The following is a 141893-nucleotide window of genomic DNA, read 5'->3' as shown; positions in this document are numbered from 1 at the left end:
TGTGTATTTCAAAAGTTTCCGTTGAAATAACAGATGCTGCTGATGAAATTGGGAATAGTAACTTCATTTGTGGCTGGCTCGGTTGCTTATTAGAAGTGAGAAGATCCCAGGAGGAAATCTGGTATAGTAGAAGTAGGCTCAGGAAAGGATATGACATAAATAATATGACAGCTTCATCTTTGTGATCTTTAAACCATAAACACTGGCTAGTTGCAGGCGTGATTATCTATATATATTTAGTTATATTTTGTGTGCATCCTGTGTTTGCCAAGTGATATTATTCAATAACTGATATTTTAAGTTTTTTTAGCCCCTAGAGTTACTTATTACAGAAATTCTAAGGTTTTTTTTGTTTGTTTGGTTTTTTTTGTGTGGGGGGGGTTTTTTCCCCATATTTTTATTAAGGTATTATATGTGTACATATCCTACCATTGCCCACCTCCTCCCCACCCCACTCGCATACATGCCCTCACCCCCCAGAGTTTTGCGTCCATTGATTATGCTTATATGCATGCACACAGTCTTTCGGTTGATCTATCTCCCCCACCTCTCCCTAACCTTCCCGCTGTAATTTAACATTCTGTTTGATGCTTTACTGCCTCTGTATCTATCTTTTTGTTCAACAGTTTATAATTTTCTTTATTATCCATAAATGAGTGAGATCATGTGGTATTTTTCTTTCATTGACTGGCTTATTTCACTTAGCAAAATGTTCTCCATTTCCATCCAGGTTGCTACAAATGGTAAGAATTCCTTCTTTTTTATGGCAGCATAGATGTACCATTGTGTAGATGTACCATAGTTTTCTGATCCAGTCATCTGCTGACAGGCATCTAGGCAGTTTCCAAATCTTGGCTATTGTAAATTGTGCTACTATGAGCATAGGGATGCATATATCCTTTCTTATTGGTGTATAGAAAGGCCATATAGTATTTCTTGGCGTTAATTTTGTATCCTGCTACATTGCCGAATTTATTTATTAAATCTATTAGTTTTTGATGGAGTCTTTTGAATTTTTTATGTACAATATCATGTCATCTGCAAATAAGGACAGTTTTACTTCTTCTTTTCCAATTTGGATGCCTTTTATTTCTTCTTCTTATCTAATTGCAATGGCTAGTTCTTCCAGTACTATGTCAAACAGGAATGGTGAGAGTGGGCATCCCTGACTTTAAATTATCTAATTGGCTATGTACCCAAGTTTAAAACAGTGTTTATTCACACAGGTATACATATGAATGTTTCCCTTTTTTATTTTTTATTTTTCTAATGTAATTTGAACTATGCAAGATATGCTCATAACTGGATAGATATACAAAACAGATGGGTCTCAGTCCATAGAGATGTAATATAGGAAAATAAAATATTTATTAATATATTTCTTTATACATGGTTTAGAAATTTTTGCTATTCTGAGTCATACAAAATAACCTGCTTTTGGAATATGAGTGAGGTAGAAAATACTTCTACCAGAGAGAATTTTTTTTTAGGTTATTTAAGTAATTCATTCACTACACATCAGTACCTATGATAGCAAGTAATTGTGCTTTGGTGTTTGTTTGGAAGATACAACAATAGAAATGACATGGTTAAAGTCCAGGAAGTTATAGAGGTAAGAGTGATCATCTCTGCTTTTGAAGGGTTATCAGGGAAGACTTCAGAGGAGGAGATGACACATGATTAGGTACTTGGAAGACCCAACCCCATGTGGTTGAAAGTAGATTTGTGTTCCAGAGAATATATGCATAGACAGAGTTGTAGAGAACAGCAATACATGTTGGGGGGGGGGGGGGGGGGGGAAATATCCAAAAAAACAGCTGTTATAAATATAAACAGAGATTTGAAGGAAAAGATAAATAAGGAGAAATTTGAAGATATAAAAAAAGAAGTAAATGGAACTTCTAGAACTGAAATATATTATTTGAGATAAAAAATTTACTACTGGATGGGCTTAAGTACAAATCAGAGGAATAAAAGGAAGTATAAGAGTTTATTATGGACAATTTTATGCCAATAATTTTGACAATTTAGAAGTAATAGACAAATTCTTTGAAAGTCACTAATCATCAAAACTGGCCAAAGAAGAAATAGAAAATATAAATAGCTCCATATTTACTAAAGAAATAGAATTTCTACTTTAAATCCTTTCTACAAGTAAAATTCCTGATCCACAAACAAGAAAAACCCTAATTCAAATGACTTTTCTGATAAGTTCCATCAGATACATAAGGAAGAAATCACCAGTCCTACACAAACTCTTTCCAGCACTTTCTAGTTCTTATGAGGCCAGTTTTACCCCAGTACCAAAACTGGACAGAGACAATATTAGAAGCAATATCCATCATGAACTCAGATGTAAAAATTGTTAATAAAATACTAAAATTGAATTCTACAACCTATATATATAAAATGCTAATATGCTAAATGACCCCTCTAGAGTTCAACTGGGAGACCAGGAGTTTGATCGCTCTCTGTGATGTGCGCTGACCACCAGAGGGCAGCTCGGAATGAAGGGAGGCCCAGGTCAGCAGCTGGCAGTTAGGGAAGGGAGGCCCCGGCCAGCAGCTGGAAGGCCCTAATCACCATCCAGGCCTAGGGACTCTACCCGTGCCTGAATTTTGTCCACTGGGCCTCTAGTATATTATAAAGAATAGTACATCGTAATCAAATGTGTTAATCCTAGAATACAACTATAAACCTACTTTTGCTCCACCCTGTATGTGGTCCTCGAAGCAGCAAAATAATCTATGACAGAAAGCAAATCAGTGGTTGCCTAGGGTGAAGGATTGACTGCAAATATGCACCTGGCATTTTTGGATTATGGAAAACCATGGGTAGGAGGAAGAGTTGATTTATATGTTCCTGATTATGTTCTTGTTTATTTTCCACGAAGAAGTCTGATTTAATCTCCAATTGAAACCTGTTTTGTGCACTTGTCGATAGATTTTCCAAAGTTAGTATATATTGTAGCTTGTTGAAGAGAAGTCAGTACATACCCCAGAACATTGATGAATTCTTAGTCGAGTGGATCTTCCTCTCTAAAACCTTCCCTTTTTTCACTATTCCCTGTTGTGTGTAAATTTATTGTGGATAGAGGGTGGCAACAGTTTCTATTTTGCATTTCACTGGTTTTTGAATTTCATTTTTTAAGGACAATATGAAGGCAGTTTTTATAATTAAAGTGAGTTTAAGCGGTCATTTTGAATTTTAATGATGAAGGACATTGAGTTACAAAAGGCAGCTTTGAAAGCTACAGCAAAGCTTGCTCCTTAGATGAATCCTTTGAGTGAAAGAATAATAGCCTGGACGGTGATGATGAAGAAATGGGAACTGCTGCTATTTAATGTATTCTCCACTCTCAATATATGGATGCAGCCTCCAAATTTTACAAAGGAAATAATCATCAGCACAGCATCTCTGCTCTCCTATGGATTGATCTTTTTTGTAAAGCAGCCTCTTGGGTTTTCTCAGTAAAAGTATTTTATTTTAAAATATATATCTCTAAATACTTACTCCTGGTAGGCCTGAGAAAATGTAGATTACTTCATGTCTCTTCAAAACTCCTTTCAGAGAAAAGAGTCAAGCTCAATTTGTGTTTTTGAGATAGAGAAGAAGAGTATATAGGAGGAAAGAGGAAATCTCAACTTTGCTTTAGGGGAGAAAAAAGTCTTTCAGTCCTTTGTTGACTCCTCAGCTTCTGCATTAGTCATATGTCCCTTCCTCCTGGGCATAGGTGGGCCAAAGGAATAACAGCCAGGTGCTGTTTTGTAAAGGAGCAGTGCAAAGAGAAGAAAATAGCAGATAAAGAAAAATGTAGGGCTCCCCAGCCCCAGTCCCACCCTTGCGTTTTTTGTTTTATTTTTAGATCAACCAATGGTTTCAGGATATTTGGCCTCCTCTTGCTTTTTACTTTACCATTTTTTATGCTAGTAGTTAAGAAAAGAAAAAGAAAAAGAAAAAAAAAACAGTACTGAATTCTTAGCCCTATTCATGAGATAGTGTTCAAAATCCAAATTTTTTAAATGTTAAAATGAAAGTCAACTACAATAGGTAGCTAATAGACACAGTGAATACTGATTTTGGAATGAAAAAATTCCCTGTAACTACTTGGACCCAAAAGGTAGGGGGAAAGGGAAAGGCTGTGAGTTAACTGACAATGAAGAGCTTAATAGAAAAAACAAAATGTGGGAGCACTCAGTAATGAGTAACTCACTGAATAGGCTAAGGTCAAGGTTGTATACCTGCTTAACAAAGGGGAGGATTGAGGGCTTCAGAAGATAGGTTTTACCCTGGCCAGTGTGGCTCAGTTGGTTGGACCACCTCCCGTGCTCCAAAGGGTTGCTGGTTGGATTCCCCACTAGGAGGCATGCAGGAGTGGCTGATGGATGTTCTGTTTTCTCTTGGATGCTTCTGTTTCTCCCTTTTCCTTCCTCTTCCTCTAAAAATCAATTTAAATGTTTTTTTAGCCAGGACCGGTTTGGCTCAATGGATAGAGCGTCAGCTTGGGGACTGAAAAGTCCCAGGTTTGATTCCGGTCAGGGGCATGTACCTTGGTTGTGGGCATATCCCCAGTAGGAGGTGTGCAAGAGGCAGCTGATCGGTGACTCTCTCTTGTCGATGTTTCTGGCTCTCTATCTCTCTCCTTTCCTCTCTGTACAAAATCAATAAAATATATTTTAAATGTTTTTTTAAATCAATAAAGAATATATAAACAGAATATGGGAAGTTTGATGATGCTTGTTTATACAGGTTTTTTTTGGAATATCCCAGTTCCCCAAGGTCAGTGACTTCCCTGACTGGACACCTGCAATGGTGGTGGGGGGGTCGAAGTTCAGGTAAAAATATCTTCCTGCTTTTGTTTTAGGTTTTTGGTCCCTTCACTGATCTGTAATAATAAAAGGGTAATATGCTAATTAGACCGGGCTGCTGGAGAGAAGCCAGCCCGGTCCCTGGTGTCTGTGGGTGGCCCAGGGGAAGCCAGCCTGGTCCTGGGTGCTGGCGGGAAGCCAGTGCCTGCAGCTGGGGAAAGAGAGGTCTACTCTTACACAAATTTTCATGCATTGGGCCTCTAGTTTTCTTATATTTATAGTTTCATAGTTTTCAAAGCATTTTCTTTTTTTCTTTTTTTATATATATTTTATTGATTTTGTACAGAGAGGAAGGGAGAGAGATAGAGTTAGAAACATCTATGAGAAAGAGTCATCGACCAGCTGCCTCTTGCACACCTCCTACTGGGGATGTGCCCACAACCAAGGTACATGCCCTTGACCGGAATCAAACCCGGGACCCTTCAGTCTCCAAGCCGACGCTCTATCCATTAAGCCAAACTGGTTTCGGCTTCAAAGCATTTTCACATATCTCATAGAGTTCTGTTTTTGGGTAGACAGGGCAAATACTATTATCCCCATTTTATGGGTACGAAAACTGAGGTTACGAGAAGTTAAGTATTATTTTATTCAGAGCCACACAAGTAATAATGATCCAAGGTACAAGGTTAAGGTATTCAGGTCTCTCACTATACCTTTGAAGTTCAATTTCAGTTCTAAAAAATATTTATTGTCAATCTATAAGTGCTTTTAAAGATGTCAGAGATTAAGTAACATTTTATTTATTTCATAGGAGAAGATGGTGTAAACTGGTTCATCAGTGACAAAGATGTTGAGGTAAAATCAAATTGTTTTTGATGTTATGAATGATAGATTAATAGTTTTTTGATTCCTAATTTTCTTTCAGTTCATTATGATAACTTAATAAATCTTTTAAAAATAGCAACAACCTGAGTATCTTGTAAGAAAAAGTTTGATTTCAGTTTATGGGTAATTGAATTTTGGGAGGCGTGGTTAAGCCTTGATTTTTGTCAGTCACTTAATTACTGTAATGAGTTCCCATTCCTTTCTGTTTCTTCTCTGTGGTGGTTAGTCCCTCTCACCTCAGATTGCCTGGTACCATTGAAAATCAACACCGGAAATAACTGCTTCTTCAGTGTAAGGAAATGGTTAGGCTATATTTAGGATGTGGCAGGTGTTTATTAGCCTTAATTGTGGCAAATGGCTAGAAAAGGATAATTTTGCAAGTTGGTAAAAGAGAAGTTTTAAGAGATAATTAGGTTATGACATCTTGGAGTCTAACTTGGCCAATTCAGCAAAATACCAAGTAAAAGATTAAAGTTTTTTTCAAAGATGGAATTCTACCAAATAAGATAAAAGCATGGTTGGCATTTACATATTCCTCTCTAGATATCCACATGATGTGCTTTGCTAATATTTTCTTAAAGATACTAGCTTTTGGCTAGAATATGGGACAGCTAGCTAGCATTGGGTCATTGTAGGTAGAATAGATTTTCTAAAGGACTCTGGTGGGAGGGAGTTAATATTCTCTCTTAGAAATTATAATTCCATTTATAGGCAGTAACCCTAGGCTATTCATTAGAAGGAATGTATTCATTAGCTATATAGTTTTATAACTTTATAAGAAAGAAATTCATTTTAAAAAAAGCACCATTCCCTAACTAAAAACTTAAGCAAGCTTCACATTCAGAAAAATGTGACATATATTCAGATATAGAAGTCAGCAATACCTTTGACTCTGAATGTCACCAGCTTGTCTGATGCACACCAGTGCCCTGGATAGGCCTGAACTGTAAGCAGAGAAAGATACAGAAGAAATGGAACCATTTGGAGAATGTAAAAGAATGGAGGGAAGGGGCAGGCAAAAAAGTAGAGTTGTCTTTGTAGCATACCTTTTAGGTTTTTCTAACTCCTTTTAAGAGTACAGTGTTCCATGTTGCTGGGTTCTAGATTGAACTGACTGACCTATTAACTCTCTTGAACAGTATGAAATAATGTTTTTTAATTCTTTATTTCCCCCCTCCCCTTAGGCCCAGATATGTAATAATAGATCATCTGGAAGATGGACCCACCGGTATTATACAGCAAACAAAAACGTCACCTGTAGAAATTGTGACAAATGTGGCCATTTGTCAAAAAATTGCCCCTTTCCACAAGTATGTAAAATATGTAATGTTTCTTTCTACCTTATTAAAATCAAAATCTTAGGATTGAAACCCTATAACCTTACAATTCAAATCTTGGGTAATATATGTGTTAGATTTCTTGTTAATGTTTAATGCAGGCAATAGCCTAGAGTAGTAGTAGGAAAAGAATAATAAATTTGGTCAGAAACATCTGGACTCCATTTCAGCTTCCCATCAATAGTTGGACAACTTTAGGCAAATTCTTTCATTCTCTGCGCCTGTTTTCTTATCTGTAAAACAAGAAGCTTGAATCAGATGATTCCTGAGACCCTTTTCACTTCTAAACCTTCTACTTTCTGAGACAGCTATTTCATCATGAGAGAATTTTCCTTGTTAGAAGATCATAATTTTAGGTATTGATAGGTGTTTACTGATGTAAATTATATTAAACAGATACATCAACCTTTGGAAAAACACAGAATTAAAGATCTTAGATGTTCTATTACCTACCCCCTCTTCCAAATGATTGTCACATTTCTGAGACAGCTCTCATGCTTCTCCTTTGTCTTTGATTCTCTAGGCAGAGCCCCCTCTTCCTGTTCCCCCGAGGACTTAGGTTCCAGGTCCTCATCTTCCTACTTTTCCTCTCAGACACATTCTACTTTGCCAATGTTCCTACAAGACAAGGCATAATAAACAGATGCCACCTGATAGTACATGCAGATTAATATGCCTTTTTGGCAACCAGAGGATACAGATAGCTTGTGTTAAAGTTCTGAATTCAGACATTTTGTTTTACTTTATAATTAGGCTCCAGATTTGATCATTAGAAATTACTTTTTTGGCCAAAACCGGTTTGGCTCAGTGGATAGAGCGTCGGCCTGCAGACTGAAAGGTCCCAGGTTCGATTCCGGTCAAGGGCATGTACATTGGTTGCGGGCACATCCCCAGTGGGGGGCGTGCAAGAGGCAGCTGATCGATGATTCTCTCTCATAGATGTTTCTAACTCTCTATTCCTTTCTCTTCCTCTCTGTAAAAACTCAATAAAATATATATATATTTTTTTAAAGAAGTTACTTTTTTGGAATTATACAGAACAAGAAAAATTAATCTGCTGTTTAAGACTGAGTATTTTACTAAAGACATTTTCTGTTTATCTGCCACCTAGAAACTCCGTGCCTGCTGCCTCTGCTCCGAGAGAGGACACCTCCAGTATGCCTGCCCAGCCCGCTTTTGCTTCGACTGTGCTTTGCCTATGTCTTCTACTCACAGATGTCATGGAAGACCTTCCTGGAAAAAACGATGTGACCGATGTGATATGCTAGGCCACTATGCTGATGTAAGTATCCTGCTTATAACTAATTTGTCAGGCTTTGGGGACAGTGCCATTTTGTGGCTCTCTGTCAGCCTACCTAAAAGAATGTAAGAATGTTTGCTCTGAACTGTATATAATGATAGTCACGGCCCTTTGGCCTCTAGTCATGTAAAGCAGTGCTCCAATGTATCAGGATAAGGATGCTACGGAATGGTTCATCGGAAGGCAGAATCTACAAATATTGTAAAACCTCGCTAGCCCCTTTTGCTTAATGTGCTTGCTAAATAAAACTTGAAATTAAAGAGGTATATAATGAATAATATGTCAAATTTATGTACCTAGTCATAGTTAGGTGGATGAAAATATATACACACTTAGCAGTTGTGTACAGAGGTCCATATGAAATCTGGTTTGATGATGCTTATTGATGGTTCTAGCTGGTAGAATAGACTTATGCAAGAAGGACAAGCCACTAGTACTTTAAATCTGCTTGTTTAGTTTGTTTTCTTCCTTCCTCCTTCCCTCACTCCCTCCCTCCCTCCTTTTCTTCCTTCCATCTATATATATATATATGTATACATATATATATAAACATCAATGATGAGAGAGAACCATTGATCGGCTGCTTCCTGCACTGGGAATTGAGCCCACAACCTGGGCATGTGCCCTGAATAGGAATCAAACCATGACCTCCTGGTTCATAGGTCAAGGCTCAACCACTGAGCCAGGCCAGCGGTGCTTAAAGTGTCTTTGTATACAAAGAAAAATAGGATTGCTGTCCTTCACAGTGACTTACAACTTGGTTGTTTGTTTGTTTTTCCACTTTGGAAAATTTGTGAATGCTCACAAAGATCTACCTTTCTACTGGCTAGCTTTTATTCCATTGTATGGATGTACTAATTGACTCAGCCAATTAATACATTTAGATTAATATTATTACCCATTAAAATATAATATTATTACTCTGCAATAAACATCTTTGCTATATGCATCCATGTAAGAGTATTTTGGTAAGTCACATTCTAAATTCAATTGTGTAATTAAAGGATGCATACATTTAAATCTGGATCAGTATTGTCAAATTGCTCTTCTAAAAGATTGTACCAATATATCCACCTGCCAGCAGTGTTTAAGAGTGCTCTCAATACTAACTATAATAGACCTTTAAAAATTGTGCCAAATCAGCACTGGTGGGGTGGCTCAGTGAGTTGGAGCATTGTCCAATACACCAAAAGGTTGCAGGTTCATTTTCTGGTCAAGGCACATACCTAGGTTTACCTAGGTTTTGAGTTCGATTCCCAGTCAGGATGCATATGAAAGGCAACCTATCAATGTTTCTCTCTCCCCCCTAAAATAAATAAAATATATCGTCAGGTAAGGATTTTTTTCTTCTTCTTAATTATGCCAAATCAGACAAGGAGAAAATGTGGTATTGTTTTTAATTTGTGTTTCTTAGGCTACTAGTGATGTTGAATATGATTCTCAAGACTAGAGACTATCCTATATAATAAAAGCCTAATATGCAAATCGACCAAACAGGGGAACGACCAGTGGAATGACCGGTGAAACGACCGGTCACTATGATGCACACTGTGACTACCAGGGACAGAAGCTCAATGCAGGAGCTGCCCCCAGCCCGCAGGCCCCAGGCCCCCAGTGGGGGCCCCCGGATCGCCCCACCAGTTGCCCCACAGATTGGCCCTGATCGCCATCCAGACCTCTAATATAGAAAATAAAGATAGAAGTTGTCATTTCATTTCAAAGTAGTTTAAACTTTTTTTCCAATATTTACTAAGTTAGTAAATCCTAAGTTGTTGTTTTATACTATTGTTCTCTGCAATCAGATGCCAAATATAATTTTCTTAGCAAAATTCTCCTATTCGGCAGGTATGTTTAATAGCATTTTTTATTTTTTTTTTACTCTTCCAAAGAGTTCTTACAGATACAGTTTTATTTGCCTGTTTTAACGGAATGAGCTCTGATATTATCATAAGCATTTTTTTTATTAAGTATTTTAGTACAGACCAGTTAAGAATGATTTGTATAATCAGCTGTGAATTAAATCTATAGCCCATTCTGCTTAACGTCTTAATTTTGGCCTCTAATGTATGTTAAACTCTTTATCTAAAATGGCCTGGAGGATTAATAACCCCAGAGAATATAAGTTTTTACGATAGTGTTAGGCTGTGGCCGACTTGAGAGATGGCTGCATCCTTTCCCCTAAGTTTCCTAAGACCAACTGTCATGTTTTTTTTGGTAATTATATGCTGAAGGTTCTGGACCTAATTGATCTTTTCCCAGTATGCTCAACTGATATAGCATTCCCTTGTGGCCAATTCAAACCTGGATCCCACTGCTCCTTCTGAAGAAGTTTAGAGTCTTTCCACTGTCCTGGAAGCTGTTCATGAAGATTTACTTAGAAGCAGAGTTATTCTGGACCCAGGTTCTTAGGACTATTTAGCCAGGCCCATCCATGCTTTAAATTCTTGAAACACCTGGCATTCCACAGAAAATATTCTCCTGCAACCCTCTCAAATGCTTCCTGCTCATTCTTTCTTGACTCACATTCCTCTAATTGGCTGCCTCTACTCTTCTCTCAGAGAGAGAGAGAGAGAGAGAGAGAGAAACATCAGTGATGAGAAAGAATCATTGATCAACTGTCTCCTGCACGCCCCCCCTGGGGATTGAGCCGACAACCTGGGCATGTGCCCTTGACCAAAATTGAACCCAGAACCTTTCAGTTCTCAGGCTGATGCTCTGTCCACTGAGCCAAGCCAGCTATGGCATCACTCGAGATAGCTTTGATTTATTTAAGGTTCATACCATCTGAGGATACTGTCCTCCACCCTTTGTCATTTTTCATCTTCCCTCCTTCTGGATTTTCTGCTAATTCACAAAGGATTTCTGAAGCCCTGGGTAACTATAGATGCCCTAACCTCCTATAAATTAAGGAGATCAAGAAACTTTCATTTTTACTGTATATATCCTTGTAGCCACACCTCAGACCTCTCTGCAATACCAGAGTACCAGTTACATGTGCATAGAGAATTTATAATGAAAACTGACGAGTTACATTCATGTTCTTGCTGTAATGAAGAATATGAATTTCTGGCCCACTGGTGTAGGTCAGTGGTTGAATGTAGACCTATGAACCAAGAAGTCACAGTTCGATTCCCAGTCATGGAAATTGCCCAGGTTGTGGGCTCGATCCCCATTAAGAGGCTTGCAGGAGGCAACTGTTCAATGATTCTCTCTCATCATTGATGTTTCTCTCTCTTTCCCTCTCCTTTCCTTTCAGTGAAATCAATAATAATATATATTTTTTTAAATAGAAATGATTATTGAGTATGAAGAAGTTATTAGTCCATTAAATGAGAAATGCATAAATTACATTATAGCACATGAAGTATAATCCTATTTTATATAAATACAAGTATTTATATATGTATATAGATTTGCATAGAAAAAAGTTAGGAATGATGTATTCCAAAATATTTACTGTAGTTATGGTCTATTATAAGAAAGAAAGAGGAAAGGCAAGGAAGGAAGCTGGGGTTGTTATTGTTTAAACATTGTGGAAAAAGAAAGTAAATTTGAGTGTGGAATACTTTTATTTTTTATCAGTGATCAAGATATTTTAGGGTTTTTTTAATTCCAAAATTGAACTAGAAAATATGAGATCATACCCATTTTTTAACAACTAAAAACATTACTGAGTAGACCTTACTTGAATAAGAAAATAGATATATTGCATATAGTGGATGCTCAGTGATGTTTCTGAAATTGTTTTATATGCAAAGAAAGTGGCCACAGCAGCTATATCATAACAAAATCTTTATTTTTATTTGTTCTTTTGGGGGGGAGGGGTCTCACTTCTTATCAATAGCTCACTTAAACTGTGAGGTTTTTTTGCTTTCTCAAGTTTGGCTACATCCAAGAGTTGACCATTGCCAAATAGATTTCACCTATTTCAGCTACTTTGTTGAATTTCCCCATGATCATTTTTTGCGTGTATATATAGAGTGACAAATTGACATCATCACAGCAACAATATATACAACTAAGTGCTTGCTATGTGTCAGATGTCATTCTAAGACTTCATACTTACCAACTCTTTACCTGTCGCAACAGCCCTTTTAAAGGTACTGCTGTCCCCACTTATCAGTGAAGAATAGGCATAGAGATGCATGACTTGCCCAAGATAATAAAGAGCAGAGCCAGGAATTTGAATTCAACCATTTTGACTCTAGAATTACCGATTTCACCCGCTACATTATCCTGCTTCATTTACTGGCCTTCATATTGTTTTACTTTATAATACCTTTAACAACTAGCAGGTATACTATACAAGCATTAGCAACTATTTATAAAATTAATTTATGTTAGTAGTCTAGAATTACAAGTAAGATGTCCAGAATTAAAATAAAAAAAGATGTTTAGAATCACAATCAAGATGTCTCCAAAAATATTTGTGATTCTCCAGTGTGAAAAAAAAAATGTTTTAATGAAAATACGATTGCTTAAGATAACCCAGTATAATGTGTATAATCTGTTTTATTTTTGGGTTGATTCTTTTGATATAATTTTCTATAAAATATGAACCATTATGTTTTCAAATAAAATGGAAATGTAACCTACTACTGACAAACTTTATGCCCTCATAACTGCAATTAAGTTAGGAGGAGAATATCAAAGAGAAATATCTTTAAGCAAAAAATTAGGCTTGTCAGTTTCCCTGATTACAGAGGATTAAGAGTAGAGGGATTGATTAAGATTTGACCTTGGATGGAAAGATGATTTTATGAAGTCTGATTCATTTTGGAGGCAGCTTAGCGATAGAGACCAATGCATGGCTTTCCATACTGATTGGTGAGGGGAAAAATTAGGTGGATTCTGTACACACTGCCACATATATCTGTTGTATATTTATGATTCCTCTTACCATGAATGACACATTTTTATCTAATATAAATATAACAAGCACTATTAAAATAGTAATCTATCTTGAATTTTAATTCCTATGATTGACTGAAGGCTAATGCTCACATCTTTAAAATCTTCATGATATGATAAATTTTATTTCACATATATTCAATGTACATGTATCATAGCCTGTGTAAATATTTTATGTCTCTGAGGAATAGTGTATATACACAATGACTGCCAAGATAACTGGGCAATCGGATGACTTGAAAACTGTAATCTATAAAGAGCCTGCTGACGAGACTCCAGAATAGGGCATTCTTTTTAACGAAGGCACCTCACATTACATTAACGGACATATGGGAAAGTTAGGGTGGTTGAGTTCAGAAGCTGGGATGCTTTTCTTCCCATATCTTTTCATTTGACAAATTTTAAACTAAATTATCCTCTCTATTCTTTTATTTATGTTATTCACCATCCATGAATATTGCTTGTTTTATTAAATCTTTTGTTTTGCTGCAGTGACTTGAGGGGGCCAGCTCCTAACAGCAGAGGCTTTGACAAAGCACCAGAGGATTCCGTTAAAAAGTTGTGTTTCGTAATTGTAGTTGTCGTGTCAGCGCCTAACTGACTGGGAGCTGAAGGATTTTGTGAGATGAGTAGCTGTGCCAGCAGGGACCCGAGTCTCCTGGGCTGGCCGCGCTCTCATTAAGATTTGCCGCTAGCAGTGGCGGTGTTCAGCATGTATGTGACGTGCATTCTGTTATTGTATGCTTGGCTTGTCAGCCTGCAGCTTTCTGACACTCACTTATGTCACTCTTTATTCAGAGAGGAAGAAGCTTTTGATAATTTGACAAGACAAGCTCTTAAACGATCTAGGTCATGGCCTTCACTGTCTGTGATTGTGAACATATTTCCTGAAAGCCCTGTCACTCATCACAGCTACATTTTCTCCCGGGGAGCCACCGGCCTGTCCTGGTCTCCTGTCAGCTCATGCATTTTGGTTATTCATATACCAAATACAGTACCGGGGTGGTTTTTTTTTGTGGGTTTTTTTTTTTTTTTTTTCCTTCCCTTTTGCAAATGCTAGCATGTTAGTAAGGCTAATCCTTTCTCCTGTGCTGTGTTCCCAGCAGGGCTGCGTTCAAGGGCTCTCTCTAGTACAAGGCAGACAACTGGCCAAGGGGAGCTGCGGAGGAGGAAAGGCCGCTTAGTGCTGTTTTTGTGTTTGCTCATTGTTGTGGAAATATGAGAACTGGTGGCAAGGGCCTTGTCTATTGAGAACTTGAGTCTTGGTCTGCTGTCAGGGGCTGTTTAAGATTGAGTGTTTTATTTTCTTTGATGTTCACATTTGAGAATAGGGAAGTGGGAATTAAATAACAGATGCACTAAGCCGTTGTTCTGGTAAAACAATAATTAGCACCTGATACAATTCAATGTGGGTGAAAATGCACAATATAAACTCTCAATTCATCTGGTGCGGCAAACTGTGTTGATTCGTCGTTGAATTTTATGAATAATAACACTCGGTTATTCATGTATGCTTTATTATACAAAATACAATAGAGGGGGAAACTAGTTGGGCAAAAGTTAGCAAACAATGTAGCACATTGCTAAAACAGATGTACAAGCACTCTGTGTGTGTTTCTGTGGTGAGCCTCAGAAGGCCCTTTGGGTTGACATCCATCTAAGTGCCAGTAAGGTGAGATCACCAGGACAACCAGTAAATACAATTGTATTTTAAGAGTTTGTTGCATTTTCATCTTAGATGTGTTCTACAGCAGACTAGTCATTCATTTTAAACTTTTTAAATTAATTTTTTTTAAGTTCCAGTTGTAATAGTAATCCTCTTGCTGTAGAAGTTACTTCGGCTAAATTTTCCATGCAGGAAAATTTCTACACATACATATACATACACACATACGGATACTATGGCATTCTATTTGAATATATATGTGTGTGTGTGTGTCTGTATACATGTGTATATATGTGTGTGCATGCACAATGACTACAGAATGGTAAAAAGAAGTAGAAACCACAAGCAAAAAGATTAACATTTAAAAAATTAATTACTGATACAGTTATATGTCATATATTTAGAAATAAAGATGTATATTTTATATTGGCACCTATTTTGAAGTGAAAATATTCTACTTCTTTTTAACCTTACATAAAAGTATGTTATATAGAAAATAGTAAAATGAAACATGCATGGGAATGCTGAGTAAAAGTACTTCTGAGTTGGTCAAGGAAGATTTTTTAAAATTGCAATACTGTTGCCTAAGAAGAGAAAAGAAGTATCATGTCTCTCACTACTAATTTTTTATATTATCCATCATCTTCATGTACTGAGCAATCAGATGATTGTTCAAAAACCAAGTAATTCTTTCTTTTATTACTAAATTGCTACAACACAAGAAAAGGTCACATGGTAGAGTGGCACACTGCCAGTGTATGACAACTCAGTGATTGCGATTTTTCAACCGTATTATTCTGAGGATACTGTGGTAATCAAGAACTACCCATAACTAATGTATAAATAACTGCTTGCTTATCTCTACAGTAATCCAACTCAAATTATATATATATACCCAGCAAAAGCTTGTGATAGAAAGCAGAAAATGAATATTTAAAGAAATATTTTACATTAGATTTTTGTGTGTAAATAAGTTAATAAAAATAGTTATATATAACAATATGTATATATTCTTAAGAACTTTTGTAAACTATAGGTTTGAGGCTGTTATTTACTGCCTAACATGATCTTTGCCTTCTGAAGCTGCTTTCTACTTTTTAAAACTAGTTTTCTTTTTGATCAGTGTGGTTCACCCACAAATTTCTGTGTCTAAAGTGAAATTTTTTAGTCAGACATTTTAGTTTGCATGAATTGCATTTAAATTGGAAATCTGACCACAGATAATTTTCCATACATTTCTGGAGAAAATTACATAGGAAAGTTAAGCTTAAAAAGCATAATGGATAAAATATTCAGCATAGCTGGAACATATCTACTCTTTTTTTTTGTCCAATCATTTAAGATGATATAATCAGAGATTTTGCCATTAAAGGTTATTTTCTGAATTCTTATCATACCTACAATATTTTTAAATGATATGAATCCTCTTTGTTAGTTTTATCACTACCCTATAAAATAAATGAGACAAGAAGGACTATAATCAGATAAAGAATTGTTTCAAAGGGTATGTCAAAAATTATAAAGATTTAAATCATTCTAATTTTAGGCATGCGTATGTATATGTACATACACATTTTTAACAAAAGCTATAAGTTCACATTTACTTTAAGAATTGCCATTTACTTAGTTAGTGGTTTAATTTGCTAAAACCATTGCTATAATATAGTTATTTAAAAAACACTTTCTATCATCAACAGTTCTTTTTCTGAGATGGTAAACTCATCAATTCTTCATAAAAACTTGGCTTAGGAAGAGTGTCTCTCCTTATCAGAGTCATAATTCAGGTATAAGGAAAGAAGATTTATATATGTATCCATAAGAAAACATCTCCTAATTTTTTGTTGTTGCTGCTGTTTTTTATTTGTTTTGTTTTGTTATTACCTATTCTGGTTTCAGAAAATCCATCTTTTATAAATTTATTGAAGTTTTTTGGTTTTTTTAAATTACATCTCTATAAATGTAAAGATGGAGAAGACTCAACTTTTAAGGGAAAAGACATAGACTTTAATTCTTGAGATTTTGTTTGGCTTTGTTTTAATTCTCTTTTTACTCTATTTCATTGAGGAGTGAAAGTTAGAACGTGATTAGGCAAAAGATGGCAGCAGACATCAGAAATACCTTATGTAACCACAGTGAAGTCTTAAAGGCAGTTGCTATTGAATTGTTTTCTATCATACTACCAAGGTTCAAAATGTTCTTTAAAAAGGTGTACTTGGTGGGTCTCATTGATTTTAACCACTGCTGTTCATTTATCAGTTTAACCGAGTAATGGCTCTTAATCACATCTTAGTGCCCGGAACTTCTAACCCGAAAAGAAAAAAAGAGAGAGAAAACTTTGTTACTGGCTTTCTGACAATGGCAGGGAGTGTGTTAAACCAGTGTAAAATTCAATTAAACTGTCTAGCCAGGTTTTTGAAGCTGAAATGCAGACCCTTTCTGTTAAGCTTCTTATTTTCCTGTGACCGACACCGGTGGATGCTGGGTTATGCCAAAACCAACAGGCTGTAAAGTACCTTGTTTCATGCTCCCAACTGATCAATATTTTTATTTTCCAGGCTTGCCCAGAAATCTGGAGGCAGTATCACCTAACGGTGAGTAGAAACACCTTTTTTATTTTCCCCAAGACCTAGCCTATTTACCCTTCTCTGAACTGCTGACCATAAAATATAGACAAGCATCTTCTGCTGGAAGATAATAAACATCTGAAGAGTTTTTGCACTGAGAGAGCAATAATATAGTACTTTTTCTCTTCTCCCCTGCCCACTACTCTATCCTTTATCTTCCTGTTCTTAAAAGATTTTTGTGTTTTATTGCTCACATTGTTTAATGATTACATCATGGTATCTCAGTCTTCCTGGGTTAAATTCAAATTAAAGAGGGAAAAGTATATGCTAGGAACCATAAAAAAAAAAATAGTAATCCAGTGTCTAATATATTGTATCATCTACAGTCCACAAGCATACAGTCCACAGTATCTTCCATTATCAATTTTCTGGCTTTACTGAAATATTTACATATATTTTTAATAAAGCTAGACAAAGCTTAGTGTATCTTTCATATAGAACAATTCAACTGTCATATGCTTAAGCCCCTCTTGACTTATTCAACATGTATAAATATCTGCTAATACTATTTGTTATTCAGTTCTTTGCTTTCCTTTTTATTGTGATTTTAGGCTAACTAGAAGCAGAAAACATTGTTATGGAATCAATTTACTAATGCTCAATATTATGAAGTCAGTTCATTTCTAATAACCAGCTTAAATAATTCTGAGAATTTACCCAAACCCTGGTAGTCATTTCTTTTAATGTATTAAGTATGTTGTGCTGAGCAAGAGACAATAATAAAAATTACTTTTAATTTTAAAGCTATGCAATGTAATTAAAAGCTATTTTCTTAAAGATTAACATATTTAAAAGTTTTCTCTATGGAAGACAGGTAGTAAAAATAGAAAAGGCAAAGTTTTTACAAAACATGTCTTTTTACTGCTTTTTTATTTTCTTTATGAAATAAAAGGTAAACCAATAAGCAGACTTACACTACCAATATGTCTTACCACAGGCCCAAGAAGCAAGGAATAATATCGGTAGTTTGTTCCTACATTCTGTTATCAGTTTACTTAAAGATTCTTAGTAGAAAGCTGTACTCACTCAGCTATCCCTCAATCCCAAATTGTGTTTTCTTAAAGTCTTCACTATAAAACTAAAATATATATATATACACACACACACACATACCCATATATGTACATATATATTTTTATAGATGTAACTTATAGGTACATTATATCTATGCTTATGTATCATTTTTATCTTAACATACTATGATGAAATCCTTATTATAGTCTAAACTTGATTGGAATTCAACCATATTATACTTTCAAGATCACAGTCACTCTTTGTATAGCAGTTTTATCAGTATTTTAATTAAGTAATAGTCTAATGGATTTGATATTGCATTTCTTTTCCCTTTTCCCCTAACTTAGAGAATTCCAATCTTGAAAACTTGAAGTGATGATAGTACTATTTTAAAGTCACTCTTTTCATTATTTGCATCTATATTCTTATATAACTCTCATAGAAGATTAGAAATTGGTGTTTAGTATAACAAATATTTGAATATTTGTTTAATATTGTAGCTTTTAAAAAACAAATTATAAAAAGAATAATTAGGAAAAAATAGTTAAACAAAATGAATTATCTTGGAGAGAATAACATTATATTCTATCTGTGGGTATAACAAAATCATTTTGAAAAGTCTATCTCAACCTAAAATATTGATTAATTTTCAAAATAATATTGGAGCAACTATCCCAATTCATAATTATCAAATCTAAAGTAAAATTAGTAATAGTTTACTATGCAAGTATAAATGCAGAATTTGTATGTTCAGAAATATGTATACATATATATCCATCTAAAATAAAATAGTTAAATAATTATGTATATAGGCAATATCCAAATGTGTACAATTAGGCAATATTTAATCTTGAGTAAAAGCAGAATGCATGGTGAGTTTAGTCATCTTCAGTTCTTTACTAGGCGATGGACTGCCATCTATTGACTCATAGTAGCCCTCACACTCGAATGTGGCATCAATCAGAGCAGTGACCACATAATGAAACCTACCCTGTTTCCCCGAAAATAAGACAGTGTCTTATATTAATTTTTTTCTCCCAAAGTTGCACTAGATCTTATTTTCAGGGGATGTTTTATCTTTCCATGTGCTAGGTCTTATTTTTGGAGGATGTCTTATTTTCGAGGAAACATGGTAGGTTAGAACTACAGACTTCTTAAAACTCTGGAAATTTCTACACTTAATCATTGGTTAATTTCTTTTTCTAACCAAAGTATACATTTCTCACCCAAATGAACTGTGCTTTTTGGGGGAGAGAAGTTAATTAGTATATTCAGTTTAGAAATGTTTATTTGCATTTGAGGTCTTTTTAGTTGCTTTTATCTGCCTTCTAATCAGGAAGACTATAAGGACATTTACACCTAAAGTTTAGCAAGTACAACTTAAGATCTAACCAAGAATCACTTTCCTTAAAAGTGTTTTTTGAGCCCAGTCAGTGTTGCTCAGTGGTTAGCAAAGACGACGACCGGACCAGGAGTCACAGCACATGCCAGGGCTGCGGGCTCGATCCCCAGTGCGGGGCGTGCAGGAGGCAGCCAATCACTGATTCTCTCCCATCATTGATGTTTCTCCCTCTCTCTCCCTTTCCCTTCCTCTCTGAAATCAATTAAAAAAAATACTTTTAAAAAAGGAAAATATACATATATTTTAAAGCTTAATAATAGAGTATTATTTTTCAAACACTTAAAAAGGTGGTGAAGTTGATTGGTATAAGTAGGCTTGTGAAATTTCTTTGAACACAAAAGGAAACATGTTCACTGCTCAGTAATTTCATGAGAGATCAAACAAAGCATCCTTAACAACTTGTATGTGAATAGAGTAGCTTTTTAACCCAACTTGACTAGACTTCACTAGATTAATAAAAACTAAGACCATCATTCTAAAGGGCACATGCTAATAAAACTCTAAAACACTGCCTAAACATCTATTATATGTTTTAATAGCTACAAAATTGCCATATAATTTAAGGACTTTTAGATTATCACTTGGGAGACCTGCATGGGAAAAAGAAAAATATGATTTTTATTTCCCAAATAGTTTACATATTTACCTCCTTCAGAGTGTTTAGAAAGGTTTTTAAATCTTCAATCATATAGCACTGTTCTTGTATTTTAATTTGTTATATTTTCAAATTTTGGTAATGCCTGACTTTGAATATTCTTTTTTATTTTTTATTCTAAATAAAATCTCCACCACCACCACCACCACCACCCCCCTTTAACTATTGTATTTAAGAAGGGAAGTCCCTTTCCCAACCCCCTGTCATTTCTAGGCTCATTTATATAATATTAAAAATGCTAGGCCAAAATGGCCACCAACAGAGTTTTACAACCAACAGAATCTTTAACTAATAAAGGCTATAATTTGACATGCCTTAGACATTTTTCATCTTGATTTTAATCTACTTTAAAAAGTAGCTAGGAGTTTGCTACTTTGGGGGCGAATGTATTAAGAACCAAAAAGGACAATACACCTTTTATGTTTAATTTTGCCCTTGGATTTCTTTGTGTGCATTGTTAAAATGTGTTACAACTAAAAGTTTAAGCAGAAGGGAAGAATTACATTTTAAATGACTCTTTCTATATAACATTTAAATGCCTAGAATTCACACTTCAAAAAGTAAAGTACTTGCTGTTAGAGACATGGGGAGTACCTTCCTTTCAGCCTGGAAGAGGCCTGTGATCAGAGGTTACTGGCAGTTAATAGTAGTCTTACTGAGCTAGCTGAATGCCAGAGTGTATCTTATGGATCAAAATTTAAAATATCACTTGGTTTTGCCACTCAAGTCTTTCTCTCCTACCCTGGAAATATCAGTTTAGACGTGTTTTCTGGGTTCTCACAGTATGGAAATGAGATTTTTACTCTGAATGAGAATGTAACTCTCTAAAGCATCCTATGCCATACCACCCAGTAGGTAACCCTAAATATCAACAGATTTAAATTTAACTTGAGAAACATGTTGTATGGTCCAAAAGAAAGGAATGAACAAGTGGAATTTGATGGTGAGGCTATAGCCACAAAAGTCTTTTTTCTGAAATTATTGTGATGTAAGATAGAGTGGGTAACAATATTCTAGTTGCCTAATACTAAAATGGAGTTTTTTTTAAATAAGTTAAAATATGAAGTAAAGCATTTCAAGAAGTCTCCCTCAAGCCAGAATATTTTCTTTTCATGAAAAAAGGAAAATGGGCTCTTAATTGGAAAGATGTTGGGAATTCTAAATCTCTCTCTGAGAGCTCCTTGGCTACGTAACAGAACTGCAAAGCCCAAGGATCTCATCTACATGGGAGATACCAAGTGATAGGTCACGTGTGTGTGTGTGTGTGTGTGTGTGTGTGTGTGTGTGTGTGTGTGTTTAAGAATATAGAACTGGTTACATATTGTATTTTAAAATGTTAAGTAACTCCAAAATAGAACGAGAAGTAGGCCTCACTCTATTTTGGAATTATTTAAATCAACTTTTTCTTTGTACTATTTTTTTGAGGTCCAGTATACAGATTATCCTAAAGTAACACTTATAAATTTATTTATTTTGATAGTTCACTTTGCCAACTTCCTCAAAATGTAGGAGTACTTTTTTTAAAAAATTGTAGTTTTTTCTTCCATATCTGACATCACTATTTCAATGTTTTGACTGTTTTAAGTGTTGCTATTGAGATATTACATCTCTGTCACATTTTCAGAGATTTCGTTTTCATTCAAAATACCCTTAGTATTAAAACATTGCTGAGGTGAATGTAATTGTGCTCTGATGTTTTAGAAGGCACATGACTATTTTGTTGTACCTCAGGGCCATCTTTCCATTGTAGTACTACAAAATAAATCAGACTGCTTTATATTTAAAGTTACTTGGTATCTGAATAAAAAGAATTTTCTGAGTAAGCACCAATAAATTATTTTCTAATATTCCATCTGTGATAACCGAGATAGAAAATACATTTGGACGGTGACTAAAATTTTTAAAGATTTTTCAAGTGGAAATTTTCTGTGAATACTTTAATATTTATTTACATGTTCTTAAAGAATTTAGGGTGAACATTGTGCTGGTAATTTTTTTTACTTCAATCTTACCATGTTTTGAATTTAGTATAAAAGATAATTATTACATTTATAGAGGAGGTCAACTGATTTTTTTAAATTTCTATTTCGACTGGCATGTTAGACCACATCTTGCCAGAACTTATCATTCAAAGCAATTGGAAAATGCAATTTCAAAGCAAATGAAACCTGGAATTATCAATCTCAATAAATGAGATTCATTTAAAAATAAATACAATTTGCCAAATCATAAAAAAAGCAATTTTCTAAAGCTTCTATAAAAGGAAGAGGAAGAAAGTGAGTGTTGTGAATTATAAATGCATGTTATTTTTTCTCTCACAGTGTTTCCTCAGACATTTAAACAGTTCGTATACAAACTTATTTTTGAATGGAAGTACAATAAAAATTATATAGATTTAGATATAATTTCTATTTTTAGAGAAAACCTCCATATTTTCTTTTCAAACAGATTAAGGTGTCATCCCCTTAGAGAAATTCCCAACTTAATTGATTTTCAATATTTTAATGAAATTAATTTGCTTTAAATGGGAAATCAGTATGACATATTCTGAGCAGGGTTTTTATTTTTTCCTTTATTTTTTGAAAAGTATGCAACATACACAATTTAGAAAACAGTCATTATAAATATTTGGCCTGGCAGCAGCTACCTTTTTGCCACCTTCTAAATATCTTTATTATTCTTATCACCCATTGTCCTGATTTCTGTTCATTTTTTCGGTAGTACATGTTGCTCAATAATAAACTAATTGAATCTGAGACTGTACTATAAACAGTAACTTCTTTTCTTCATTTGACCAAAAAAAGTCCCTGTGCTTTTTCATCTGCCTCAAAGGCTGGAGACAAAGATGATTCCATTTAAGACAACATATTTTACTGTATCAGCTTCAAGTTTTACTTCTGTTTTAAAAATTTAAAGAAATACTTCTTGTGGTCTTCATTTTCTTACCTGTTAACAAATGGCCCTAATGGTGATAAAAAGATGGAAAGTTACATTTGGACTCTTCACTATCCTTTTCTCTGTTCCTCAGTACTTTATAATTATAGTTAGTCATTATAGGGGCAATTTCTTCTTGATACGTAAATTTTGTGGTAATTAAATTCCATTTCTAAGTATTTGTAATTTCAGTATACATAACTTTTAAAAATATTTTCTTCTTTAAAAAAAAGCATTAGTCATATGATCCCAAAGGAAACTACTTTTTTTTTTTTTACTCACAAGTCTACACTTTGAAAAAGCTATCCTATTATGACAAAATGAATATAAACAAGTAGTCTGAGAATTTTCAGAATTCATGCAGTTTAACACTGCTCAATATCTGACAGTATAACAAATTGCAGTTTAAAAATCTAGAATGTGGCCTATTCTTTGTCATGTTAACTACACATAACAAGCATAGAAGTATTAAGTAGAATAATTTCAGTGTATTTGAGTGATTATTTTTCATATGTATTTTGAACAGTTGGTTCATGCCATTCCTTAAATAAATATATTCCAGGTAGTTGAGCTTGTCATAAACTTTTCTGGACATTTCAATGGAAGTAGAGAAAGTATACTGGACCATTGACATGTGTATTAATATGTTCCTTTTACTAGTCATTACATGTGAGTGATGTGGTAGATTACAGTGATTCCTAATAGATTTTGGAATCATTTAGAGATTGACAGTCATGATCACCCATAACCTTTAAGGGTTTTGGTTAATTATTTGAAGAATCTACAGGAAAAGATTCCTAAAAGACCCCATGGACTTGTTGATATGAACACTCTCTAAACTAGTGTTATATTTCCTGTTGTGGTATAAACTTCAGTGGTAAACTTAAGTTGAATTAAGTTTATGGTTTTAAAACCTAAATCTTTTAAATGATCAAGTTAATGAATTGTGCATAAAATCCACCAGATTTTCTACCTGAAATTCATTTGATCCCCATGTACCAGAAAGTCATAAGAATTATGTTTTGAGGTATGTATGCTTGTGTTTTCTTCCAACTATTTTGAGTTCAGTAATGGTCCTCCAAGACCCATAATTCTTTTTTTCAGTTATATCAAAAGTATTATATGGAGAAAAATGGTCCATGTTTAGAGAACATTTTACTGGGGGGGAAATTAAATGTTTAGGATTAAAATAGTTTTCATCTAAATAGGTATAACAATATACTGATAAGTCATCTTTTTAAAAAAATATATTTTATTGATTTTTTACAAAGAAGAAGGGAGAGGTATAGAGAGCTAGAAACATCGATGAGAGAGAAACATCCACCAGCTGCCTCCTCCACAACTTCCGCTGGGGATGTGCCCGCAGCCAAGGTACATGCCCCTGACCGGAATTGAACTTCTGGGACCTTTCGGTCCACAGGCCGACGCTCTATCCAGGCGTCCTCAAACTTTTTAAAGTGGAGGCCAGATCACGGTCCCTCAGAGAGCTGGAGGGCCGGACTAATTCCTACTGTATCACCTCGGCTGCGCTCACTGCCCAAAAAACCTGGCGGGCCGGATCAGACTCCTCTGCGGGCCGCGTGTGGCCCGCGGGCCGTAGTTTGAAGATGCCTGCCAGTGAGCAAAGCCTGATAGGTCATCTTAAAAACATGAATGATCAGAAATGAGCTTTGTAAAAAGAATTCACATGTGATAATCAATCTGACACAATGGATAATAAAGCTATCCAATTCTTTTCTTTTCTTTTTTTCAAAAATCATGTAGAACTGAATATATTAAATAGATTATAAGGTCATCTTTATAATTTTGTAATATATCCATATCTATAAATAGCCATTTTATATTTTTCCTTTAATATATTTGTAGATTACCCCACATGCCTTTTTAGTTAGAGGAACTAAGTTTTGGATCTTTCCTTAAGTTTGTTCTTAGAAAAACATTCCATAAAATGAAGCTTGAGGGGCATATTTAGTTCTGAGGAAATTATTAGGGAATTTCCTTTTTTATCATAATATGGGGAAAAGAATACCACCTTTGGAGTCAATCAGTTCAAATTATGGGTCTTTCATTTACTAGCTAGGTGCAAACCTAGTTAAAATATTTATCCTCTAAATTCTCAGTTTCTTCATCTGAAAAATGGGGACAGTGCCTTTTAGAGTGATTGTAGGAATGCAGTGAGATGATAGACGTAAAGTACTTAGCAAAGCCTGTGTTCAACACCATGTCAGCTCCAGTGCTGCAAACGCGTGGACTCCTCACTCCTGGAGAGATGGCCTCGGGACTTATAGCCCAAACTCGGATTATTGTAATGTCTTTGCCTAAAATGAGATTCATAATGATCTCTTTATTCTACCTCCTAAAAGAGTTTCCTTCTTATAGTTATTGAAATTAATGCCGGGACCGGTTTTGCTCAGTGGATAGAGCATCGGCTTGGGGACTGAAAGGTCCCGGGTTCGATTCCGGTCAAGGGCATGTACCTTGGTTGCGGGCGCATCCCCAGTAGGGGGTGTGCAAGAGGCAGCTGATCGATGATTCTCTCTCATCGATGTTTCTAACTCTCTATCCCTCTCTCTTCCTCTCTGTGAAAAATCAATAAAATATATATTTTTAAAAAAAAAATACTCACAATCATTGTCTTTTTGTTAACAAAATTATTTGCCTCAGTTTTTATTTTCTTATTATTTATACTTTTCTTCTGGTCTAGAAATGTAGATGGGTAACTTTTAACTAAACGTAGCAAGCAAATTATTTTCTTACTTTGATTTGCTTAAAAAATCATATAGACATTTATGAGTAGATCACAAAAAATCTTTAGGCTAACTTCCTTTCCTAATGAAAATGTCTGTATGAAATGTATACCATATAAAGATACGACCATATCAGTTTGAAAAAAAAAAATATTAAGTGAATAAATATATAATTCTTAAATGGTGATGTCAGTGTCAGCTGAATATAGCTTTCATATGCTAAATTACGTAAATCTTTGCTTCCTTTATAAATAATGAGAATAATATGAAATTAAATAATTCTCATACACAAAAACCAATTATAATACTTTCTGCTAGGGGTACAGGTTTTGTTGATGAGATAAGGAATGAAACATATAACATATCAGTTTTTTGCACTTTTGGTAAAACTGCTTCATGCCTTCACATGACTGATGCCAGAAACCAGCCTGATTTCACAGCAGAATGTTGAGGTGTAAGCTTGGTCAGTTGTTTTGCAGAAAAAAGACAACACAAAACTGAGCACTGTCTCGGTGCATGGGATCTGTATTCTTTCAAAGAGCATTCCTGTTTTTTATGTTCTTTATTTTAAGGCAAGCAGGAGCTAAGGTGGAGCATATTGTTAAAGCAAGGAATCGTCACTTCCCTCTTTTAAACGGGGCCTTACAGCTGTAGCATTCCCTGCCTTTGTGATGATGGTTAAGAGTATTTTTCAGTAGAATAAGCAGGGCTGGGTGTGGGGAGGGGCAGTTCTATGTGTTCTAAGTCATGTGGAGTCATAGTAAAAATGAAAATCTTGGGGTTTATTTGGATCCCCTGTGTATTAGATAATAAATATAATAAAGCTATGGCTTTATTATTCCACAATTTTTTCAATGGTGATTTACGTACAATTGTACTATAGTGATATCTATACAGATGCAGATTTGAGTGTGTTAAAGACTTACTATGGTTGGAAGATGTATATTAATGTGGATTCTATGTTTTATAGTCCACCCCAGTAAACGGTCAGATAAAATATCCCTGCAGTCACACATGTATGTGTTCTTTCCTGTCCCTTCCCCCCACATCCTGTCTCATGCCCCCCTCATCCCTCCACCCTGCATCCAAGCTTGTGGTCCTTTTCCATCCATGTCCTAAAAGGTTCTTTGTAAACCAGGCCATTTGTCCATCATTGTTTGGGGTCCAAACAGCGGTAAGATACCCTGTCACCGATCCTGCGTACTATGAATGGCAGCTCCTCTCCGGACAATTGGCGGAGGGGCCGGGAAATATTCCTGAGAGGATTATTTAACCTTTCAATTTAGAGGGCACAAAGCCTGGCTGATTAATGAACTTTCTGATGGGCGCCGATAAGCGGATCTATTTCTTTATTTCCCCTAAAAGTGATTCCTTCTCCTGTCCATATTACTATAATCTTAAACATAAAATGTGGCAAATAGATTAAAAACAGCACTAAAGAGTTTATCTGACTGGCAAACTGAAGGAGCTAAATTAAAATTGGTAATGACAGCAGTGGCTCAGCCTCCTATATGGTTTTTAAATGCACTGTGTATTTTGAAGAGACTTATTCTCCAGCATGCCTGGTAATGACTGCTTTTGGTGCACAGTCTGGGGCTGGCTTCTGTTATCCCTACCCCGCCCCCCCCAAAAAATGAGTTGTGTTATCTGGATGGCTGCAGACACATACGCATCCCCCTTTCTCACTGCATGGGCAGACAAGGTCGATAGCATTACAAGGTATTTGTGGCAGTGCTTGTTTCAGTTTTCAGAGCTGCCAGTTTCCAGGCGGATTTGAATTACAAAAGAAGAAGCTGGCATGAAAATTGAAAGGTTTTATCGGCTGGTCTGAAGCCTCATAGCACATTGCTTATTTATGCAGTCCATTTGCACCAGGAAATATAAAAAGGAAATACATTTTTAAAATAAGGCCATAAAGACCCAGATATGTTTAAGATGGCAAATAAAATATAGATACCTATAATATCTTTCCAGGAAACGATTTTCACTTAATGTTGCACATTACTTCAGAAGAGCATTTATGTTGCTGTCATAAATTTGTGCGTTTGTGTCACTATGTAGGTAGTCTCTGGGGATTAAGAAGGAAGCCTTTGCTAACTTACTTTAAAATTAAAATAGACAGAGGGATAGCTCTGCAGGTTGAGAGCTACATTGGAAATATTTAAATAGGGTGGTGAATTAAACTTAAACTAATATTTTTGCATTCTATGTAAAATTAGCTATGGCCCAGTGAATAAATGCCACTACCTTTGGAGAAAATTGGGGTGCTTCTTAAGCCATGAAGATAGAACATTCAGGGAGTGAATTACCGGGATTCTTACTGTCTTGCATATGTTCATTGTTCTCTGCTTGCTGAGGTTCTCTTTTGTTGTTGTTGTGTGAGTGTTGTTGTTTTTTTGTGGGGGAAGGATCTCGTTCACAAAAAGAGAAGTCATAAATTAAGTTTAATAACTTCTTTTTATAAAACTTGTGTTTCATTTATCTTAGTCTCCAAATATATTATCTCTTAGATGCTGCCTAATGCTTAATGTTGTCAATATATCATCTTTTCACTATTAGGAGTTATACCAACAGTTTACCTCTATTCATACTACTTTAATGTAGTTTTAATACAAAAGATACACTCATGCAGTCCTTTACACTCTTGGTTACCTAAAGTGAAGATATATAAGTATTCAGACACACAGTACTGCAAGGCCTTGAATAATTAATAGCCTGACCACTAGTTATTTGCAAACCTTCAACCCATTGGTTTGTAAAACTATGAGTATCAGAAGAGGGGTAGAGCGGAAGTTACGTGCATATAGGAAGTACCAAATCAGTAAACCAACACTTTATTCTGCTGCAATTCAAATGAACACTGTTTTAGAATCCATTTTCCAATAAAGCAAATTACTCTCAGCGAAACCATGAGAGATGCAATTTTTTACAATTTTCATTTTCACCAGAGTCTGGTACCTTTCTCGTGTTTTTATGACCTGGACTAATTACTTCATGTAGTGTGTTTTTTTTAACAGAGAAAATATCAAAAGCATACACGTCTACAGCATGCTAATGATGTGCTGTACATTTTTTTCATGAATTTTCATAAGGATTTTTCTACGTAGCATGTGTGGCTTAATGATGTAATCACCCGATAGACTAGAAAATGCTCCAAAGGAGACGTTCCGGTCTGTTGTGTACATAATACATGTTTCAGAAATCTGCCTAATTAAGGAATTACCCGATGGATTGGTAGTCTGTTAGATACATGTCATCGTTTTTCGTTTAACACAAAAAATAGAGGTATATTATTATATATGGTGTTTTTAATGGCATTTTAAGATATAGGGAAAATTAGAAATGTTATACAATTGAATTTGTTTTTCACTGAGGAAAAATTTTAAAATTCACAAAGGATGCCTTATTTTAAAGTAATTTCAAAGCATTTCACTTTGAGAATATTTCTTCCCATGTTCCTCCAAAGGGAAGTAATAGTGTGAATATTTGCCAGAACACTGTGCAAATGGATAGCTTTGACCAAGATCATGGTTGGAATAAGACCTGATCACATCTCCAGGTGTGAGGAGCACCTGCCCCCAGAAAAATACTGAGAAGGGAGCCAGGGCATCATTTATCTTTAGTTACATGGGATCATTTTTGCCTTCTCACAGCCTCAGATTTGGTTCACTTCACTGCAAAACGGCCCAACTTTTAAATTTCTTTTTTGATTCCTTTAGGCCCCAGGTGTGATTTTTCTTGACTGTGTACCAGTTTCATTTCTGTTGGCATTTATATCGTAATTACTACCAAAGCAAAGGGAAGGCACCCATCCTTCTTGCCCTGCCTATTATTCTTCATGACACTAAATAAAATACTTAGACAATCAAATATGATGTCTAGAGCAGGCACAGAAAATGATATGTTTAAACAGGGGGGGAAGTATATTTTTAATTCAACTTTTGTTCTGCTTAAATGTCAGCTCCATACCATTAGGTCCCTTTTTCAATTAATGGGCTTGGACTATGATGGCAAGTTTTTTATTTGGGATAACATTTTCTTGAGAAATTCTATTTGATTACTTGGCTAGATTTGTTTTTTGTTTTGTTTTTTGTATGGATATTGAGATGCTTGTGCTGTTAGCTTATTGGAAAAATTTGAAAGATAAGGTTCTCAAGAATGAAAAGCATATGGATTTAAGAGGTGTGAGTACACGTGCAGAAAGGCTGGAGCTGAGCTCAGTGCTTTACTCCATGTTACATTCCGTTGTGAATACATTCACATCAAGTGCTTCATAGAATTGCCTTTTAATATATGTTCATATAACACATTGGATTAATAAATGAAAACATATAGTCTAGTCATTAAGCATATGTATGATTATAAAAATAAGTGCATTTTGTGGTCACAAGAGTAGAAAATTCCCTTTAATTAGTGAAATTGATTGCATATCCTGTATAGTAATTGCATATCCTTCAACAAGATGCAAGTCCTCATTGGATCAAAGTCAGTTTAGATAAGGGCAGCTCAAGGTCACAGAGGGAGATGCCCAGCAGGTTCATTTGCATAAAAAATTACTGTTAGAAATAGGACACTGAGGTAGCTCTGGCGTTTTTTGATCTCTTGGCCTTTGTCATGGAGATTCCTAGTAGTGAAGGGAGTAAGGCTAGTGTCCCAGATAATGATTAACTGTTTTAATGGCATTCATTCATTCATTCCGCACTAACTACTCATGCAGAAAAAAGGGTTATGTAAAATGACATTAGAAGAAAATCATTTGTAATCGTTGCATCGGGCCGCACTTTGAGGAGACATTAGAAGTAAATCCGTGGTGTGGTAGGCTTATGCTTTATCTTCTGATATTTACTGAGTTTACTGGTGCATGAAAAGCTTTCAGCAAGAATAGCAGATGGGATGGACCTTTCATAGGTAATGCTATCTCCCAGGTTATTACTTCTATATATTGATAGTAAAGTAATCTCTAAGATATCACCCTACAAATATAGATTATTTAAATGTCTGTAACCAAAAAAGAAAAAAAAAGCTTTCATAAATAGTTCAATTTGGTATCCATTAGGTCAAAGTCTTAAGGTAAATTTTTTTAACTTAAAAAAAGTTCTAGCCCAGTTTGCTCAATGGTTGTAGCATCAGCCCATGGACTGACAAGGGCATGTAACTCATTTGCAGGCTCAATCCCCGGCCCCAGCTGGGACCTGTGCAGGAGGCCACTAATCGATGTGTCTCTCTCACATTGATGTTTCTCTCTCTGTGCCTCTCCCCCTCCCTTCCACTCTCTCAAAATCCGTGGAAAAAATATCCCTCGGGTGAAGGTTAACAAACAAATAAAAAAGTTCTAAAAAATTACATTTGTTCCCTTCATTTAACTTTTTGTCCACAGTGCAAACATGTATGACAGAACTCTGAACTTAAAGCTAATAAGTTGACACATTCTGCTTTAAATTGGACCTTTACTGTTAATTAAAAATAAAGACATGCTCCAAGGCAGAAGTATTGAGTCACAGATTTGTATTTCTAACACTTTAAATAGCTGTAAGATTTTTGTTAGATCATAGTATAAAAACTTGTCCCCTGGAAATCATTTTTGAGTTTTCAGTACTGTATTCTAATACAGAAATGTTCTCTAATTAGGTAAGATCTAGGCTGATTTCATTCCTATTAAGTCCTAGTACATGATAGTTTATTAAAATGAGAGTATGTAGATAGCGTTTGTCATGTCATTTACTAATTAATTATTGTGAAACAGTTTAGAATTTCATAGCACAATATAAATACAGTTGCTATTTTTATTAGTAATAATGGAAGTTTTTAACTAGTGACATTATTCAGATGAATGAACACCCAAATGTTTGCACTTCATCCCCGGGCATAAATGAACAGTAGGTTAAATTTGAGGCTTTTTGAATGAGATTACTTTCAAAATAAAATAAGTGTCGACATGAAACATGCTTTCAAAATCTTGATTAAAAAGGATCTCTTGTCGAAGCCGGTTTGGCTCAGTGGTAGAGCGTCGGTCTGCGGACTGAAGGGTCCCAGGTTCGATTCCGGTCAAGGGCATGTACCTTGGTTGTGGGCACATCCCCAGTAGAGGGTGTGCAAGAGGCAGCTGGTCGATGTTTCTCTCTCATCGACGTTTCTGGCTCTCTATCTCTCTCCCTTTCTCTCTGTTAAAAATCAATAAAATATATTTAAAAAAAAAAAAAAAGGATCTCTTTAACCCTAGTAATTGTAAAACTGAATTCCTATTCTCTGTATCAGTAACTCCTTCCCGATTCTGCCAGAGTATGTACACTCTCAGTGTGAAGTAGAGGAGACCCTTGGAAAGTTGTGTTAATTTATTCAGGCATTTTAATATATAAAAGCATAATCTTACAGGTTGTCTTTAGTGACTAAAATGTATTGGATGCTCACTATGGGTCATGTACTTTACGTATGCATTATCGCATTCACTTACTTATATTTACTGTTCTGCTGGTGTGGCTCAGTGGTTGAGCATCCACCCATTAACCAGGGGGTCATAGTTCGATTCCTAGTCAGGGCACGTGGCTTGATCCCCAGTTGCGGGCATGCAGGAGGCAGCTGATCTCTCTCCCTCTCCCTTCCTCTCTCTGAAATCAATAAAAACATTTTTTAAAAAATATTTACTGAACTATTATATGCCTGGCCCAGTTCCAGGATCTGGGATACATCAGTGAACTAAATAGAGACAAATCCCTGTGAGTTGGGGTATGACCAAACAAGCAAGTTAAATATATAGTATATCAGATGCGATAAGTGCCATGAAGTATAAGGAAAAAACTCAGTGAAGCAGGATAGAATGCTCCAGTTGGAGATAGCTGGCTATTTTAAATAGGGTGATCAGGAAGGCCTTACAGAGATGACAGTTGAGCCAAGAGATGAAGGAGTTCCCCTGTTTATCTGGGGGAAGAGTGATATAGGCAGATGGGACAGCATTTGGGCTACTTACATTTTCCCCAGGCTTAGGCAATAAAGTAAAGTCAGAGGAATTTTGGAGTCTTTATTATCTACTTATTCACCAGCTACTTATTGTGCACTTATTATGTTCTAGGTCTTTGATCTTTCTTCTACATCTAACCTCCTCTTGCTTATGGTCACCCTCCTTATAGCTACAAGCCAAAATAGTTTTTCCAAAATGCGCTTCTAACTACTCTGCTCCTACACTTAAATCCTTACACTTAACGCTAGATAAAGCCCAAACTCCTTAACATGACTTATAAGCTCTCCATTTTTTTGCCATGCTTTCTCCAGCCTCATTTTTCTTATACCTGGTCATGTAACTTTTTGTTGTTAATCCTCACCAGAGGGTATTTTTTTCCATTGATTTTTAGAGAGAGTTGAGGGACGGAAGGAGAGAGAAAAAGACAGAGGGAGAGAAATATTTATGTGAAAGAGCCATATCAATTGGTTGCTTCCCACATGTACCCTGACCAGGGCTGGAGATGAAACCTGCAACTCCAGTGCTCTAACCACTGAGCACACCCGGCCAGGACCTAGTCACGCATCTTATACTTTGCTGGCAGGTATGCTCTTTCTTAGTTCCACGCCATCGTTCATATTGTTACCTCTACCAAGGATTATCCACTTTACTTACACCTAATTCTTTAAGAGTAAATTTAAAATTTGTATTTCCAGGAACACTTACCTTAACTGCCTCACCCCATCCAATGGTGGGTCTGTCTTGCCACTCCATTAATACCTGTACATGCTTCTATCACTGTTTACATCATCCTGTCATTATCTATTTATATGCCTGTCATGTTCTACTAGCCTATTATTCTTTTCTATCTGGGATACCTAATACCTAACAGTGTTGGGTATAATGCCGAATGGAATGAGGTGTAAGGAAGGAGAGGAAAGTACACACTGATGTTAAGAATAAAGAATTGAGCCCTGATCCGTTTGGCTCAGTGGATAGAGCTTTGGCCTGAGGACTGAAAGGTCCCGGGTTTGATTCCGGTCAGGGGCATGTATCTTGGTTGCAGGCACATCCCCAGTAGGGAGTGTGCAGGAGGCAGCTCATCGATGTTTTTCTTTCATCTATGTTTCTGGCTCTCTATCCCTCTCTTCCTCTCTATAAAGAATCAATAAAATATATATTTTTAAAAAGAATAAAAGAATTGTTATCATATTATACACTTTACTATACAGAGTCATCTGAAGGTGGGGTCTCTACAGTGACTTCCAGAAGACAATATTTCTAAGGACACTCTTACCTAAAAAGAGCTTTTTTTTTTTTTTAGAAAGAATGAGATTTTAATTTTCTTCTAAAATTTAATAAAACCTTACGATATTCATGTTGCAGACTAAACCTGGACCACCCAAAAAGCCGAAGACTCCTTCTGGACAATCAGCCTTAATGTATTGCTACAACTGTGGTCAAGAAGGCCATTATGGACATGTAAGTCTGAGTGGCATTTGGGCATAAAGCATTCTGTTGTTAGGAAGTGATTGGTGAAAGATGAGCTTAAAAATAATGTAATTCTGAACACTTACTTTTTTAGAAAGTAACATTCTAAAGTGAGATTTAATATAGTTTCAACTAATTTACTTCTCTCATCCCTACCAATTATGTTCCTAAATGTATGTATGTACCAGCTTGATCAGATGCTTAGAATTACAATACAAATCAAGTATATGATGCCAAAATTATAATAAATTAGCTAAACTCTATATGGATAGTTCACACATTTTCTTCCTAAGAGGTATTCTAATTTTTTTTCAATACCTAGCTAAGAAGGATTGAACTCGCATAAATAGGTACGATCGCAAAAGACTGAAGAAATGGGAACATTCCAAAAGGAAACCTCTTTCAAAGAAAAGAAAGATATTTGGTTTCAGGCGTGCTGAATGGGTATATGTCACCGGTCATAATTTAAAAAAAAAAAAAAAAGTCTACTACATAGGTGTATTCAGGCCAAAGATATGAATTTGGAAACTAACAGGCAAGGGAAGGTCAGAGTCATGAGAATAGGGAGCTGTCCTGGGTAATGAATGACAGGAGTGAACTTTACTTGAGGGGGGGGTTGAAGAGATGAGATGGTGCCTTTGGGGTGTTTCAAAATCATCTAAGAGCATTTCAAACTGGACACAGACCACCACCACCCTGCTCCCCACCGTAAGAATCAACTGTTCCCCCAGTGAGTATTGTGTTAAAATAAGTTTACAAACCACTTGTGTGGTAGAAAAAGAGCTAAGTTACACCCATATCTAGGATGTAAATGTGAAGGGGAAAGCACTTGATGGAAGGCTGCTGAAGAGGCAAAGAAACAAAGGTCTAATACAACATAAGGCCAAATAAAGTAAACCCTCTAACAGGTATGAGGCAGTGCAGTAGAGACCTCTTCTCTTTCCCCCACCCCCTTCAGCCATTGCTGTCAATTCAGACTGGGGGAGTGGGGTGGCAGGAAAGAATGAAAAGAGATAAGGGTTCCATAGGTAAAGAAGTGAGAGAAGAAAACTCAAGTCTGAAAAAAATACTTGATTGGATGTCAGGCTGGCTCATCCTCCCAGTGTCCAGCAAGACCACAGCCTGCAGCCAAGAATGAGTATCAGTGATGTGGGACTCATCTCCAATCAGTCATCCATAATCTTGCAAAAAAGGTTGTTTGAACAATATGCCCTTGTGACATCCTAATTTCAAATATAATTTGCAGGAATGTAAAGAAAGGCGAATGTTCAACCACACCTTTCCAACATCTCCATTCATCTACTACTATGATGACAAATATGAAATTCGGGAGCGAGAATACAGAATAAAACGAAAAGTAAAAGGTATGTTATTAGACTTCTTGCTAGATCAACTTTGCAGTAGTTCCCAAATTTCTTTTTTCGTACTGTTTTTACCTGCATTGGGGGTCATTGGTTAACACAGAAAAAGTTTTTAATTACCATGGAAACTGGAACTTTCTTGATCTCCAAAAATCAAGTACCCACTTCAAAAATCCCATGTTGTGCCCTGGCCCATGTGGCACAGTTGGTTGGAAGGTCATGGGCTCAGTCCCCAGTTAGGGCACATACCCAGGGTGCAGTTCCATCCCCAGTTGGGGTGCATAACCAAGGGATGTTTCTCACATTGATGTTTTTCTCTCTCTCTTTCTGTCCCCATCCCTTCCGCTCTAAAATATTTTTTTTAATCCTATGTTGTAATCTATTCCCAATAAACATTTTTCTAACATAAGATAATTTTAGAAAATGTCCAGAAAGTACTTCTATCCATATATGTATGCAGAGTTTTAAAGGCTCCTTTGAGATTTTTCTGCTTAGTGATTTGTTCCCCCTTTGTATAGCTCTAGTCTTTTTCGTAGAAAGACAGACATCCCTGCTGGGTGAATTCCCGGAGCTTCCCCAAAGATGTCATTTCCCATCGGCCATGGGCTGAGCTCCAGGTCCAGGGCCAGCCTATGTGGCTTCTTTGTTTTCTGTTGCTATAACATAAGGTTCTTTCTCACCAAATTATCTTATGTTGCCTGTTTTCTCTACCTCTGTTCTCTCTTGCAATATACTTCACGGTGATTTACCAGTTATTTTTCTTGCTTTGGGAACAAGTAATTCTTTGTTTTTCAAGTTGACCTATACATTGTTGATTTTTTGGGGGTCTTTTTTGTTACTCTTTTCCAGATTCTTTTTAAAAACACTAAAAAGCTCTAACTGGTTTGGCTCAGTGGATAGACCATTGGCCTGCGGACTGAAAGGTCCCAGGTTCGATTCTGATCAAGGGCATGTACCTTGGTTACAGGCACATCTGCCATATAGTTCTTAGGAGATGTGCAGGGGGCAGCTGATTGATGTGTCTCTCTCATTGATGTTTCTAACTCTCTATTCCTCTCCCTTCCTGTCTGTAAAAAATCAATAAAATATATATTTTTAAAAAGTTAAAAAGAAATGCACCAAAATGTCATCTCTGGATTAAAGGACTATGAGTGCTTCTGATTTATTTTCTTTATACTTTTCTTTAGTTCCCAAGTTTTCTGTAATGAGTGTTTATAAATTTTATAATCAGAGAAAAATGATTTGGTTTCCTTTTTAACTGGTTATATTGACAGCTCTGCAGCACAGATTCACTTTGAAGCTTGCTGTGATTCATTGGAATTTTCATTTTATGCCAAAATCTATAAATCTATTACTTATTTTTTTCTCTATATCCCAAAATTCATTTTTTATCCCCTAAATATATTACTGTATTTCATTTGGAGGTGAGGCACTTCTTTAGTCTGAAGATTCTGTTGACATGTTAATTTTCATTCCTCACTGTAACCCCACCTCCCACCCACCCTGTCAGAATCACTGTATCAGATACTTGTAGTGAGAGCCACGTCCTATCAAAACAACATCATATCTGCACTAAGAACTCGAAGACACGTGTGTGCACAACTACACACTCAGTCTCCAAGCCAGCGATCTCTGCTCTGGAGGAATTGTCTGTCCTCTTTGGCATCCACCTCTAAGGACTGTGGCCAGACTTCATCTTCAGAGTGTAATTGAAATATCATGAGTCTGTCGATAAGACTGTTATGCATCTTGCTTAACCTTATTATCAAGGGCTGTTCCTTGAATTGGTCAGACATGTCTTTTCTTCACGAAGCTAGGATGAGGGCTGTTCTCGCTTGCCCTCATCTGCACTGTTTAACCGAGTTAGATTGTGTTGAACAGAATGAATATCATTGGACTTCTGGATGTTCTTCACTGTTAGCAATCAGAAATGTATAACTACAGCCATATAGTTCTTAATGAGTGACTTTTACTTTAGTAAGGGCCCTGTAGAATGCCCTCTCATTAGTGCATTTAAATGTCTGGTTTCCCTCTCTGCTAAGTTATTTACAGACTTAGGAAAGCTCTGCATGGACTGTCTTGCTGTGGAATATGCAAAAATACTTTTGTATTTTCCAGAACTCCAGAAAAATGGGGATTTCCCAAAGCAGTTCAAGAGGCCGCATATGAAAGCAGCAAATCAGAGGTCCCACCATGACATGAAGAAGAGCCAGGCCTCCAGCAGAAACACAAGGTTGCCTCAAGAAAAGAAAGAAACCCAAAAAGAAACAACGAACAGGCACAACAGAGAGCGTGAGAAGCACAGGAAGGCCCACAGGGGCCATGATGAGGATGAGGACTTTCCCAGAGGCCCCAGAACCCCCTCTTCCCTTGGCACCCCCAAAACCAAGAAGCCTCACAAGTCCTCTCACCACTCCCACCAGCACAGGCCAGAGGACAAGCGGCCCCGAGAGGGCAGGCGGGGCAAGCATAAGAAGAAGGAGCGCCGAGTGGAGGAGGAGGACGATGACAACTTGTTTCTGATCAAGCAGAGGAGGAAAAAGTCTAGACTGTGAGGCAGCTGCCGATTGGGCTTTCCAGCATCTGTCTGCTCTTATGTCCGCAGCATTCTGCCGATCTTTTTACTAATTAAAGTGAGTTTTGGTTTTTTGTTTTGTTTAATCTCAGCCATACCCTAGAGCTGCTGAATGGAGACCTTGGAGATCCGTTCTCTGTGTCCAGCAGGTTACTAGGTGGAAAAACAAAGATAAACTCTGACTTCCCCTGTTCCAGTTGGTCATTTTTACTCAGAATCCTGTAGGTAGGAAGAATTCATCTTTTCAAGAGAATTTTTAAAAATACTTTGAAAAAATTAAAGCTTACCAGATATAATTCATCTGCAGGATGCATATGTAAATTAAGTCCTTGCAGGAAGAGAAACCACTGCTGATGTAAAAAATGCATAGATCTTTTTCATCATTACTCTTAGCATTGGGAAGGATAATAGTTATAAATCTCAGCTTTACTGGCTTCTGAAGCTGGGGTCAGACTCCTCCTTCGGTCAGAGCATCAGGGATGAGCAATGAAGGCGGCGCCACCAAAGCCCTGAAGAAGCTGGAAAGTGGGCTGTTGTGAATACAGGCCAGGCCTCCGTGCAGTGTGAATGTCCCAAGTCAGATTCCCTGAAACAAGTGAAACAGAGCCCTCAAAACTGTTGATGTCATCACAATGAAATAGCTTCTGCCATTTTTACAACCACACTTCAAGAATACTGTCACTCAGCTAGATAGAGACGAATACTGCCAAAAAAAATATTGTTTTGTTTTGTTTTCATAGGTGTTTTTTTTAACAGCATAGCTATACAGGAATTTTTGTACACTTGCGAGCCTTTTGTACTTATCAAAGCCTAATGTTAGAATTTGAAAAATAAAATGTCTGAAATAGAGTAAAATGTGTCTGATATGTAGAAAGCCAACGAGGGTTTGGGCAACAAAGGGCATACTTGGGTTGGACAAGTGACTAAAGTTACAAAATCTCCAATAACTGGGGTTAACATTAACATTGGGGCTAACATTGTTGCCCAAGCACTAGCTCTGCCAGAATAAAGCAAGGTGCGCTAAGACAGTTTTATAGGATTAGGTTCTTAAGTTTGTCTTTGTGAAGTTCACAAATTGCCAAATATCTGGTGGGATCCGCTCTCTTGTCTTTCTGGGGAAAACTCTCCTCCCAAGTCAGCTCCATGTAAGTTATCGGTCCACAGTCCTCATCTGCCCAGTGGCTGCTCAGCTCTCTGCTAAGTGTAACGGTTCATTGTGTGTTGGTGGGTGGCATCCTCACATCAGCTGGGATTGTTTTGACTCTAAGATAAGTGACCAGAGTCTTAACACGCTGCTAAAAGTGCCAGCGGCTCCGGGGAGTGGTATGCCTTGAGATAACACGCATTATTCCTCAAAAGGGCCCAGAACAAGCATGGTGTGACTGGCATTCTGTGGCATCTTCCATACATAAAAAGCTGTTTCGAGAAGGGAAGAAAGAAGCTTTTTTCCCTCTCTCTCTTCTATTTGTTCCTGCACATTCTCTCTTTTTTTAATATATTTTATTGATTTTTTTTTTTTTTTTTTACAGAGAGGAAGGGAGAGGGAGAGAAAGTTAGAAACATCGATGAGAGAGAAACATCATTCAGCTGCCTCCTGTACACCCCCTACTAGGGATGTGCCCGCAACCAAGGTACATGCCCTTGATCATAATCGAACATGAGATCCTTGAGTCCGCAGGCCGACGCTCTATCCACTAAGCCAAATCGGTTAGGACTCTTCACGTTCTCTTATTTTTCCTCCCCAATTGTATATTTTTCTAAGAACATTTTAGAGTAGAACATTTTATTCTGGGCTATAGTTTACAGTCCAGATCCGTGCATTTATAGTATTGTAGATATGAAAGGATAGGGAGGAAAGGTCAAACAGAAGCCTCTGCTCCATTTCCTCCTCAAACACCAACTTTCCGTACAGGAATGGGGAGTTTAAAATGTGCAGCAACTGGACAATCAAGTAAGACTTTAAAAGAAGAAAAGCAGATGTCCCAAACAGTGAGGAGCCCTCTGTTGATAGGATAGAGAAGACTAAATGTCTTTTGCCTCTGGACCTGTTTTGATTAGAAGTAGCCTGAATGGCTCCTTTGCTGGGTTTTGGCTCGGTTCATGTTTGCCATTTTTAGAGTTGAGCTGAGAGGCACCACCTCCCATTCTCTCAACAGAAAGCCTGGCTTTTGTGGGCCATGCTGTGTCTGTTACTTCAGAACCATGCAGTTAACAGCACCTGTTATCAGGCTGTTTATTTTTATGTTTTACAAGGAGTTCATGTTAATTTGAGGGGAGCGGTTTTTTTTTTAACATAAAATCATACTTGATTCTTCTACCCAAAGATACAAGTAACATTCTCACTATCTACCCTCCCGTATGTTTTTTATGCATACATACATTATTTGTAACCTGTGTTTATACTTAATAGTGAAAATATTTTCTTTTTTCTTATAAATTTTATTTATTCTTTACAGAAAGGAAGGGAGAGGGATAGAGAGTTAGAAACATGGATGAGAAAGAAACATCGATCAGCTGCCTCCCGCACACCTCCTGCTGGGGATGTGCCCACAACCAAGGTACATGCCCTTGACCGGAATGGAACCCGGGATCTTTCAGTCTGCAAGCTGAAGCTCTATCCATCAGAGTTCAGTCCTGTGTACACCAGTGAACAATCCTCACAGATTTCCACATGCGTCCTCCTGAGTATGTCGACCACACGTAACTCAGCCTCTTGCACCCCACAGACCAGAATGAACTCCTTGCTGATCAGAGGCCGTCACAAGGACGTGCCATTTTGAGCTCTGATAACCTCTGACCGCCTCCCTGGGCCTGTGTCTTCTTTCTGAAATTGGAAGCAATCGCCCGGCCTGTGTGGCTCAGTGCTCGGCTCTGCCAGGCGTGTCCAGGTCAGCAATTAGGCCCTCGCGGTAAGCAGCCAGAAGGGAAGCCGCCATAAAGAACCCTTGGTTCACAGCTCCACCCTGTGCCCTGGTCCTGCCCTGGCATCCACGGCACCATGCCCTTGAGGAGCTTTTGCTTTCTCTAGTGGGCAAGACAGGTGCAATCCCTTTCAGCTCTACAGCAAAGATTGAAGCTCACGCAGTTGTGGGGCTGGCAAGTTCCAAACAAAATACGAAGGGCAGGCCAGCAGGCTGGAGACGCAGGCAGTGTTTTATAGTTTTGAAGCAGGATTCCTTCTGCAGGAATCCCCAGTTTTTGCCTTTGAGGCCTTCAGCTAATTGGATGAGTTCCACATTGTGGAGGATAATCTTTATTTAAAGTCAACTGATTCTGCCAGAACTGGTTTGGCTCAGTGGATAGAGCGTCAGCCTGCGGACTGAAAGGTCCCAGGTTCGATTCCGGTCAAGGCCATGTACATTGGTTGCAGGCACATCCCCAGTGGGGGGTGTGCAAAAGGCAACTGGTCGATGTTTCTCTCTCATTGACGTTTCTAACTCTCTGTCCCTCTCAATTACTCTCTGTGTAAAATCAATAAAATATATTTTAAAAAAAAAAAAAAAGGTCAACTGATTCGATCACATCTACAAAATACCTCTCCTGCAACATCTAGTGTTTTGCTGCACAGCTGGGAGCCACAGCCTTGCTCAGTTGACATAAAATTAACCATCACAATAGTCTTTATCTAAAAAAATGAAACTGAGTCAGAAACGTTGACAAAATCCTAATCCCTAGAAGAAAGTACCAGGCCTGCCGAGTAACTTTTGCACCTTGGTAATAAGTTTGCATGATTTATTCCTGCGTCCTACATAAAATTCTCCGCAGGCCAGAACCAGACAGAACATCTGGGGAATGGTGTACCGCATGCCGATGCAGCTTGGGAGGAGACTGGCTTGGTGCCGAGAAGCCTAGAGTTTCCGACAGTGGGACAGGCTGGGGACACAGAGGGACAGGCTGGGGACACAGTGGGACAGGCTGGGGACACAGAGGGACAGGCTGGGGACACAGAGGGACAGGCCGGGGACACAGTGGGACAGGCTGGGGACACAGTGGGACAGGCTGGGGACACAGAGGGACAGGCTGGGGACACAGTGGGACAGGCTGGGGACACAGTGGGACAGGCTGGGGACACAGAGGGACAGGCCGGGGACACAGTGGGACAGGCTGGGGACACAGTGGGTGGGCTACCAGAGCCACGGAGATTCGAGCATCTACTGCGAGGGGGCAGGGACTGGAAGGAGCCTCCCAGAGGGCCCATGAGTTCTGGGAGCTCTAGATTCTACAAATGCAGCTCAGAAAAGTCCCTGCTTCCTCTTCTCCACACCCCTCCTCCACCCTCAGTGAGGCGTCAGAGGCTGGGGCAGAACACGGAACCTCACTGAAATGGAAACATCTGTGCGCCTTTCTCACCCTCCTCCGCCATCCCCGCTCCCCTGCCAGCCAGCCTCGCCTGGTGAGTCTTCTGGGAGGGGAGCTCCTCGGCCTCGGGCTCCTTTCACACCCCATCTCATCCTCCATGCCTCAGGGGGCCCCGGGGATCCACCATCGGTCCATCGTCCCCGGTCATGGGTCACCAGGCACCGCTCTCCTGTTTTGCCTACACCCAATTAATCATCTCTTCCTGGCGATGTGCATGGCAGCCCTCCTGCACTTGGCTGCTCAGGGGAGTTTTCTGGTTTCATTGCCTCACTTAACCGCGGTCTCCTGGGTCACTCTGGATTTCCCTGCCCCCACCACAGGCCCGGCCTCCGAAGCCTGCCTGTCTGTGCTCCGGGATCCTTGTCTTCTCACCAGCCTGCCCATCCTATCAGCCAGCCAGGCTCTGCTCACAGCGCCACCTTGCACAAGGGGAGGGGAGGGTGGGGGAGGGTGGGGGAGGGTGGGCCCTCCCTCTGGGCCATAGCAGGGTCCTTGAAGTTCTGGTGGATGTCAGAACTGCAAAGGACCTCAAAGATTGTCTAGTACACTCTGGCTCACCCTGTTTCACTCCATTTCACAGATGGGGAAACTGAGGTCAAAATGAGGAAAAGGTGGCCCGGCCGGCGTGGCTCCGTGGTTGAGTGTTGACCTATAATCTTGGAGATCATGGTTCAATTCGGTGCCTGACCCAATCGGTGCCTGAACATGCCCAGGCTGCAGGCTCAGTCCCCAGTGGGAGGTGTGCAGGAGACAGCCGATCAATGATGATTCTCATCATTGACATTTCTCTCTCTCTCTTCCTCTCTGAAATTCGTGTGTGTGTGTGTGTGTGTGTGTGTGTGTGTGTGTGTTTTAAAGATGAGGAAAAGTCTTGTCCATGGCCATATCTCAAGTCAGAGGCAGAGCCAGGTCTAGGCTTTGGGGTCCTCTACCTCAGCCCCTTACCCCTGTCTCTCTCTGCCACACTTGGTCAGCAGAAAATAATTTCTCTGAAAACTTGAACACATTACGAATGAGTGAGAAATGTATTTAGTGTTTAAATACTGAGTCTGCTCAGACGGAAGTTTTTTGCAAGAAGCTGTGGCCAGCAAGCCGGACTGTGGCCTGGAGGACAGGAGCAGGTAGCAGAGGAGACAGGGGCAAGCACCTTAGAAGCAACACCTCCCCATAGTCATCATCAGGACCCAGACACGAGCCAGACCTGAGGACGAGGAGGAAGCTGGAGAGAGAATGGGGAGTAGCAGCGGGTCCCAGGAAGGGGAGGAGACCCCTGGGAGACCTCAGGCTCCCAGACCATCAGGGCCAGCCCGAGACCCAACACCTGCTATTAAAGAAACCGAGGCAGAAACAGTTCCCAGGACAAAGAAACTGTCAAGATCAGATAGTCTTGGAAGTCGAGGTTCGATTCCGGTCAGGGCACATGCCTGGGTTGCAGGCTTGATACCCAGTAGGGGGTGTACAAGAGGCAGCCAATCAATGATTCTCATCATTGATGTTTCTATCTCTCTCCCTCTCCCTTCTCTAAAATCAATAAAAACTTAAAAAAAAAAAAAAAAAAAAAGATCAGACAGTCTACAGTAGGGGTGTCGAACTCAATCAGAGAAGGGGCCAAAATCTAAAATCCATCCTAAATCACGGGCCGAATGGTTTACTGAACAGTCATAAACTGTCATTGTGATGGAAACGCAGCGGAGTGCAGTGATGACAGCGCGGTGCGGGCCACATTGCAAGGCCTGGCGGGACGGATTTGGCCCGCGGGCCTTGTGTTTGACACATGTGGTCTACAGCTTGGAGCCCTTCAGAATTTATTAAGTCTAGAACCCTCTGTGGTACGAGTGGGGACTCTGAGGCCCATGGGATGGAGCCAGGGGCAAGGATCAGAGGAGACGCCTCCTGGAGCAGAGCTGGGCTGACACCCAGGCTCCTGCCTCCCTGGGTGGGGGCGGACTTTGGAGGAGGTGAGAGGCAGGGACATCCATGGCTGGGGCTGAGCTTTTCAGAGCTCCAGAGGCTGGTGAGGCAGAAACACCCCTGAGGAAAGCTGGGGTGTCTGACTAGGCTTCTGAGGCGCTGTGGAGAAACCCGTGTGGTTATGATGGGGAAAGAAGGGCTGTAAAAGTGAAATTTGCAATTTGTGACGGGGGGAAACTGAAAATGTGTTCTCCATCCCATGCAAATGACCTGTGGCCTTTTGTCCTGCACCTGCAACCGCTCACAACATACACAACGGCAGGAGCCTCAGGTTCCCACAGTCTGTGCTCAGAACAGCAACAGAGAAAGCCCCTCCGTCTGGAGGGCTGTGCTGGGTGCCCACGCTCCGTCTCCCAGTGTCTGCTGGGCTCAGCACCGCCTCCTTTGTACTGGGCTGAGGGGACCCTGTTACAACGTGCACACTGTTACACATGAGCACACACATGTTCACATCACCCACATGCACACACATATCCCCACATGCACACACTTGTACACACACACACACACGGGCACATATACATATATACATATTCTCACACAAATACACTCCGTTAAACATTTCATGACTGTGGGGAGCCTCAGTGAAGATTTTGGGGCTAGGGGCGATGTTACATTTCACAGGGCACAGCTTCCCGCCATCCCTGCAGTTCCCTCTGCCCACTCTCCCTCTTCCCTCCATCCCTCTGGCACAGCCCACCCCACTGTCAAATTCCTGTCCCCCTGTTTTGTAGAGCCATTCTGCTGCCCGCTCTGGAGCTGGTGGCAGCACACACCTGTGTCGGCAGATCCCAACCCACCAAGTAGAGTCTCTCAAAGAGTCATTGGAGCCAAAACAGGTTTGGCTCAATGGACAGAGCGTCGGCTTGGGGACTTGAAAGGTCCCAGGTTCGATTCCGGTCAAGGGCATGTACCTTGGTTGCGGGCATATCCCCAGTAGGGGGTGTGCAAGAGGCAGCTGATCGATGATTCTCTCTCATCGATGTTTCTAACTCTCTATCCCTCTCTCTTCCTCTCTGTACAAAATCAATAAAATATATTAAAAAAAAAAAAAAAGAGTCATTGGAGTCACAAGCCTTGCCATCTTGTTTCAAATACTGTTACAACTAAATGTATGGCTGTAACAAAAGACGTTGGTCTATGCTCCCCTTTCCACCCTAAACGAACACGTTCAGGGACAAACACCATGTTTAAGCCCCTTCCCGGTACCCAGCACTGCATCCAGTATTACAAATAAACCCCCCTGATGGCAAGCACAGATGCCTAAACAAGTAGTGACAAGTGGAGGGCGTGATTCAGGCCAGCCCTGGAGGCAAAGACCCACTCCCCTGCTGCGATGTGAAGGATGACCCAACGCCAGGAGAACAACATGGAGAGGCTTATCTCAGCAGGAAGGACGGCAGGTGCACAGCGGACGTTCTGTGCCGGGTGTCAGGCTGAAGGCAGAGGGGCAGTGCGGAGGCGAGGAGAGAGCGAGCAGAGGCCAGACCCCCAGGGCCCAGGGAGGGGGCCCTGACTCCATCCTGCCCAGGGAGGCCCTGGACCGCACGGGAAAGCCCTGGTGTGGAGAGGAGCCGTACCACAGACATCTTCCCCGGAGCCGCTGAGCCCGAGTCCCTCTGTCCATCCCCAAGGCCTCAGGACCTCACTCCAACAAACAACGCGTCAGAGGCCACCATTGCTGAGGCTGTCACTGTAGGACAGTTTTACCTGAACTTGAACTTCATATAAATGGGATCATCCAGTGAGGACTCTCGTGTCTCTGGCCTCTTTGGCGTGTCTGTGAGATGCACCTGCGGATCTTTTAAAGTTTTGTTTCAATAGTGGAAGTTAGGGCAGGAAACGTGGAGGAGCCCAAACTTAACACAACAGGGTCCTAATCACCCCACAACAGAAGCAGGGCTCTCGTGAAAATTAGCTTTTATCCTCTTCTTTTAAAAGCTTACTCAGAGCATAAGCCTCAGGGACCACAATGTATAGCGAAGCTCCCTCACCCGCAGCTCCACACCCCCCCCCCCCCCAATTTAAGAGACTCTATTAAGCCCGGGTGGATTTTCTATGCCCAGTGGTTTTCCATTCTGTCTCTTAATTTTTATTTTAAGGACTTAATTTTAACAAAAGAGCCAAATTACCGCCACACTTTAAAATAAACTTGTTTAGGGGAGTTAAAAAACAGGCTTTGGAGTACAGAACTTTAATTAACTTTGGAAAGTGGTAATTAAACGACCCCTGTGCCCTGTCTTACGCTTCACAAAGGCAAAGAAGAGAGATCAGAAACTGCAAGTTCACACCTTGGCCAAACACGGAACCATCAGAAGAGCTGCAAGGTTTCTCCCACCCAGGCTGCACCCCCAAACCAACGACATCAGAGTCTGTTGGGTTGGGACCCAAACACTAGGGTAGTGTTGTAAGCTCACAGGCAATTCCAATGAGCATCAAAGTTTAGATTGATTGACAACTGTCAACAGTGAAACCATCAGAGACAGGAAGGAAGGGAGACCGGTGAGGCTGAGAGACACAGAGGTCTTCACACCAAAATGCATCTCAGTTTTGGAAGGAGTTGTCTGACTGGGGTCCTTGCGGAAGAGGAGATTAGGACAAAGAGACGCCAGAGGGCACACGTCCAGTGGAAGGGACCGGTGAAGAGGCAGGAAGAAGGCCACCTGCAAGACAAGGAGAGGGCCTCAGAGGAATCCAGCCTGCCAGCACCTTGACTTGTGGCTTCCAGCTCTCAGAACTATGACAAAATAAATGCCTGTTGCTCATGCCTCCCGGTGTGTGGATATAGAGTTCAGATGATGCGGCTAAGGTCCCAGGTTAGCCCGAGCTCAGTCCAAGTTCCATTTCAGCTCTTTGGCCTTATATAAGGGCGAGTCCTCTGCCCAATATCTTTACTTCTAGGACTTTACCCTAAAAACTAACCAACAATGTCCTTGAAGAATTACCTACAAAGGTGTTCATTGAGTGTTCCTTTTGTTGTTAATTCTCACCCAAGGATACTTTTTGTCACTGAATTTTTTAGAAAGAATAAAAGGGAAGAAGGGAGGGAGGGAGGTAGGAAGGGAGGGAGGGAAAGAAACATCAGTGTGAGAGACATCAATTGGTTGCCTCCCACACATGCCCCAGCCAGGGCTGGGGATCAAACCTGCAACCCAAGTATATGCCCTTGACCAGAAATCAAACCCATGACCCTTTGGTGTGCAAGCCAATGCTCTAACCACTGATCAACACCAACCAGGGCTTTTTATAATGGTAGATATAGGAGATGTTTGACAGTGGGAGAACAGAGAAGCCAATGATAGGGACCAATTCAACTGAGCCTGCAGAAGCCATTAAGATACCAAGATTTTTAAGGCTTCACATTCAGCATTGCCTCCCACCTGGGCACAAATGCACAGATCTTGACCTGGATCAAGAACCTTATCCTGAGATCTCCTAACCCCAACCTAGGATGCTGGGCATGTGTCTACTTTCTTTGGCCCCCAACCTCTAAGTTACCTGCAGGTAGCCCCCTCTCCCCAAGGCACACAGACCGACAGAAGTCTTAGTTTTCCAGTTTGTGCCTCAATCTACCTATCTGTATCTCAAACCCATGCATGGATGTATAAATATGGAAAAACATATTGAGCTGTAACTGCACTTTATGTAAGTTGTGTCTTTTTTAAGTATTTGTAAATGCAGGGTTGAAAAGCTATAAGTTAGTATGGCACATCCACAGGTGACTGGTACAAAGTCTGTGCAGCTGGGATGGGTCTCTTACATAGGCTCAGAGGTGAGCACAAACTGAATGGGGGAGAAAAGGCACCCCAGACATGCTCGTTTAAAGGCTCAGAGGATGTGACCCAGGCCAGTGGAGGATGCATTCGGGTGGAGAAACTGGCCAGGCTGGGTCTGGACTGTGGTGGGAGAGGTAGGGGGACAGGACCAGGGCCATGGGCTGCAGATGGAGCTGTCTCTTGTGCTGTTTCCAGAACAATCCTAGTGTGGTGGGTTAAGGGTGGCCTGTCTTGTCAATGACCTCCGAGGGGATCAGCAGCGTGTCGGCTGTGGGGTGTGGGACAGAGAACAGTAGGGTGGATATGGAGCTCAAGAGTTCAATGCGCCTAAGATCCCAAGTTCTGGGGGTAAAGATGGGCACAGACTAGAGAGCTGGGCTCCCTATGGTTTTGGGGGGGGGGGGGGGTACCAATAGGTCATTTAAATTTGGGGCATCTAAGAAAGTAGGCACAATGTCCTGGGATGGGGTGAGGGGATCTCAGGACAAGATCTTGGGTTGCAGCCTTGAACCCAGGCCGGCTCAGGGGGCCTTAGCTGCTGTGTTTTCTTCTTATTTGTGTTTTAAGATCAGATTAAGAAGGATTCTTGGAGATTACCTGCCTCATTTTATTTTAGTTTGGAATGAACTTTTGCTGATCCCTCCACCAACCCTCATCCCAGTTTACAGAGGGCCACACAGAGAGGAGAGGAGGGGAGGGGCGGGGGGAGGGGAGGGGGGGGGAGGGGGGAGGGGGGGGGGGGGGGGGAGAGGAGAGGAGAGGAGAGGAGAGGGAAGGGAAATGTGGGTGGTTAGTGATGTGAACCAGCACATAAGGAGGGGAGGGGAGGGGAGGGGAGGGGAGGGGAGGGGAGGGGAGGGGAGGGGAGGGGAGGGGAAGGGAGGGGAGGGGAGGGGAGGGGAGGGGAGGGGAGGGGAGAGGGGAGGAGAGGGGAGGGGAGGGAAAGGTGGGTGGTTAGTGATGTGAACCAGCACATAAGGAGCCTGGCTGGTGACCGGGCTTGTCACGGGTGGGCAGGCCATTCAGGTTCTCTGCAGGGCAGCCAGGAGAAGCCTTTAGGGGGGCAGCCGTACCCCCGGAGGTGCCTAAGCCAGTCATTTCAGAAGAGGGACTGGAATGAGACGCACACAGGCACCTGGCGTGTTTGCACAGCTCAGCAGCAGTTCCTTCTGAATTTCTGTGGGGTATTTTGGTTGGGTTTTTTTTATTATTATTATTATTATCTAGATTAGCACAAGGTGGATTCCCATGTTTAAAGGGTCCATTTTACGAGACTAGCTGTCAAAGTGGAAGTGGGTACCAGCTGGGTTTGCCCACTTCCCCGTGTATTCATTGGGAGGGGACAGTGGAACCCCCCAAACTCCCTTCACCTTTTCACAATTAACTTCTCCTCACTAAGCACCACAAGCTTAATGCAACTCTCTCCTTGCTGTTTAAGTACAGCACTTGCTTTCATAATGAGCCGGGACCCCAACCACCGGCCCTCCCTCCCAGCAGAGCCCACTCTGATCCCCAGTGCAGGAGGCCTGCGGGGGCAGGTTTGATAGATTAAAACAACCTGGGGTCGCTGGCCGGGCAGGGGAAGCTTTGGGAGGGAGACCGGGAAGAAGGATGTGTCGTGTATCAGGACGTGGGGATGTGGGTCTGTGCATCAGCTTGACAGTCATTTGGGAGAGGGGTGAGCCGCAGAAGGGTGGCCCCCCATTGCTTTACCTCCCGTCCCTTATCGCTGGCACTGCCGCCACCCACCTCTCTGCCCCACCGGCCAGCAGCCGCTCAGGGAAGCTGGCTGGGTGAGCAGACGGCACAGCACTCAGGCCCGGGCAGGGCAGACCCTCAGCACCACGGTCAGGACTCCACTTTGGGGCCACAGCCAGAGCCACCTCCTCCCGGTACCCTCGTCCTCTGTGCTCCCTCAGAACTTGGCACATTTTTGTGCTTTGTTTCAGAACAATAAGCATTAGCATATCCCCATTAGGGGGTGTGCAAGAGGCAGCTGATCGATGACTCTCTTGTCAATGTTTCTAACTCTCTATCTCTCTCCCTTCTTCTCTGTACAAAATCAATAAAATATATTTTTTTTAAAAAGAACAATAAGCATTAAAGTTGCAGAACTAGTGCATACTAAGATGTTTTTTAAATAAAAGTAAAATTACCATTTTTATAGACATGCGTGTAGAGGGTTGGGCATGTGTGCATACTTATAAAGAATGTGTCTTTGTATATTCATCGAAAGAAACCAAAGGACACACACCACACCGTTCCTCTTGCTTATCTCCAAGTGGCCTGCTGTCAGACAGTGTTGTTTTAACCTATCCCAAAAACGTATTATGCTTTGAAGCTTTTAACCACTCTTTCTGAAGAAGTTTCCTCGGTTTGCATCTGTCTCCTCCCTGACTTTGTAAGCGTATTCCGGGGGACCCTGCAGATGCTTGGAAACCTCAGGTCCATGTCTTCAGGAGGAGACAGCAGGGCCGCACGCTATAAGCAAGGAGGAGCTCCCAGCAGAGAGCACGTCAGCACCCGGCTTCCTTCCCGCACAGTCTCGCCATGAGAAAAAGTGGGCAGGACCGGACCGTGTGCTTAGCGACGGGCAGTGGTGTGCACTCTGGTTGCAGGCTCCTGGATCTTCCATGGAAATTCGACGGGGAAGTTGCAGACCGGCCCTGGCCTGCGGGTCACGTTCTGAGTAGTACTTATCTATGCAATTCCGTTAAGCACAGGCGGTCACTGCGTGAACGTTTGCGTCTGGATAGGTTTGTGCTTGGGTTTTGGAAGAGCATAACGGTCCCTCCCACGAGCCCGGCGCCGCGCGGGGCCTTCCTCCGCAGCCGGGTCCTGCGGCTCCAGCTCCCAGCACCTCCTGGGCGCCCTGGCGTGAGCATCCTGAGTGCGACCCACCTGCACTTTATCTTACAAACAGGCATTTCTGTAAAAGTCACATAAGACCACCCCAGGGAATTTGCAAAAGAGGAAAAATAAAGTTACCTCATCCATCCCTCAGCACCACCAGGTGTCGGTGTGTTTCCACCCGGTGTTTCCCACAGTGCAGTAGGCGTGGTCCGCTGTCTGTCTCTTACCTCCACCGCAGGGGGTAGCGATCATTCCGTCCATTCACATTTGTATCCCGCCTTTTCCACTAGCTTCCCTGGCCCCTCGGCAATACTCTGGATCCCTCAGCTATTGCTGAGTGATAATCCAGCTCAGAATGTGTGGTTGAAAGCAACATTGATCATTGCTCGTGAGTCTGTGTCAGGTGGACAGTTCCCCTGGTCAGGGCGGGCTCACCTGGTCTTGACTGGGGATGTGTAAGCAGCGGTGGTCAGCTGGGTGGTCTGAAATGGGCTCATTCACAGGTTTTGTGGCTGGCGATCACCTGGTGATAGGAGGGAGGGGCGCTGTGCCACGTGTCTCACCCTCCGTGACATTCTGTTGGTCAAAGCCCAGAGTCGGAGTGGAAGGGACTACAGATTTCAGGGCAAAGGGCCTGATCACAGGGAGGCCAGTAACTGCAGCATCACTTATATCATCAATCACCATACCCCTGGTTGACATCGCTGTCATTTTTTATAGCAGCAGAGTTTTTCACAGATGTGCCACTTGTCATAGGCGTACCATTAAGTGGGGATGAATGACACTTAATTTAAAGTTTTCCTCTAATAACCACTTTGTAGAGCCTTATTCTTTAAAGACAAGAAAAGCAATGTCTCTACCCTTAATCAGAAACCCAAAGTCAAGGAAGGAGATTGAGCCAGTGTTCATGAGCCTCTTAGAAGCAGCGCCACCTGCAGGCCTTCTTATGTTCCTCATCTCACTGGATCCAGAAGTGTCTGACGGGGTTCTCTGACAAGTCCTGGCTGTTGAAATCACTTTCAAGAGTCCCTTTTCCCAGCAAAGCCATCATTTAGAATTGAAGGTCAGATAAAGAGCTTCAGAGGTAAGAAAAAGGTAGAGTTCATCACCATCAAACCAGTATTACATGAAATATTGAAGACTATTCTGGAGGGAGAAGAAGAAGGGGAAGGAAAAGGAGAAGGAGAAATGGAAGGGAGAGGAGGAGGAGGAGGAGGAGGAGGAGAAGGAGAATAAGGAATCTAATGAGCAAAATAAATTGATGAATAAAGTAGAACCAGAGGCATGGAAACATGGAACAGATTGATGAATCTCAGAGGGAAGGGGGCTGGGGGCAGGAAGAAATTAACCAAAGAACTTACATACATATATGCTTCAGAGATAAGAAAAAGACAAAGTTCCCATTCAACTGCGGAGGAAGCGAGAGTGCAGGTCTGGTGCAGCCTGAGGAGGGGAGTGGGATCTGGGACCAGCTAGGCCCTAGGCCCGTTGGGCACTGACAGTTCGGACAAGGGCGCACATGAGCAGAGACCGAGGCGGGAGGTACAGGTGACCCGCAGGAACCAGCGAGGGTTCTGTGGGGCTGAACCAGGACACTGGAAGGGGGGTTGGGGGTGGGGCTGGAGAGGTGAGCTGGGGGGGAGGGGAAGGGGGACAGGGTGCAAGAGAAAAGCAGCTGGGCTCAGCCCCCTTGCCCAGGACGACCTGGCCCCACTGAGGACGCTGCCTTTATTATTAATCTTTCTTGTGAATTCAGGTGGGGAAAGGTCTGCGGAGAGTCATGCCAGAATTCACAGGAGGAAGATTCTGTAATTTCTTTGAGCTCTGTGACTCTGGACAAAGTATTCAGTATTAATGCAGCTGACCATGACTTCTTCTGTGTGTGTGCGACTGACAGACCAAATTACCTTTTCTTATCTCCCAGAAAGAGAAAAAGGACCATTTATTTGACATATTTCATAATCATTTCACCTGCCTGCCCCCTACGGAGCGCGCCCGGGACCCGCTCCCTCCTCTCCCACGCCTGCAGGGAGCCTGCCGGCTCATAAAGCCCGTTTCTAAAGGCTGTTTTTAATCTCGGAACCGTGAGCGTGATTGTCGATTGTCCTTTTAATTCTTTTCCTACTTTTTAAAAGCCCATGTTTCTGTTCTCTCTCATTTTCATCTTGGTCATCGCACATTGCACGCTTCTCTCTCCTTGGTATCTGACCCGTGGAGAGGGCAACAGGTAAAGGGTAAAGCCCCCCGGCAGGCCAGGCCAGAGAGCATGCTGGGCCTCGGGCTCTGGCCTGCGGAGCCACTGGGCACAGTTCTCTAGGTGGCGGCGTGGAAGTCCCCAGCCTTGGCAGCTACAACACCCCAGAGACGTGTTGTTTAAATTGCGGTTAACACACAACACAACGTTTACCAGCCATTTTTAGCGTACAGCTCAGTGGCATTAAGTGCGTTCATGTTGTGCGACCATCACCACCACCATCTCCAGAATTCTCTTTTTCTGGCAAAACCGAAACTCCATGCCCATTCATATCTTTTTTTAATCTTTTTTTTAAAAAAGATAAAGTACTGCCCATGGGGCCTTTCAGGGACACAGACTCCTGCCTTTGGCTCTGCTGGCACCTATGACGTCTGCTAGACCCTCTGACAGCAGCCGGAAGAGAGGCGAGGGTGGAATAGGAGGTTCTATGGGCCATGCATCCCTTCCACCCACAATCCAATAGCTAGACCCCAGTCACATGGCCACACCTAACTGCAAGGGGGCTGGGGAGTGCAGTCTAGCTTTGTGCCCAAGAGGAAAAAGAAACAGGTGATCATGCAGCCTTTCTTTCTTTCTTTCTTTCTTTCTTTCTTTCTTTCTTTCTTAATATATTTTATTGATTTTTTTACAGAGAGGAAGATGAGGGAGAGTTAAAAACATCAATCAGCTGCCTCCTGCACACCCGCTTTGGGGATGTGTCCACAACCAATGTACATGCCCTTGATTGGAATTGAACCTGGGACCCTTCAGTCCGCAGGCCGAAGCTCTATCCACTGAGCCAAGCCCGTTCCGGGATGCAGCCTTTCTTAATGAGTGCCCACTGTTGCCTCCAGGACGCTTTCACAAGTCGCCGACACTTTCTGCAGTTTTACTTGTGGAAGGCAGACAATGCCGACCCCCTGAGCACCAGCGACTATAAGCTCATTACAGTTTCAGAGCTTAAAATGTGAAACACCGGGAATAACTGAAATACTGTCTGTGGACACTAGACTGAGTCGTCAGAAAGGCTGCCTTTGTAAAAGCCTGTGGATGAGTGAGGGCTCCCCAGCCAGAAAGCAGAAAAGATAGACTTTGCTACATGAGAATGAAAACTCCTTCCCATCATAAAAGAGGCTGAAAAGCAGAAGGACCCATTGAGGGGGAAATACTTGTAACACGGATGGTAGACAAAGAATTAGTGGGCTTCCTATTTTAAGAGGTCTTACAAATCAACAGTGAAAAAGATGAGCACTCCAAGATAAAAATGGACAAAGCACTGTAACAGGAAATTTGCCAAAGAAGAACTAAAGGTGGTTAAATATACTAACTCCGTAAAAGTATTTGGTAGTCAAAGAAATGAAAACCACAATGTGACACCCTTTTTAAAAATCATCCAGCGGGCGGAGAGCTGAGAATGGACCGCGGTGGCTGCCAGGACTGGCGTTTCCCGGCCGTGGGTGAGATGGGGGCACTCTCAGGACTTCGGCCAGGGGAGCTTCCAGGTTGCCCATTGACCCAGCAGTCCCGCCTCTGGAATTTCTTCTGAGAAAACAAGTTTTAAAATCTCTAAGATAGACAGAGGAGGCTGCCCATCACAGGGTTTTGCTTTTGTTTTCCTTTTTCAGTTAAAGTTGACATTCAGTATTGTATGAGTTTCAGGGGTACAGCATAGTGATTAGACATTTATATAACTTACAACGTGGGACACCCAGTAGGTCCAGTACCCACCTGGCACCGCGCATATAGTTATTTCAGTACTATTGACTGGATTCCCTATGCTGTAATTTACATACCCGTTGCTATAACTACCAATTTGTAGGTCTTAATCCCTTAACCGCAACCCCCACCCCACCCCACCCCCCCTTTTTTTTTTTTTTTTTTTTTTTGGTAAATAATTTTTTTTTAATGATTTCAGAGAGGAAGGGAAAGGGAGATAAAGACAGAAACATCAGATCGAGCCTGCAACCCGGGCATGTGCCCTGACCGGGGATTGAACCGTGACCTCCTGGTTCACAGGTCAACGCTCAACCACTGAGCCACTCTGGCAGGGCTATTCCTTCCCCTTTTCACACAGCCCTCCAAGCCCCCTCCCATCTGAAACCATCAGTTTGTTCTCTGTATCTATGAGTCACAGGGGTTTTTGTATATTTAGTTGGTGTTTTTAACCAAAGTTATACATATGCCCCATAATTCCTTTTTTCTTTTTTTTTTAAGTTGGAAAATTCTACATGGTTTGTTATGAAAGTCAGCAATTCCCTGAGGCTCACCCTCCCTCGCCCCCTCCTCTTTCTCAATCCCAGGGAAACTGCTTTCAATCCTTCTGATAGTTGCTGTATTTTCTCTAAATAACATGCTTATAATGCTACTTCTTCATTTTTGAGATTTGGGCATACTCTAATGATTTCTCATCATGGAAAGAGAGGATGAACTTTCTCGTCAACCCTCCCCCCTCCCACTCTCCCTTCCTATATGTAACCGCTATTCATCAACCTCCCAGTATAGGTATTTGTCATTCTGATTAGATCAATAGTCATTATTGGCCTTTTTTCTTCTTTTTTTTCCCCCGTAAATCTACCACCAAATGAGCTATATGGGCTACTACCATGTTGTTTTCCTATACATTTCATTTTCCTTGGAGTTAATAATTGACTTGTTCCTGTCATTGGCCTTGCTTGCTCATTTTTATCACCAGTTTAACTACAAACTCTCTTTCAGAACATATCACTCCATCGAGTTCTGGCTTCCACTGGTGCTATTAAAAAGTGCAAGGTCATTCTGAGCCATGATCTTTTGTCTACAATCTACTCCTCCTCTACAAACTTGAAGGATCTTGTCTCTGTCCACCCAGTTAACCAGCCTGAGATGCTGGCATGCCTGGTTCTCCTCAGGTTCAAGCTTCTTTTCCAAGTTTGGGATCTGGCTTTCCCGGGCCTATTAATCCATCTTCATTTCCACTTACAACATGCTGACGGCTCCTGTAGTGTTCTCTTCTTCCTTATGGGTTTTGTTCTTGTTCACTATGCACTGAGTGGCCAGATTATTATGATCTCTGAACGCATAATAACCTGGCCACTCAGTGTAGTTCAGAGTTAACAGTGCCCCAAGGTTAGGCCTTTGGAGTCCTGCTTAGTGTAAAGGGTCTCGGATTCGACTCCCCATCCCCGCATTGGTTTCTGGGCCTCCACCTCCATCCCCCTCAGCCCCACATTCACTTAAAATAGCTGTGTTCAGCTCACTTCAGATGGGAGGCAAATACCCTCAGGACAAATTAATGACCTAAGTGTTCCAATTTAAGACTTTTAAAAAATATATAATACCCTCAAAAATAAATATATAAAGGAAGAGATGATAAACAAAATGGAATTCAATGAATTAGAAAACAAAATTGCAATAAAAAAGACCAACAAAACCAAGAGTTAATTATTTGAAAAACAAAAAGGTAAATCTCTGGGAAGATTAATCAAGATATATGTGAATGACATCGTACGTAAAAGGAATAACATAACTATAGTTAAAACAGAGATTTAAAAGGTAATAACACAAAGACAGCCCAACTACCTGGAGATTTTATCTTCTCATGTGGCTACATTTGCAAATAAAAGATTACTGAGAAAAAAAGCAAGAAAATGCCATTGAAACCTCTATGCCAACAAATTTTAAGTAAAAAAAATTCTACCAAAACTGGAAAACAATAGATATTCTGAATAGTCCTAAAACTATTAAATAAATTGAAACAACAACTGAAAACATTTCCACAAAGGGAAGTCAAGGCGGAGGTGGGTTTATAAGTAAATTCTACTAACATTTCAATTAATGGATAATCCCAATCTTCTATAAATTATCCCAGGGAATAAAAAAAATAAGGAATATTTCCAAATTCATTCTTGAAGCCAGTATAACCTTCCTAGCAAAATTAGACAATGAAAGCTTACAGGCCCATTTCATGCAAGAGCATAGAGGTAAGAATCCTAAATAACATATTTATACTAATAAAAAGGTAATATGCTAATTAGATGAGGAGACCTTCCAGACAAAGCCATGGTGATGGGGCCAAGGCAGAGGCTGATCAGGCCAGGAGGGAAGGGCAGTTGGGGGTGAGCAGGCTGGCAGGCAGAATGGTTAGAGGTGATCAGGAAGATTAGGTTTAAGCAGAAATATAGCATTTTACACTCATCAGATCAGCAAGTATTTTTAAAAATCTGACACCACCAAGTGATGGAGAAGAAATGGAGTAAGCTCATGTGCTTGTGGGAGTGTCATTGGTACAACCACCTGGGGGCGCCATTGGTATCATTCTGCTAAGTGAGGTCCAGGAGGCCCTGGACCCAGCAGATCTATACCAGGGCACATGCCCCAGAAAACCTCTCCTGGGTGTGTGCAGAGACATTTACAAGAATGCTTATGGCAGTATTGTCTATGATGACCAAAAAGTCTTGCATATTTATTGACAAGGGAATGAGATGGTATTTCATAAAAAAGAAAAATATAATAGTGAGTAAACAAGCAAGATATAGAAGGATATGGTGATACTTAAAATTGCAACATCCCACTTCCACATCTACGACTTCATTTTTTCCCTTTGCATCTCACACTCTAATATATTATGCTAGAGGCCCAGTGCATGAAATCTGTGCACTGGCAGGGTCCCTTGGTGTGGCCAGCGATCAGGGCTAATGAGAGCCTTCTAGCTACCGGCTGGGGCCTTCCTTCCCCAGGCTGCTGCCTGCCAGCCAGGGCCTTCCTTCATTCTGCACCTCCCCCTGGTGGTCAGCACATCTCATAGCAAGCAGTTGAATTCCTGGTCAGACTCCTGCAGGGACAATTTACATATTAGCCTTTTATTATATAGGATGATTTATCTACAATCCATACATTTTGCTTCTCATTTGGCTCACCCACAGGAATGTATACATCACAAACACAGTGACCTTGTCTGTGTTTTTCACCAATATTCCCAGAGCTTGGAAGGCTGCCTCACATATACTCTGTTTCCCCAAAAATAAGACAGTGTCTTATATTAATTTTTTCTCCCAAAGTTGTGCTAGGTCTTATTTTCAGGGGTCTAGGTCTTATCTTTCCATGCGCTAGGTCTTAATTTCGGAGGATGTCTTATTTTCAGGGAAACACGGTAGTAGGTGCTCAGTAAATATTTGTTAAGTGAATTTGTGGAATAAAGAGAAGACAGTATGAAACCACTGAAAGTTTAAAAGCGTCCAAAACAGCCCTCCTGACCATTTATGGACAAACACCCCTTCTGGCTCGGTCGCCTCTGTGAAGAGGTGGGGAGTGAGATTGGGAAGGGACACCCTAGCCTTCAGTTCCCTGAATGTTCTTCTCTCCTAAGCTGGCCCTGGAGGGGAGTGTTTGTGATATTATTACCAGTTTTTTGCATGATGGAAAATCTTCGCATAACAACTTAGTTTTTTAAATAATAGGAACAACAAGCATGTACATCGGGTGTTGGAGCGTCTGAGGGTTTTCCCACATGATGTCATGGGTCCAGTGTGCAGAAGGGGCTTCCTAGAAGCCCAGCTCAGAGCAAGGTGAGCCAGGAACTGGGCGTCTTCCAAATCTCCCGGGGGCGCGAGGGGGGAACCCCAGCCTGAGAGAGAGGAGCAGCCAGCCCAGGCGGCACCTCCACTGGTGAGACAGGGAGGGTGGGTGAGAAAGGCCTTTGTCTTGCGCTCTCCTCATTGGGGAGCTGGGGGCTGCCCCAGCAAAGAGAGACTCTCTTCCCATCGCCTGGCTCTGGGGCTGGCTGCTGGGTCCCCACGCCAGGGTCAGGCTCCTCCCTGCTCCGAGGCCGCACCTGGCTCTGCGTTAGGAGACCCCGGAGCTGTCCCAGTTCCCAGTCTGCGTCCCTGTCGCTCCTCACTGCTCAGCCTGGTTTCCTCCCCTCGATCGTGGGCGACTGAACATGACCCTGCTGTGACAACGTCCCAGGGCTGTTGTGCGGAAACCGGGTTGGCTCAGTGGATAGAGCGTCAGCCTGCAGACTGAAAGGTCCCGGGTTCGATTCCGGTCAAGGGCATGTGTACAAGAGGCAGCTGATCAATGATTCTTTCTCATCAATGTTTCTAACTCTCTATCCCTCTCTCTTCCTCTCTGTAAAAAATCAATAAAATAAAATAAAAATTATATATATATATATATATATATATATATATATATATTTTTTTTTTTTTTTTTTTTTTTTTTTTAAGGGCTGTTTTGAGCATCCAACAGGGAGGAAAGGAAACGGCCCGAGAGCAGAGCCTGCAGTCTCAGGGTGTCTCCCCTTTGGTAGGAAACCTTTGAACATAAGGATCATCCGCGTTGTCTCCCCAAAATGATCAGTTTTGCTGCTGACGAGCCAAGGATGCAGCGTCACTTACTCCGTGGTCCCCGTGGTTACACTGAGCGTGCGCATCCCTCGCCTCCACTGTGACCATACTGCCTGTAGCATCCTCACGGGCTTCCATTTTTGCTTGCTTTTTTTCACTGGGACAGATTTCAGAGGAAACAACTGGTCAAAGTGTACGGGTGGTTTCTATGGCTATTACTATGCCCTGTCACCTCGCTGTCTACCAAGCAGTTGGCCCTCATAACATGCAGGTGTGTCAAGATATTTCGCCTCCCACCAGGAATATTGCTAAACTCAGGCATGCCCTGCCATCCACTTTCCAAAGACTGAGCCCCAATGTCCTGATGGAGTTCAAGGTGAATCCTGCGCTGGCCATGTGACCAAGTGGTTAGAGCATCAGCCCTCGAGCCGAAGGGGTCTTGGGTTCAATTCCCGGTCAAGGGCAGGGACCTGGCTGCAGGTTGGGACCACCCTGGGGCGCATGTGGGACCAATGGATGTGTCTCTCTCACATCGATGTTTCCCTCCTCCTCCTCCTCTCTCCCTCTCTCCATCTCTTCCTCCCTCCCTCTCTCCCTCTCTTCATCCCTTTCACTCTCTTTTAAAATCAATGGAAAAAATATCCTCAGGTGAGGAGTAACAGTAACAAACAAAAAAAAAGACTAATCCTGAAAAAAGGCGGGAGGGGAGACTTATATTTGTTTACTAATTTTTAAAACACCCTATTCAGCAATATTGTAAATCTGGTTTGTAGCTCACTTAACTGGACAGCTTTGAAATTATTTGTTTTTTGACATACATTTTAAAAGTTAGGAGAGCTCAGATGAAATGAGACTTTATTAATAGTTAACATTTGATAACATAATTGCCTGGCATGTTTAAAATGCTGCCACACTGTGCTGGTTTTGCCACACCATCTCCCGCACTGCGCACTGTTGTTATTGTTTTTCCCCCCCAAAAAAAGGTCTTCTTCTTTTTTTTTTTTTTTTTTCTTTTTTTTTTAAATATATTTTATTGATTTTGTACAGAGAGAAAGGGAGAGAGATAGAGAGTTAGAAACATCAATGAGAGAGAGTCATCGATCAGTTGCCTCTTGCACACCCCCTACTGGGGATATGCCCGCAACCAAGGTACATGCCCTTGACCGGAATCGAACCCGGGTTCCTTCAGTCCCCAAGCCGATGCTCTATCCATTGAGCTAAACCAGTCCTGGCAAAAGGTCTTCTTCTAATGCCCAAGTTTGCATTCCAGGCCTGGGAGATGCGTTTGTCGGGCAGGGAAGGAGGAAGCAATGTCATATATAAGTATAAAATAGATATAGGGTGGATTTATATACCGGTATAGATATAGATATAGATATAGATATAGATATAGATATAGATATAGATATATAAAATAATTGTAAAGGCAGTGTATAATTAAACTACATTTCATTTTCAAAACATTATATATATATGCCTTTCCTGGACCCAGTTAATAATTATGTGCTTCACTTAGAATTTCCATTCTGCCAGGCACTTTTCTGGTACTCTCTGATTTAATCTTTGATTCTTTTTGACAGGCACAATTACCCCCACTTTACAGATGAGGCAGCTGCGACAGGTCTAGGGATAGAGCCATTATGAACGTAGTAGGCAGCGAACAAAGAAAGAGCTCATGTCAAGAGGCAGGGCCCCTGCTCCCAGCTCTGTCCCTGATCTCTGGCTCCTAGTTCAACCCTCCGGGCCTTGCCTTTCGCCAGCGAGAGGCTGAGGGCCAGGGATGAGCACGGTCATGTGACTTCCCCACACCCCACAGGTGGGTCCCTGGGACTCTGGAAGGAAGACTGCCTTTTCCTTCTCCGCACAGACACCGGCGAGCCGCCATCTCCCCGGGCAGCTGGGCATGGATGGCCACGCTGATCACCGGCAGCGATTGGCACGCGCTGTGATTGCAGCGTCTCCGTGGCTCCCTCCGCAGGGCTGGGCCTGCCCCTTCATTTGTTCACCGAAAGCCTGAGCACCAGCGGGGAGCACCGCCGTGCTGTCCTGGGCCCGGGAGGCCGCCTTGTGCCGCCAGCCGTGGGGCCCGGTAAGTCACTGCTGCGGCCGCCGACCGCAGTTTCCTCCTCTGTGGAATGGGGACAGTGTGACCGCCCAGGGGTTGTTGTGAGGCGTGGCTGGGGCCACAGGAGCCCGGCTGGCCGGCCTCCAGGTGTCCCCGGGGCAGGGCTCAGGGCCGCAGGGGGAGCGGGAGCTCACAGACACCCAGCCAGATCGCAGGGGGACGGGGCCAGGCAAGGAGGGTAGGACGGACTTCCCTCCGGCCGGGAAAGGCTCTGGGAGGGCTCCCAGGAGGAGTGGTGTTTGCACCAACGCAAAACCGGCCCCACCGGGCGATCAGAGCTGCCACCTGAGCCGGAACATCCATTAGAGCCTGGACAGCAGCGTTCACGCAGGAGGAAACGGGGGGCTGGGAACACCCCGGAACCTCTGGGGAGTTCTGCCCACCTTCTCCGTCAGATGACAGGTGCGCTTCATTCATTCATTCATTCATTCATTCATTCACTCATTCATTCGATCTGAGTTTCTTGAGCCAGACATTGCTGTCCATCCTGAAGCTGTCAGTCCGCAGGCCGACGCAGAGGCTGATGGGGCAGCGCCAGGCAGACAGGGAGAGGCCAGGAGGCCGCTGCCCAGGGGACAGCAGCTCAGACTGACGGAGGCGGCGGCGGGAGGGGTCGGGTTCCGGGGGCTTGAAGGCAGAGCCCAGGAGACTTTCTGATGCTCTGTCCCCTCCCGCCCCAGCCTCCAAGGCTGCCGGGCGCCAGGTTGCCTGGGAGTCTCCTCGTTCCTCGGCCATTGGGAATAAGGCCTTACGTGTTTTTATGTGTTTGTTTGTGTGTGTTTTTTCTGAAATAAAACCACGTGTAATCATTGTAAGGAAAGCTCCACCCCAGGGGCATGCCCCCTCGGGTTGGGTGGAGGTAGGGATTCGGTGAGGTTTGCAGGGCTGTGTGGACTCGCATTTATTTTATTTATTTTTTATTTTTTAATTTTATTTATTTTTAAATATATATATATATATTATTGACTTTTACAGAGAGGAAGGGAGAGGAATAGAGAGTTAGAAACATGGATGAGAAACACCATTCAGTTGCCTCCCGCACACCCTCCACTGGTGATGCGCCCTCAACCCAGGTACATGCCCTTGACCGGAATCGAACCTGGGACCCTTCAGTCCGCACGCCGACGCTCTATCCACTGAGCCAAACCGGCTAGGGCTGGACTCGCATTGAGCCTCCTTCCCTGTCTGAGTTACAGAGGCAAAGCCCGGAGGAGGCTGGTGCTCGGGGCCGCGGGGCTGCAGGCCTGGGGGCCTTGGGGCTGCGGTTTCTGCCCCAGGTTTGCCGCTCTCGGAGGCTGTGGGCTCAGCCCGGGAGGACTTGCGGAACACGGGGGCTTAGGGCCTCTGCTTGCAGGCGAGGGGCGCCGTGGGAGCTGGCAGGCAGGGAAGGGATGGGGCCAGATTTGCTTTCTGGGGTCCTGAGCTCCTGCTGGTGCAGCTTCTCGAGGTCAGACCAGGCCGGTGACTCATTTCTGGCCGGTTGTGGCTGAAATAGACGATTCTATCTGGCACCTGAGCTGTGTGTCCCTCCTCGTCACAGTTCAGGGTTTTGGCCCCAAACAGCGGCCCGTGAGAAAGGGTTTCCGGAGGTGGTTTACGGGACTTCTGCCGAAATGGCTGAGTGAACTTCACCTGCAGCCTAGGGGGCTCCCGCTCCTCCGGGCCCGTCCTAATCCGGCCTGGGCCTCGGCGCTCTTCCCGGCGGGAAATGCCAGTGTGTCCTCCACAGGGCGCCTGAGCCCTCCCTCCTCCTCCCCCCCACCCCGGGGCCTGGTGCTCAGTCACCACACAGCACTCCTCCTCCAGGAAGCGGCCCAGTCCTCCCCCATGGCCCTGGCCAATGGGCTCCAGGGGGAATGGAAGCCCAGCTCCGCTGCCTGGGGTTTCAACAACCCTCCCCTTCAGAGACACACACACACCCCGAATCAGACCCAAGCCACCCTCTGCAGGGCTCAGCGGTCACTGTCCTCCCCCCTCCTCTCCGGCTTCTGCTCCTTTCCTGGCTGGTGCTGGGAGCACCTCCTGAGTGAGGCGCTCGCACGGGGATCTGGGCCTGTTTCTGGGGAACCGGCCAGGACAGAGCTCCCAGGCTCCCCTCCTGCGTGTCCTGCTCCCACACCAGCCTCAGCAGCCCCATTACAACCTGTGTGATGCCCGCCAGGCCCCACACACCCGCTCCTCCTGCATCCGGCGGGGAAGGCCCGCCCTGACCTCCCTGGTCCTTGCCGGCCAGCGGGTCCCTGGAGGCGGCGCCTCCCCTCGGCGCTGCCCTGCTGCCCCCTGTCCTGCCCGTGAGCCGAGCTGCCCCCGGGCCTGCGGGCCCATCTGCACAGCGGGGGCCGGCGCGGCTGGTGTGGGCGCTGCTGTCTCCGTCCTGGACCCGGCCCCTGCTGCCCCTGCCATGTCTGAGAGGAGAGGAGCTGGCTGGTGTGAGAAGAACAGTTGTTCCCGGCTCGCAGACCCGGTGCTCCGGCTGCTCAGCTCATCACAAACCTCCTCCGTGCCCTGAGCAGGATTAAGGAAGCGGCTCTGGTGAAACCCCAGCAGAAATAACGCACTAGAAACCGGACCTCGGTGATCTCCTCTGGCCTGGGCCCCGGCATGCACGCCCGCTGGGCAGCCCAGGTCCGGGCGCTCCCTCTGCCCGGCGGGCACACAGCCCAGGTCCCGGCGGGCAGACACAGCCCAGGGGCGCCCTGCTCTGCCGGCAGCTGCTGGTGACCCGGCCGGTCAGTGTCCGCCTGGCCTTCCGTGTTCCCGTTTGGAAAAAGGGGGTGGCATCTGCCTTGGCAGAGAAGACATGTGCTGTGTGTGCACCCTGGCGGGCGCCGGGGCCTCAGAAAAGGCCGGGACCCTCCTTGTCCTTCCCCGGTGTGGGTGCTGGCTCCCGGGCGAGACGGGCAGGGCAGGGAGCAGGGAGGTCAGAGGAGAGACGGGGTGAGTGGTGGGGAGCAGCCAGCACCCCAGCCTCAGGGCAGCAGCGGCCGCTCCGGGAGCTGCCCACCATCAGAGGCCGTGAAGGGCGCGCCGGCGGCGGGCGTGGCTGTGGTTTGTGGGCAGGGGCTTCGGGGCACTCTGACCTCCGCCTGAGGCCCAGCTCAGATGTGGTGGTGACCTTGGCGAGTCCTTCTCTGAGCATCCGCCTCTCCCGTGTGAAGGCGGGGACCATAACAGCGCCCCAGTGGGGCTGTGTGGTGGTGAGGGTCACAGAGTGAAGCCTGACACACAGCCGAGCTCGGTCGGGTACCGGGGGGCTCCCCGAGCCCCCAGAGGAGCACCCTCCGGGCTGGGTGCGGGCTGTAGCAGGGCTGGACGTGTCAGCGTGGTCCAGGGCCACTGCTGAGCCGGGGATGCTGGGAGGCCCGCCCATCCCGCTCCCTGGTGAGTCTGGCCTCCAGAAAGCCTGTGCTCGGGCTCAGCTAAGCCTGTCTTCCTCCCTCATGGAGGCCTTGGCCCCTCAGCCTGAGTCCACACACCCCTCCCCCGGGGACACAAAACCCAAACACATTTCCCAGGGGCCTGGGTGGCCAGTGGGGCCCTGATAGGGCTCAGGCCCCTTGTATGGTAGCCACAGCTTCCAGCTGGGAGCCCAGGCAAGGACCAGGAAGTAGCTTTGTGCGCATCACCAGGAGAGTTCTCTCCCCTCTCGGGGCCTCGGCTTTGTGTCTGTGTAATGGGCGAGTAACCGATCTCCGTGGTCCCTTCATCGGTCATCAGAGCCGCTGTGTTCTGTGGCCCAGGGAAGTGAAGGGAGCCCCGGCCGGGGCTCCGTGACCAGTGGGGTGAGCAGAGGGGGGACCCTGAGTGCGCGCTGCCCGGCCTGAGACTGTGAGGAGGAGCCAAGGACGCGGGGCCGTGGGGTGCAGCTCCCAGCTCCCTGCACACCTCCCCCAGCACGCCCCCCTGCAAGCACAAAGCAGGCCGGGCCCTCCGATCAAGGAGCAGAGAAACAGTCCGATAATCTAGACCAGTGTTTCCCAACCTTCTCTCATGATGAGAATCACCTGGTGGAGTTGTTAAAACACAGATTCCTGAATCCCAACTAAGAAGTGCTAAACTACAATAGAATTTTGGGGAACATATAGGTAAAATTGTATACTTAACTAGTGCTCTAAGACAGATTTTATATACAGAGCACTAAGTTAGGTATGCAATTTTACCTATATGTTCTCAAAAATTCTAGTTTAGCACTTCTTAGTTGGGATTCAGGAATCTGTGTTTTAACAACTCCACCAGGTGATTCTCATCATGAGAGAAGGTTGGAAAACACTGATCTAGACCGACTTGTGACCGCAGGCAAGTCACTTTCCGCACCTGTGGGTCAGTCATCTGTAAAATGGGGGCCCTAGCCCTGGCCAGTGTGTCTTAGCGGTTAGAGTGCCAGCCCTTGGGTTTCAGGTTCGATTCCTGGTCAAGGGTATGTACCTGGGTTGTAGGTTGGATCTTGGGCTCAGTCAGCACATCGATGTTCCTCTCTCTCTCTCTCTCCTCCCCATATCTAAAAATCCATGGGAAAAAATATCCTCACATGAGGATTAGCAAAAAAAATAAAAATAAATAAATAAACAAATAAAAAATAAAAAATAAAAGTATAAAATAAAACAGTGGCCCTAAACTCTACCTCACTGGGCTTTGCAGGAACAAGGTGAATTCCTGTGTGCGTGAAGTGCTGGCGAGGACCAAACACTCTCTGAGGTCACTCACTCACTCCCTTTCCTGGGCCTCTTCCCTTCCTCCTGTGTCATTCTCTGGCCTCATTTTCCACTGCCCATCTCAGCTGCTTCTCCTTCTCTTCCCTTTTGGCACATGCCCATGCTTCCCAGCCTCCAGGCCTTTGCTTATATGCTGTCCGTCCTGCCAGAAATGCCTTCTCTCCCTCTCCTGTTTCCCCCTTTCCAAACCTCACTGCCTGCACTGTTCAGCTCCGTGTCACCTCCTCTAGGAAGCTCTTCTCCCAGGGGCTCTGGGCCCCAGAGGAGAACAGAGAACAGGGGCACCACCAGGGGCCGCTCTCCACCCACAGCGGCGGCCTCTACCTTCAGCCTCAGAACAAGTAGAGCCTTTTCCTCCCCCACGCTGCAGTACATAAAAGTGCCCACTAGGTGGTGATAAAGCGACACATTCCCCGTGGGGAGAGCAATAACCCCCTGCCTCATGCATTCATTTCTTCAACAGATGTTTACTGTGCACCTGCCCTGTGCCAGACTTTAGCACACAGGAGGTCCCGGGTCTCAAGGAGCTTATGTTCTAGTGGGGAGGATGGGAAAGGAGGGGCAGACACAAAATAAGGAAATAAACAAAGCAAGAAAAACATGAGACAGAAGTAAAGTTTGGAAGAAGATGCTGGGGCCTGCTTGCATCCAGACCTCCGAGTGAGCATTTCTTCAGTGAACAGCGGGATCGATAACTGAAGTATAACCGGAAGGACCTCAGCGTGCGGTCTGCGGGCCGGAGCGTCAGCATCAGGTAACGGCTGATGCAGAACCGGGGCACCTGCACTGGCCCAGCGGCTGGCACTTTTCCTTATGTTCCCTCTTGCAGCTCTCCCACCCTGCAGCTGCCTCCTGGCTGTTGAGTCTTCAGGTGTCTCTGGGCCTCTTTGGCGGAGTAGGTGTGGTGAGGGGCTAGGTTACAAGGTCAGCCCCGGGTGCTGTGGTGGGACTCTAGCCAGGGCTGGGGGGCCGTGGGGAGGAGAGTGAGGCAGGTCTCTGGGGCAGCTGGCTGGGCTCAGAGAAGTCACGGGGCTGGCTCAGGCGCTCCAGGTTCCACGTTGCAGAAGGTGGGTGGGTGGGGATCAGGCAGAAGCCAGATGCCTACGGGCCAGATGCCCTCTGGGAGCGTGCAGGCCTGTGCTTATACATGGACAGCCTCTGGCAGAGATAAGGCTCCAGAGCCGAGGGGCAGGCCTGGGACTGGCTCCTCTGACCAGTGCCCCCGTGTGTGGGTTTCCTGGGACGTGTTTCCAGTTGTTAAGCATCCGCTAGGCGTGTTACATGTGTCCTACACACTGTGCACAGTTCATCCTCTCCACAAGCCTGAGACAGGCAGGCACTGCCCATTGTACAGATGGGGAAACTGAGCCACACGGGCGGTTAGTGACTTGGTGCTGGCACACAGCAGAGCTGGGATTTCAGTGCAGGCAGTCCAGGTCCAGAGCCTGACCTTACCAACCCCCCCCCCCCTCCACGGCTTCTGTGTTTGATGAACAAACAACGTGGTCCAGGGTCCATGCAAACGTTGCTTGTTTAGTCACAGCATCTTGCAAAACTAAGTGCTCATAACCCCATTTTGTAGCTGAAGAAACTGAGGCTGAGGAAGAGGGTGTGAACTGACCAGGACCACACAGGACCACACAGCTTGTAAACGGACTGGGATTCAGACCCAGTTCCATTTGGCTGCAAACTCTTGCTCTGGCCATTATCCCACAAGGCCCCATCCACCACCTTGACCCTTGCCCTATACATGACCTGCCAGTCAGCAGGTGTCAGACAAGCTGGGAGGTCCATGACCAATTCACGGCCCCTTCCAACTGCGGGCTGCATATGGGGAACTGAACCAAGTATATTAAAGAGGCCATTCCTGGACTCAGAACGCCCTGGGCCAGCCTCCCGTGTTTACATAAACGGCCAGGCTCAGAGCCCAGTCCGTGTGGCCAAAGGCCCCTGCCTGGAACAGGGTGGCCATGATGGAACAGACCTGGCGAGGACCATCAGGGCCCTGGGAATGGGGATGGTGCCTGACAGACATCCCCCCCTCCTCCCCACAACACACACACACACACAGGAAGAAGTATGAGTCCCTTTACCCAGCTCAGACCCCCACTCCCCAACCCCTGAGCTCTCGGGGAGGCGATGGGGGCCAGAGGCCAAGGGCCAAGGCACTAGCGTGGCCGCATCACCCGGAGCCAGCCGCGATTCCAAGAAGCTCGATCACAACCCACAGCTGCTCGGGGCGCGCACGTGGCGCCCGAACGCGCACTCACAGCCCACGCAGGCCCGCCCCGCCCACCAGAGGTCACGCCCCCAGACTCGCCCCGCCCACCCGAGGCCTCGCTCCCGCCCGAGGCCACGCCCCCAGCTTCACGCGCCCCCGGAGGCCACGCCCCCACGCCCTCCGGTTTCCGGCGGCGCTGTCCGGGCGGTCGGAGTCCGGGGCGGCGGTTGGATGCGGTCGGCACGGCTCATGAAGGTGTTCGTCACCCGCAGGATCCCCCCCGAGGGCCGGGCACTGCTCGCCGGGGCCGCAGAGTAAGAGCCCCCCGCGCCTCGCTCTCGGCCCCCCAACCCCTCCCCCGGGCGCGGGCCGGGAGGGGCTTCGGCACCCGGGCTCCCCCCTCCCCCGCCTCGGCACCCCGCACGCTGGGTGACTCCCGTTGGGTGACTCCCGCCTCCAGGAGCTCCTCTGGGGGCGCCCGGGGCGGCCCCCTGAGCCCTCGTTATTTTGGGGGAGAAACGGGCAGTCCAGGGGCGCCGGAGAGCCGGGCTTTCCGGACGGTCTTGGCGTTTTGGGGAGGCTGAGGGCGCGTTCCTGGGCCCAGCCTTCTCCGAGGTGGTGCCGGGACCTGCGCCTCCCGCACCTGCAAGCGGAGAGGGGAGCGGGGAGAGGGGGAGGGCTGGCCGGAGCCCAGGTGATGCAAGACCAGGCCGTTAATCCTTTACCTTCCAAGGTCACTTGGCAAAGTCCGGAACCGATCCGGCCCTTCGGACAGTTGGCAGGGCCTTTGGGGACTCTTCTTAAATGGAACCCCGCCTGCCAGCCTTGCCAAGCGCTTGTACACATAAACTCTTTAATCCTCGTAACACTTTGAGGTGGTAATTCCCACTTTACAGTTGAGAAAACAGACTGGGAAAGGTTAAGGACCTTGCATGTGGCAGGGCTGGGATTTGAACTGGGCTCTGAGCGCAGTGGGAACACTGCATGGTACAGGCCTGCACCGCCTGCCCCACGGAGGAGACGGTGGGACCCAGCCGCAGGAACCAGAGCCAGGGGGCATGTGGTTTGTCCATGTTTGTTCAGTGCGGCCGAGGCTCACTGTGCCGGCCGCACTGAGGAGGGGGAGGCAGGAGCAGCAGTGATGGCGGTGCGCGTGGAAGGGAGGGTGAAAGTGGCCTGTGGCCCGGCGCAGTCAGCCAGGTGCTGCCGCAAGGTGTTCTGGGAGGTGCCAGCAGCCATGCCAGGTAGATGCCCCATGCGTGTTGGCTGCAGTGAACTAAGTGGCCAGGCTGAGGGGCTGGGCAGCACCATGGGAAGCATGCCCAGAGCCCATAAGGGCACCATCCATGTTGCATGGCTTTGGTCGTGTCCTGCTGGGCAACATCCAAGTATGCGTTTCCCATATCATGGTCTCACAGGACAGCACATGGACTCCAATCCCATCTGATGCAGGAATCTCCCCCTCCCCGCCCCCGCCCCCATACACACACACACACACACACACACACACTCACACTCGCACTGGCCTTGCCAACACTGGCCACCTGGGGCCAGGGAGCTCTACCTGTGCGGCCTCCTCTGAGGGCGAAAAAGCTCTTTCTTGTGTTGAGCTGAGAGCTGTCCCTATGACTTTTTAAATATCTTTCTTGATGTCAGAGAAGGAGGGAGAAAGGTAGAAACATCAACGATGAGAGAGAATCATTAATCACCTGCCTCCTGCACACCCCCTACTGAGTTTGTTTTTTTTAAAATATATTTTATTGATTTTTTTACAGAGAGGAAGAAAGAGAGATAGAGAGTTAGAAATGTCGATGAGAGAGAAACATAGACCAGCTGCCTCTTGCATACCCCCTTCTGGGGATGTGCCTGCAATCAACGTACATGCCCTTGACCGGAATTGAACCTGGGACCTTTCAGTCCGCAGACCGACGCTCTACCGCTGAGCTAAACCGGTTTCGGCCCCCTACTGAGTTTTAAGCCTGCAAACTGGGCATGTGTCCGACCAGGAGTTGAACTGTGACCTCCTGTTTCATAGATCAGTGCTCAACCACTGAGCCACACCAGGACTTTCTTCTTTCAGGTTAGGTTCTCATCAGTCCTCTGCTCTGTGACAGCCCCTCACCCTTCAGGACAGTTCTGTAGTCGCCCAAACATGACCCCGAATCCCCTCAGCCAGTGTCAGGCAGTCTGAGGCCAGAGCTAGCAGAAGACACCCTTGCTGCTCGGAGAGGGGGCTGCAGGTGTGGCCGGGGGCCTTTGGGGGTATCCGCGGGGCGCCCCTGCTTCTGAGTGTCCTTTCCTTTGCCCTCAGCTGTGAGGTGGAGCAGTGGGATTCGGATGAGCCCATCCCCAGGAAGGAGCTGGAGCGAGGCGTGGCCGGCGCCCACGGCCTGCTGTGCCTCCTCACGGAGCAGGTGGACAGAACGCTCCTGGACGCCGCAGGTGGGTGCCCGGGGCGGGGCTGGGGGCCCCGAGGCTGCTGCTGCCGGTGCCCCAGGCCCGTGGGCAGCGGCCTCTGCGCTCCGGGGACGCAGGCACACGCATCGCTCCTCTCCGCCTGTGAACCCCGGAGGGAGACCCGAGGAAGGCAGGGCGTGTGCGGAGGCACCAGGCTGCGGGGGAGCATTACCAGGGCCCGGGCCCTCGTCCCGCCCTGCCGCAGCCTTGCTTCATGACCTCCAGCAAGGCCCTGCCCCTCGGACTCCTCTGGAACATGCAGGAGGGTTGACTCCTGTGAGCAAAGATAAAAATGATGCTTTTCCTGCCCAACAGGAGCCAATCTCAAAGTCATCAGCACCATGTCTGTGGGCGTCGACCACTTGGCTTTGGATGAAATCAAGAAGCGGTAAGTGCCGCTTGGGCTCTGGAAGGGGCCTGGGAGGCGGAGGGTGACGACAGACAGGGAGAAGAGGAGCTGAGTGCTTTTATTTCATATTCCTAACCACTCAGAGATACTCTGAGGAGCTGCTGATGAAATCTGTCTGTATGAGCACAGGCCAGTAAAAATGAGCCCAAGAGGCGGGGTAACTGACCAAGAAGTGCCCTTTTACTGTACATTCATCATCTTTTTTGACCCCTGCAATAACCCCGATGTAGAAAGGTTAAGTGTTACTCGCCCAGACTTTGGACCCTGATCTCCCATCTCCACACCCTTCCCGCAGTGGGAGAGAATTAGAATGGAATAACGGGGTGATGACCATTCCTGCAGCTCTGGGCTCCCCATCGTAGGAGCTGGCGAGGGTGCTGGAGGCCAGTGTTACCGCCAGGTGCTTGATTTGTAGTGGGATCCGTGTGGGCTACACCCCAGATGTCCTGACAGACGCCACCGCCGAGCTCGCCGTCTCCCTGCTGCTCACCACCTGTCGCCGGCTGCCGGAGGCCATCGAGGAAGTGAAGAAGTGAGTTCTGCTCAGCTCCTGAGCACCCAGGGACACCCTGGCCCAGATGTGATCCCTGTGCCCAGATGCGCCCCATCTAGTGAAGGGGGTAGACTAACGTACCAGCCAGAGCTGAAATACGCAGGGCATGAAGGCAGGTTGTGAGAGAAGAGGATAAGGGAGGTGAGGAGTAACGGGAGGAGTATGGATCAGGGAAGGCTTCCCGGAGGAAGAGGCAGTGTACAGAGAGCAGGCCATGCCTCTTCACAGTCCGAAATGCAAAAGCTCTGAAAACTGAGGCTTGTCCCATAAGTCTCTTGGCAGCAACACTCGACTGGAGCTAACAGGCTGCTCATGGCTTTAATGCCTCCTTGTTGTTGTGCATGTGCCTGTTTTGCGGATAGACAGTGTACTGCCCACAGAGGTGGGCCTGTGAAACGTAGCGTATGCACCAGGCTACCTTGCTGAAACCTGGAAAGTTCTGACATCTGGCCTGAGGGGTTCTGATCAGGGTTTGGGTTTGAGTATCAGAAGGGAAGGCATCCAGGTGCAGGGACCGGCCTGAGCAGATGTCGGCCCCGGAGAATGGACGGGAGCGTGGCTCTGGGGGGATGTGATGGGGCAGCACTGGGGACCTGCAGCTGGCGGAGGGGAGGGGATTGCAGGGGGGGTGGGGTGGTCCGGACACTATCCAAGGAGAAGAGGAACTCCCTCTGCCTCGCTCTTCTGTCTAGGGAGTCCATGTCTGCAGATGACACAGACAGACACCGTACCCCTGTCCACCCGGGGCAGTGGGCTGGGCCTGTGGCTTTGTGTTTGATTGGTCCCCTGGGGTGCTGAGAAAACTATTTTTGGAGTCCCAGATGCTGAGTTTGCAACCTGCTGCTCCCAACTCTGCCCTGGCTGCGTGACCTCAGGCAGGTCACCCTTCCTGGTCTCAGTTTCTCCATCTGCTAAATTGGATGAGAACTTCTAAGGCCCCTCCCAGCCCTCGCAAGAGTCACTCCGGCTGCTTGTCCAGTGCTGAGCGGCTGCGGGTGCAGCTTGTGCCACTCTCAGTCCTTTGACCTGGAGGGCAGGCCTATGCCTTGGAGCACAGCCCCTGCCCAGGGCTGCTGGCTCTGTGAGTTTGCAGTGGCTTTCGTCTTTGCCCGAGGCCAGGGCCCCTCACTCTTCCCCCCTCCCCCCTCCCGCAGTGGTGGCTGGACGGCGTGGAAGCCGCTGTGGATGTGTGGCCACGGCCTCACGCAGAGCACCGTCGGCATCATCGGGCTGGGGCGCATAGGTGAGGCCCTCCGGCACCGGCTCGCAGGGCCAGTCTCTCCGGCACCAGAGCTCGGGGCGCTGACAGCCTCCTCGGGAAAGGGTGGCGTCGCTGCGTGACGTTCGTGCGCGTTGCATGCAGGGGGGATACTCTGAGGAGAAGGCGCAGCTTCCTAAAACACAGGCAAAAACAAACTAAAACGAAACCGGACTTCCTTAAGAACTCGCTGGGTGATAAAAGCAGGCTGTAGGGCCCGGGTTCTTCAGCTCCGTACAGAACAGATGTGGGGCCGGAGGAGGGGTTTTCTGTGGGGGAGCCCATGCTCCCCACAGCCTGAGTTCTGCAGCTGGCAGAGCCGTCTTTCCTCCATCGGCCCCATTTGGAGAAGCCTGGCGGGAAGGCTTACATTTAGCCAGGCAGCTGCCAGTGGTTCTCTGGCACCCGACTTGGTACAGAGATGAGGGAGGGAAAGTGGGTAATCTGGCCTGCTGGTAGCCTGCCTCTTACGCTAGAGCTGCTTGGAGGAACCCACCAGCTTTGGGGCACATGTCTCCGAGCAGCATGTGTGCAAGGTCTGCCAGTTTGGGGCAGGCTGGCAGGCTGGCACGGCCACTGCAGCCAGCTGCGGGCTGGGGCTTCATTCAGAGGCAGAGGGTCCAGAGGATGGAAGGGGGGCCAGGTCCACTTCTCAGGGAAGGTTAACAGACGGGCGTCCAGGTGCTGGACACCCTGGGAGGGCAGCATACATCACAGAGGAGCTGTGGTGCTCCCTTCAGACCTGAAGGGCTGTTACACGGACCCCTCAGGGGAGTGGGGGCTGGCTGGAGGCTGGTAACAGAGGCAGGACCAGTTAACCAGTTAACGGGACTGTGCTAATGAAAGGACCTGCCCCTGCCCCCATGGGCTTCCTGTCCCTGGAGCTGCTGGGTGCTGCCCTGCCCTCGGGTGGGTGTGGAGGAGCATGGAGGGAGTGGAGATGCGGTTGGCGACAAGCTGTGATTCTGACTCCTTGTCTCAGGCCAGGCCATTGCTCGGCGACTGAAGCCATTTGGTGTCCAGAGATTTCTGTACTCAGGGCGCCAGCCCAGGCCCCAGGAAGCAGCAGAGTTTCAGGCAGAGTTTGGTGAGTCAAGCGTTGATTTGCACAGGAGCCCGTCCGTGCTCAGTGAGAGGGTTTCCCTGTTCTGTAACGGCAGCATCGGCAGGAGGACACAGGCCTCCGGGTGTGTCCGGGTCTGCAGTCCCTCAGGGGTTCTCTGCCTCTGGATGCAGCCCCCTCAGGGAGCACAGAGACGTGTCCAGGCCAGCAGGGAGCTCTCAGGCCTGTCCTCAGAGTCCCTGGTCACACTGCACAGGGAATGGGCAGAGCAGCAGGGGTGATGGCAGAGGTAAGGAGCTGCTGGGAGCTTTCTCAGTCTCCTTACACTGCTGAGCATTACTGGCCCCGACCCAGCCTGTGTCCACAGGGTGCCCAGCATGGGGCGCAGAGAGCAGGCTGGATTTCAGCCACTCCTCACCCCCGTGGCACATAGGACCCCACCATCGGTGAAAGACAAAGAGGCTCAGATCCCCCTGGGTTACCCTGGACAAGCCTCTGCCCCTCTCTGACCTCAGTGTCCCCATCTATTGGGCCAGGGAGCTGGGTGAATGATGTAAGACCTCAGGGTCCCACGAGTGGCTGCTGACTGTACAGTTAGGAGTCGTGCAGGCAGAGGCAAGGCCTTCAGGAAGCATCTTGGGAGTTTCCATCATGGGGCAGGGGCCGGAGACCTGGCCTCCTACCATCTCGGTCTCCATAACCTCTGATGGAGCTCTGCCCTCCCCAGTGCCCACCTCCTATCTGGCTGCTGAGTCTGATTTCATCGTTGTGTCCTGCTCCTTAACGCCTGCAACCAAGGGTCTCTGCAACAAGGACTTCTTCCAGCGGATGAAGAACACAGCTGTGCTTGTCAACATCAGCAGGTATCCTGGCCCGCACGCTGCTCGTGGGCAGGCCTAGAGGGGCTCCCTGCCGCTGTGAGCGGGGGTTTTCTCCCTGTGGGTGGAGGAGACCTCAAGCTGAGCTTGCCTCTCTCCATAAACCAAGCAGCCAACTCAGAAATACAGTCATGGCCGCAAGTCAGTACCCAGGCCAAGAGGAAGGTCCACCAGAGCAGGGCCTGGCTGGTCCCCGCAGTGCCCCCGCCTTGCTCAGGGCCAGGCACGTCGCAGCGTTGGTGTAGGGAGGGAAGACATGGTATCGAGCTCCCAAGTACCCTGGGGCAGCCCCTGTTCCTCTGACCCACAGAGGGCTGGGCTTGATTTAACAGCCCTTTGGAGGCTGATCTCCCGTTGCTTTGAGCCTGGCTCTATGTGAGTCAGTGACCCTGGAAACGCCATGCTTCTGGGGAATCAGACCCTATATTCAGACCCTAAACTCAAGTTGTCTTGGTTCCTCAAAATGTCCCAGGTACTTGAGGCCACTGGGCATGGAATAGGGGCAGACCTTCTCTCTCTGCCTCCCCAAACCCTTCCTAGCTAGTGCCCTTTGAACCTGCTTCAGTCAGTCTGGAAGCAAACAAAGGTGAGGGAAGGGGTTGGATGAGGTCACCCCCAGGGCTAATGTTTAGCTACAAAGGTGTGATCTGGAGGTGAAGTGAACACAGGGCTCCCATCTGCTGAGCCCCACAGGGACCAGGGCTGTGTGCTGCTGCTACTATTGCACACGTGTTACTTAGTGCACAGGGTATGTCTCCGGCATATTAGTTCTTCGTGGTTCAGTCGCAGGAAGGCAGGCTGCTCCCTGGGATGGGTGTGCTTAGGTGGATCCAGTCTGCCTGGTTAGTCGGGTTTCTGATGGCAGACTACAGTGGATGGTCGGGCGAGCGACCAGATCAGAACACCTGGGCGGGGCCCTGCCATGCAGTAGTGATGTCAGTGAGCTGTGGCCCTCCAGCCTCCTGAGGTGAGGCTCCCTGTATTACAGAGGAGGGACTGGAGACACAGAGAACTAGAGACACTTGCCCAGAAAGTGGCGGAGCTGGGTTCTCTGATGGTAAGACCTTTATCACCACTATACAGGCAAACTGTAAAGATATAAGACTTCCTGCTTCAGAAGTCAGCGCCCGGTGCCAGGTCGGTGGGAAAATTCATTCCACGGGTGGTTCTGCCGTAAAAGCAGCCGCAGGGCAGGGGACTGGGGGGCACTCACATCACCGCTGTGTTCCAGGGGAGACGTGGTGAACCAGGACGACCTGTACCAGGCCTTGGCCAGTGGCCAGATTGCAGCTGCTGGACTGGATGTGACGACCCCGGAACCACTGCCTACGAACCACCCTCTGCTGACCCTGAAGAACTGTGGTAAGAACTGCATCTTCCGGTGGTCACCCACCGCCTCGCAGGACCCATGGCTGGAGGGTCCGGAGTGTGAGCTGCCTGCGCTGTGCGAACACAGAGGGACACACCCAGGGACCATAAATTATGCCAGGAGTGGCACTGGTCCCTAATAACATAGGGGAGGGGCCTCCTGAGCCTGCTCACCTGCTGTGTCCCTAAAGCACATGTGTCAAACACAAGGCCCGCGGGCCAAATCCGTCTCGCCAGGCCTTGCAATGTGGCCCGCACCGCGCTGTCATCACTGCACTCCGCTGTGTTTCCATCACAATGACAGTTTATGACTGTTCAGTAAACCATTCGGCTCGCGATTTAGGCTGGATTTTAGATTTTGGCCCCTTCTCTGATTGAGTTCGACACCCCTACCCTAAAGGAATGTGTGGAGGGAGGGAGAGTGGATTTGACTGGGTGTCTTTTATCCGTAGCTAGTCGTGGGTAAAACCCTTTGCTGTAAATTGCTGTTATTCATTTAAGTCTAAGTCACAAGTAAACTTACAATACCAGCCTCTGTAACCCATGCCAGGGATTAAGCCCTTGGGTGCAGTGTGCTTTGGGGTGCAGTGTGCTTTGGGGTGCAGGGTGGACGCTGCAGGCAGCCTGGCAGGCTGGAAAGCAGGCCTGGGCTCCCTCCTGCCTTCCCGGCTGAGTGGCCTGCAGCTATGCATTTTCACTAGCAGCAGCCGGTCCTTATCGTGGCTGGGGTGTCTGGTTTGCAGTTTCCCAATGTGGTGCCCCTCAGACAAGCCACGGCCAGTCAGTGCCCCGGCCACAGAGGTCCGAGTTGCAGCTCCACAGGCGCCCTTCCTTCAATTTTTGGTTAACCCCACCCTTCCCCTCTGTCCCCCTATACTAGGGAGGCAATGCTTCCGGCTCAGTCTCTATGATGCCTAAGGGAACCTCAGGCTGTTCGGTCCCTCAGTCACCTGGGAGGACCAATCAAACCGGGCTGGACCCCCAAGGGTTTCTGCTTCAATGGGTCTAGCATGCTCCTCGCCAAAGCTGCTGGGCCTGGGACCACACTTAGAGAGCTACTGCCTTAGTGTTCTCTTTTTAGCCTCCTGCTAACTTTATACCGAGTTAGCAGTGCTTTATATTAAATTCTCTCTGTTCTGGTGTGGTTTCTGTTTCCGCTGTGAGTGGTAAGGGTCTATGGTTGTCTGACCAGTCCCTGCCCTTTGTTTATATTCTGGAATGGAAACCCAAAGAGAAGGTCCTTAGCTGCCTTCCCCACAATGAATGCTCCCATTATTGTAGCCCTTGGAAACTTGACTGTTCCTACCCCCCCCCCCCCCCCCCCCCCCCCCCCCCCCCCCCCCCCCCCCCGCCAGCCAGAAAGGAGCATTGGCCGGTGCCCACAGCCGGGAGAACTGTCCCCACCCCCAAGGCCTGGCGGTTAGCTCAGTGCTCACACTGAGAACTACTTTCAAAGGGCGCTCTTTGGGAACAAGTGACCTCACTTGTTCTGCTGTGCTGTCCAGTGTTTCACCTCGTCTTCATTTCTGTAGATCAGAGGCCCCATGGCTTCACTTTCAGGGGCGCAGGAATGGATGAGCAGTTAAATTGGCATCGATCACTATTTAGTAATGGAAGGGCTGGCTTCTACGTAAGCTCCAAGACCTTGTTCGCCGTGTTCTTATGTTTAGGATACACACCCCTCATCATCCTTGCGTCTGGGTGTAACTTGGATTTCTGTTGTTCTTACTCTCTCAGCCTCAGGGGAGCGGAGTGCTGAGGGACAGGAGGGAAGGCAAATCAAGGAATATGAGGCAGCTCTTTATTCTCATTGGCAAGCCATGACCCTGAAAGAAGGGCCCACTGTAGGGCTCTTGAACCCTCTTAACTCCGTCTGCCTCTCCTTTCCAGTGATCCTGCCCCACATTGGCAGTGCCACCCATGGAACCCGAAACACCATGTCCTTGTTGGCATCCAACAACTTGCTGGCTGGCCTGAGAGGGGAGCCGATGCCCAGTGAACTCAAGCTGTAGCCAGACAGGAAGCACCGAGGGCCAGGCAGACATGCCCGGGATGCTGTCAGCTGAGCCAGGATTGATTTGGACCCACAGGACGGGAGCCATGGAGAAGTCCGATCTGTGCTGATGCTGCAGAGGGAAGACTGTGCTGCCACTTTTGTGGTTGGAAACATCTGTGCCAAAAGCGTGTAACCGTATTAAATAGTTCTCTGAGAGACTGTGTTGGGTTGTAAGTGGGAGGAGCTAATGATAAGAGCATCTGCTTTACCTTTTCTAAACTGGGGCATCTAGTGACCTGCGAGTTCAGCTTCCACCTCAGGCCTTACCCCCTAGAACCTGTCCAAAGCACTTACCCCTCATCCTCTGCTCAGATTCCTTCATGGGTCCTCGCTGAGGTCGGACAACTAGAGCCCGTGGATGACCTAGACCATTGGCACAAATTAAATAAATCTCCTCAGCAAAGAACCGGGGAAATACCTGGAAGTAGGTGAGCTGGTTTGTTTTTGTTGTTGTTGGAATTCAGTTCTTTATAGAATTCCCCTGTAAAAACAAAACAATAAAAACAAACCAAAAAGAAGGTGCAGGACAAATATTTTTTTAAAAGGAGAAAGGAAGGAACAGGGGAAAAAGGCAGAGCACTTATTGCTTCTCCTCAGCTTTCTCCTTGGTCTCGTCTTCGGACTCCTGGTTATCTTCCACCGAAAGCTGCTAGCTTTTTCAGCCCCTTTCTCGGCATTACCACTTTTGCCCAGTCTTCCTTCCTTTTCTCTCTCTCTCCGGCCTCTTTCCTGTTCTTCAAACTTCATCTTGAATGTCTGTGCATTTTTGGCATTGGGGAAGTGGATGGCCAGTTGCTTCAACTTGGGCACCTGTCAGCAAAGGTGCAGGGTGCACCAGAGCCATGCACGGTCACTGCGCGCTTGGCTTCAGTTCCATCATTGGCATGGTACAGTGGTTGGCGAATAATTTCAAGGCCCTGTCCCCCCTCATGAGGAGGCTGATGGTCCCTTTTCTTTCTTGAGCTTGACGTAACCGGTGCCTTGTTCCTTCCATACTGGGAGATCATTCTCTAAAGAGAAAACAGCTTTGTGTGCATTTTGAAAAGCTCCTCTTCGTCTTCCAGCATTTTATTTTCTTGCTCAGGAAGAGAACTGTAAGCTCAGACTGAGGGTGGTGGTTGGGTCCGTCTGCGTTCTCGGTGGAGGTGTGGTCCCCTGGATGTCCTTGCGCCCACCACGACGCACTGCGGCTGGCTCAGTCTTCGCTGGCTCCGGGGCCTCCACGTCTCAATTTTTTTTTTTAAATCAGTTTTAGCACCATCACACTTGGCTCCCTTTGTCTATCTTTTCCTCATCCCTACTCCCCGCAGGTGGATGGGTGCTCTTTCTAATCGCCACCTCCGTCCTCCCCAAAGCCCCACCCCTGCTGAGGGAGGCAGGTTCCAGCTCTTCCCCACAGCCAAGCCAAACCGGCCAGTTTTCAGTCTGGGAGGCAGGTAAGGGAGCAGCGGAGTGTAAGAGTAAGCAATCAAACTGGGTGGGCCAAGAACAAAACCTCACATGTGCCCACAGCTCAAAGACAGAGAGTAGGCAAGGCAAAAGGGTCTAAATTGAAGGGAATTACCAATAATTGTTATTGAGAGCATTAGATTATTTTCTAGAAGACTTGGTTTAAAAAAAAAAAGTCATAGCAGCATTAGCAGATAAAGCATTACTGCTTCCCTTTTGTTTTAATCTTAACCTGAGCACAGAAAAAGAACACATATTTAGTTAGAGACATGAATGTGACAAAACTTTTATTTCAAAATCTCAAATTTTGACCAGCATAGCACCAATGACATGGATGCCCTGAAAGAACTTTATGATTTGATCACCAGAAATTATTATGCCAGGCTATGATTAAGGCTAACCAATCAAAATCCAGGTTAATTCAGGTAGAAACAATCATAGGACCCCTGGGACTGGCTTTCCAGGGAACCTCTGAATTAGCCTATAAGCACTATAGCTTGTGTGAGGACACTGGCCTGCAAGCTCGCTTCTCACATAGAAACGGACAAAGAGGTAGATGCAATTCCAGGTTCCACCTAGCAGAGGGAAGGGAGGGCTCCAGCCACTGGACTGGAGACAAGCCCAGAGCCAAGTCCGTGTAAGTCTGAGGTGAGGTGAGGGACAGCCTTCCGGCACCACCACCTCAGGAAGGAAGTGGAGGGCTGCCACTGACCTTCCCGTGTCACTGGTTCTCCCCAGGCCCAGGTGGGGTCTCTTGTCCATGCTTCCTGCCAAGGTTAATCTCCTAAGACACTGGTCCCCACACTGTAGGAGGATGGATGTAGAGCCTCCTCGCATCAGGTCAGAACACAACTAACAATTAGCCACACACACACTGAATTTCACAGGTGACCCCGTTTCCCACATCTGCTGGAAAGGAAATCTTAGTCTCCCTTTCCTCCCTGGGAATCTGCTCACAGAGATGCCAAGCCCGACTCTGAATATTCTGAGTTTATCCAGACAGGAGTGTAATTGCACACACTAGATAAAGAAGAAAAAACACGCCGGTTTTTGTATTAGGCTACCCATATTTAGCTTTCTAAACACAAAAACTGAAGGATTTCTCTCAATTATACACAGTGGTTGATGTCTAAGAAAGCTGAATAAAAAATGAACTCATGTCCATACGTGAATTAAACTACATGAGCTCTACAGACACGCAAACGTGTGCTGTTTCCCTGGAAGCACACAGCCAGGGCTCAGCCTGACAAGGTGTCACCAGCTGCCCTGGTCGCACAGGGTGAGGAGACCACAAAGCTGGCTGGGGAAGGGAGGCAGTGAAAAGACCCAAATGTTTAACAGTCTCAGATGCTACTCGATGACTTCTTTGTTCTGGCTCTCCAACCCTCTTATAAAGTCTGGAAAATATTGGTGAACACTGCTATGCTTGGATTTCAAACATGCAGCATTGACCTGCAACAACCAAAGTTCACATTCCATAAAAAACTATAGTATATAACAGTAATAAATCCCATGATTTTTGGTTATAACTGAAAACAGCAATCTAGGCCCTGGGAAAGAAGCCATACAGGGCAAGAACAAAAAAGCGAAGCGGAGAACAGGCGTGGCGTGTCATGGGTGAGGGGGGTCAGGCTGGACTGGCCCTGAAGTCCTCACGGAGCAAAGCGAAGAAGCGCCGTGCAAGATCCCACAGAACAGGACTCCACATCATCAGAACAAAGACAAACACTAGCTCTTTTCTGACTTCCAAACGGGGAACTGGAACATGTATACAAGTTGGTTAAAATACTGCTAAAACAGCACACAGAACAGTACCTTACTGGTCACTCCCTACAAGTACACACTCCATTTATAACCTTGTTTTTAAAACCAGGAAAAATTGTTAAAAGTATCTATCCAACAGTGATGTTTTCAAAAGTATATACATCCAACAGCCCAGAGAATGCTCGCTCTGGACCCAGTGTCAGCACCATCAAAGTGCAGTGTCTGTGACTGCAAGTCAGACAAAAATAAAAAATACAGTACTCTCTAAGGCCTAGGACTAGCTCAAAATAGGCTCTACAGCATTTGGGGCCAACAGGTGTGTCGTCCTCAAGGGCCTTTTAGACGGGCACAAAGTCGCCACTGGTTACACATAAGTGAGTTTTGCATCACTGTTCAGATATATAATATTCCCATCAGAGGGTACAGGAAATTTAAATGCTTCACAGAGTTTTACAAAAATTGCTAAAAAAATTTTTTTGCACTTCAATTTTTAATTTTTACATGTGCCATGTTTAACAACATCAATTAGAAACTACTTTCTGATGATACTTCTCAACCCTAAGGAAGAACTTGGTTTGAGGGCTGCGTCCCTCTCTGAAAGCGTGCCTTTCACTCAGAAACACAGCAGCACTAGTGCTACACGTTAGTTCTCCTCGGAGCCACTGAAATTGGTAAGAGCCATTGGGCAGCCTGAAGCCTCAAACCCAAGGATATTAGCTCTCAACCAAGAGATTTTAGTTTCCTACAACTATCATCGACATTATCCCAAGAGGTCAGGGTTAGAGCAAAGTGCTGGGAAGATTGCTGGTCTGCCAGCGCAGGCAGGTAGTCTTAGAGTGCTTATACAGGTGGCTGGACTGACTGAACCTCTTGCCACACTTCAGGCAGGCATAGGGCTTTTCACCTGTGTGAACACGGATGTGCTTCTTACAATCCGTCAAGGTCAGAAAAGTCTTGCAGCAGATTTTGCAGGCATACTTGCGAGCACCCTCTACAACCAAGACGTTGTGCTCTGATAAGGCCTTCTTGCATTTGGACAGGACATCAGCAGAGGCCCTGGTCAGCTGTGGCGGGCAAGGCTGAGAAGGGTGCCCATTCTCAAATGAGGACGTGGGCCCATTCATCATTAGCTGAGAGCTGGCAGAGTTTTCTGGGATCTGTGAGCTCCTGACCGAAGTTACAATTGGCATTTTGGGAGCGATACGGCGGTAATATGGAAAGTTACTGGCCTTTCCTCTTGAGGAGCCCATCATCACCCTGGAGAAGGAGGAGTGAAGGCCCAAACCAGACCTGGAAAAATCCATTCCAAACTGTTCTCCTTGGTAGCCGGAACTCTGCACACAGGGCAGGCCCATGGCTTCCTGCATAGGCCTAGCAAAGTGAGAGTCTGCAGGCTCACTGAATGGGTTTTCCACATGAGAGCCAGCGGCCGAAGAGGGCCCGCCCACAGGCCCAGTCTCTGGACCCAACAAATAAGGGCCCTCACACTCCAGTCTGCAGTCGCTAGTGGTGTTTGGGATATTATCATCATTGCTCTGATTTGCACTAAAGTTACTTCCTCTGCTCTTGTTAAGAAAATTTGAAATGCTAAAAGTGGATTTATGATCTAAGTTATTTGTGACTTCTAAAATATGGATGTCACCTACCCTGTCAGTGCTAGACTGGGGATCTGAAAAACTCCGATCACTGCTTTCCGGGCTGAGGTCTATCTTCTCAGCATTGACCACCACTCCTTCCACTTCCACAGATTCGCTGCCTTCTGCTTGGGAGGTCACGTCGCTCACTTCATCCTGAGGCTCAGGAGAGCTCAAGGGCTCCGATTTCACCACCACTCTCATGTGCTCCTTCTCACCAAGGCCAACCTCAGGATTTTCACACTGAAAGCCACCTTTCTCAGCTGCAGCTTCCTGCTCAAAGCTAGTCTCAACCTGAGTTGCACGAGAGGCCATGGACAGCTGTGCCATGTTGCCAGCACTGTTGTCAGACTGGCTGGGCACCTGGGCATCTTCTTGAGCACCGAAAGACTGGTCGAACATGATGGTACTGTCTTCCTGGTTGTCGGCCTTAGCGTTTTCCACAATTTTCAGAGAATCTGGCAAGAAGAACTCTTCTCGAGCATGAACCCCTGAAGACCCGTTCTCTGGCGTAACATTGGAAATGGCAGCCTCATCCATGGCAGGCCGGAGGCGCTGCCTGGCCCGTTCCTCTGCAGACTGCTTACGCTTATGGAGGCGCCTCATGGGAAAGGGCGTGCGCTGGTCCAGGTTGTTGCGCATGGAGGAGCTCATGGGGGCTGGCTGCTCCTCGCCGCTCTGGTTGGGATTGAGGGCTGAGCTCACTATGCTGAGTCCCAGCTGCTGCAGCATAAAGAAGCGCTGCATGCGGGCGCTCTGTTCCTGAACACGCTCGCTTGGGGGAGACATGGGCAGTGTCCTTGTCGTTAAGTAATGTTTACATGCCTTAACAACGGAGTTCAAATGCAGGTGAGAGGCTGCCAGTAAGACATCCATAACATTGCTCTCCCCCAACATGAGGGTGGAGGTATACATCATGTCAATCAGGGCGGCAAAGGCCTCCGCTGTCACTACCTCGCTATCCAGCTGGATCATGTTCATGGTCTGATCGCCCTCTGCCACTGAGAACAGGGCTCGGAAATGCGTGCTGCAGGCTGCCAGGACAGAGCGGTGGGCTTTAAAATGCCTATTCCCTACTACAATGACACAATCACAGAGCTGGCCGTGAAGTCTTTGGTAGTTCAGTTGCTGGAAGATCTGTTCAAAGTGTCCAGGAAAATCCATGATCCTATGGGAAAACAAAGAAAGTGCTAAGACTTAGAAAAGCTTAAGACAAAGCCAGAGCACAGAGGGTGTGATGGAAGAGAGGCATGGATGGCCAAGCTTGGATCTTTAAAACTTTGTGATTTTTTTTTATGAGCACAGACTAAAAACCCGTCAAACAAGGGGCAAATGCTGATTCAGATACAGCTCTGGAAGCATGCACACATGTAGGATCAGCTATGGCTGCTTACAGGCTCCCTTTACTCTTCATATGACCCACTTTTAATGTTTAATACTTAGGGCCCATGTTAGAAAAGGCCAACATGTGAATAATAGAATACCTACCCCACAGAAGTTAATTCGAGTTCTGCATTCCCTAAGGACAATGAATAAATTCCAGTCTTTCAGTAACTTAAGTGAAAGGGGTAATCAGTATTAGTGGGGAAGACTACTAGTTATAGATAGTAGGTTGCACACATATGCTTAACACTACTCTCCCGCCCCCGAAACACTCATTCCTGAGACCTCATTAAAATATACTCAAGTATTTATTTATTTATTTATTTATTCCTCACTTGAGGATATTTTTTTTCCATTCATTTTTTTCCTTTTGTATATTTTATTGATTTTTTTACAGAGAGGAAGAGAGAGGGATAGGAAGCTAGAAACATCAATGAGAGAGAAACATCGATCAGCTGCCTCCCCACCACTGGGGATGTGCCCACAACCAAGGTACATGCCTTTGACCGGAATCAAACCTGGAACCTTAAAGTCCGCAGGCGACGCACTATCCACTGAGCCAAACCGGTTTTGGCTCCATCCATTTTTAGAGTGGAAGGGAGGGGAAGATGCTCGGGACGAGGGAGGGGAGAAGATCAATGTGAAAGAGACACATCAATAGGCTGCCTCCCACACAACCAGGAATCAAACCCAAGATGTTTTACCACTGATCTACACCAGCCAGGGTGGTTTTGTTATTTTAAAGGTATAAACCCAGAAGGAAAAAAAAATTGGAAATAAATATCAATAGCATTTTGGAAGCTGGTGGACAGGTAAATGAATGATTGCTAACTGACTTAACATACCCAGAAAGCTAAAATACTAAATTGGCAGTGGATAAAACACCCTGACTTATATATAAGATACCCACCCACCCAAAGGCTCCGGGGAAGTGGAATGGAGGTGATCCTCAGACCGCAGGACCGGATGGAAATCTATTCAATAAAAAATAATCCAATGAAAGCTCTGTGCCTGTGGTACAAGAAAGGTAAAACTATAGAAACAGAGTTATTGGGGGCTGTATTTAGCAAACTACATATACTTTTGGCATAATTTGTTGTTAAAACCTAAAAAGAGGAGAGCCGAACAGACCATAACCACACACATACACAAAATTAGAAAAAGTTACCAAAGAATTATTCCTCATCTCCTGGAAAGACATCAGTACCAAATAGTTTTATAGGAAATATCTATTAAATGCTATGGAAAAGATAATTCCTACGTTATTTAACCACTTTAGGAGAGGAAGCTTTCAATGATCCAATATTCAAAGAAATAGTTACTATATCACATGTTGGGCAATGCAATTAAATGTAGTATATACTGACCAATATTTCTGAATATAAGGATGAGTTAGAGAAGGGCAATCTGTTGCTGTGAGTGCACTAACAGACATTTAAGAGAAGCTATTTAATATCCAGTAACACATGCATAACTCATTAAGGTAAAAGTGCAGCGTGAGTTAAACCAAATGAGAAATGCAGCTGATGCACTAGCAGTTTTAAAGTATGTTTTCACCATCCCCAAATGCCATACCAAGAATGCATTGGAAATAGCAGGGCATTACTATGATGCCCAAAAGTGATTCCAAAGACTATGAATATGAAAAAGGCTTAAATTTATAGCATCTTAGGAAAATTTTCCCAGAAGCGGACCATGAGGGAAGGATTCAAGTGCAAGTGATTTATCAATGAAGTGCTCCCAGGAGAAAAGGGGCGGGGGCGGGGGGGGGGGGGGGGGAAGAGGCTTGAGAGGAAACAGCAGCAGCCAAGCAAGGGTGCGATTTGGGGCAAAATTCCAGCTTTAGCCTGGTCTAGCAGGAGAGCTCTGGAGTATAAATAAGCTACCTCAAGGCAAAGGAACTGGTCTTTTGTAGCCCTGCATTAGTCAGTCAACAGCTAAGAGTCTCTCCAGGGAAACAGAACCTGCCAGGCTCCCTGGGCCCATGCACAAAGTGATGCCTGTCACCCAAAGACCTAGTCCTCAAAAGAGTCACAGATGCAAGCCATTAGCAGCAAAAGAATACAGAAATTGCACGGTGGGTGCACAGAACCGGTAAAAAAGGATCATGGGGATCTGGTCAGAGCTATCACTCACACTATACTAAAGAATAAGTGATGTGCAACCATATAAACAAACAGATACTGTATGTTAGGAAAGGACATTTTTGTATATATACTTAATATGTTTTATTCCCAATTCCCCAGTGCTATCCCAAAATTATTAAGTCAATAAGGAATCTCAATTCAGTTCTTTCATTCTAAAATGCCACTTTACATTAAGAGGTCCCACGGTAGTAAACATTAGTAAACAGTTTTAACAAGTCATTAACAAAATAATATACCACAACATAATTCCTTTTTTTTAAATATATTTTTATTTTTTTACAGAGAGGAAGAGAGAGGGATAGAGAGAAACATCGATGAGAGAACCATCGATCAGCCGCCTCCGGCATACCCCCTACTGGGGATATGCCCGCCACCAAGGTACATGCCCTTGACCGGAATCGAACCCAAGACCCTTCAGTCCGCAGGCCGACGCTCTTTTATATCTAGAAGAGTTATTTTAAAAATTCGTTGGGGAGACACAAAAATTTGTTAGTCTGCTCAGATGGAAAGTAACTATAAATCTAGATTATAAAAACAAACTAACTAACTAACAACAACAACAAAAAAACCTCTCAAAGCAACTCTAGCAAACTCAGAGGTCCAGCCTAAAAGCTATAAAATAGCTCATGCTGAAAAGTTAAGTGTTTTACCTAAAGATGCCTGTCTGAAGTCTTCAAATCAAATTAAAAAGTTTCAGGTTTCTTTAAGGATTTCAAAATGTGACTCTATGAGTCTATATAGCTGGAGGAGAAACAGCAATCATCAGTTTGGAACTGTTTCTGACCCAAAGCATGTATACCCCACAATATTTACTAGTACAATATTTGTTATCTGCTAAAATATTTATTATCTGCTATTTTTAGCAATTTCCAAACTAAATATAATTAAGAAAATATATTTATACCACTGCTCATTACATTAATAAGATAATCAAGAAGTGACTGTTTTCTCAATGGATTTACTTTCCTAATAATGCTTAGACTAATTTTTTTTTTTTAAGCTCATTTGTGTTCGAGGAGAACAAGCCAGTTAATAGTACATTTTAACTATTTGATTTATATACTGACCTACCCACATACTTTTCAATAATATATTTAGTTCATAAAGAAAAATACACCCAAATATCATCTACCACCACAGCAAGTGATTTATTGCCTGTCTGCCCCGCAGGGCCTGCAAAGTTGCTACCTACAGGGAAGCATCTTAACATTTTAAGAAACTCAACATTCAATATCCCTAATCTAAATAAAATCCTAGCAGAAAAATAACAGAACTTTTCCTCCACTTGTAAAGATGATATAGATATGGATAAATTAAGGCAATAAAACCAGGCACGTCCCAGTCAAGCAGTCTAGGACTTTTAATAGCGCTCCAAGCTTAGAGTCCTAGAACATTCATCCATTGTTCGGATTTGACTAAGTGGAAATAAGGAAAGGCTGGGACTAGATAGGCATACAGATGCCCAAGGTTAGCCCTAGATACCAGATCGGTCAGCCTAATTTCGTAATCTCTCTGGTTCTGCTCAGTCAGAAACTGGACAGATTAAGTCTATTAAAAAGGGAATCTGGGCCTGGCTGGCATGGCTCAGTGGTTGAGCATCGACCTATAAACCAAGAGGTCACGGTTTGATTCCCAGTCGGGACACATGGCTTGATCCCCAGTGGGGGGTGTGCAGGAGGCAACTGATTAATGATTCTCTCTCATCATTGATGATTCTCTCTCTCTCTCTCTCTCTCTCTCTCTCTCTCTCTCTCTCTCTCTCTCTCTCTCTCTCTCTCTCTCTCTCTCTCTCTGAAGAGAATCCATCAGTGAGTAAAGGTGAGCACCACTGGGGAAGTCAAGCCAATGCCAGAAGCCCTTACTATCTCGCTCTACATTCCAAGTCTCCCCAATTTGCACCTTGTTTTCCAGTTCAACATTCCTGTGGATTAGCTGACCTAGAACTTCATAACTCAGTTTAAATAAGAAAAGGTATTAGTGTCCTATTATATATCTGGTGCAAATTCAAAATGCTTAAAAACACACACACAAAAAAAAAAACAAAAAAAACCCCACAATTAAAAAAGCTTGTTGAGGCCAGAAACTGTATTTTCTCTCTCCCTCAAAGTGCCCCAATACATTATTTGTTGGATAAATTTCAACTGTATGTTAATGAAATTAACACCAAATTACTCAATAGTCATTTTTCTAAGAGCCCCAACTCTCTTCAAAAACAAGAAAAAGTCTCAGAATATCCAAAATAAATATCAAAACTACGTATGAAAGATTTCCTCATAGGAAAGTTTCCCAAGCTCTCTTTTGTTTTAAACAAACAAAATTCAAGTTTTTCTAGTTTTCTAACTGATTGAAGATGAGCAATAGCAAATCTAGAATATGAGGAAGAGCTGGCTGCAGGTTAACAGCTGCAAAAAGAGACAGCTGACCCACTAGAAGAGAAGAGGCCCAGCAACTTGGAGCCCTAGAGATTTCAACAGCCCGGGAAAGTGCTGTGTGTCTGGTATACAAATTCATTCATTCCAAGTTTTAAAGTGCTGTGGAACAGAGATTTATATGGCATAGTCTTGTCACAGATGCTTAGTAGAAACAAGTCATACACAAATAACCATTAAGTGCCACATAAGTGATAAAATGTACATGATGGCTCTAAGAAAGCAAAGGTAATTTACAGCGTTTGGTGGATTTGGCAACAGAGGTAGGTATTGTTTTGGGTTAGGGTAAAATGAGATATAAAATATATTCTAGACAGAGGTAAAGGTGGGGAGAGGTTTGTGGTGGGGAAGCTATGTATCCATTCTGGCTGGAAAATAGGTAAGGGTAGGAAGGTAGGTAACTCACAACTGATGTTAATAATTACAGCAAGTTAGCATAGAATTTTGAATTAAAGACTAACACTTTTCAGATAACTTTTGTAAAAAAAACATTTTAAAGTTTAAGCACCGTGTCAGTTGGGGTTCTTGTCTGCAGCAACAGAAGTGATTCTAGCTAACTTAACTGAAAAACAACTTGCTGAAAGGTCATTGGTCTGTCCGCAGAATTGATGAGAAGGCTGGACACCTGAGCTTGAACTAGGCAGTGAGAACAATCCCACACAGCCACGACTACAAGAATGTGATTCTATAGGGGATTCAATCTCACTTTGTCTTCACTATTGTTACTTAGTTGTAATTCTTGAATACATTCATGCCTTTTTGATATTCTGTGAGATGAAACAGGAAGTACACTTGAAGTCATTGTGCTGCATACTGAAATAAGATGTCTCAAAGAAAATAACTTGTGCAATTTTCAAATTACAAACAGCACTTATTGCTTCTTTTAACTACTTAAAAACCTAAAACTATATCTATTTTAACATCTATTTAAAAAGTCTAAATGTATTTTCCCTCTATTACTCATAAAATGTTGCCTGCCATCCCTCAGTTACACACACACCCCCAAACTTCTCGGCGATTTTAAAAAAGAGCTTTCTTTCACTGCCTTTTATCCCTGATAGATCAAAAAGCATATTTAAAAAAAAACATATATATATATATATATATATATATATATATATATATATATGTGTGTGTGTGTGTGTGTGTGTGTGTGTGTGTATGAGTGTGTGTGTGTGTGTATATATATATACACACACACACACACACACACTTTTTATTGATTTCAAAGAGGAAGAGAGAGGAGAAAGAGATAGAAACATCAACAATGAGAATCATTGATCAGTTGCTTCCTACACACCCCCACTCTGGGAATAGAGTCTGAAACCCAGGCATGGGCCCTTACCCAGAATCAAACCATGACCTCTGGTCACACCGGCCAGGCAAGAAGTATATTCTTAATGAATGACACTACTTTATCAAGAAAAGTCAGACCAGAGCTTTAACAACACTATTATTGATGCTACCTTTCCAGTAGAAAAAATAAAAAAATAGATTTAATTCACTTTCATACCTGGCTTACTTTCAAAGTAGTATATTCCTTCACTTCTGAATCATTTATCAAATCAACAGTATTTAGCAAGTGACTGATATTTTAACTGCTAAGTTGCTTTTGACATTCTACTCAAAATAAATACTAAAATTTATGTTATTAAATGTGTTTAGATTTTTGCACTATCTGTGGGTTCCTCTCACAACTGAACCCCAAAACAGTGGGCTTTCTTCTCCCTATCCTTCCTCAAATCCTCTCTGCTGTAGAGACTAAAACAGACGGACTAAGGAACTGAAGGTCTTGCATTTATAGAGGAAGACTGGGTGGATTTTAAATTATAACCAACTAATTAAGATGTAGTGAAAAATCAATTATACCAATTAATAATATCATGTTTCAGAAGAAAAGGGGGAGCAATCCACCCTAATTATATTAAATTTAAGAAGTTGGAAATAAAGCATTTGTAAACTTGTTATCAAGTACACAAAGTTACAGAATACAGTCTAATTTCTAAAAGCAGACTCCACTCAAACATCCTTTAAGTTAGTAAAAGAAACAAAACACTTTATTTCCATTTATATAAGACAAAAGTACCACTTCCATTAGGATTCCTTCAATAACAAACTTTCTTCAGAGTACAAATTTGGAAAATTGGTTATAATTACAATAAAGCTAGTGCTCCAACACAATTTCTAATCTGAATTATCACAAAGATAAATCAAAGCTTTTAGCAAAATTATGTGTAATTAATCAAAAGTCAACTCCCCCTTCAAATTAGTCTTGAGATTAAATGCCACTATTCAGTGATAAAAACGATGAAAACAACTGTAAAGAGCAATAGTTCAGAAACAGCTGGTCTTTTAGCAGAAGTTCACTGCATACTTTGACAAAAGTTGCAGTGTAGTGTTACATTCCATCCCACCTGCTACACAACGAAAACTGGCTCTCCTACACAACATCCATAAATGTTGCCATATCTGACTGTACAGATATTAAATCCTATCCACACTAAAGAACTCAATAAAATTCATGCTAAGTACTTAAATACTAAAACATTTGCATGCATTTTGTATCCACGTGATTTTTAAAAAATATATATTTTATTGATTTTTTACAGAGAGGAAGGGAGAGAGATAGAGAGCTAGAAACGTCGATGAGAGAGAAACATCGACCAGCTGCCTCCTCCACGCCCCCCCCCCCCCCCCCCCCGGGGATGTGCCCACAACCAATGTATATGCCCTTGACCGGAATCGAACCTGGGACCTTTCAGTCCGCAGACCGACGCTCTACCATTGAGCCAAACCGGCTTCGGCTATCCACGTGATTTTTAAAAAGTACTTCAACTTCTCATGATAGTCTTGCAACAAAGCTTCTTTTGAGAGCACTGACCCATAAATTTAGGAAAACACTCCATTAGAAGATGCTTTCCTTTCAAATTTTATCCCTTTCAGAATTTTTCTAGAGGCACCTCAATGAACCAGAAAACAGCTTGCCAGTACCTCCAGCTAACTACAGTATGTTTTGACACCACTTTTAGTAGGGAAAAAAGGCAGATCAGGAAACAAGTTGATTACAGAACTTTTTAGTAAGTTCTGGCTCATTTACTAGGTAAACCCAAGGGCCCAGAACTCATCAAGCTGGCAGCAGTAGCCAGGACCGTCTTCCCATGTTTGCTGGCATTTCCAGAGGAGTTTAAAGCCATAACAGGAGGCCTTCGCTTGGGTTAGGGACTTTTATCTGAAATTCTTTTTCTTCCATCCCTATCTGATCTCTCCCCCTCTCCCCCTCCTACAATTTTAGCTTATGGCCAACCACCCTCACCACAGAAATCCTATAACTTCAGCATACGAAAAGCAAGTTCTCCAGAAACTAGAAGCACCCAAGCCACCTTTTTTAAATTAAGGCACAAAAGTTCATCCAAAAGGTAACAAATCATCAATGATGAGGAAGGCACAGCATTCTCTTGAACCTCTAAAGGAAGATCCCAATGTATATAACATCTTCTATTTAATACAACTGAAAAGTACAGTTGGGGCAAACGTAGGCTTACAGTTGTTAGCATAGAAAAATAATACAATATCTATGCATATAAAAGCCTAAGCCACCCTAAGACCTGAGGAGGGGACAACTGGCTGGAAGCTATGACGTGTACGGACCACCAGGGTGCTCAACGCAGGAGCTGCCCCCTGATGGTCTGCAAGCTCACCCTCCCCATCCCCATCAGGACTGGGCAAGGCCTAGGGGCCCCCACCTGTGCGCCAATTAGCGCACTGGGGCCTCTAATTAATAAATTCGGGGGGGGGGGGAACAACAACTCTATTTCGCATTACTCACAATTGTAAATCTATTTTGGAAATATTTTTGTTTAATTCTTCAATGTGAAGGGTTTCTTTCTTCTCTACTCATTCAAATTAGCCAGAACTTGAGCACACTACTTAGTAATCAAGACTTTTCTTTGCCTTTACCTAGAAGATTTCCTCCTAATTAGAATTTGTGTTCCTTTCAGAAGTTCCTTTCTACAGTACCTTCCACTATGACAGAACGCAGGCTGACTTACTAACAAATGATCTTTTTTTTTTTTTGACGGGGGGAAAAAAAAATCTGATCTTCAATTCCCCCTTAATTCTCTGTCTTATGTATTTACGTGCAAATCTGCAAGGGGAGGAGGTGGAACGGCTGTTCTTACGAAGCCTGGAAGGAGTGGGCATTCAATAAACGCCTGTGAGCACCGAGTCCTCCGGTAACAACTCGGGCCATTCCAAAACACTGGCTCCACCCCCCCACCCCCCGGGGTCAGCCGCCAGTTCCCGATTCCAGCCCGCGCTGGCCTCGCGGTGGTAACACGAACCACTGCCGCTCAAGGAGACCCAGGATGAGCGCAGCAGGTCCCAGGCTGCCGGCCCGGAGACCTAGCCCATCCCACCCCGGCAACCGACCTCTTCGCCCGCAGATCCGAGGGGGCAAGAGCCTCCGCCCAATCCCGCAGACAGGCAGCCCGGCGTCAGGACGCGGGGACGCGTGCGCAGAACCCGCCTCCCATCCTCCCGGCCCCTCCGCTAGGAAGGGTAACAATACTCCCTCAGAGAGACAGGCAGGGCAGGCAGGGGGCGTCCGGACGCGTCGGCGCGCTCCCCAGAAGCCTGGTCGCGCGACCCAGCGTAGGCCGCCAGCCCAGCGGCCCCCGGTGCGCAACCGTCTCCCCGGAGCGCGCCCGCCCGCGCGCGCCGCCACCACTCGCGCTGACAGGGTCTCCTCACCTGAGCCGGGCTCCGCCCCCCTCCTCGCTGGAGAAAGCAGTGACCCTTCTCCGACCCGACTCCTCAGTGTCGGAGGAGGCGGGAACGTCCAGGCTGGCGTCTCCGTGATGGGATTTTCCTACCCCTTCCGCCCACCCTCCCCGCCCACCCCGCCTCTCGTGCCCCAGCGCCTACAGCCCGTTGGCCACCTTACTCTGAGAGCACCGCGGCGGCGGCCGACCGTAAACGGAAGTGACGCGATGCGATAGCGCCTATTCCTCCCCGCCCCTCCGGACGAACAGTAACCAATCAGCAAAGAGAGGGGCGGGGCGTGGCAGGAGAGAAACCAACCAACACGCGGAATCCGAAAGAATTTCCTAGGCTCCGGAACATTGGCCAATCCCTGGTCCCAGGAGTCTCGCTGTGTTTACTACCGACCGAATCCGCGAGCGCGGTGACCAATCTCCGTTTTCCTTACAGCACGTAGCACTGATATCCAACGCCTTGAAGGCGGGATTCATCACTAAGCGGCTTTGGGTTTGGCTGTAGAAAAGCTAATGTGTGTCGCAACCAACTAAGACCCGTTGTGGTTGAGGCGAGAGGGTTTTTCTGTCTCACTAAATATATTGATTTTTTACAGAGAGGAAGGGAGAGGGATAGAGTTAGAGACATCGATGAGAGAGAAACATCGATCAACTCCTTTGCACACCCCTTACTGGGGATGTTCCCCCAACCAAGGTACATGCCCTTGACCGGAATCGAACCTGGGACCCTTCAGTCTGCAGCCAACGCTCTATCCACTGAGCCAAACCAGTTAGAGCAATAAAAACATTTTTTTTTAATGATCAATATAATATACAACGTTAAAAGAACGAAGCGGGGAAAACACCCACGCCTCTTCGCGCTGAGAGGCGGGGCGAACGATGGGCGGGGCGGAAACGGCGCCCCGCCCCGTTCAGAGCGAGAGTGCCAAGGGGGCGTGCCCTTATGGGGCGGGGCTACCCTGCCGACGACGTCCCGCCCCTTCCGGCCCTCCGCGCTGTCTCCGCGTGTGACATACGCGCTGGTGCCTGAGACTTAATTCCTGGGTTTAGCGACCGGAGGGGACATGGCGGTGGAGGTGCTGCCAAGTGCGAAGTGGCTGTACTGTGGAGAGCCCGACGAGAGCCAGAGAGCTGTGCTGGGTAAAGCCTTCGGAGCCGGGGCAGAATCCCTCCCCCCCCCCCCGTGACTTCCCCTTCTGTCTCGGTACCTTAGAGCCCTCCCGCCGGCCCCTTTCCAGCTGGGCCAAGACTCTCCCCCTGCCCCCCATCACCCGCCTTAGTGTCCACCGCTACTTGGGTCCCCGCCAGAGCTCCTCCATCATCCCACCATCTTTGCGTTACCAACCCTTATACCTGGATGAGGACATCCCGGTCGACCCCTCCCCAAGGGATTTACCCATGCTCTCATTCACCAGGTCTTAGAGCTGCTCTGTTTCCTTATCTCCACTGGGCAAGGATACCTCCTGTTTCTCTAGGTCTGGACGAGGCCGCCTCGGTCGGACCCCTTCCCCTAGTTATTCCCTCATGTCGCAGCCCCTCCACACTCCCTTCACCTTCCCAGCCCCTCCTCCCAGGGGACCAGGAGCTCCTCCAGGCCCACTCCAGGTCAGGACCTTGCCATCCTCATCCCTCCAACCACTCCTTTCCAGTCCCAGTCCGGTTTCTCCCCATTCTACAACGTGATTCTTTCTGATTGCCTCTCACTCTTCGGCCTTACAGTTCAGTTCTCCAATGGGAAGCTGCAGAATCCAGATAACATGCGCTTTAGCTTGTACAAGAACAAGGACTCCGCGAATCCCAGGAAGAAGAGCCAGCGGATCCTGGTAAGGGCTGCACTGGCCAGTTGCCTCCACTCTGCAGGCCTCCGTTCACCTCTTGGGGATGGTGGGTGTGGGAGTGAGTGAGAGGAAAGAGAGGGGAGATAGCAAAGGTGCTTTTAAAGAACTCTTCTGAGCCTCAGCAGGTTGGGGTGTGGGGACAGGCTCCATTCAGTTTCGTACTTTTGGTGAACTGATGGCCTTTCATTCCTAAGTTCATTCAAGAAGCATTTATTGAGCGCCTCCTGTGGCCCTGTGCCATAAGCTGCTAGGGAAACAGCTAAATCAGACCTGGCCCCACTCTGTGGGTTTCTCAGCCTTGGCGATTTTGACCCAGATAATTGTTTGTTGTGGGGGCTGCCTTGAGCGTCACAGGATGTTTAGTAACTTCCCTGGCCTCTACCCACTGTATGTCAGTAGCACCTTCTCGTTGTGACAACCAGAATGTCTGAGGTTCCCAGATGCCCCTGGAAGGGGGATTTCCTCAGGTTGAGAACCAGTGCTCTAGAGAGTTCTTTGGGATTTTACCATGAATGGTAGAGAGAACCCTAGAGAGGTGAGAACTGGATGTGAGGGACAAGTAGACAACGCTCAGGGCCTGAGGGAGGGAAAGTACAAGGCAGAGTCTAAGTCTCTGCTTGCCAGAATGTCCTCCTGGGGAGGGTACATGGAGCTGAGCTCTAACGGATGGAGTTTGACAGCTGAGGCTCAGTATTCCAGGTGAAGAGGATAACAAGGACGAACACAGAGAAACAGCAAAGCGTGGCTGTATTTGAGGAATGAATCAGCCATTCCCTAAGAGCGTGTAAGGAGGAATCATAGGAGAGGTGGGCACATGGGTTTAAGAAGGGCTTCAACTTCCAACCCTGGCGGTTGCCTGCAGGATTGTTTGGTTGCATGTCTCTAAGCGAGAGCCCAAGACCTCTCTCTCCCAAGTCCTGTGGTGCCGATTCCCTAAGATCTTTTCAGACCAACTAGAAACCAGCACTGTGTGGGGCTTCCTTTTCTAAAGTGCTCTTGTCTTTCCCGCATGGGCACCCAGATTTACTGAGCGATGATGGGGCTGGGTCGTCTCCCCGAGAGTCTCTAGATCCGATCCACGTGTTTGGATTCTAAAGCTTTTGGCACATGTGGGAAAGAGAGGTAAGATGCTTAATTCCTTTCAACATTGGTTGTAATGGAGCTTTACTCTGCATTTTAGGCAGCTGAAACAGACAGACTTTCCTATGTGGGAACCAATTTTGGGACTGGAGCACTCAAATGCAACACTCTGTGCAGGTAGGGACAGGGGAAGGGACAGCTGGAAGGGGCGGGGAGTGGAAGTGGCCCTGGCTCTGCTGTTCCAGCCTTTAAGAGCAGTGGGGAGATCTAGAGAGGTTTACCAAGTGTCTGTGTTCCGGACCCAGGGGCCCTCACACCAGCATATAGATGTTCTTTTTAGGGGGGTGTTTTTGTGTGTGTGTGTGGGGGGTTTTTTTAATATAGACTTTCTTGAAAAGAAAGTTGACTTGCTTTTGTTGAATTTCCTAAAAACCTCATTTGATGGTAGTATTTAAAAAAATTTTTTTTTAAATTATGATATAATTGACATATGACATTATATTCGTTTCAGGTATACAACATAATGATTAGATCTATATATAATAAAATGGCCACTTAAATAAGTCTAGTTAACATCCGTCACCACACATAGTTGCAAATTTTTTTTCTTGTGATGAGAACTTTGAAGATTGATTCTCTTAACTTTCAAATATACAAAACAGTATTAACTACAGTCACCATACTGTACATTACTTCCCCAGGATGTATTTATAATCTTGTTTCCAAGAGGCAGCTGTCTTAGCTAATATGGAATATATGATGATTATTCCAAAGCTTGCCAAAAATTTGCTTTAGGACTAACTATGGGGAAAGGATTTGGTAGTGTCAAAGGCTCTGCGGTTTCTGCCCAGCGCTGCCAACTTTGCCCTGCATTGATTCCAAGTCTCTCCCTGCCCCATGCCCCCGACTCCCCTACAATGAAGATTGCCCAGCCTGAACAGTCTGTAACTGGCTGGGGTTGGCATAATGCAGACAGTGTCCCTGTGCCGTACACAGCAGTCATCACAAACAAGGCCCTTTCAGAGCCCACTGACCCACCCTGGTAGAAGTCGGATTAATGAGTATATGCTTAAAACTGTTAACACTGCATCATCCCTTTACAAAGATTCTCTAGTTCAGACTGGTCCGCTCCCCATAATCACTAAGGCTTTACTTGTCTTTGCCTCCATAAAATGTGTGCTGTAAATTCTAGTGCAATTCTGCATGCTTACATCCCAAAAGGGCTTTCCACTGCAGCAGTGAGCTCAAATGTGACCAGCTACCAGAACTGCCTGTAGCTCCCCCCCACCCCCTTCTCCATGAACCTTCTCCATGCAGAGAACGGCTGCTCAGATGGCAGGGGGGGAGAGGGGGTGCTGATTATTGTTTCTTCTGAGCAAGTGGTGCATTCCTCAGGTGTACTGGGGAAGAAAGAATGTTGAGAACTTTTAAGCAGGGAAAGGGAAGTTGTATAAACAATACCATTTGAATAACCTATTGTCACTGTTATTATTCCTTCTTTACTCAGACACTTTGTGGGAATTTTGAACAAGACCTCTGGCCAAATGGAAGTATATGATGCTGAATTATTCAACATGCAGCCACTGTTTCCAGGTAGGTCCCATTCAAGGCTCAAAGAAATGCTGCATGCGTTGGTATGAGTTTTTTATTTTAAAACACATGTTACAGTTATTTTTAAAAGGGTGCCTTTCTGTTTTGTTTTTTACTTGAACAAGTTTTTGGTTATCCTCATTGGAGGATATATTTTCCATTGATTTTTAGAGAGAGTAGAAGGGAAGGAGGGGAGGGAGAGAGACACTGATGTGAGAGTGAACCTTTGATTGGCTGCCTCCCACACATGCCCCAATTGGGATTGAACCTGCCATCTAGGTATGAGCCAGAATTGAGCAACCAACTTTTTGGATGATGCTCTTGACTTCCAAAGCCCATCTGTGAGTTTCCTAGGAGACCATAGTCTCTAGGTTAAGAATTCCTTGCTTTGCAAACAAATGTAACTATATTTAAAATATCCAAATGCTCTTCTTTTAAGGACGCAAAGAAAGTTATTCATTAACTCGTTGATTAAACAAATCTTTACTTTATAAGAAAGAAATTTGCAAATAGTGGTTTATTATATCCAGCATATTGACCTGGGCAAGCCATTTAATTTGGTGGCCTCATTTTTCCTTATTGAAGAGGCTGGACCGAATGGCTCCTTCATTTGACTCCTTAAATCTCCAAATTTTCTAAGTATTCACTAAAGCTGAATATTCAATGTTCAGTATACGCTCATATTAAGTGAAATCTGGGAAGCCCTGGAGTAAAGAAATCTATGTTTCTTAGATTAACTGTTAAACAAATGAATACCAAACACTGTTGCTATCTGTGGGCCTTACAATTTGCTTTCCCCCGTTTTTGTTTGTGTTTTGATAGATGAACCAGTTGAGAGTGAATTGACACGAGAAAGTGAGAGCAAAACTTTTAGAGAAAAGGTAAGTGTGATGGAACTAAAATGCGGGACATTAAGCAAGTTCCTTGTAGGCCACGGGTAAGGATTTCTCCATCAGTAAAATGAGCCTGCTGAACGCAGGGCTCCCACACTGCTCCCAGCTCATTCCTTCTGGGCTGTCTGGACAGTTTCATACCTGCACAAGCCTCATCAGCCTCATAGGGAGAGTCCACCTATATGGGGCAGCTCTACCCAGCTCTGTGCCAATGTTCTGAAATGGTTCTCTGGCTGATAAGAGGTGTAGCATAACACATGTCCTTAAAGATTTAACACAAGTTTCAGAGAATATCGGTTGTAGCCTGGATATTTTCATATGAAAACAAAAGTAAACTAGGATTTTTCAATGTAGAATATTCCTACAAAGCTCATCTCACTGGCCAGGGCAAGTCTTTACATTTACAGATGAAGGCTGTTGATTTGTATGTGGCCCATTCCTATTTACAAAGCAAGTTCTTCAGATCTGTTGATATCATTTGATTCTTACAACAAGCCTATGTGGTAGACAGCTATAATTCAGCCTACTTTATAGGCTCAGAGAGGCTGACATTTTCCCTATAGTCACATAGTGAGGAGTAGCAGTGCCTAGCCTGACCCCAGGAATCAAATTTGTCTCTTGCACAGATGGACTCTTGCATTGAAGCCTTTGGTACCACCAAACAGAAGCGGGCTCTGAACTCCAGGAGAATGAACAGAGTAGGCAATGAATCTTTAAATCGCGCAGTAGCTAAAGCTGCAGAGAGTATTATTGATACAAAGGGTGTGACTGGTAAGCATCTGGAACTTGGGGTAAGAATCTGCTCACAGCGACAGTTTTCCCTTCTCTTGAGACCTTTTACCCACCCCAATAGATGGAAGTGATGGGGGTTAGGGCTGGATTTCTTCCTGTCTCTCGCTGAGGGCCATTGTGGGAACCATCTTAGGAAGTACTAAGAAACATCTGACATGGCCTGCTCTCAGTGAGCTCACAGGCATGGAGACAGGCCAGGGGTTGCGTATGTGCACACTATTCCTTGGTGTCAGGGAGCAGAGGAGAGAGGGGGCTTCGAGTCTGTATTGGTCAGTAAGGCAGGTGTGATGGTGAACTGAGCCTCGGGAGTCAGTGTTTCACTTTGGAGTCAATGGTTTTTTTTCTACTAAATTCCTTAGAAGCTTGAGTATTTAATTGTGTTATTTTAAAAATATCTTTGTTGTTCAAATGCATTATAAGAACATAAGAGAAAGTTTACATAAAAGCAGTTTTTCTATTAAAATGGAATTTTAGTAATTTTTAGAAAATCTTTCCATACCCTGTAATAGAAATATTTTCTATGTTTTTGTTCATACTTTCATAATTTTATTTTTGCATCTAAAGCTTAATGAAGAATAATTTTTTTGGCATATGGTACAGACCTAATTTTATGTTTTCCCATTAATTAGCTAGTCTCCAACTCCATCCTTTCTTTGTAAAAGAGAATTTTAATAGTCATGTTTAAAATTCTGAGTTGTGTTTTGTCCCAGCATTCCAGCAGGCTCTCGATTATAGTGGCCTCCTCATCCTGTTTATTATCTGACAAGGCAGATTCATCCTCCCCCCACTTCTTATTTTTCACAAATGTCGTAGTTCCCGGAGCATGCTTTTTCTTCCACGTAATCTTAAAGATTCTTTTGTCAAGTCCTTCGAAATACAGTTGGGATTAATATGGAGAGAATCAGCATCTTTACAATATTATATTTTCTCATCCAGGAATATAGAAATATGTCTCTCTGTTCATTCATTCAAAGACATATTTTAACATCTAAGTAAATCTTGGAATATTTTTGTTCAGTTTACTTTCAGCTATTTTAGGGCATTTAAAAAGAAAAATAATTCACCTATTTTCTCATCATTCTACTAGAACAACTGTTAAAATATTCCTGTTTTCCTCTCTGTCTTTGTCTTTATGCATAGTACTTAATTTTTACATGGTTACTTCCGTGTGGTAGTTAGTTTTAGAATTTGATTTTTTTTCATAGTATTTAGAGAAATTTTCTGGAAGTTAAGCCATTAAAGACTAGTTTTTTTGTTTGTTTGTTTTTTACTATCCCTCACTTTTAGTTTCTCATGTTGTATTGTAAATATTTATTAGCTCGCCTCTCTCCTGGCTGTACTGCAAGTTACTTGAGGGAATACCATGTGGATGCACCTTCTGTAGGGCCCAGTTCGGTTTGTGTCATGTGTGGACATCTTGGTGCTGGAGCTGTCAATGAGGTCTGGCCTCAGTGGCGGGAGCATTCAGATTAAAGGCTTCCGGGCTGGTTATGATCCTGTGTGCACAGGTTGCAGAGCGTGTTGGGGAATCCGATGCTTAACAGGGTGATACTCACACTGACTCTTCCTTTATTGAAAAGCTCTGGTCAATGATGCCCTCCACGATAACGTGCAAGATGACTCCCTCTGCCTTCCTCCCTGCCACGCGGATGCAGCCAAGCCTGAAGACGTGTATAAATTTGATGACCGTATCCTCCTGGTGGAAATGCTTCCTTATTTCCCAAGTTACCCTGTTTCCCCGAAAATAAGACAGTGTCTTATATTAATTTTTGCTCCCAAAGATGCACTAGGTCTTATTTTCAGAGGATGTCTTATCTTTCTATGCTGCTAGGTCTTATTTTCGGAGGATGTCTTATTTTCGGGGAAACACGGTAGAATGTGCGCATATGATGGCACAGCCAGGCTTTCTGAGGGGTCTGGTCCCATGTCACTCACAGGAGCTACATCCTGACCCTCGCAGTTGCTCAGTGCTGTTGCTGGGAAGTCAGCTGTGCTTCCTGACTAGCTGAGGGTCCTGCTTCAAACCAGCTTCTCAGCCCCTGGGGTTCAGACCCATTCCTCAGCAAAATGCCAAACTTCACAGCTAGCCCTGTGGGCACCACTCTCTGTGAATGGTCCGAATACCACTTTAAGTCAGCCAACGCCCGAAGCCTAGGGCAGACTGATTTTGTAAAAGGAAGGGTCGAAATGTAAAATTCTCTACTTGTGAGTCCAATGAGATGGAAATGCCTACCGTGGCTTTGTGATGAGAAGGCAGAAAAGCGTAGACGAGGAATGAGGTCTGGGCTGGGAGTCCCTGAGCTCTGCCCCGAGTGCTGTGTGATGTTCCCGTCTCTAAAATGAGGCCCCTAGGAGATGATCTGTCGAGTTAGATTTTCCATCTCGGTCAGATTGTGCTCTTGACCAGTAACTGGTTCTCTCCCCTGCGGAGTATGAAGCTCTCCGGAGCCCAGCTGAAGCTTTCAGGAATGTCACTTCAGAAGAAATACTGAAGATGATCGAAGAGAACAGGTACTCCGACGTGGGCAGACAGAGTGTCTGAGGGAGTAATGTTGGGACACAGCAGTAGTCAGACAGGAAGCAGACCTTTGGGTACCAGTCATTGAGGATCACTGTCTGTTCAGCATTTGAACACAGACGAGCCACTGTTTTCATACATGTTTGGGCTCCTAGACCTGCTGTCCCAAGGCTGTGGACGGCATTCAAGGGAGAGAGTTGGCCTCAAGTGTGTGGAACCTGTGGCTGGGCAGAGGGAGGCGAAGTCTTAGAGTTGGGCCGGGAGCTCGAGATGGACTGTGTCCCCCGATGTCATGCTTGGCACTGATGGTCTCCGGGAGCCCACATGCTGGCTGAGCGTATGTGTGAGGGGCACCAGGTGTGAGGGTGCCTGCTGGTCTGATTGTGAGGGGTGAACGGCTCCTCACAGAGCCGTCTTACAGCACACATTCTCCCCTTCCCTCCCTTGTTTTAGCCACTGCTCCTTTGTCATAGAAGCGCTGAAGTCTTTGCCGTCAAATGAGGAGAGCCGCGACCGCCAGGCCCGATGCATATGGTTTCTGGACACACTCATCAAGTTCCGAGCACAGAAAGTTATTAAGCGGAAAAGTGAGTCCACGTTAGACATTTGATTTTAGTTATTTCCAGTTCGCTATTTGCCTGTAATTCTTAGACCAGAAGAAAATGGGGATGTGGGTGTGTCACAGTGAGATTCCTATTGGTACGACTGACATGCCGAGAGGACTCTCCAGGCTCTTTCTCATCTGCACATGGGACAGGACAGGTCATGTGATTGTTCAGAACTGACATTCACTTCTGTTCTGCACGAGGCAAAATATCCGATAAGTGAAATTGTAAGGGATTGTTAGACTCACATCAAAGAGGGGGAGAAGTCAGCCTTGCTCATGAAGGCTCGTGACTGGTTTGTGTTGTGTCAGCTTATTTCTGACTGGGACTGGGAGAGGAGAGCCAGTTTCTACCGGTAACCCCAGCGTCCCCTCCAGCCAGAGTCATGGCTGCCACATCCATCCATCCATCCATCCGTCCATCCGGAGTCGGAAAGGCAGCGGGAGGCACCTGGGGTTTTAGGTACAAGCTGTGTGCAGTGTCATTACTGTGATTGGGCATCGGAGCGTCTGTTTTTCGGTACTTGGTTAAAAATAATTCTCATGTTCACATTCCAATGTCCCCTTTTTCTCTCCCTGAGCTTTTCCTACAATCTACTAACTTTTTTACATTTTATGAATTCTGTGTCTTTAGGCCTCATTTTTTTCTTTCTTTTTTTTTATATATATATTTTTTTTTATTGATTTTGTACAGAGAGGAAGGGAGAGAGATAGTTAGAAACATCGATGAGAGAGAGTCATCGATCAGCTGCCTCTTGCACACCCCCTACTGGGGATTTGCCCGCAACCAAGGTACATGCCCTTGACCGGAATCGAACTCGGGACCCTTCAGTCCCCAAGCCGATGCTCTATCCATTGAGCCAAACCGGTCTCGGCCATTTTTTTTCTTTCTTGTTATCATCCCTTCACAAATGTCTCTGGGCAGTTTCATCTGACAGGAACATATTTTCATTGGAAAGTAGCCATTTTGTTTTGGGGGCCCTGCTGCTCCTGCCACATGGCTTTGTTAGTAACACTGGCGAATTGTTGGCTGCTTCTCCCAGCTCTTGGAGGACGTGCGGCCTGAAGGTTCCAACAGAAAATGACCAACTCCTTTGTGTCGTAGGCGCCCTGGGACCTGGAATTCCACACATCATCGCCACCAAACTGCTGAAGCACTTCACCTGCGTGACCTACAACAATGGCAGGTCAGGGGGGACCTATTTGGCTCGGCCTGTGAAGGAGAGCAGGTTGGGGAGGGTTGGGAGAGGGGGGAGCAGGAGCTTGGCTGAAGGCAACATCCTCAGAGCTGCTGTGCTGAGGAGAGCAGTGCCCTTTGGAGTGGCCGTGGGTCGGGTAACACCGTACAGGACGTGCTCTCCTCCGCTCGGAGGCGTTCACGTCCCCGGGGGATGTCCGGCAAAGACTAACTTCACCTGACACACTCCTTTCAAGGAGCCTTTCTGAATGTCCCGCAGAACTGGTGCTCTGGAAAGGCAATGCTGCAGGAGAGCATAGGCCTTTGTGGTGATTTGTGGGAAGGATCCCCCAATAATGCACCTGGGTCTCCTGGCAGTTTGCCGGGAATGTTTCCCGCTCTGAGTGCTTGGAAGAATCAGCAGCAGCTGAGCGTGGGTGACTACTTTCCTGGCAGCTCTGCTAAGCAGGCAAGCAGGCAGGAGCGAGGGTCTCAGCAGTCGTGGGGCTCTCACTGTGCTTGGGGCAGTAGGCGTGGCCTTCTCCGTCCCCCTTGGAGGGAGCGCAGGGATTGGCATGATGGCTTGAGCACCTTGAAGGACAAGGAGTTGCTTGAATTCATTTCTCCTCCCCAAGATGGGGAAGACATTAAGTACCTATGGGGATGGGTTTGGATGTTTTTGTTTTGCTCTTGAAGAAATCTTCGAGTTTAATTTTTGGTCTCTTATTGTCATTGATTTTGCAGTTTACGCAACTTTATTTCCGATTCTATGAAGGCAAAGATCATTGCGTATGTGATCATACTCGCCTTGCATATAAACGAGTTCCAGGTTGACCTGACAGTGTTACAGAGGGACCTGAAGCTCAGTGAGAAAAGGTGAGCACACAGAACAGAGGCTCTTCAGGGTGCCTTGCAATATTCCTGGTGCTGCTGGAAAGCACGAGGCTCCAGCAGGAGAACTGGGGACGTTTAGTAGGGAAAAGACCTGGGACTAGAGGACAGTTGTCAGTGCGTGAATGACTGTAATAGATGAGGTCACACAACCCAGAGGGGAATTACTGGGCTTCACAACTGAGCCTTCCCATAGCACTCTGTCCTGTGTAACAGGCAGCCTCCCGTCTCCAAATACCTTTCTCTGGGAGAGTCTGTATGGTCCTGGGGGGTGGAGCCCAGGGGTGGAAGTTACAAGAACCCAATTTCATCTTCGCAAAAAGACCTTTCTCAGAGTCAGATGGAAGGGGCTGCCAGGCGGTGGGGCCACTGTTTGGCAGGGATGTCACACTGGGGCTGCTCTTCCTGGACTGGGAGAGTTGGCAGAGATGACCTTTCAGAAAGGGATTCAAGCTGAGTAGGAGCAGAATTCCCAGGATTCCGAATAATGGATCCTTTAGGGGCATCTGACACCCAAGCACCTGATGTTCAAGAGGCCTGTAAACCCCTGTCTGGGCCTAGCAGTCCACAGAGGGACTATTCCGAGGGCTGTCCGCCAGTGTGCCTTCTCACAGGCAGTGATGGTGAGAATCAGAAGGTTCTTAGAGGCTGTCTCAGCACACTTCTAGCAGGTGTTCCATCCTCGTTGTAGGGAGTAAACCAAGTTTATTAACAGGGTCTAGATAGAGAACCTGGGTTGAAATCACCTGTAAGGATACTCTCATGGCCACACATGAAAATGGAATTGCCTGTTTGAAGGCTCTGGGTGGATCTCATCCGCCTCTCCGGGGGGTCACTCTGGGGATTCTGTCTTCCTGGCCTGGAGCACCAGCACGCCGCTCCCTTCCCTCCCCTCCCTGAGCAGTGACGTAGAGGAGACTCTCCATTTGTGTTATGTGTCTGTTCCTCAGGATGCTCGAGATAGCAAGAGCCATGAGGCTGAAGATCTCCAAGAGGAAGGTGTCTCTGGCGGCCGGCAGGGAGGAGGAGCACCGGCTGGGCACTCTGTGCATCCCGCTGCCTCCAGCCCAGACCTCAGACCGCCAGGCAAAGCGGAGGAGAATCACATAGAGTGTGCTTTCCAGACGGAGAAGCGTGGCCTCTTCTCTGTCATTTCCAATAAGAGCCTCTTCCTCTGTTCATTTCCATGTTTTTAAAAAGCGGGGGAAAGAAGCCTTGCTCTGGCATGGGTGTGAAGCCAGAGCCAGCCTCTCAGTCATGCTTGTCTTAAGCAAAAACATAAAGTGACCACCACATCGGACTTGGTCTCCCTCCGCTGTTGCTGTGATTATAAGTGGCAGATGGTTCTCGTGTTGGTTCGCATGTGGTGATGTGGGAGGTGGGGCTTGGGAAGCCAGAGCCCAAAGGTCTCAGAGAAAACTGATTGTACCACATCTTCTTAAGAAAGGAGCTGAGGACATGGGTGAGCTGTGACGTTGTTAAAGGGGTGCAGGATGGGAATCAGGAGGTTGCCCTCAGAACTGCTCAGGGCAGAGCACACTGCTGGCTTCCCGTCCAGGCATCAGGAAACCACTCTGCCCCACAGCTGAATTCACGAAGCTGTGACTGGACATCCATGCTTTTATCCACATCTCCACCCCCTTGCTCGTCGGCACAAGTTACCAAAAGATCAAGCAGCTGGTTTCCATGTTGTCTCCTTCTGTGGGTGCTTATGTAGGAACCTAATTTGCATCTAGAATCCTAGCAGCAGGGGAGCCTTGGAAATAGGTGTCAGCTCTCCAGCTTCTAGTTACAGGAAGGCATACCTGAAGGAGATGGGAACGGATTCTGGCCGCCAGCAGCCTGTCTGCCCCAGGGGAGACGGAGAAGCCAGTGTCCCGAGGGGTGCTATGAGGGGGGTGCTATGAGGAATGGGAATGCGATATGGAGACTTGGGTGCGTGGCTAATATGCAGACTCGGATCTTCAAGTCTTTTCTGGGAGCAGCTAAGGTTTGTGGTGCTCAGTGCTGGGGAGCGAGGAGCAGGGAAGGAAGGAAGGCAGAATTCATCTCTGAAAATGAGAGAGGAGGAAGTCTCTGCAGCAGCTGGGCCATCCATCGGTGAAGGTGGTGGAAGTGATTCTTAGATGATTCACTTGACAGGTGGTCCTTGTGTTTCTTCGAGCTCTGGGAGCTGTTAGGAGAGCCCCTTCTGGAGCGAGGCCATGCCTACGTGTGCATTCTTCATGCTCTTCTCCGGCTTGTCTCATTCGTGTCTGATCCTAGGTAGTGGGCATTTGTAGCATCCGCTGTCTCCCGCAGAGGCGTGAGCAGGAAATCTAAATGCCTCTTTTGTGTTCCCTGATCTAACCTGTTGTGAAAATCAAGTATGTGACTCTGCATTCCTGATCTGTCTCTGGGAAAAGAACTTATGCGCTGATGGGGCAGGATGTGTTTTCATGAATGTTTCTTCGATTCTGAGGGGCTGTCACTTGGAATTTCAGGAATGTCTGGGTCACAGCGTGTGACCAGGCCTCTGAAGCACCTCTGTCCCGGAGGACGCAGCCTGTCTTCGGTCACTCACACAGAGCAGTGGTACGACAGGGAAGAGTCGAGGATGGCAGGTACTCGTCCTGGGTGACAGCAGGTGTACCTCACTAAATTAGGCGGTGCATTCCCAGAGGTTGAAAAGCACATTTCTGTACATAAGAGGCCTGTGGGTTAAAAGGCTCAAGAGGGTCCTTGTTCAACTTGAACCAGTCTCCTGAAAGGAGCTAGCGCAGTGCCTGACGCAGGTAGTGTATGTTGAATGAGTCATAGTCCATGAAATTGCACCTTCTTTCCTTGGCAGGGCTATTCCGAGGTAAACACTTGCAGAATAATGGAATCGTATTTATTTTTTCAGTGAATGAAAATTTATGCACTGGAGGGGGGTTCCCTCAGCCAGGCCTGCCCGCTCTCACAGTCTGGAAGCCCTCGGGCGGGAGGCGACACCCCATCACACCTCTGTCACCGGCCCTGGTTACCTGGGTCTCAGGCAGTCCTAGGCAGCTGGGCAGCCGCCATCTGAGAGTTGCCTGCTCCTCGGGCCAGCCCTGCGGGGCCAATGGGACTGGGGGACTCCAGAGGCAGGCACGCGGAGTCTGCAGACTGTCATGTGCCCACACTAGGGGCTGCCACTGTTGATCTTCACAAAGCCCACAGCCGGGAGGCAGGGCCACAACACCCTCCATGACTGATGCTCCAGGAAACAGACCTCGGAAACTGTAACTGCGGTGGGAACAAGCTGAAAGGACAGGGTGGCCTGGGATTCCATTCCATCTCCTTCAGAGGAAGCCTCAGGAGGCGAATGGTACAGGTCTTGCACCCGGCTGCCTGGGAACTCCGGCATAAACCCAACCAAGGAAAGTCCCCCAAATTGCCTCTCTTAAAATATAGAACTTTATTTTAGTTGCTGAGATTTTCATAAACGCTTGGTTCACAGAAAAGTCGTTTCTTACAAAATAATAAAGGCAGCATTTTGTACAGCGACTCACACTGGGGCCACCAGAGAAGTGCAAAGGACAGTGGGGACGGGAGGGGCCAGCGCTCTTGTGCGGAAAGTCCTCAAGAAGCCAGTGCTCCTGGCTCCCCCCAGCCCCCTCCCACCCCACCGGGGACCTGGAGAGCAGCACTGAGGGCCTGGCAAAAGTAGCCTGGGAAGCCACTGGTGAGGTGCACGACAGCGACCCCCACAGGCTGGTGAAGGCCTAGCATGAAAGGCCGAGTTCAGGTCCAGGGGCTCCTGCATCCAACCCCCTTCCTCAAGCAGCCAGGGCAGGGTCTGCGCCTGCCCAGAACCTTGACACTCACAGTACAGCTCAGCGAAGCCCTTTGGCAACTGGCCTTCCTCTGCCCACTCAGGCCACAGACCCTCCCCCAGACCTGGGCTGGGTGCGGGTAGCAAAGACAGTGAGATGGGGCCCTATGCAGGCGAGTGGGACAAGGGTGGACCTGGATGACACCAGGCGAAAAGTGCTCCGTACCTGAGGGGGCCGGGAAAGGACAGGGTGGCTCAGCAGGAAGAGCCACCGTCACCTGGAGGGAGGAGAGTGCTCTGTGGAGGTGGCAGTGTCTGAGCTACACATGTATGGGGGGGGCCTGGACAGAGGGAGAAAGAGCATGCCAGGAAGGGGACAGCATGAGCCAAGGCACATAAGGGTCAGCAAAGGCAGGTGGTTGTCCATGAGAACATGGACACCGACGAGGGGCCCGAGGTACCTGCACCCCCACCAGTCTGGTGCCCAGGAGGGGGCCGCTAGTGTGGCTGTGCTTGTGGGACGCGAGTCCTTGTGCAGCAGGCACCGAGCTAACGTCCTCCCGAGCTTGGGAGCCCCTGGAGGCTAGAGGGGAGCTGTGTGTCCTGCACTGCCCAGCCTGGCACTGCAAGGAAGGAAGTCCCTCTTGTTCTGACATGTCCTGTGTCATCCCTAGATCAGCCTAAGAGGGGCTCCCTTTCCTAAGCCCCTCCTCCATCATAGGCCCATATTTAAGTATAAAACAATGTCCTTTAGGAAACCAAACTCAACTCCAGCCCCGGCAGGCAGCTGGGCGGGTGTGTGGTGTCCTGGAGGGACGGGGGAAGGGGAGGCCTGGGGCAGCTGTCTCCACCTCACTAGAATTACTTCCCTCGGTCGGGAGTGGATCTCTCCCCCGAGAGCCTGCTGGGTGTGTGTGAGACGCAGTTAGCTCCCTGTAACTCAAACAGGAAACCTGACCGCAGCTTCAGCACTGAGTCTCCTCAACTCCTCATCATCTACAGGAGCTGGAGGGACTGGAAACCCAAAGTCTGTTCCTTTTTTCTTTGAGAAACTCAGGTGCCTTCCTACTGATAGCGGAGGAGCTGAAGGGGTTTGGAGGTGCCTGGTCCTTGGTCCCCAGGAGGCCTGGGAGCCCGTTTCCCAGGGGCATGGCGAAAGGATCCGGAGTCTGAGAAGACTCGAGGCCTCTGCCACCCCGAAGGCCTCACCTCTTAGCTCGGCTGGCGCTGGTGGCCTGAGCCCGGGAACGGGACGTGGTCGTTGCTCCCAGAGTCTCGGGACCGCGCTCTAGCCGCCCCGCCCGTGGCTCTCCGTCCTCACAGGATAGTGCAGAAGATGCTGCGGTTGCTGTGGTACCCGCCTTCCACGCGGGCCGTGATCCTGGTCGCCATGGCGGCCACCTTCTGCCCGCTGTGGGCTGCAGAAGGGCCTCGGAGCGAGTTTTCAAGGTGAGGGCGTGCTGGTGGGTTCATGAGCCGCCATGTATCAGACCTGAAGATGCAAGATGATAACAGGGTCTAAGAGTGAAAACTTGTCTGAATGCCTGAAATCTTACCGCTGGCTCAAGCTCACTGGATGCAGGTGTTTAAATCTAGGTGTAGTTTTTGTCTCCCACGCTGGTGAGGCCAAAGGGCAGAAGTCCTGCATTCTAGTTCCAGGTGTGCCTCCTGCATGTGATCTTGGGCAAGTTCCCTTCAGCAGCCCCAACCTCCCCTCTTGGTAAGGATCTGGATAAGATCAGTGGCTTTCTTTTTCTCCTCTTTCATTTTCCCTTCTCCCCACCCCAGCTGGATAACCATGAAAATTGACAGGATCTTTATTTACAATCACCACAAACTAAAAACTACAGCTGATGAATGGAAAACCAGTAAATGTTATAGCCATACAATAGATCACAATTCAGCAAGAAAAGGAAGGAACGACAGAGGCGACACCATGGGCAAATCTAAGGACATTCGGCTGAGAAGACTCAAAATACTATATTCTGTATGATACCTGTATCTATATATCTATATCTATTTCTATGTTTTAAATCCTCATCCAAAGATATGTTTTTATTGATTTTTACAGAGCAGGGGGTGGGGGAAGAGAGAGAAGAAAACATTGATGTGAGAAAGAAACATCCATCCGATACCTCCTGAACACGCCCCTACTGGGAATTGAACCTGCAACCTGGGTATATGCCCTGAGGCACCCCTTTTCTGGACTTTTTTTTTTTTTTTTTTTTTTTTTTTTTTTGTGTACAGGACAATGCTCCAACCAGCTGAGCCACCTGGTCAGGGCTAACTAGATTTTACTAAGGCTCCGAGATATTGAATAACTTGCCCAAGGTCACATAGCCAAGTAACCAGCAGAGCTGAGATTTGAAATCACATTCCCCTTGCTATGAAAGCTTGTTTCCTCCCAGGGAGTCAAGTGCAGCTCCTCAGCCCAGGCCCTGATCTGGCCAGAGCCGGAAGCTGGCAGGACTGCAGGGAGCAAGGGCAACAGAACCCCTGGGCCTGGCTTCTCGAGTGACCTCACTGAGGTTCTAGAACACATGTGTCAAACACAAGGCCCGCGGGCCAAATCCGTCCCGCCAGGCCTTGCAATGTGGCCCGCACCACGCTGTCATCACTGCACTCCGCTGCGTTTCCATCACAATGACAGTTTATGACTGTTCAGTAAACCATTCGGCCCGCGATTTAGGCTGGATTTTAGATTTTGGCCCCTTCTCTGATTGAGTTCGACACCCCTATTCTAGAAAGTTGGCTTAGGCACGTACTTTTTCTTGAAGACCAGGAACTTGTTGTTCTGCATGACGCATTCTCGGTTGTTTGAGATCTGCTGGAAGATGGTCTTGTTGGTCTTTCCCTGGAAGAAGATGTTCTCCTGCACCAGAGCCCTGGTGCGGCCCCGCACGGCGATGCCATAGGCCCGGAATGAATGGATCCGGTTCTTTATCACCTGGGGAAGGCAGGCAGCTTGTCACATGGGTAGGGTAAGTGTTTATAAAATGAGGTAAGAGCATGCTAGGTCGGTGAGCAGTGAGCCATGGGAGCTCAGGGAAGGGATATCGAGGCAGACAGGGCGGAGTATGGGAGGAGCAGGGAAGGCTTCCTGGAAGAGGTGATGGGTAAGCTGTAGGAGTTTATCAGATACAGGCAAAGGCAGGGAGGCAATAGGAAGAAGGAAAAATGTGCAAAGGCTTGGCAGAGAGGGGAAGTGGTGCCAGAGGCCAAGGCCCACAGGAATCCAACTGAGGCAACAGCTTCCACAGCTCAGACTCAAAGCCAAGGACGTCTTTCCTGCTTGCCTAAGTCACTAGCCATGAAGCCACACAGCTGAAGAGGCCTTGGGATCATCACTCACATGGGCAGGGACTGGCTCAACTTTGAAAGCCTGGCACCCGGCACAGCGCTTTGCATAAAAAGCAAGCTCAGGGCTCACTGTCCCACCGGGAGACAGAAAAGCAAAGGCACGTTGACAAAGCACCGTGGGAAGTGCTCTCTGAGGTGGGGGTGGGAAGAAGCACCTTCCAGTCCAGAAAAGGGGTGCCTCCATAGCCTGGGGGCGCAGGGAAGGCCCCCCGAAAAAAGCCACAGCCAAGATGTAGGACTGAGATAGAAAAAGAGGGGGAAGTGTCCCAGGTCCACAGGGAACAGTGTGTGCAAAGGCCCCGAGGCCAGACTTTTTTCCTCATGAAACACCTGCCATACCGCACACAGGGTCCCTGTGAGATTATTCTGTTAGCAGAAATCCAGAACAGCCCTGACCTTGACCTGGGGACCCACAAGCTACCCCAGGTGGCACCCTCACCCTAGCTTCCTGCTGGTAACTGTTCATCCCTCAGTTATATGTCCCCTCTTGTGTGAAGTCCCATCTTTGTCTTCCAGGCTGAGAAGGGCACACACACATGGGCACACGCGCGCGCGCGCGCGCGCACACACACACACACACACACACACACACACTCACCTTAGTGTCGGACCTGGGCAGCAGCTGCAGCCCGCTGCCCCGATTGCCAATGATGTCATTTTCGATGACGACGGTGCTGTCACCCTTGGTGATGATGCCATGGCCTCTGTTGTCATAGATGCCATTGCCCCGGAGCTCCACCTTGCACTGGGCCTCAACCTTGACCCCACTCTGGCGGTTGCAGGAGATGCTGTTGTTAGCCACACGGGTGAGCTGGCCGCTCTGGGCTATGGTGATGCCTCTGTCCCCGTTAGCGTGGATCACGTTGGTGATGACATGCAGCGCCTCGCTGCTCTGGATGTAAAGTCCTGAGGCTGCAGGTGGAGGGGTGGGGAGCAGAGAAAGCACAGGGGATCCCAGGTCAGCCCTGACAGCACCCGTCGGAAAAGCCTTCCTGGAGCTGTGCCCCTGGGGGAGAGGCAGGGAAGAAGAGACGGCATCACTCAGAACCAGCCCCTGGGAGCTGCAGCTTCCAGGCGGGCTGACACCCAGAGCAGGAGGAAACCTGGGAACATGGAGAAAATGCTGTTCCTCCTGAAACGAGTCCCCGTGAAAGATGCCAGGGAAACAGGATGCAAGATCCCGCAGGCCCAGGCCGTCCTGTACTGAACGCCACCCACATCACAGTTCCAACGCCACGAGCACCTCCTGTGCTGGCGCCCTCACCACCATCCCAGCTCCACACAGACCTCCCTGCTGGAAAGCTGTTTTGTTCTCTTTCCCATTCTGACCTGGCATCTGCCTCCCCACTGTTTGGAGAAATTTGATTATACGGGAAATTCTATAATTTTTGAATTAAAAAAAATTTACTAAACTAAGTAATATGTGTCTAAAATGTGTTAGAAATTTTGGAAAGAAAATGCTGTTTGGGGTATTTGTAGAAAAAAGCACAAACTGAGGGGGCTCAGAGCGGCCAACGTGGCGACAGATGGACCCCCAGGGACATCCAGCCACCACTAGAGCAAGCGGTGTGGTACGGGGCAGTGCGGGAGGAGTGGGGAGGCTGACGATGGGGTCACATGGGAGCAATTTGAGCTGTGAGTTCAAATCTCTTGGTGGTACCTGCCTGTTGCTTCTCCTGCGTGGTTGAGAACAGCAAGTGCAAATGAAGAGTTTGTGGATGTATGCAGCTTTTCCTGTCCTGCACAGATTGCCCTGACCTCTGCTACCCCCAGAGGAATGAGCTTCTGAGCCTGGTAACCTCTTTTGTTTTCTTGTTTTTTATTCTTTATTGTTTAAAGTATTACATATGTCCCCTTTTCCCCCTACTGACCTCTCCCCGACCATTCCTACCTTCTAGCACATGTCCTCACTCCCCTACTGTCTGTGTCCATGGGTTATGCTTACATGCAGGCACACAGGTCCTGTAGTTGCTCTCTTCCACCTCCCCCTCCTGCCTGCCTTCTGAGGTTGGATGGTCTGTTGGATGCTTCTAAGTGTTCACCTCTTTTTAACAAGCCTTCCTCCACTAGCCCTCAACAGTGATTCTGGCCATCAGCCCTGTTAGGAGTCCTGGGGTTAGATAACGCCACAGTAAGTTTTTTGTTTTGTTTTGTTTTAATTCAATAAACATGAAATACCGACTATCATCATTTTTTATTAAATGAATGAAAACATAGATTTAAAACTTATTTTTCTATACAGCTAAGAAAAATCACTGCCAATTAAACCATGATATGCCATCAATTGCAAGACACATCTCATCAAAGATGCTAAAATGTGAAAAAGGTGTCTCAAAATTGGTTAGCAATGTGCCTGCCAGGTGTGGGTTTGGCACTGCAGGGGAGAGGGCACCCATGTGGGTGGGATTCCAACTTTGCCTCAAGTTCACAACCTATCAGAGTGATGAAACAGCAGAAACCAGCCCCTAACTAACACGTGCCCCTGGGGTGGGGAGGGCACGGTGCGAAGGAGGAAAGGATGCTGGCGAGTCCCCAGGGGCTCGGAGGTTCACGGTGTCTGGGCTGTGTGAACGGGAGGAAGGAAAGCAGCATGAGCAAAGCCGGAGGCTGGGGGACAAGAAAGGATGGATTCAAGTCCGGGGACGGGGGCATCGGGTGAGCGGACAAAGGAAGCGGCCGGAGAGGCCGGAGGGCAGGAAGGGCCACGGAGGCGGAGAGACCTCAGCGGCTGTGGATGGGGCGGAGGGCGAGGGGACTCACCTCCGTTGTGATTGACGCTGTTGGACTCCACCAGCGCCACGGCGAGGGGCTGGCGCAGCGGGTCCTCGTCCTTCTCCAGCTCGGGCTCCCAGAGGGCGGCGTCCCCGTCCTCGCTGAAGTGCTCCTGGGCCCCGTGGCCTCCGGGGAGCTCCCTGGCGCCCTCCTTCTGGCTGAACACCGCCATGCCGTACAGGCCGTTGTAGCTGACGTGGTTGCTGGTGACGTGGGGCAGGCTGGACGACATCATCCACACGCCACAGCCCTTGTTAGCTGGGACAGGAGAGCAGCCCGTCACCGACACCGAGCACAGGGTGATCACCTCCGGCGTCTCCCCCCCAGGGGAAGCACCGGCCCTGGCCACAGTCCCTGGTTTGCTAAAGGCCTGGGACAGATCCCAGGCTCTGGCTGCAGGCTCCTCCTCCGAACGCGAGGGAAAGTGGCAGGAAGGTCTTTCGACTAAGATCATTCTGTCGGGTGGAACGGTGTTCTGGGAAACGTCAAGGCCACGCCCCAGGTCAGAAGCACAGAAGCCCACAGTGACGGGGCCCAAGGGGTCACAGAGTTCATCTAGCCCCACCCCTCCCTGAAGAGACAGAGGCGGCTTCGGTTTGAACCCCAGCCCTACCACTTCCTAGCTATGTGACCTGGAGTAGCTGATGGGACCTCTCCCTGCCTCTGGCTCCTTTAAAAATGGAGTTAACTATCTCAGAAGGCAGACGTGAGGATTAAATGCAATAATGCGTAGAAAGGGCTTCGCAGGGTTGGGTGTGAACCAGTTAGCTGCGATCATGATCACACATCATCAAATGTACCGTTCAGAAAGACGAAGGGTTTAACCCAGTGGTCGGCAAACTCATTAGTCCACAGAGCCAAATATCAACAGTGCGACGATGGAAATTTCTTTTGAGAGCCACATTTTTTAAACTTAAACTTCTTCTAACGCCACTTCTTCAAAACAGGCTCGCCCAGGCCGTGGTATTATGTGGACGAGCCACCCTCAAGGGGCCAAAGAGCCGCATGTGGCTCGCGAGCTGCAGTGTGCCGACCAGGGCTTTCACCCAAAGCCAGAGTGAGAGGGAGAACAGCTTGCTTCCTAGGACGATCCTATTTCTCCCCTGTTATCTCCAGTCCTCTGGGTCACAGGAAACGATGCTCAGGTATCCACGCCAAAGCGGCCCTGTCCTCACACAACTCCGGGCTCCTGCCTCCTGCCGTTTTAAAGGGAGACCACGCTTCCTGCGTGGCTGACCCCACGGGATTGCTCTGGTTACATGGTGATGTGCCAGAGGCTCCTGGGTTCTGAGAGGGGCCGTGTCACGCGGCCTGAGATCGGACGCCGTCTCTGAAGCCCAGGGAAAGAAAGGCCACAGCTTCCTCAGACCCACAAAGGAGGGTCCTGGCTTCCTGCCTCCCAGGCAGGGCCGGGCCCCAGGCCCCTCCCCCGGAAGGGGCTCCTCACCGTAGATGGTGTTCCCTTCTATCAGCCCTTTGCCTTCGTCTCCCACGACCACGCCGTCCGAGTAGCCGAAGCAGATGAGGTTGCTCCTGAGCACGGGGACGGCCCCGCGGCGGATGTCCACGCCGCCCCACTGGTTCTCCCGGATCACGTTCTCTAGGGAGAGGCCAACGCCAGGGTCAAGGCCACAGGCCGCCTGCGACGCCAGCGGCGAGGACGTGGGCAGCTGAGGGGAGGGACAAGCTGGACCAGGAAGCTCGGGGCTTACCCAGGCAGCACCCCAAACCTTCCCTGGCGTCTCAGGGACGCGTTTGCTATCTGCTTTCCCCAAGGCCAGCTCTGTGTCTGTCTGTGCTCCCCTGTGTTCCCAGGGCCCACTGTACCCGTGGCCTTGGGAACTGATGACTAAGAATAACGGGCATTGGAGCCCCTGAGCCAGGCCTGGCAGGGGATGTCTGCCCTGGGGGTGGGCGGGGGGAGGGGGAGGGATTAGAGTAGGGGGAGAACCCAGCCATTCGCCCACCAGCCAAAGGAGGCGCTAGCTTGTCCTCAGCCTCCGCTCTGACTGCAGCCTGTCTCTCCCGCCCCTTCCCTGCCCAGAGTGGGCTGGAGAATCCCAGCCGGAGGGTGGTCCTGGACCATCTGCACCGGCACTGAGGCGGGCCAGACGCCCAGCCTGCTGGGACTAGAGTGCAATGGCTCACGAGACCCTGTGTGACTGGCCCCTTCCTGCCTCTATGACCCCGAATCAAACCCTCACCCCTCATTCACCACCCTCCAGTCACACACTCGATCTCTCGGCTCCTCGGCCACGCCAGGTCTGTTCCCACAGGTGGCCCTGCATGGAATCCAGGTCTTTTCCCAGGGTCCTTCTCACCATCCAGGTACTGGCTTACAAGCCCCCTCCTCAGAAAGGGCTGCCCTGACCACCCAATCTAAACACCACAAAGTCCCTCTGGCTCCTTATTCCAAGTATCTGTAGAGCACGAATCATCCTCAATAGGACTTCTCCTGCTTGCATATGTGTGCTTTTACTTATTTATTTGCTTCCCCCTCCTAAAATGTCAGTTCCCGGAACGGGGATGGTGTCTGTGTGGTTCACTGCTGTGTCCCTGACTCCTGTCTGGAGAGCAGGGCTCCTGGGTATAGTCAGTGTACACCAGTATGTGTACAGGGGAGGTCTGGGCAGGCTTCCCTGAGGAAGTGGCACCCAGGCTGAGACCTGCAGGGTGAGGGGAAATGGGGATGGGTGTCCAGAGCAGGCAGGAGCCCGTACAAAAGCCAAGAGGAGTTCAGACATGTTGTGTGGCATATATGTTCCTGACCGCATGATGCCAGCCACCCAGTGAGATCCTGTGAGCACTGGGCCAGCGTCCCCGAGTTAGCCACTACCAGCAGGAGGCCAGTCTGTCCGGGTGAAGGACGGGGGGGGGAGGGGGGAGTAAGAAGAGGGGGAGGCAGAGCCCACTACCTGACCGGCCAGGCTCCAGCATCCCCACCTACCTGTGATGAGGCCTTTGCCATTCTCATTCACGGCTATGCCGGCTGCACGGCCCTTGAAAATGTGGTTCCCACTAAAATGTAAGGAGAACAAGACAGGTGAGGCCAGACCATATCATGCGTCAAAGACAATGCCGACTCAAGGTGGCTGCCTTCTGTCGTGGGCTTCCCCAGATGGCTCAAGCCCCCAGCAGCATAAAGCTCCTCCTGAAGTCCCAGAAGCCCGGCATTTAGCAATCTTCGGTTATCGCCGTCTAAAACTACACCGATAGACATGCCATGGAAGCACAAGGCTCCGTGGTCTCTCTCTTGACTGGCATCCACATACAAACAACATTTATTTACTTTATAAAAAATATTTTTACTGATTTCAGAGAGGAAGGGATAGGGAGAGAGAGAAACATCATTGATGAGAGAGAATCATTGATTGGCTGCCTCCTGCACGCCCCCAACCTGGGCATGTGACCTGACTGTGAATCGAATCTTGACTTCCTGGTTCATGGGCCAATGCTGAACCACTGAACCACACCGGCCAGGGCCCAATGCCACCTTCTAACTTTTTATTTTTTTTAAATATATTTTATTGATTTTTTTTTTTTTTTTTTTTTTACAGAGAGGAAGGGAGAGGAGAGAGAGCTAGAAACATTGATGAGAGAGAAACATTGATCAGCCGCCTCCTGCACTCCTCCTACTGGGGATGTGCCCGCAACCAAGGGACATACATGCCCTTGACCGGAATCAAACCTGGGACCCTTCAGTCTGCAGGAAGACACTCTATCCACTGAGCCAAACCGGTTAGGGCACCAATGCCACCTTTTTAAGAGGGCCTTCCCACACATCCCCTCCCTGGGAGCTGTGCGTGTACATACTTGTTGCTATGGCACAAATAGCAGAATGGCTCGCACCCTCTCCTGATACTGTGTAGTGTTTATCCCAGTCTGTCCCACAAGACAGCCTGGAGGGCAGATCCATGGTCCCAGAGTGCCACTGCCCCTTCCACCGACAGCGCCCACCCTGACTGACCGCGACGTGCTTTCACGCCGAGGTCACATGTAGCCTCCGAATCCTAACACAGCGTCCCTGGTGGCCACTATCCACTGACCCGAGCTAACATCTCTTCCGGGCACGTGTGTCTCCCAGAAGAGAGTAAGCTCCCGTCTGGCCCTTGATACCTGTTATCATTATAATGTAGAAGCGCTCAGTAATACTTGACTAGAATGGCTGCAGGGTTATTAACTGGAAGAAAACACAGAAACACAAAATGGCTGTGTTATGGTGGGAGTCTGGGCGCAGACTCTTCTGTGCTCGCGTCTGTACAGCTGCGTTAGGAAACAAAAAGCATCCTCAAACGGGGGAAAGACGGGAGAAGGGAAGCAGCGATGAGGAAGGGAAGGAAGAAGGCACCGCGGTGGGCAGGGCGGTCGGGGGACAGCAGCGCCTACCTCACCACTGGGTTTCCGTGGTACAGGATGTAAATGCCGGCCTCCTTATTGGAAAAGATCTGATTGTTCCGGATGACGCCTTTCCCATTGCCAAGGACGACAATGCCGGAGCGAAGGCCGTGGTGGATCTGGTTACACTGCAAGTAACAGGAGACGCCACGAAGGACAGATCAGACAGGGCCAGCCTGAGGCAGAGTGCTCCCCACCCCACAGCGGGCCGGGACGCATTCAGCGGAGGAAGCACGGTCCCCGGAGGAGCCCCCCTGCCCTGCACAGGGGCGCACGTGGACCCGGTCAGGCAGACCCCGAAGACAGGAGTCTCCAGTCCCTCGCCGGCCCTATGGCTGGGGGCTCTTGCTCTTCGCCGGCAGGCACGCTCCTGGAACTTTCTGAGCTCCCACACACAATCGCCTGGCCACGCCACACTTCCCAGGGCCGGGGGGGGGGGGGGGGGCTACCTTCAGGAACAGGCGGCACCCCAGGACTCGAGAATGTTGGCCAACCCAAGGGGGTCGCATCCGGGGAAGGGTGAGAGCCATGTGGCGTCTGGTCCACGGTTCTTGTTCAGGAGAGGGCTAGGGGAAGGTACGGCTCTGGGGAGCTTAGCTATCCCATGGGATGTGAGGTCAGACGTGTGTGAGCTACAAGGAACCTTGGAGATAATCATTCTAACTCCTCCTACCAAAGGGCAACAGGCCCAAGGTCATTCGTTTGTGGCAGAGCCAGATTTGAAATCTAGGTGTGTGGGTTTTTTTTTTCTGTCTCCCAGGCAGTCAGTTGCTTTTGCCCAGTGACACCATTTTTAGATTATAATAAGTTATAATACAATGGTTTCACTCCAATTGTTCATTTACAGCCCCGAGCACAATCCCATACTGAAACCAGGAAGTTAGCTGTTTCTCTTTCACAGAACATTCTGGTTTGCTCTCAAGTGTTCCATGCTGCTAGCTCTTCTATTCTTACTCACTTTTCAGACTTTCTCCTGACAGGCTGGGCCGACGCACCAGGGCAACTACAGCCTAACAGATGTCCCCAGGGTGGAGAGCTCTGAGAGAGAGGGTATGCAGTCACATTTCCATCCACGCCCTTTCACAATGCCAGGACTGATCAGCAATACCCCCTTCCCATTTCCACCCACTAACTGGAAAGGCAGCCTCATCTCTCTGGCAACAGCAGCGCCCTGGTCATGCGTCCAACACCAGCTGCCGGGCAAACACAGCGAGAGAAAGAAGACACAGCCAGGCATGTCACTTTAACTAGTTAGGATGTTCCTTTCTCTGCATGTCCAGGGCAGCTTAGACATAATGGGTTGAGAACATCAACCCTGAACCAGCCTGCCTGGATTCAAACCCCAGCTCCGTCCGTCACTGGTTGTGTGGTTTGGGGAAAGATCCTCAGCCTCTTTGTGTCTCGATGTCTCATCTACAGAATGGGGATAATAATTCTACCCCACAGGGTTGTGTAAGGAGTAAACCATAATTATATACAAAGTTCTTAGAATAACCTGGCATATACTAAGCACTAACAGAAGGGTGGGTATTATTTTTCCAGGTCCATAAAAAGTCCGTCACATTTCCCAGTTTCTCAGAAGCCTGTCCCGGGAAGGCCAGGGCAGAAAAGGGGCTGGTCTCTCAAGTCGCTAGTCTCATGGGCTAAGTAAGATATTTATTTATTTATTTATGTATTTACTTACTTACTTACAGAGATGAAGGGAGAGGGACAGAACGTTAGAAACATCAATGAAAGAGAAACTTTGACCAGCTGCCTCCTGCACACCCGCTACTGGAGATGTGCCCACAACCAAAGCGCATGCCCCTGACCGGAATCGAACCATTCCGCAGGCCAACGCTCTATCCACTGAGCCAAACCAGTCAGGGCTAGGCTAGGATTTTAAGTGGCTTTCACCCTGGTGCCAAACCAAACTCACCATATCCATGAAACAAACAACCTTCAGCACGAAATCTCCTTTTTTTATAGCAAAGAATGAACTCACGTGGTGTTTTATTTCTGATCCACGTGATTTTTCAGGGCAGGCACCGTCATCTTTAATTCCTACCAAAGTCAAAAGCCAGCGAGAGAGCCTATCAGGGCCTGGGGTTTCCCCCTGTGACCGGACCTCTTTCTCACTGACGGGGAAACGGCAGGGGAACGGACAGGGAAGCCCTGCACACAGAAAGCACGAAGGCGGCGACGCGGCTGTGAATATCCCCAGAAATGGTTTCTGAGGAGCCAGAGCCCCCCGAAGAGGTGCAGGCAGCGGGGAGTACCAGGACGAGCGGGTTGGACCGCTTCCGGATGTCCACGCCAGCCTCCGCGTTGTGGTAGATGTTGTTGCCGGCGATCAGGCCTCCGCCCTCCAGGCGGAGAAAGATGCCCGACGCTTTGCAGCGGTGGATGTCGTTCCGCAGCATGACGATCTAAGCAGGGGAGAGAAAGCCATTTGTTTTCCTGTCACAGAGGATTAAAAAAGAAAAAGAAAAAAAAAATCACTCAGGGGCACCGAGCCTCCTCCGGAGCCTGGCCTGTGCTGTGCGACCTGCCGGCGGCGAGAGGAGCGCCCGGGGGTCGGCGCGGCCGCGCTCCGCCCCTGCCCCGGCCTCACGCCGGTTCTTTCCCGAAGCCTCCTCAGAGCCACAGCGTCCGAGCGGAATAACTGGGCGTCGGGATGGCAAAGACCCTGAGAGAAGATGGGACTCCGTGGTCCTCACACTCAGCGTGCGTTGGGGCTTGCACACAGATTCCCTCGTGGGTCCAGGGACACAGCTACGAATGGAATCAAGTTCCAGATCGACCACTTCCTACCCGCCCTGGCACATACCCCCCTGCCTGAGAAAGCTGAGCGCCCGGCTCTTCGCTGGATCGGGCCTCGCCTCCTGGGCACAGGGATCAGCTCAGCAAGCCCTGCATGGCTGCCCACAGCCCCCTGCTTGAATTAATGCCACTTAGCATATAATTATGCTCAGGATACACCATGGATATATATATATATATATATATATATATATATATATATATATATATATATATATATATGTGTGTGTGTGTGTGTGTGTGTGTGTGTGTGTATTTTATCCTTTGACTATACATATATTTATAGTAAAAAAAAAAAAAACTATCCATTTTTCAGGTTCCTGCCCAGAGACTCAGAGCTGCATGCTTCATTCCATGGCTGCCCAATTCCTGCAAAAAGCCCTGAGGCCACAGTTCAGCTACCACTAGGGCTCTATCATGATGCAAAATGGAAAAAAAAAAAAATAGCTATTCCTCCCCCCAAAATCAGATGATGGAGAGAAGGCAAGTGGGTTAAACGGTTAAGAAAAATATGATTTTTTTTTTTAAAAAAATGCAAAATAGCCCCATCCAAGCCTTCCCCCCCCTCCCCTGCCTATCGCCATGAGAGACTTCTCATCCATCCATCAATCATGTCCCAGTGGCCCGGGGGGCCGCAGGCGCTGCAGAGGAGCCGTAGGGCAGCACCTTGCTGTTGTGTATGCACCGCACGGCGTAGGTCAGGTTCCGGAAGACGTTCCCCTCCATCTTGGCCCGGCCGTAGGAGCACACGAAGACGCCCCCCTTGCCATCCCGGAAGAGGCACTTGCGGATGAGGCAGCCCTGCACGGAGCTGGCCAGGGCCATGGCCTCCTTGTCCTTCTGCAGCTCCTGCTGCAGCGAGTTCAGCACGAGGCAGCTGGGCAGCTGGATGGAGGCTCCAGGCAGAGGCGGGCCCAGGAAGGAGCCGCCCAGGACGGGGCGCGGGCCCTGCACCTGGTAGGACAGCCGGTACGTGAGCTGGTCCTCCTCCTCCTCCTCCTGCTCCTGCTCCTCCTCCTCGCCGCTGGGACTCAGGCCCCCGTCGCTGCCCTCCGGGGTCTGGGCCAGCCTCTCCCCGTCGCTGCCCACCTCCGCCTCCTGGGAGCCGGCCTTGGAGCCTGGCTTCGGGGAGCTGGCGACGGGGCTGGTGGGGCTCTGGCTGCCCTCGATGACGATGTCGCAGGTCCTCGGGCTCCAGGCCTGGTCCCTGCTCTCCAGGTCCAGGGACATGAGGAAGTCAGAGTCCTCGGTGGGGAGCACGCTGGGGGAGGACCTGACGAGCCCCAGGAGGTATTTGTGGGCCCAGTTCTTGTCGGCGGACGGGTGGCCCTCCACGGTCACGGACGTGTTCTCGCTGCCCACAAACTCGCAGTTCTCCAGCACACACAGGGGCACGTTGTGCAGGAAGACGTGGGTGTTTCTGAAGGTGCAGAACTTCACTTGGCAGGTGCCGGGGCCGTGCACCTGGATGTGCCCGTTTTCGAAGTTGCAGTTGTCAAACTGGACGTGGCCTGAGGTTGTCTGGGGAGTGAAGGAGAGAACGTGAAGACAACAGGGATGAGATCTGCGTAGCGGGTCAGCACTCCGGCTGCTCGTTACGGAGGGTGGGGCACGGAGAGCCATGCGCCCTGCTGATCGTGCCCCCTTCCCCACGAGGGCATGTGCCAGCGGATGCCCAGAGGGACCCGGGAGCCACTTTGCACCAGAGGGAAGACAGATACTTTGGAGTTGCCTGCCCTTCCCTCCATCCGATCCCAAAGGGGCGGGGACACGAGTGGAAACTGATACTAGCAGAAACGTTCGCCCGGATTAGGAGCACTGACTCTGGAACCTATCTCAGTCCCTTAATAAATCTGAGACTGGGGTGTGTCACTTAATCTTGGTGAGCCTCTGTTTGCTCATCTATAAACCAGATACTACAACCCATCTTAACAACAATGGCTAAAAAACATACGCCCAGCAATAGTGAGCGCATCACAAATGATTGTTGGGATGATGATCATTACAAACCTGAGAGGACGATTTAGCGGTCCTTGGTAGTAAAGTAGCAATATAATTTTTGTTGACAAGGTACCTAATCCAGGGATTGGAATTAGTTTCTAGGCAATGGAAAAGCCGCAGACTCTCTGCCAGGAGCTACCAGCACCTCCGTACAGGCTTTGCTGTGAACACAACTTCTGCTCTGTGTCCCTGGGAGGAAAGTTTTGGGACTGATATGTCCTGACCCTCTCCAGTCACCCCTGGTAAAAACTGGCCTTCCTTGGCCCTCCACAGCGTGGGGCAGATGCACTGAAGGTCCCTGTCCCCCCACCCCCAGCCCGGGCTCCCTCTGGGCACGCGGCCAAAGTGTTCTCCGCTTTCTGCCACCAAGTGGCACGCTCCAGGATCCCGGATGTCCTACCGCGTTGCTCCCCCTGTGGCTTCGGTTGACCCAGTTTGGAAGGGAAGAAGTACAAAACAATTTCGAGCTCAAAGTCCAAGGCTCATGTTTAATACAGCTTTGCCAGGAACAAAGCAGCATGTTCATCTCTACTGATCCTGTGCCTACTTCTCAGCTGGAGCAGAACTCGGAGGAGTGTGCTAGAGCAGTAACAGTTAAACTCTCCATTCCAACAACAACAACAAAAAAAGGGGTGGGGGGATTACAAGTCCCCTGAGAAGAGGCCACGCTCGGGGCCGGGCTTGGAGAGGCCATCCTCCGAGGCGGGCACCCACCTTGAACATGAAGGGCGAGAACCAGGCTGGCATGAAGACGAGGTTGCACAGGCGCGCGGTGGAGCAGTGCTGGTCGATGCTGGCGAGCAGGGCCACCTCCCCCAGCTTCCCGTGGCCCACGATCTCCACGGGCACCTTCAGGGCGGTCTCCCCTTGCTCCTCGTACACGCCCGGGAACAGCACGATGCGGTCGTACAGGCTGGCCGCGGCCAAGGCGCCGCCCAGGCTGTCAAACTCCTGGCCCGGCCCCACGCGCAGCGTCCGGCGCTCCCGCCTCCGGCGAAACAGGGAGAAGCAGACGGAGGACTCCAGGTCCAGGGCGTTCTTGGCCCACGTCTTGGAGGCGAGGTAGTGCTGCTTGAACGCCTCCCTCCAGGACTCGGGCTCCACGTCGGGCTGGTTGGGCCAGTTGGGGTGGCGGCACTCGGTGCAGCCCAGGCACAGCTGCCGCCAGCGGGTGCTGTCGAGGCTGAGGACCAGCTCGTACCAGGCCCGGCACACCAGGCTGCAGCGGCCCAGGTCCGGGAGGTGCAGGTAGGCCAAGATCATGCGCCACAGCTCCAGGGGGAGCCCGCCGGTCTCCATGGTCACCTGGGGAGACAGACACAGGACAAGAGGCTTTTGCTGACTCTGCTTGAAGTCCCCTTCCTTTCTTTTTTTCTTATAATCCTCACCTGAGGAGTGAGGCTATTTCTCCATCGATTCCTCAGAGAGGGCGGAAGGGAGTGGGGAGGTCTCCCTTCTTAAAATACCCCTGCCTTCCTTCTGGCCCTAGCGATGAGCGAGGGAGCAAGGCCCAGCCAATCACAGGACTCCACCCCCTCAATCAGAAAGCTTCTCTGGGATTTTCCTACCTGGAAGACTCTTTTCTCTCTGGTCAGACAGGGGTATGGGTATGACTCCAGGACCACTGGCAGCCCCACGCCCCACAGTGCAGAGGAAACCTTGTGGTCCGTACCAGAGCCAAGCAGAAATCAGAGGTGAACGATAAAAATCGAAAGAAAAAAAAAAAAGTGAGGACATATGTTCATGTCCTGGAGGGACAGGTTCCAGATTCCTGTGGGTGCCCTTCCAGAGAGTCTTCTGCTCTCCCGTCAGTCCTGTGAGGACTCAGTGGCCTTCCAATGGGCTTTGTGCTTAGGCTGGTTTGATCTGGGTTTCTGAGCCGGGTGACTATGTTTGCACTAATACAGAGGGAACCTGCCTTTGGCTGGGACGACGGCTCCAGAGCTCAGGATCCCTGCACGCCCAGAGCAGGGCCTCTATTTCTTCACACCGACAGGAACAAGAACGGAGGCAGTGAGTGTCCACGTGACTGTCCCTCCTCGTAACCTGACTGAGCGATTACCAATGCTCCCCGCGCGAGGCAGCCTCAGGAAAGGCTGCGGCTGGATCAGAGGCTGAGGGTCTTGGTCCTGGCTCTGCCACTGGTGATGTTCTGATGGAACCCTGGTGTCCTAAACATCTGCTGGGCCGGCTGCGCAGCCATCGGCCCCCTCACTTTTATCTGGAAACTATTCTTCCTCCCCCCAGCAACGTGTGTCCATGGACACAGAGGCAGGGCTCCCCCAGCAATGAGTGTTCAAGTACGCTACCCCAGGCCCTTGGCTGCAACGGACGGGACTCTGGATGACTCCACCTTCTCCGGGGGAACATGAGCTGTAATTCTAGAACCAGGCTGACTTCCTGAGTGGAGGGGAATGGGTCACTTCTTTCCTAAGCTATACACCCAGGAACAGTTGCTGGTGAACATTTTTTTTATGGGAGGGGGAGGGGATGGTGCACAAGAAGCTGGTCTAAAATGAGAGAACAAATCGTAAACAGAAGAAAAGCAGAGAGAGGGCGGAAACAAAGGGCATTCTAGTCATGGCTCCAGGCTTTCCTCAAAGCTCAGCTTTATCCTCGCCTTTTTGAATTCCATCAGCGACCTTTGTACTCTTATAATAAATGTTCCTTTTTGCTTTAGCTGGCTTCATTGAATTTTTGTTGTTTATCTCGACTTCAAGCCCTTTCATTTGTGAGGGTTCGTTTCTCCACCTGAAAACAAGGGATTGTGTGAGCGCAGCTTTCAAGTCTGAAACCCTATAAAGCCTCTAGCCAACGAGAAGCAGGGCACGCCTGACTTTAATCTCTTTATTAACCTCTCAGGGCCTCCTCTCCACTTTGTGGAGACGATGATCATGCTTGCAGCTGTTTAAGCCCCAGGAAGGCTGGAAGCACAGATGTATGATTATGCCTGGGAGAAATCCTGAGCTTTAATGCTAAAGGTTAGTACTGCAGCCTACGCACGCGGGCTTTTCGCTAATGATCGCCCGGTGAAACTTGACGAAGTCTCAGGGGCACTGGAGGAGAGCTGGTCTCTGGGTTGGTAAGCATCACAGATACAGAGAAAAGAGGCTCCTGGCAGCTGTCTCCCCCGGTGAATGCCATTTATTCAGGGTGGTCTCTGTGATGGTGAAGGCTCCAGTTCCTCACCTACTTCTCTAGCTATGTCTGCTTCTGGTTCTTTAAAAAGAAAAATGTTCTTCTACTCCTTCTCTAACCATTCTGTAGTTAAGTGAACACATTCATTCTCTAGGCATTTCCACCCCCCCCCCCCCTCCCCAATAGACTGTTTACAGAGAGGAAGGGAGAAGGATAGAGAGTTAGAAACATTGATGAGAGAGAAACATCAATCAGCTGCCTCCTGCAAACCTCCTATTGGGGATGTGCCCGCAACCAAGGTACGTGCCCTTGACCAGAATTGAACCTGGAACCCTTCAGTCCGCAGGCCAACACTCTATCCGCTGAGCCACACCATTCTCTTGGCTTTAACTCCCACCGAATCTGTGACTACAGAATCTGAAATCTCCCGTCCCGACTGTCTCCACACATGAACACCCAATTGCCTGGTGGGCAAATTCTACTTCAACGTTCCACAGATACTAACACCTCATCCCAAACTGAACCTCCACTTCACTTCCACTTCAGGCCTTGACAGAACAACTGGGAGTGGATTCGTTCTTCTGCCGTGAACAAGTATAGAGCGTCGGCCTGTGGACTGAAAGGTCCCAGGTTCGATTCCGGTCAAGGGCATGTATCGTACCTTGGTTACGGGCATATCCCCAGTAGGGGGTGTGCAAGAGGCAGCTGATCAATGACTCTCTCTCATCGATGTTTCTAACTCTCTATCCCTCTCTCTTCCTCTCTATAAAAAATCAATAAAAAATATATATATAAAAAAGAATAAACTCAAATTGGAAGAATAAAAGCAAGTCTGATGGGACCCACTAGCATCTTAACTGCCTGCTAGAATAAAACTTAATACTCTGAAAAAAAAAAAAAAAAAAAAGACAACATATTCTAGACTTCCTCAACAAGTCAACCACAAGACAGTGTGGTACTGGCGTAAGAAAAATAGAATCCAGACCCTCGCCGAGCTGAGGAGGATTTCCTTTCATGCAAGTGTCACATCCCCCTTGTCCCATTTGGCTTTATTTACTACAGTTTTACACAAATCCATGGGGATCCAGGCGGCTACAGGGATTTCTATAACCAAGTAACACTTTTTTTTTTTTTATGTGTTCGAGCTTCGTCCTTCCTTTTTGCCACTGGGGCCTGAGCTATGGAATTAACAGTCACGAAGGTCCCCCAGGGTCTGTGCACCTGCAGCGAGAGACCTGCAGAGGAGGAGAAACTACAGTGCCTCGTGTGAGACGGAGACAGCGTGTCCGAGGTGGGCCTTACGCTGCTCCTTTACTTACATGTTCCCAAGAGAGTGAGCACTCAGGGTGTCTGTGAGGCCCCTCCCAACAGCCCAGAGGAGGCATCCACCTGCTTCCAGGTCACCTGCTGTCCGCAGCCTCAGCAGGCGAGACAGAGGCCACCCTCTTGGGAGGCGAGTCCCACAAGACGTGGCTCTCAACAAGCAGGCTCTCCTGCGTCCCAGCCCTGAGACTTCAGGCAAAGCCTTAACCCCTCTGAGCCAGATGCCTCCTCTGTAAACAGGCCAATGATGGCGGTCCTGCCACACCTCAGGAGGGTGCTGAGAATTTCCAAAGGGAAAAAAAAAAATCATTTATTCAACAAATATTAGTTGACTGTCAACTGTTGTGCTAGGTCACCGCTCCAAGTTCTGACAAGCAGTAAACAGGACACAGTCCCTGCCTTCAGAGACAGACAATAACTTTTAAAAAATAACGTAGCTATAAAGAGAAATAAAGCAGGCTGAGTGCGTCTGGGTGCATGCACACGTGTGCTATTTCAGATAGGGTTGTTAAGCAAGGTCTGTAAGGAAGTGACATTTAAACAGAGACCGGAATGACACTTAAAGCCTTGGGATGGGTTGAGATCACTGGAGAGAGTGGAGAGAGAGAGGTCTGCTGATCAAGTCCTCGCCAGCCTGCCAGATGAAAGGCGGGAACTAAGAAGGATTTGCTCAGAAGAAACCGGGAGTGAACTCCTCTGTACAGAAGTCTAGTCAACATAAACGAGGGCGCTGGAAGTAAGTTTTGCTTTGTTTTCATTCTAGACTCCCTCTGCCTCCGAGAAGGTGGGTCCTACAGGCCATTTAGTTTGCTGAGCGTCATGATGGGTAGGCAAGTCAGGAATAAAATCTCCAGTGACATCTATCTAGCTCACCAATACTTTCGTTTGAGTGGATCTGTGGGTTAGTGAAGGAGACACGAGGAAGTACCATGTCACCCCTAGGGACTGTCCATGTGAAAAGTGAGACAGCGTACACAGGTGCAGAGTGGCAGGTGACACTGCGCCTGGACGCCTAACACGAGGAAACACTATGATGAGTCAGACACATCCTCTGCTCTCAAGGAGCTTTTCATTTTTTTTTTTTTTAAGGATTACATTTTTTTAAAACTATATATTTTACTGATTTTTTTACAGAGAGGTAAGGAGAGAGATAGAGAGCTAGAAACGTCGATGAGAGAGAAACACCGACCAGCCGCCTTTTGCACACCCCCACCGGGGATGTGCCCACAACCAATGTACTTGCCCTTGACCGGAATCGAACCCAGGACCTTTCAATTCGCAGACCGATGCTCTACCACTGAGCCAAACCGGTTTCGACAAGCTTTTCATTTTATATGTAACTAGTGGCACGATGCATGGATTCATGCACATTGAAAGGAAATCAATTAGAATATTTTAATATCGCTATTCATCCTTTCTCTATAATAGAAGTATCAGAGGTAAAAGAAAATTAGTAAAATGTATATGAAAATAATATATACATTGATTAATAAATAACATGACATAACAATAAAGACATGATATAAAATCAACAAAGACATGATATAAAAACAACATTGATACAAAGAATGACTGATAAATTTATTTAAACTTATTCTAATATCTTCCTGTATACCACATTAAGAGTAAAATCACTTTCAGAGTGCTTGACTAATTTCCCTTGTGATGAAGTATTTACAACTTTAACATCATATGCTTTTCGAACTCGAGATAGCAACATATAACCGACCATGTCCAAAAATGGGTTCAGGTAGGAATATTCCTACTCTGTCTAGAGTTTGTCCTTGTGATTTATTAATAATCATCGAAAATGCTGGCATCATGGGAAACTGTCTGAACTGATTTAAACGGGAGGCAGTATCAGATGTGGACAAATCAATTCTTCGAATCAGAACAACCACGATTGACAATGACAGATCGAAACACACGCACGCGATTGGCGCCAGCAAGAGCTTTATATGTATTGTACATGTGTGAGTCAGCGTTTATTTTTAAACTGCCAGTGTGTGTCATATGTACCGGCCAGTTGGTTGGTCACACAGTTGGACAGACATACCGTAGGTCACTTAATCTTGTGTATATATGTATAGATTTGCTTTCTTTATCTGTCTCTCCTAAGTGTAATGTAAGCTCCTAATGACAGAAACTTTGTATTGTGCCTAGAACTATGCCTGGCCCTCAGCAGGTGCTTGATAAACATTCACTGCATGGGTAAGTAATCACCATCATCATTATCTGCGGCATTAGGAGCTGAGACTATTCAAACCATTAGCTATAGAATCCCCACTGTTACACAGATCTCCATGGAATTAAGAAAAGAAGAAGAAGAAGAAAAAGAAAATAAAACCCAAGTCAACACTTGTTATATACATGGCCATGTAAGCACCGTTAGGGAGTCAGGAATCAGATCAAGACTCCACCCTTAAGTCTGGTAGGAGACAAAGATATCTTTACCAAAAAAAGCTCTCCTAAATAAAAAACAAACAACCAAAATCCCAACACATGGTATAAGGTAAAAGTCTTAGTGCCATAAAAGAGGGAAAGCCCTTGTTTAAAGAATAAAGCTGTGACCTCCAGCTGGAGAAATGAGCCAATAATACAAACAGGCAACAAAAACAGCCGCAGCTGCCATTCGCTAGGCAGGACTATTTGAAGGCACAGAGAGTAAGCACTTTCCTGATTATTTCACTTCATTCTCCCAACGTCTCTCCCAAGCCTTGCAACCCAGGACCTAAGAGTTGGTTAGAAATGCCAACTCGTGGGCACCCGCTGGATCAGCACCGGCATTTCAACAAGGTGACCAGGGAACGCCCGTGTGCTGTAGGTTAGAGAAGCACTGATTCGAAATATCATTGTCTTCATGGTACAGATGGAGAAACTAAGCCCGAGGGAACTTATGTGACAAATGACTTACCCCAAACCACGCCACTAGAGAGCAGCAGAGCCCCCTCTTGAAGTCAGGCCAGACCCTAAAGACCGGGTTTTTAACCACTGGGGGTGTAACCAAGCTTCTCGAAGAGCTGGCATCTGAGTTAGGCCCTGAGGTATGGGGCCAGAGATGGGAGGACTGGGGAAGGCAGAGAGGACGGGGGAAGGCAGACAGAAGAACGAGTGCCAGCAAAAGCCCCAGCCGGGGTTTAGGGCACAGGAAGAGACTCCGCCGGGCTGCGGCTCCCAGAGTCTGACAGGGTCAGGGAGAAAGGCCAGCTGGGTCAGTTCACAGAGTTTTCATTAATTTGGGGGCAGTGGGAGCAGCACAGAAAGCCCTACCCCATGCTGACATGACTCAGACAAAGGGACCCAACAGGCTCCTGGTCTGGGCTCTGCCTCTCCCTCAGGGGCAATCTCGAGGGCAGGAGACTTAATTCTGTTTTCATACCCCACGTTTGTATAATGACGAAATCACTTACTTCCTAGTGAGAAAGGGCACATCAGTGTCAAAGTGGCGGGAATTTTGCTTTTAATAAGAAAGTAAGCAAAGGGATAAAGAGTATCCAGGGCAGCTCAGAACTCTACTTTGACAAAGGGATAAAAAGATATTTTCTCCCCACGTCACCGGGCATACAAAGCTCCCGTGCAAACAACTACAAACTGTGTTCATTAAGCACAGTATAACTATAATGGGTTAATGATTTTAAACCTTTCTTCAAATCAAATCTCCCTAAAGTTTTGTGCATCTTCACTTGAAAATACACAGAGTAAAAGACTGTGAACCACGAAAGAACCATGTATACACACATACCTACACACATACACACACTATTGGGAATGAGACAACTTAAAACTTTGAAGATGACTGAAATCTCAGCTGGGCTTTTCATCATTTCGTCCAGCCTTAGCTGTCTTCAGCTGTTTCCTATTTTCAGCTTTGAGACTTGAAGACAGAAACCAGCACACCGTTCACAAATGGTGCTTTCTGAGCGTGGCTGGAGCCATGAGGGCCCCCTCTCTCTCGCTCCCTCCTTCAATGCACTGCTCGTTCTCTGTGCTTCACCCGGGAGAGCACGCTGGGTTGGTGAAATCTCAAGACCTAGGATTTCGTCCTGATTTAACACTGCCCCTCCAGGGGGCAGTGAATGTGTGACGTGGTCTTACCAGGTGCTTTTTATGTCATCTCAATGAGCCACATAAACGACAGCCCCAGAGGTCGTAGTCTTACCCCCAATCCCAGGAATAGACAGTTCCTCCCACATTTTGTTCAGTTAGCAAGCAGCACAGCTGAGGTTCCTAGCCCAGAGTGAGCCCACAGCCCCTGTACAGGTCCCTGGAGAGCCTGGGAATTGGCTGTTGTTGGGTCTGAGGTCCCTCTCTGACTGGGTAGGGATAGAGCAAGATTTCATGGTAGAAAACATGACTGTCTGGGGCTTTCCCCTGCCTAAACAGGAGTTGTGGGTGTAGAACTTTCTCTTAAAAAGGACTAGAGGGTCGGCACCGGTTTGGCTCAATGGATAGAGCGTCGGCTTGCGGACTGAAAGGTCCCGGGTTTGATTCCGGTCAAGGGCATGTACCTTGGTTGCGGGCACATCCCCAGTAGGGGGTGTGCAAGAGGCAGCTGGTCGATGACTCTCTCTCATTGATGTTTCTAACTCTCTATCCCTCTCTCTTCCTCTCTGTGAAAAATCAATAAAATATATTTAAAAAAAAAAAAAAAAAAGCAAGCACCATGGCTGTGTGTGTGTGTGTGTGTGTGTGTATATATATATATATATATATATATATATATATATATATATATATATTATATTGATTTTTTTTTACAGAGAAGAAGGGAGAGGGATAGAGAGTTAGAAACATCGATCAGCTGCCTTTTACACACCCCCTACTGGGGATGTGCCCGCAACCAAGGTACATGCCCTTGACCGGAATCGAACCTGGGACCCTTCAGTCTGCAGGCCAACGCTCTATCCACTGAGCCAAACTGGTCAGGGCAGCACCATGGCTGTTATGCTGAATAAGCCTCTACATGCTAGAGAGCCCCTCTACATGCTAGACGGCCTCTCCACATGCTAGAAAGCACCTCCACATGCTAGAGAGAGTCCCTCCACACGCTAGACAGCCCCTCCACATGCAAGAGAGAGAGCCCTCCACTAGCTCCCTCACCTCTGCTGCTGTGAACCACCTCCATGTCCTCGGCCAGCAAAGCCAAAGTGCCCAGTGGTTGGTGGGAAAAGGGACTGCTTGCCCCGATCCTCCCTCCCTTTCAGGGGCTCATGAACAGGTGATGTCCTCCTTGGTTTTTCTTGTACCAGATTAACCAAGTTCATCCCAATTACAACCCCTCTAGCTCTCTTCTTTCTTTGCCTCACTCTTCCAATCATTACTGTGGTGGGTTATGGTAGCTACAACTTTTGTCTGCCCGGCACAACTTCCCTCTTCTGATTCCATTTAGTCCTTGTGAGACTGGCATTCACAGGGCCTCGGGCCTCTCGCACACAGGATGGATACTTGACTCAAAGTAGACAATCAGAACATCCCATTCTCTTTGCCAGGATGGGAGCAACTCAGAAGAGTTCATTTGAGGAAGGAAGCCAAGTTAAGACAAGCAAAGTTGGGCAACTGGGAGAGATGGAGACACACACACTCAGCCCTAAAAATAGTTTTTGAGCTCCTGGATTTAGCTCTGCAGTTCAATAAGCCAACAGATTTTCTTTTTAAAGTAAAGAGTCTAAGCTCATCACTTGCAGCCAAGAGTCCTGACAAATGCACATAATTTTCTCGAGTAAATCCTTTGCTCTCTGACTTCTTCCTCCCTCATCACATTTGTTCCATCTGTTGGTCCTTAAGTGACTCTAATCAAAGCTGATGCAGTGCATTACAACTAGTCTACCACTAAGTGGGAAGGGGACAAATGGAATTCAAGCAGTCTGCGGTCCCTGTACAGTCCAAAAGAAGAATAGGGTTATTTATCACTTCTAACTTTATCAACTTTGGTTAAAATAAAAGTTCAGGGACAACCATTAAGGAACAGATAGAGTATAACACCCAAACTAGTAAAAGGGAAAACACCTGAATAATTCAAATTAACCCCAAAAAAGGAAAGAAAGCTCAAATGAAATGAAGAACTGGCAAGATAAGTACATTGAAAGCATAAAATATGAAGGCATTTAAACCTAAATACATCAGTGGTTATATATAACTAAACAGGGACCAGCTAAGAGACAATGACAGGCTATAAAAAAAAATCAAATTTATGCTGTTTATAATAGACATGTATAAAACATAGATACAGAGCCCTAGCCGATTTTGCTCAGTGGATAGAGCACATGTGTCAAACACAAGGCCCGCGGGCCAAATCCGTCCCGCCAGGCCTTGCAATGTGGCCCGCACCGCGCTGTCATCACTGCACTCCGCTGCGTTTCAATCACAATGACAGTTTATGACTGTTCAGTAAACCATTCGGCCCGCGATTTAGGCTGGATTTTAGATTTTGGCCCCTTCTCTGATTGAGTTCGACACCCCTAGGATAGAGCATCGGCCTGCGGACTGAAGGGTCCCAGGTTCGATTCAGGCCAAGGGCACATGTCCAGGTTGCAGGCTCAATCCCCAGTAGAGTGTGTTCAGGAGCCAGCCAATCAATGATTCTCATCATTGATGTTTCTATCTCTCACTCTCCCTTCCTCTCTGAAATCAATAAAATATATATATTTAAAAAATAGTAAATAAATAAATAAATAATAAAACATAAATACCGAAAGGATTAAACTAAAAAGGTGGGAAAATATATAACTTGCATAGATGAACAACAACAGAAAGATGAGTAGTTATAGCAGATAAAATAGTTTAAAGCAAAAAAATTATTTTATTAGGGATGTAAAGGGCAGCTTCAAAATTATAAAAGGTTAATTCACCAGGAAAGTATAACAACTTTAAATTAGTATGCACTTGACAATAGGGCCAAAGATCTAAAGCAAAAAATTAAAAGGTGAAATAGAAAAATTCATAGTCATATTTAAATTTTTAAAACAATAAATGTTATTGATTTTTTTTTACAGAGAGAAGGGAGAGAGATAGTTAGAAACATCCATGAGAGAGAAACATCGATCAGCTGCCTCCTGCACACCCCCTACCAGGAATGTGCCCACAACCAAGTTATATGCCCTTGACCAGAATCGAACCTGGGACCTTTTAGTCCACAGGCCATCACTCTATCCACTGAGCCAAACCGGTTTCGGCCATAGTTAAATATTTTAAACAGTTCTCTCCATAGTAGCTAGAGTAAGCAAAATAAATAAATAAATAAATAAATAAAAATAAATCACTAAGGATAAAGATTTGAATATAATTAATAAACTTAATCTAATGGCATTATATACATCACTGAAGTAAAGTAAATTTTCAATAATGCCTACTTCTCTTAGGACTGCAGGCGGAGACACAGTCTCCTGGGAGCAGATCTATGCTTTACCAAGTCATAAGAAGACCCTTCTTACAGGTGAAAAGCAGGGTGAATAGGCACCCAAAATCCTAGGGGAGTTATCTTGTGGAAGGCTGCCTGCCATTCCAGAGAATCCTTCGTAGGCAGAATTCAGGAGAGAAAATAGAACAATGTTTTGGATTAGGGTTAGGAAGAGAAAGGATTAAGCCTCCAAACCCTGATAAACTTTTTGAAAATGGGGTGACCCTGAGGGCCCTATAGGCCTGCAAAGAGAACTCACCAGGAGGCTGGGAGCCCAGCCTGGTGACAGGCTCAACACACAGCCCAGAGGGCAGTGCTTTGGCGAGAATGGCTAAGCACATGAGCATAAGCTGGAAAAGCTCTAACCTTGGAATCCAAGACTGGGATCAAGCTGGCAGGAACCTGGTCCAAAAGGGTGTTGAGCAGCAGTGACCACAAATCCCTGGACCGTGCAGGACAGCTCCTCAAGAGCGACACCATGTAGCTGTGTCAGAAATAACAAGGTGGGTGGACTGCTAAAAACTCTGCCGCCCTCGCTCCTTTGCTGAATGGAAGGAAGATGGACTTCTTTGGAGTGCTTAACTACACCCCCAGGGGGCTTGGAAAAGGGAGACGTTGGAATTACCGGTACTAACAAGGGCCTTACAGGATTGGAAAGATTACTAGGAAAAATACAGAGAGCCAGGGACTGCATTAGAACACAATGGGTGAAATGGGGCACACAGGTAATGAGAGAAATTAGCAGTGCTTTCAAACAAAGCCTGTGATAGATGACTTAAGAGAGGGTTCATTCATTAAGGCAAGTGAAAGAACAAAAGGCGGCTTGTAGTGCCATCTATTATCACCATGCAACCGAGACAAGGAAAAGGAACTTGTTTATCTTACATCTTTCTTGAAAAGCCGCTCAGTAGGTGATGTCTCTTTGTTGCCCAGGACGCTGTCCTCCACACCTATCAGAGTCCCGCTGTTTTTTCCTTGCACTTCCCCCAACGGCTCTGAGGTCCCTAAGCCAGGATATATAGATATACTCTGAATCTTCACCTGAGGACATGTTCTTGACGTTTAGAGAGGGGAAGGAGAGAGAAACATCGATGTGAGAGAGCACCGATGCATTTGCTCTGGCCGGGACTGAAGACCGAACCCACAACATAGGTATGTACCCTGACGGAGAATTGAACCCGACATTTCTGTGTAAGGGACCACATTCCAACCAATTGCTACACCAGCCAGGCTGGGTCTACATATATATATATATATATTTTAAATATATTTTATTGATTTTTGTACAGAGAGTAAGGGAGAGAGATAAGAGAGTTAGAAACATCAATGAGAGAGAGTCATCCATGAGCTGCCTCTTGCACACCCCCTACTGGGGATATGCCCGCAACCAAGGTACATGCCCTTGACCGGAATCGAACCCGGGGCCCTTCAGTCCCCCAGCCGACACTCTATCCATTGAGCCAAACCGGTCCCGACTACATATATATATTTTTAATCTTTATTTGTACTTATTCCCACTCCTCATGATCCTGCCACCCATGCATGTTAAAGAAGGAAGCGGGGAGGGGTACAGGAATGGATAGTTTGTTTGCAACCGAAAATAAAAATACAGGTCTGCCACCAGAAAACAGACACCCACAGTGACCGGGGGACTGCTTGACCGCGTTCTTGGTGAACAGCTACTTGTGCTATCATAGAAATACAAGTCACCCAATAACCATGGAAACCAAAACGAAGGCACTGTGGTGAGGGTGGCACTTTTCAGAAGTCTAAAAACCATGAGAGGCCTGAAACCAGAAAGACGAAGAAAACCCAACTACTACTCCAAACCAGAAATAAGTCCTTCCCTAAAAACCCTGAAAAAGCAGCATGTCCTCCAGTGTCTGACATCTTCCCAGGCTTCAACCAGGGGTCTGGGGCTGCTGGCACTGATGGTGAAATAATTTAGGCCTCTCTCTGTGCTTCTGTCCCCGGGGGCCAGCTGCTATGAGGCAAGCTCCCTGGGAGCTGACACTTACTGCTATTATAAAAGGTTCTGAGGACCAGCAGAGAAATAGCACATATTCTCCTGCTCCTGGGCGTACAAGCATACACAGCAGGTGCTCCAAAAATACTTACTGAATAAATGAAAAAAAAAAAACTGGGTTAGAACTCAGGGAAAGCACAGTGTCTGGTAAAGGGTATATGTTCTTTCCACCATGCAGCGCCAACCTTCTGTCGGTTCCTGAGGAAATCCAAGTACCATTCTCTTTCTGGGTTCGGCCTCTCCGTTTGCAAAAGGGGGACAGCTGGATCCGACGGTTTCCTAGGCACCTTCCAGCTCCGCCTGTCAATCACTGCGCTGTGTGCTTTTTTGGTGGCAGCACAGGCCGGCACTCTTCTCCCCCCTCGGAGGGAATCTGATACCCATCTGCTCCGGCACATTCATGTTCCCATCCTGCCTGACTCATTTGATAGGAACAACAGGTTCACATGCCAATCGTCAATGAGAACCAACGGGGCCCAGAGAGACAAAAGGGGGAAAGGATCTAACCTTTTCCCTTGGTTTTGAGAGAGTTGAAAGGAGAGGGAGAGACGGGGAAACAAAACAGCACTTTTTAAGGACTAAACCTATAGAAACTGACACGTGAGTATTCTCAACACCCCTCACGTGAAGCTCAGTTGTTTAAAAAAACTTGTACTCACAGCACTTTCTTTGAGCAGTTCCGTGCCTGTAAGCTCTTTGAAACTTAATCCTTATAGCAACCTTTTAAACTAAATATTATTATTATCTGCTTTGAACAAATGAGGGTTCTTTATGGCTCAAGGTCACACAGCTAGGCAGTGGCAGAAGTAGAACTTGAACCCAGCTCTAACTACCCCCAGAGTTCTCTGACTCTTCGAATAGCTTTTCCCTTCCTCACTGCAGTCCTGTGAGGGAGGCCGAGCAGAGAGCATCACCTGTGCTTTCCAGGTGGAGACACCGAGTCTCCAAGAGGCTTGCGATGTGCACAAAAGACAGGAGTCACTGAAGAAGGTGCTCAGCCCAGACCCTCACTCCTGCATTCCTAGGTGCGGGCTCTTCCCATCCCTGAGGGTCTGCTTCATCCTCTCCCACTTCACTTCCAACACAGTCCCAACACTTGGTCGCTGAAGGCGACCGCGGAGATCGGGACACCTTCCAGGAGGGGAAACCAAGGCACCGCGCTACCTCCGCGCGGCGGAGCGTCCGGATGCCTGCGGGGTGCAGGGGCCAGGGCACCCACCCCGGTCCCGCCAGGGACAGATGCTCAGATCTCCGCCGAGACCCAGCGGCGCCTCCTACACCGGCCGCCTCCCCAGCGACCAGGTCCCGGGGAGCAGCCTCCAGGCGCCCAAGCCCCTGCTCCGGAGGGCCCGGGCCTGGAGCTGCGGGTGGGACCAGTCCGCCCGCAGCCTCCGCGGGCCGCCCGCCCGCCGCTTACCTCGCCGGGAGCTCCCGCGGGCGCTCGGCCGCGCAGTCGGGGCCGCGGGCGCCGGAGCTGCAGCAGCGCAGCCGCGAGGCGCGGGGCGGCCCGACACAGCGCGGGGCCGGGGCGGGCGGCGCCGTCACGTGACGCGCCGGGCCGGGGATGCTGGGAGCCGCGGGCGGGTGGCGGGGCCGGTCCTGGACCACCGCGGCGGGGAAGGAGCCCGGAGGCCTCTCTGCGGGGAGGGAGGGGCCGGAGGGAAGAGGAGGGGAGACGCACGGGGCTCCGGTTGTGCGAGGGGAGCTTGTGGGAAGGTGATGAAGGCCATGGGGGCCCAAAAGGGGCAGAAATAGGATCGGTGGGTGGGAAGTGCAGGCAGGCGTGCAGGGGTCAGTATGGAGGAGAGGCTTCCAATCTCCAGGATTCTCTGTCCTGGGGCTGGTGCAGATGGTGGTGAGCAACGTGTATGTGCTCCCAGGCTGGGCTCATTCATTCCACAGACTGACCCCCGGCTACGCGGCGTGTGTGTATGAAAGGATGATGGATGCGGCGCTGCCACAGGACCTGCCACGTGGTCAAATGGTAGTTGCTGCCGCTGCTGGTATTGCAGGCATAAAAGTGAGCAGAGCAGCCGGGACCGGTTTGGCTCAGTGGATAGAAGGTCCCGGGTTCAATTCCGGGCAAGGGCATGTACCTGGTTGCGGGCACATCCCCAGTAGGAGGTGTGCAAGAGGCAGCTGATCGATGATTCTCTCTCATCGATGTTTCTAACTCTCTATCCCTCTCTCTTCCTCTCTGTGAAAAATCAATAAAATATATTTTTTTTTAAAAAGCAGGTACGGGTCCTGTCCTCGAAGTTACTTCTTAAGTGGAGAAGGTAGTTGTTCATCAGATATATTTAAGCATGTATTTTAAATTATAGTAAAGGGCACTGGAGGAACTTTGATTTTTAAAATTAGGGGGTAAACCGAAACTGGTTTGGCTCAGTGGATAGAGCGTCAGCCTGCGGACTGAAGGGTCTCAGGTTCGATTCCGGTCAAGGGCATGTACTTGATTGTAGGCACATCCCCAGTAGGGGGTGTGCAAGAGGCAGCTGATTGATGTCTCTCTCTCATCGATGTTTCTAACTCTCTATCCCTCTCTTCCTCTCTGTAAAAAAAACAATAAAATATATTTTAAATAAAATAAAATTAGGGGGTAAGGGAAGGTGGTCAGCGGCCTCCAGAGAAAGGTAAGGAGCTAACCAGATGTCAGGAGGGAAAGCCAGTGTGAGGACTCAG

The 141893-nt window shown here is 46.6% G+C and overlaps 5 protein-coding genes and 1 pseudogene across 12 annotated transcripts in view; 3 read left to right on the top strand and 3 right to left on the bottom strand.

Annotated features, from left to right (window-relative positions):
• The window catches only part of ZCCHC7 (zinc finger CCHC-type containing 7), a 155845-nt gene extending 116351 nt beyond the window's left edge, over positions 1–39494 (top strand). For all 3 annotated transcript variants that reach the window (XM_036433347.2, XM_036433346.2, XM_036433348.2), the window contains exons 3-9: positions 5620–5663; positions 6878–7003; positions 8142–8312; positions 17463–17498; positions 34604–34699; positions 35955–36072; positions 38188–39494. In XM_036433347.2, the coding sequence (XP_036289240.1) occupies positions 5620–5663; positions 6878–7003; positions 8142–8312; positions 17463–17498; positions 34604–34699; positions 35955–36072; positions 38188–38624 (1028 nt within the window). In that variant the 3' untranslated portion in view covers positions 38625–39494. The remainder of the gene's footprint in view (positions 1–5619; positions 5664–6877; positions 7004–8141; positions 8313–17462; positions 17499–34603; positions 34700–35954; positions 36073–38187) is intronic.
• A 29884-nt stretch (positions 39495–69378) lies between these two features.
• On the top strand, positions 69379–79415 carry GRHPR (glyoxylate and hydroxypyruvate reductase). Of its 2 annotated transcripts, XM_036433343.2 has the most exons (10): positions 69398–69531; positions 69951–70055; positions 71529–71659; positions 71990–72062; positions 72499–72615; positions 73791–73879; positions 74877–74981; positions 75685–75820; positions 77067–77197; positions 79094–79415. In XM_036433343.2, exons 1-10 carry the CDS (start codon positions 69449–69451, stop codon positions 79213–79215), a joined length of 1092 nt encoding a protein of 363 aa, XP_036289236.1. In that variant the 5' UTR covers positions 69398–69448; the 3' UTR covers positions 79216–79415. The 2 variants fall into 2 exon arrangements, with proteins under 2 accessions (XP_036289237.1, XP_036289236.1); XM_036433344.1 differs by lacking the exon at positions 69951–70055 and having other exon boundaries at positions 69379–69531.
• Positions 79416–79560: 145 nt separating this feature from the next.
• On the bottom strand, positions 79561–82416 carry LOC118716696 (annotated as a pseudogene).
• Positions 80936–95087, bottom strand: ZBTB5 (zinc finger and BTB domain containing 5). 3 transcript variants are annotated; one of them, XM_036433339.2, is made up of 2 exons: positions 95008–95087; positions 80936–85274 (listed from the first exon to the last, which is right to left on the bottom strand). In XM_036433339.2, the coding sequence occupies exon 2, from the start codon at positions 85268–85270 to the stop codon at positions 83252–83254; it is 2019 nt and encodes a 672-aa protein (XP_036289232.1). In that variant the 5' UTR covers positions 85271–85274; positions 95008–95087; the 3' UTR covers positions 80936–83251. The 3 variants fall into 3 exon arrangements, with proteins under 3 accessions (XP_036289232.1, XP_036289231.1, XP_045435952.1); XM_036433338.2 differs by lacking the exon at positions 95008–95087 and adding an exon at positions 94815–94943; XM_045579996.1 differs by lacking the exon at positions 95008–95087 and adding an exon at positions 94494–94604.
• A 718-nt stretch (positions 95088–95805) lies between these two features.
• Positions 95806–107520, top strand: POLR1E (RNA polymerase I subunit E). Of its 2 annotated transcripts, none has more exons than XM_036433341.2 (12): positions 95806–95977; positions 96557–96660; positions 97856–97932; positions 99263–99348; positions 100168–100226; positions 100865–101009; positions 102611–102718; positions 103445–103541; positions 104002–104135; positions 105258–105339; positions 106074–106205; positions 107171–107520. In XM_036433341.2, the coding sequence occupies exons 1-12, from the start codon at positions 95902–95904 to the stop codon at positions 107328–107330; spliced, it is 1260 nt and encodes a 419-aa protein (XP_036289234.1). In that variant the 5' UTR covers positions 95806–95901; the 3' UTR covers positions 107331–107520. The 2 variants fall into 2 exon arrangements, with proteins under 2 accessions (XP_036289234.1, XP_036289235.1); XM_036433342.2 differs by having other exon boundaries at positions 95834–95977; positions 96516–96660.
• A 2101-nt stretch (positions 107521–109621) lies between these two features.
• Positions 109622–140751, bottom strand: FBXO10 (F-box protein 10). 2 transcript variants are annotated; one of them, XM_036433334.2, is made up of 12 exons: positions 140629–140722; positions 137552–137669; positions 126043–126633; positions 123994–124848; positions 122784–122933; positions 120517–120653; positions 119078–119148; positions 117578–117730; positions 116119–116388; positions 113957–114270; positions 112764–112945; positions 109622–111490 (listed from the first exon to the last, which is right to left on the bottom strand). In XM_036433334.2, exons 2-12 carry the CDS (start codon positions 137663–137665, stop codon positions 111316–111318), a joined length of 3012 nt encoding a protein of 1003 aa, XP_036289227.1. In that variant the 5' UTR covers positions 137666–137669; positions 140629–140722; the 3' UTR covers positions 109622–111315. The 2 variants fall into 2 exon arrangements, with proteins under 2 accessions (XP_036289227.1, XP_036289228.1); XM_036433335.2 differs by lacking the exon at positions 137552–137669 and having other exon boundaries at positions 140629–140751.
• Positions 140752–141893: the final 1142 nt, after the last annotated feature.

Source organism: Pipistrellus kuhlii, unplaced genomic scaffold (genome assembly GCF_014108245.1).
Source record: "Pipistrellus kuhlii isolate mPipKuh1 unplaced genomic scaffold, mPipKuh1.p scaffold_m20_p_12, whole genome shotgun sequence".
Taxonomy (NCBI): Eukaryota; Metazoa; Chordata; class Mammalia; order Chiroptera; family Vespertilionidae; genus Pipistrellus; species Pipistrellus kuhlii.
The sequence above is the reverse complement of the archived record's forward strand: the minus strand, read 5'-3'. Positions and strand labels throughout refer to the sequence as shown.

Bases quoted from the DNA above. Each gene is read 5' to 3' on its own strand.
- FBXO10 (XM_036433334.2), bottom strand. From the start codon at position 137,665: ATGGTGTCGCTCTTGAGGAGCTGTCCTGCACGGTCCAGGGATTTGTGG. The intron at 126,634-137,551 runs GTTAGAGCTTTT...CTGTCTCCCCAG, and splicing joins TCCCAGTCTTGGATTCCAAG to GTGACCATGGAGACCGGCGG. The intron at 111,491-112,763 runs GTACGTGCCTAA...TTGCATCTTCAG, and splicing joins TTCCTGGTCTTCAAGAAAAA to GTCTGATACATGGCGGCTCA.
- ZBTB5 (XM_036433339.2), bottom strand. From the start codon at position 85,270: ATGGATTTTCCTGGACACTTTGAACAGATCTTCCAGCAACTGAACTAC.
- POLR1E (XM_036433341.2), top strand. From the start codon at position 95,902: ATGGCGGTGGAGGTGCTGCCAAGTGCGAAGTGGCTGTACTGTGGAGAG. The intron at 104,136-105,257 runs GTGAGTCCACGT...TTTGTGTCGTAG, and splicing joins GAAAGTTATTAAGCGGAAAA to GCGCCCTGGGACCTGGAATT. The intron at 105,340-106,073 runs GTCAGGGGGGAC...TTGATTTTGCAG, and splicing joins GTGACCTACAACAATGGCAG to TTTACGCAACTTTATTTCCG.
- GRHPR (XM_036433343.2), top strand. From the start codon at position 69,449: ATGCGGTCGGCACGGCTCATGAAGGTGTTCGTCACCCGCAGGATCCCC. The intron at 72,616-73,790 runs GTGAGTTCTGCT...CCCCTCCCGCAG, and splicing joins GCCATCGAGGAAGTGAAGAA to TGGTGGCTGGACGGCGTGGA. The intron at 77,198-79,093 runs GTAAGAACTGCA...TCTCCTTTCCAG, and splicing joins GCTGACCCTGAAGAACTGTG to TGATCCTGCCCCACATTGGC.